The 144,179-nt window shown below is 39.4% G+C and overlaps 2 protein-coding genes and 1 long non-coding RNA gene across 4 annotated transcripts; all 3 read right to left on the bottom strand.

Moving 5' to 3' along the window:
- Nucleotides 1-6,640: 6,640 nt before the first annotated feature.
- Nucleotides 6,641-67,884, bottom strand: MRPS9 (mitochondrial ribosomal protein S9). The gene is made up of 11 exons (XM_033175582.1): nt 67,129-67,884; nt 56,541-56,720; nt 38,640-38,702; nt 38,526-38,556; nt 29,609-29,688; nt 18,416-18,501; nt 17,495-17,570; nt 14,927-15,095; nt 13,211-13,319; nt 9,561-9,730; nt 6,641-6,923 (listed from the first exon to the last, which is right to left on the bottom strand). The coding sequence occupies exons 1-11, from the start codon at nt 67,261-67,263 to the stop codon at nt 6,832-6,834; spliced, it is 1,191 nt and encodes a 396-aa protein (XP_033031473.1). The 5' UTR covers nt 67,264-67,884; the 3' UTR covers nt 6,641-6,831.
- LOC117062268 (mitochondrial thiamine pyrophosphate carrier-like) lies at nt 19,615-25,726 on the bottom strand. The gene has a single exon (XM_033175583.1). It carries the CDS (start codon nt 25,686-25,688, stop codon nt 24,726-24,728), a length of 963 nt encoding a protein of 320 aa, XP_033031474.1. The 5' UTR covers nt 25,689-25,726; the 3' UTR covers nt 19,615-24,725.
- A 29,362-nt stretch (nt 67,885-97,246) lies between the features above and the next one.
- Nucleotides 97,247-114,877, bottom strand: LOC117062968. Of its 2 annotated transcripts, none has more exons than XR_004428644.1 (3): nt 114,753-114,877; nt 109,930-109,975; nt 97,247-97,521 (listed from the first exon to the last, which is right to left on the bottom strand). It is a non-coding gene; the product is annotated as an uncharacterized LOC117062968 (long non-coding RNA). The 2 variants fall into 2 exon arrangements; XR_004428645.1 differs by lacking the exon at nt 97,247-97,521 and adding an exon at nt 101,879-102,035.
- Between the last annotated feature and the right edge of the window lie 29,302 nt (nt 114,878-144,179).

Here is a 144,179-nt window from a genome sequence, read left to right on the forward strand (position 1 = left end):
CACTTCAGGTTTAGGATGAACTGTTTGGCATAATTTCAGTGGGCTTAGAATTGGCTACTTTGCATTAAATTCAGTGGGTTTAGGACGGGCTACTTTGAGTAATTTCAGTGGGTTTAGGATTGGCTGCTTGCATTCATTTCAGCAGGCTCTGGCATGTGGGCATTGTCCTTAATTCTTCGATGCCCTGAGGTGATCAGGGCTGGGGAATTTCTGCCTGGGGTGTGACGGCCTATAAAGGAGGTGGCTGGACGTGGCTCTGGATTGGCTGGTTCGTATAGGAAAGGTGCACTTGCAGGCTAGTCCTTCACTATCTCTAGAAAACTTACTATTTTTAAACATTGGCTAGCTCTGGGAGGGACAGTCCCTCCAGGGTCAGCAAGGCCCCAGAATTTTGTCAAAGCATCAGAAAAACATGGCTAAATACAGGCCTTTGCTCCATAAAAATCATGTTCTTTAATTATCCTCTAATTCTAATATAATTATTAATTCTATTGTTCTTTTTTCTTGGCTATGACATTAATTGTATTGATTATTTAGTTTAAAAGGTTAATGGCCTATGTTGAAGGAAAAGTCATACAGTAACGTGACTTGAATTCTTTTTAAAATATATTTTAATATTTTGTACCTCAGTATTAATCTGTATTTTCTGTGAAATGACAGAAAAATAAACGTACAATTTTGCTTTTGTATTCATTTTGATTTTGTGTTGAGGTTCAGTAGTTTTTATAGCTTAGTGTTCAAAGATTACTTTCAATTTTTAGTAACGGGTTTATTGCCTTTAAACTATTTTAACCAAAGACTTAGAATAAGAAGAAAGGCTTAAGCTACACTTCTGTAGCCTACAAAGTTATTGAGGAAAGGTGGCAATAATTGTTTGCCTGATTATTATTATTACGCCTTGCCTCTTAATCTTGGAGAATGCATTACAGCCTTTCTATTCAACTTCAATATTTATAAAAACAATGTACTGATCCTTTCTTATAAATATTTACAAGTTCTTAGCAGGAGCTACCTAATATGGTTCTGATAGTTCTGTGAGAGGCTGAACACATTTAATGTCTGTGGGGTTTCCTGAATGGAGACTAGCTGAGGTATTTTAACTGGCATAAAAACACCTGGTCTATGACATCAACTCTCTCCAACATTGATATCATTCTGTTTTAATTTTTTCTGAGTAGTTAGGTCAATGAACTTAGTGCTAAAAAAGGGTGGAAAATGTACCAAGTGACTTTGTCATTCATTTTCAAGGAAACTACTTATTTATTCCATCACTCTATAGCTTCCTCTTCCACACTCTCGGGTCTCTATGCACTCTTGTTTAGCCTTATGACAGAGGTTAAGAAGGGATTTTCTGAGGGAGGAAGAGAATCATAACCAATGTTTATAGAGCTCTTCATATAGACTAAGCGGCTCACGTGGATTGCTCCGAATCCTCGAAATCCTTGGACAGGTGCTACTATTTTCCCTTCTTCACAAATGAGCAGTAGAGGTTTAAGGTGATCAACTTGTCCAAAGTCACACGGGAGCTCCAGAGCCCGTGTTCTGAACCATATACGTACTTCTTCAGGTGGGTTTTCATCTACTTTTATGATACAGTAGTGCACAATAAGCATGTGCGTCATATTAGGAAAGTATAATAAAGTGGACACTAAGGTAACCACCTCCCAGCTTCAGATAAACATCATCACCAATACCTCTGCAGTCTTGGGGGCCCGCCATCCACTCCCACCTGGTACAGGTCTTATCTCCAGAGCCTCCTACCAACACCTGCTGCACTTCCCCTACTGGATTCTGTGCTGCAAAGGCTAGGCTCATTGTCCTTAAAAAAACAAACAAACAAACAAAAAACCAAAAACCAAACTCCTTAGGCCATGGAGATGGCCCCCTTAAGGGCAGGTTCTGAACAAAGGACCTAGGCAGAGAAACAACGCACATGTCTATGACACTCTGGAAATGACTTCAATGTTTGGCAGACGTCCTCACACTCATGATTTATCATTCAAACTGGGACGCTTGGAAGTAAAAGGGGGAACTATCTAGTAGTCACACTGGGATATCAGGATGGTGCGGCCCTCCTGGGCAAACACGTAGCACAGTCACCTTTACTTCATCCCTGGACTCTCTACCCATCACAGTGCCATGCTCTCCTCCAAACATATGACCTACTGACTGTCCTCGTAATGATCCCAGCTTGATGGAGTGGTTATGACATCGCCTTCCTGAATAAGATGAGGGTTCTAGCTTGGTTGGAGAGCATAGTATAATGCTGACTAATCAACACCCATCCATTAGGATGTGGCTGACATCCACTTCTCCCATCAAGTCTTCTGACTGTACCAATGCCGTATTCTCTCCTTTCGCACACGGTTTTAGCACAGGCTATGTGCCCAGCTTGCGTGCTATCATAGCCGGCCTGGTATTCCTCCACAGTGGTTCAGAGCACTGGCTCTGGAGCCAGGATTATAGGTTCCAACCTGGCTTGGGCACTCACTAGCTTTAGGACTTTGGGCAAGTTATTGAAACTCTTTGAGCACTAATTTTCTCAGTATCTACCTCATAGGGTTGGCTGAGAGGATCGAATGTGTTACTTGTATTTAGAACAGTATCTGGAACAGAATAGGAGCTATAGAAGCATTAGCTCTCATTGTCACCTTAAGGCAATAACATTGTCAAATGCCTGTTTAAAAAAAAAAGGCCCCTAGAGAGCCCTTCCAACGTATGCACACAGTGTGTGTCAAAAATACTTCCCAACAGGTATTTCCCACAAAGGTATGGGGTGTCTGAGAAGCTAAGTGCTCCTGTGGTAACAAACCTGGTGACAAAGGAGCCTGTGTCAAGTCTGAACAAAGGAACAAGGGCTCCGATATACTTTAATCCTCTTCCCTGGCGGCCTCACATCAACACTGTCCACAGTCTAGTTCCTGTGACAGCTGGAATGGAGCAGATGGCCGGTGGTTTTACACTTATCTTACTTGATCGTCACACAAGGGCAGATGGGGCTGGTAGGGCAGAAAATGACCCCGATTTGACTCAAAGAAATGGAGACTCAAGGGGTACAGTGGCCTGCGAGGTTACAAGCCAGTGTTTCCTCCAGACATCACCGGGAAAGGCACCTGTTAACATCCGCCTCTCCTGGAGGCTGCTTCTTGGTCGTCACTGACGTCCCTGACGGCTGTGCTTGGCTTGCTGTCTTCTATCACCGCCCACCACTCCCTTTGCTGGCTCTTCCCTCCTTCCTACTTTAAACGTGATGGTTCTTTCTCTAGTTGAGTCTTGGCCTTTTCCCTGCCCAATCCTCCTTGCTGACCCAGCCCATGTTTCAAATTCCCCTTCCACACAGCAGCTTCCCAAATCTGTCAGCAGGCTGACCCATCACCTGAGTCACAGCCCTCGTTTCCAACTGTGTTTCCAGCGTTTCATCTGAGGTGGCCCCAAACACCTGAAACTCAAGGAAACCCAAGCCAACCCCCTCTGGTGTCTCCTCCTCCTCCCACCAACTTTTCTTCCAGTCTTCCTGGCTCTTTGCATTCCCAGCAGCCTGTGGATCTCATACCGAATACCCGCCCCCAGCTCTCCCGCAGCCAGTCACCTATCACACTCCGTCCAGGTGAGAGTGGTAACGTTTCTCACACCTACCTCCTTTCTGTTCCCCGTGCTGAGTCCCATCCCCTTATACAACGGCTGCCTGGCAGGTCTCCTCCTTCTAGTGACTCCCTGCTCCTGTCATCCCTCCGTTTCCTTCCTGATGGGGAGATCCTCAAAGCCTTTTCCCAGGAGTTCGGGGTTCCTGAGACCCAGAAGAAGGTGAGACTTAAGGCTCTGATTTTGTTGTTATATTATGTACTATGACTCTACTTAATATATATATTTTTAAAGGGTTGCTAAAATACAGTTTAAAAACATAGTTCTAATTTCAACCCTCATCTGTACTCTCAAAGGAGAAAAAAAGACTAAGTGATTCCCCTTTGGCAGTGCAGGAACGTCACCATGACTTTCAGGCCCTCCACAAACCTGCCTCAGCCTCCTTCCCAGCTGGTTTCCACAGGGCCCTCCTCCCTCCCCAGCAATGTCCTGGCCTGCCTGCCTTCACTCCCTGCACACTTCCTGGACTTGCCTTCCTCCTTTCTTGCCATTTCCTCTATCTGTACTCCCCACCTCTCCTCCCATGGCCTCTTTTTTCCCCACCGCCTCCTCCTCAGGGAGCTACTGTCCTCAAGGCCCCCTTCCTCAGCTGTCCTCCTGTGGCATTGTAGGAGCAGGTCTCCCACTAGACTTGAGACCTTTGTCTCTTCCACGTCACCAACAGTAGCTGATGCAGGGCCAGACTGCATATACTCCAGGCTGCCCCGGAGGACACCAGGTATGGCAAGAGCTCAGCAAGTGGGCGATCGGTGCTGACAGGGCCACCCGCCATCCCATCTCAGCACACCCACGCGACGCGGGGGAACCACTTATCACTTCGCTCTTGTCAAAGTGGTAAAAAGTATGCTCCAACAGATACAGGCTAAATCAACACCACCGACCAAAACCTGCCACAGACAATTTCACTGGAGAATGACTGCCACACAGAAAGAACCCCAGAAAGTATTTTCTACAGTTTCATCTGGCATGAAAAGGGCACTGGGTACCGCATGGTGGTACTCACTCTCATTGTTCATCATCATGTTATTTTATTTTACCACATAAAGGATTTGATGTGTATATACATGTCTCAGAACTTATTCAGGATTATTTAAAAACAGACACTTATGAAGAAATCAGTGGATCATGGAGCATTGAGGGTCTAATTCTTGAAGCAATATTTTTACTTAAAATAACTGCATTGACATGAATTTTTTTTTGTTTGAGACAGGGTCTGACTCTGTTACCCAAGCTGGAGTGCAGTGGCGCAATCTCGGCTTACTGCAGCCTCTGCCTCCTGAGTTCCAGCGATTCTCCCACCTCAGTCTCCTGAGTAGCTGCGACTATTGGCACATGCCACCACACCCAGGTAATTTTTGTATTTTTTGGTAGAGATGGGGTTTCGCCATGTTAGCCAGGCTGGTCTCAAACTCCTGGCCTCAAGTGATCCACCTGCTTCAGCCTCCCAAAGTGCTGGGATTACAGGCGTGAGTCACCAAACCTGGCCTGAAATGGATTTTAAAGTACCCGTCACCAACTGCCCCTTTCCCCCCTCAAAAACCTACTGCACAATTGCATTAGAGTTAAAATGCCAAAGCTTCTTCCTTTTAAGGTACTTTAGAAATCCTAGAGCAAAACGCAATTGAACGCTTAGCTATGACTGAGGAGTCTAGCTCCTGTCCAATCACCTATGTGTGATGCCAAACCATGGTCAATCATAAAGACTGCCTGGTGGGCCTCATGGGGGCAAGCTACACTCCCCAGCCCTGACTTGTGCACAGCCAGTGCATGACAGGTTCTGGGGGTTGCAGTCAAGGACTCAGCCCACCTCCCGCAGCCCATGCTCTTCCAGAGCTATGTGCACTCCTGGCTGGGTGCCTTCATTCAGAGGGATCTGTTCCCTTCAGCCAAGTCCTCCCTCAGGCACCTCAGCTGAGACTTCCTGGGGAACGGGAGCTTGAAGTCACTTTTCTCCACATCTGTGCTGATCCAGAATGGAATCCACAATTGTTTCAGTAAAGAAAACTGTGGCATATATATACACAATGGAATACTATTCAACCTTGAGAAAGGAGATCCAGCCATTTGCCACAATATGGATGAACCCAGAGGACACTATGATGTAAGCCAGGAACAGAAAGATAAGTAGTGCAAGATCTCACTTAGCTGTGGGGTCTTAAAAAGTCAAATGTATAGAAGCACAAAGTAGAACTGTAATTACCAGAGGCAGGGGGTGGAGGGGGGCGAGATGCAGGTCCAAAGGTACGAAGCTGCAGTTACATAAGACGAGTAAGTCTAGAGACCTCACGTACAACATGAGGACGACAGTGAATCACACTGTATTGTATGCTGGAAATGAGAAGAGACCTTAGGTGCTCTTTCCACACACCCACACATAGGAAACTGTATGAGGGCTGTGCCAATTTGCTTGACTGCAGTAATCACTTCACTCTGTAAATGTATATCAAAACATCCTGTTGTATACCTTAAATATACACAATAAAACAAATTTTAAATATCCCCAAAATAAAACTGATCCAAAAAAGGGGACAGGGGTGCCTTCTTTGCTGTAGCCCTGCTCGCATTCCTGCAGCGAGTGAGCACAGATAGGCTCGACTGTGCCTTTCACTTGGCTGTTGTCTGCACCAGCACCTCCCACACCTGGCAGCTCAGCTCCCTGGCTCCACTGAGCTCCTGACCGACTCAAGTTACTTCATTCTTCTGAGCAAGCACTCTCACCTCTCATTTTGAAAAATATGCGGCGACAATTGCCAAGTGGGGAGGCAACAGAATCAGGGGAAATGAGTGCTAGTCTAGCTCTAGCAGGAAAAGTACCAACAGTATGGCTCTGGTTGGCTGCTTAATTTGGGGGGCTTAGCCTTCTTGTCTGCAAAATGAGGTAACTCAACTATATATTGCTGAATATTCCTTTCAGGTCTAATATGCCAGATTCTATGAATGATGCTTCCTAAAACTATCTTCTGAAAAAGTTAAGAAAAATAAAGTGGCAGAATGAGACTAACATTCTTCTTTTTCCTTTTATTTTTTAAAGGTCACCTTTACAAAGTAGCATTTAAAAATAAATCCATCTCACAACTCAGAGAAATTGCTGACAGTACTGCCCTCATGGTGGTCAGTCATTGTTTCCTCTGTGTCCGCCACGTGCCAGCACACACACAGCTCTTCCTCTTCCTTCCTGGGAGCGAACCCTTAGCGCTTCTTCCAGGTAAACTTTCTGCGGGCTCCCTCTTGGCCTGGCTTCTTCCGTTCTCTCACACGTGGATCAGCAGTGAGGAGTCCAGCTGCAGCAAAAAAACAGAAGCCTTGAGGAACCATTAATATGCACGCTGCCAAGAAGAAAAGCAGGTTCATGAATTTATACGTACTGCTGTCTGAGAAAAAAAATCAGAGGAAAGCAACCAGACCAGTAATTTACCAGCCCAGTATCAACCTCGTGATGGCAGTTTGCTTCCACTCTCTGAGGATATTTTTCCAACCTCTGGGACAAACACCAGTGACGTTATTTAAACCTGCTTTCCTTATCTTATAAGAATCATGGTTCCCTTTTGGCTTTTAAGCTTGCCTAATCTAAGCGAGCTAAAGCTGCTCTTGTCAGGGCGGTCACTATTCACTGTAAAGGAACTTAACCTGCACACTTACTATTGCAGAGGCCAGAGTTTTAATGGAGACAAGAGGCAGAGAAGAAAAAGTTACTGTAAAGGTGAAGTATGAGAAAGTACTTAGATACCATCTATTAACAGTTTACATGAATATGCATATACATACAAATATGACTTGTCAAACATTTAAAAAAGGAAACTTATTATTTTAATTTATGCCATAATAGTCCCTGTTTTTTTTGTTTTAGAATTTAAAAAATCAGTTTTAGAGTTGTATTCTCAGCACAGGCAGTTTCTTCTAGAATAAAGTCAGTTGAAACAGGAAACTGTCATTCTCCCAGTCATCAGGAGTGAGTATGTTTCTGGGCAACTGCTGGGCTGACTCCTAGCTATGGCCCACACGGAAGAGCCCAGCAGTGGCTGCAGCTATAGGACGTTAGTAAAGACCACAGATTCCAAGAATACCACTGATGGGAAAGTTCTTACATTGCTTTTATAAATACGTAAATGGACTTTTTCCTTATCTTTTTCACTCTTCCAACGTTAGCACTCCTCTTACTGTATACAAGGCTTGGGTATTTTATTAAGGACCATTTAATGTACATATAGCAACACTTCAATTATTTATTACATACTCGTAAGCTTTTACACTTGCCTGTACTTAAAGGACATACATGGAATAAAACAGCGGTATTTGACAAAACACAGACAAGGCCTAAGTTCTAGCTTCAGTTGTAAGAATGCTTTATTACTTTCAGATAGGCACAGGAGCTCAAACTAATCAAATTGTTAAGGTTCTAGCAAATTACTTCAATGACTAGATATGAATCCCATATGATGACAAATTGCTTATAAGCAAATGGATTTTTAAGAGCCTTAAGCAATTAAGTAGCCTAAGCCATAGGTAGTGTTTTTATTGAACCCCAGTGGCTTGTACCAGCAGGTCTGGTGCACAGAGACCATCCTACTTGCCCAGAGGAGGAGCTGATGAACTTCGGTGCTAAGTGACTTGCCCAGGACCATGCAGCTGGCCGACAGCACACACGGTGCTTTCCTCTTCTCATATACAGTGCGAAGATAGTCTTCAGCTCAAACTTCCCTGATTTATTCTAACTGCTAAAGCAGTATCCTAATGAAAGAATCAACTGCCCATCCTTTTTCACATTACACAGGGATTCCTGTATTCATGCTCAGGTAACAGGGTTACCCAGAGTAGGGTACAAGAAAATTCAAACATCGCAATGGGAAAAAGTTGAAACCTCCAATAACTTACAAAAACAAAATACCCAAAGAACTTTATCATTAACCAAACAATTATTACAAATTTCAATGACAGACCAGGTGTGGTAGCTCATGCTACGTAATGTCAGTGCTTTGGGAGGCCAAGGCAGGATTGCTTGAGGCCAGGAGTTCGAGAACAGCCTGGGCAACATAGCAAAACGCAGTCTCTACAAAATACACAAAAATTATCCGGGTTTGCTAGTGCACGTCATAGTCCTAACCACCTGGGAGGCCGAGGCGGGAGGATTGCTCGAGCCCAGAAGCTTGAGGCTGCAGCTAGCTATGATTACACCACTGCACTCCAGCCTGGGTGACAGAGAGACTGCTTCAAAAACAAAACACCCACACATTTCTTGATAAAACAAAAACAAGCAATTTGTCTCTTTTTTTTTTTTTTTTTTTTTTTTTTTTGAGACAGAGTCTCGCTCTGTCGCCCAGGCTGGAGTGCAGTGGCCGGATCTCAGCTCACTGCAAGCTCCGCCTCCCGGTTCACGCCATTCTCCTGCCTCAGCCTCCCGAGTAGCTGGGACTACAGGCGCCCGCCACCTCGCCCGGCTAGGTTTTGTATTTTTTTTAGTAGAGACGGGGTTTCACCATTTTGGCCAGGATGATCTCGATCTCCTGACCTCGTGATCCGCCCGTCTCGGCCTCCAAAGTGCTGGGATTACAGGCTTGAGCCACCGCGCCCGGCCTGCAATTTGTCTCTTAAATATAACTCAGCTAAGCACTTTGTTAAGCTGAACAAAAGATTATGCATTAAGGACAAAATTAACTTTTCCCTGACCTTGGAACTGAACACTTTAGCAGGGCTCAAATAATCAGTGCGGGGAGTTCTCCCCTCTTTCTAATTCAAGCTCACCTTGTAGAAATCAAACCTGAGAAATACTGTTGGTTCTGTAGCAAGAAAGAAGATAGCGAAGGGAAATATTACATATGTAACTATGTATTTTCTCATGAACTTCAGGCACTAGTACAAGAAGCCGATGAACATGTATAGCCAGTATTGGGCCACCATGCCCGTCCCACCTAGACTCATACCTTGTCTCATCCACTCGACCTCGTCCTTGGTGACAAAGCTGCACAAAGCTTTTGCCATTGCCAATCGTATCGCTCCAGCCTGCGCCGACCTCCCGCCCCCTGAGACTGTGCAGGTCACATCGTGCTTTCCCAGCCGGTCCACAAAGTGGAAAGGGAACATCAGCTGTTCTCTAAAGCATAGCACAAGTAAATGTGGTTACATTTACTATAAAGATCCATCATTATGTAAACAACTGAAATTCTGAATATTCGTAAAAACAATATTCTGCATGCCACTGTTATACTTTCCATACTTCTCAATCAATCCATTTTACCGAGATAAAGAAACACATTTCTGACATTTCGAATGATTTGCTGAGAGTCGTAAGGTTTATTTCTTTTTCTTGGGTATAGCAGTACACTCTATCTTACTGTTTGCTGATCCCCTTGATCTCAGAAGATCTTTGCAAAGCTTGAAAATAACTTCGTAAAGAAGTCTTACAGTTGGGGAACTCCATTAATCAACTGAATTTAATGTCTCTGGATTGAATGATCAGATATAAAATCAATAGGCCTTCCCAAACAATGATCAAATGTCATTTGGATTCCCTAAATATACTATAAATATATCTGTATAATGTATAATGCTCATCTGGATACAGTCAGTTTTTAAAGTTTCTAAAACTGTATTCGACCTTGCACTTCCCTGACACCAAACGCATATTCCCAATATTCCTACAGTTCTCTAAATCGCAGGGTCCTGCTACCTTCCTGGGGCCAGGCTGACATTTTACATAACCCCTGGCAGGCCTGCTCTCTCAGGGTCGGTCAGGGCCCACAAGACCCTGGGGCAGGCACCACAGACAGAACATGGCCCTGGACTTGCTCTTGCTCAACTCAACAAGTATTTGTTGAATACCATTTTCACGCTAGGGAAGATGTTCACCATTACCTTTGTCAAGCACTTTGATTTTGCTATTTTGCCTTAATATCTTGCTACACTTTTATTCAGAAAAGCTCACTTATATTGCATTTGCTTTCTTTGACACTGTAGCTTCTGGACCCAAAATAAAGTTTACATAACACAGTTAAGCTAAGAGACAGGTGTGGACAGGACATGCAAGTGCTATTCTTCATACCACACTAATAAAATAATCACATGCAGATGGGTAAAAGATGACTTTCAAAAGCCACAGCAAATCGGAATTAATAACAATACGATCTAGGGATGACATAACTCCTACAACAACAAAAAACCCATAACCCTATAGTGTCTTTTTGAACAAATGCTTCCAAGAAACCAAAAAAAAGTAGTCATAAGTTATAAAAACAGTATTATAAGTAGTAGCTATTAACATGCTATGATAACTAAAGAAAATTTCAGCTGGGGACCTACAGTCCAAGCTGTCAAGTGGCTGAGGTGGGAGGATTGCTTAAGCCCAGGAGCTTGAGTCCAGCCTGGGTGACATAGAGAGACCTTGTCTCTTAAAAAAAAAAAAAAAAAAACCGTGAATGTAAAAGAAAATTCAGGCTGAGCGCGGTGGCTCATGCCTGTAATCCCAGCACTTTGGGAGGCCGAGGCAGGCAGATCACCTGAGGTTGGGAGTTTGAGACCAGTCTGACCAACATGGAGAAACGCCATCTCTACTAAAAATACAAAATTAGCCAGGCATAGTGGTGCATGCCTGTCCAGCTACTCAGGAGGCTGAGGCAGGAGAATCGCTTGAACCTGGGAGACAGAGGTTGTGGTGGGCCAAGATTGCGCCATTGCACTGCAGCCTGGGCAATAAGAGTGAAACTCCATCTCAAAAAAAAAAAAAAAAAATTTACAGACTGAAAATCTAATTCCACTATTGCATTTACCTAACCATCTGGGTCCATGACTCAGTTATATACCTAGTAATTACATTATGAAATCTATTTTTCTACATTTTAATTGAAGCCTCTTTATTTATCTTTATTTATATAGGCATTTGTTAAAGAATCATAAAATTTAAAAAATGAAGCTGGGTAAGTGTTTAACCTCCCAAACAAATGGCTGTCCAGAAGCCTCCCTTATAACTTCACTTACATGGCTAACCCACTTAACTGTGTTAGGTGATGAGAGAACTCAGATCAAGATCCCTGATTCTGGGTTCGCAAGTCTTCCTATTAGTCAATGGTCACCTCACTGCTGATTTATAAGTTCCTGACGTGGCGGCCCTAAATCCCGACAACTACTTTAAAATAGTTGTAGGTGCCCATTCCCACCAAGACTAGCCTTAGGCTTCTCAACCATGTAGGAAGTTTCTTGCCAATAGGAATCATATCTCAAATATCTCTGATATCTTCACAATGCCCAGAACAAGACCAGAGAAACAGATGATCCTTAGTAAATAGCTGCTGAATTCAAATCAAAGAATAAGATCTAAGAATGTAATTTCATTATGAGATCAAGCCATAACTGAGACTTGCTGTTAAATCATCAGGAGTTATGTCTGAACACAAATCAACAGACAGGTTAGCGGTTAAAGGACATTCCTCTTCCAGTTCCCAATGCTAAAGTTATCAGCCCCTGGAGTATGCGTTTCTCTCTGGCTTTTCCTAGGGGAGACAAAAGCTTCTCCATCCCCTGCTCTGTGAGGATAATAGCAGAACTAATACATCTTAAATGGAGTTAAGAATGCACTGCTTGTTGACACAGGCACACACAAATAAAATAAACATACATATCCTAAAGTAATGATTGCGTCCAGAAGCTTACACTGTATTAGGGGGGTCCTCTCTTGCCTACATCAGCATTGGTATCAAAAGAGCTTTAGCCCTTTTGACCTTAAAGACCATAACACATGCAGGAAACAGGAGAGGGATTAGGAAAGGAGGAACTAATCATACCAAACTTCTGTTACTCGTGGATAATGACAGTAACTACTGGGAAAATAATAACCATATCAAGAAGAGGCCTTTATATAGCAAGTCAGAGAGAGTTCTGAGATGAGTATATTTAGATTAGAAGAGCTGTAGTATCTATTTATGATTAATGCCTATTTCTCCATAGGATACAAAGTCTAAAAATTAAAACTGCCATATTTAGCACCCAGAACTAAGCAAAGCCTGATGAGTTCTTACTTTAACCCATAAATGCCAGGTTTCTTTGCTTGCTCAATACATATAATCACATTCCTCTGAATAGGAAAAAAATCCAAAATGATAAAGCAGAATTTTTCTAATATTTATGATCAGAAAAACAAACACAAGCCACAAGAAATTACCTGCACTTTTCCTTGCCTAGTGGGTTAGGTCAGTTTCAAGTGCCAAGGCTGGTTTTTGTGGTGGTTGTTTTGTGCACACCTGTCCCCAAACTAGAAGGTGGAAGTCCACCTTTCTTATGTTTTGGCACAGTCTGCACTTCAGAACATAAGCCACACCCAAGACTACTCAAACTGCAGTAGGATCTGATGAAAAGGGGAATAAGAGTCAATTAATGAGGAATTCTAGAGATGCTTTTTAAAAACTCAGGAAGCTGCTTTAAAAAATAGCTTCAATTAGCTAGTTTGATATGTTCCATTGGTAAAGAGAAATAATCATTCAGAGAAACAGAATCAGAAGATCACAAACCTTCTTAAATGATCATGATGTATTATATAAAGTATGTTTCCTTGAAAAAAAAAAAATCAAAACCCAAAACGAACCTGTCCTGTGTGACGGGGAAGTAAAGCTGGTAATCAATTCCATTTACTTTTATTCTTCCACTTCCATGTGCATAAACAATTGCTTCTGCTTTTGCAGTCTTTCTTTTACCTTCAGAAATATAAAATTCCTATTAGTAAATATCTCGAAGACCTGTGCTTTGAGACAGGTCAAACTACATTAGAATTTGTTTCCCCAAAATCATATGCAAAACTGTATATAAGCGGGTCCTATAACTATTATTTCAAATCAAACAAAAATGAAGCAGGTAAACTACACCACAACAGACGCAATAAAGCTCTCTGTGGGGTAATTTTGTTCTTCAATTCCATTTTAGAAACACTACAATGATTTTAAATTAGTTTGAACAACCAAGAAAGTAATTGATATGCATTTCCCTTACTTACGAGAATCCACAACCAATTTACACATCGTTCTTCTTTCATAAACAGTAAGAATATATCTAACAACATAAGTTTTAGAAATATATAAATAGTATGATGAAATATTACTAGTAGAAATAAAAAAATACTCAGGAAAGGTCACATTTCTTTGAAAACACCACAGTAGTTAAAAATGACAATGATGAGAAATCTTTTAAGAGTTGTAAACATTTTAATAGGTCAAGTCTTCAAAGCTGGACCACGTCTAATGGCTCTGAACAAGAATAATGTGAGTTGGCCGGGCGCGGTGGCTCACGCCTGTAATCCCAGCACTTTGGGAGGCGGAGGCGGGCGGATCACAAGGTCAGGAGATCGAGACCATGGTGAAACCTCATCTCTACTAAAAATACAAAAAATTAGCCGGGCGCGGTGGCAGGCGCCTGTAGTCCCAGCTACTCGGAAGGCTGAGGCAGGAGAATGGCGTGAACCCGGGAGGCGGAGCTTGCAGTGAGCCGAGATCGCGCCACTGCACTCCAGCCTAGGCGACAGAGCGAGACTCCGCCTCAAAAAAAAAAAAAAAAAAAAAAAAAAAAAAAAAAGAATAATGTGAGTTACGGATGTGAAGTTTTCATATTACATAGTTTCAGCATTTGATATGCAGATTCACTGAGCATTTTCATGTTTTGTAAAGAAAACTTCATTATAAATATTTTGCCGATTCTAGCAGCTTAAAATGTGAAAATTAAGAGTTAATAATATAAATGTGTGAAAATAAAAAGTGTGGCCGGGCGCGGTGGCTCAAGCCTGTAATCCCAGCACTTTGGGAGGCCGAGACGGGCGGATCACGAGGTCAGGAGATCGAGACCATCCTGGCTAAAACGGTGAAACCCCGTCTCTACTAAAAATACAAAAAAAAAAAAAAAAAAAAACTAGCCGGGTGAGGTGGCGGGCGCCTGTAGTCCCAGCTACTGGGGAGGCTGAGGCAGGAGAATGGCGTAAACCTGGGAGGCGGAGCTTGCAGTGAGCTGAGATCCGGCCACTGCACTCCAGCCCAGGCGACAGAGCAAGACTCCGTCTCAAAAAAAAAAAAAAAAAAAAAAAAGTGTTAATATGACTGTATAGGTACGCATCCACATTTTTTTCTTGGGATATTATAAAGTTCAGTTTTGAAAAACTTCAGTAGAATCTTAAAAATTAGGAAATCCAATGTAACAGTAGTAAAAATAAATAAACATATAAAAAATCTAATGGATTACAGAGAGCAACAGCAAATAAAAATAATTGTAGTTTTTCAACCTTCACTGAATTTACTTTCTCTCCGCAGAATGTCATTACCTTCACTTTTGCTAAAGGCCATTCCTTGCTCGTCATACTGTACAGGTTCAATTAGCTGTTTTTTTGATGCAGCAGTTACATTTCTTCGAAACCTCTGCACAAATTCTTCCTCAGCAGCACCGCATTGCAATGTCCATAACTTTTCTAGCAGCTGAATGAGCTTCATATACTGCAGACAATAAAAATTCATTAGAAGGTGCAAGTGTAATTGCATTTGCTAAATTTTTTCTATTTTTGCATCCTTGATCTTTCCAATGTTGCTTTTCCTGATGAATTTTGACAGGATGACACTTCTGCATCTTCACGCTGCTTTTAAAACAGCATGCAGATGCATCACTTTTCCTGCGTATCTTTAGTGCCAAATCTTTTCTTTCAAGAAACAAAGAGATTTATCATTCAAAGAAAAATCAATTTCTCTGTATTATGATTATGAAATTTAGATTTAAATTCACTTTTCAAAAAGTATTTAGATGATCTTCAAGTGTAATTTCCACTCTTTTATTAGAACTGTATCAAGTGGAGCTTTATAAATAATTTCAAGTAAGTTATGTATAGTAATATGGAAAGAGTTTGATTTTGAGAAAATGTACCTCTTAAATTATATTTCATAATACATTTGGCAAATATATCTTTGGTTGTTCAAGCTGTGTTACTTTAATGTTTATGATTTCCTTTAAAATCGAACAATCAAGCTATTTAAAAATTCAAGAGATACTTGACTTAAAGGGCAACCTCTTGAAATAAATTATCCTTGCTCCTGTGTGCATTTTTTTTAATAGTTCTTGAACATGTGATTAGAAAGTAAACAACTTGGAATTAACCCCTTAAAATTAGAAGCCAGAATAATCACTCTAAAGTGTTTATGGAGAAGGAAACAACGAATGCTTGAGATTCTTAGTGAATATGGATTGTGAAACTCAGTCTTTGATAGCCTTCTTTATGTTTTTTGTCAGCCTTAAACATCATACTCATCTTTGTCACTATCGCCTTTATTGTAAAAATCTGCCATTAATAGTTTGAAATTTTTAAAAATCTCACCAGTAAGATTAATATTAAAAGAACTACTTCGACTACAGCTTCCTATGATGTTAATGAAAGAGAAGGCACTCTTCCAGGAAGGGTGACACATTTAGCTACCTAGGATGTTGGGTGGACAGAGCTCCATGCTCCTCTCCAGTCACTGGTCTGGGCGGTCTGTGCGTAGCTACTCTCTCGATTCCATCTCACAGACTCTCAATGACTACTTTTGCACCTACAAAGGAGCACTACGGGTGGAACTCAGCCTTGCTTCTGAACTAGGTTAAGAAGTCACTGACCACCTCCACGTCCCTCGTCTCGATACCAGCCATAAACATCAGGATTTCTTCTGATATCCAGTATCCCAAAGTACAAAGTATCATCTATAACTTGTTTCCTTTGTTTTCATAGTTGTACACCTGTATTAAAGTTCTTGGGATATTACAAAGCAGAAAAAAGAATACCTGAGTTATTTAAAAAAAAAAAAATCAAAGCAGCCAGAAACAGAGGAAATAATGAAATCACTTGTTCAGTGAAGAAGCAAAGAGATTTTTCAGTTGAATTCAAGTACAGCAGTACTTGGAAGTTAGGATATTAGAAATTAACTCTGGATCCACGACTAATCAAATGTCCGACACTTTGTTTAAGCAAACTGCAACTTTCCAAATCGTTAATTTCTATAATACATTAAATGAGAAAAAGAACAATTCAAGTACATGACTTAAAATCTATATATGGTGGCAAAGTACTAACAATGTTAGCCAGCACCATCAAAGAAAAACTCCATCTTGGAAAAATTTATGAAATTGAAAAATTTCTGGAAGATTTACCCAATCTTCCAGAAAGTAATAAATTTGGAACATCGAAATGTTTAAGACATCAACCGTCCTGTGATAATGTTGACATATTAGAACATTTAACAAAATAAGACCTAAAGCAGGGGTTCACAAACTTTATAGGGTGTAAGATTCACCTGGAAAGTTTGTTAAAAAGATTCCTGGGTAACCCCTTAGAGACTGCGCTAGATCTGGGGTGAGGCTTAGGACTCTGTGGTTTGTAACCAGCATTTCAAGGGATTCTGATAGAGGTGGTTTGCAGATCCCAAGATAAAAATCACTGACCTTACAGATATGGCACACAAGGTAAACAGTAAATTGCATGAAGGTAACCACGTGCTGCATCCCTTTTCTACTTAACCGATAACGACTCCTTACACTTATCATCAGCTTGTGAAATTAGCTACTGGCCTTACAGAAGGAGATGAAACAACATCTGCTGTGCTTCCCCAAAACAACTGGCACAGGACCTGAGGGCACTTATGAGAGGAGGACCTGGAGACTCGACAAGGCACCTCCCTGACCACAGATAAGGTCATCCCAAGGCAGAAATCAGTGATGATGAATGTTTTGTTTTTTTTTTTTAAAAGATAGAAAGAAAAATCATCTTAGGAACACCTGCTTTGAGGAACATTACTATTAGGATCATAAATACAGCAATTGTCTGCATTCTTATGGCACAGGTCCCCTTAAATTAAAAAGATTAATTACTCACATCTTGATCTGACAGTTCTTCCACTAACATTTCTTCTAGTTCCTCCTTAATCAGCCATCTGCTGCCAATCAGGTCTCTGTTAAAATATCACATATATTCTCTTTTTAATTAGCCATGCAATTAGAGTTATATCACAAAAGATCCCACATATAGTAGCAATTTTATGATTTGGAAATAAGTTTTTATATTATATAGCAGTAATTTTACCCAACTAAACTATTTTTGACATACATTCCATTTCCTCAACCTACTTTAGAAAAGGTATCTACTCTAGCAAATGTTTTAAGAGTTAAATATGCCACCATGGAACTCATTTGGTATTAAAAGCCCACCAGATTTCTTAAAGATTAAAATTGTGCCTGTATAACTTACTTCAAAGAAGATGTTATGGATACAACGTTAACGTGTCAATAGACTAATGTGGTAGGCAACTAAAGGGACAGGAGTGCATTTAACTTAACTTAAAAAAGGTGTTCTTCCTTTATGGAAGAAATCTTGAATAGATAGGCCAAAATTTAACACTGGCTGATCAGTTTGATGGATCTGATCTATGGCTGTTTGCCAAATGGAAGCAGAAACCTTGATATACCAAAACGTAAAAATAAAATGTAAAAAGTTAAAGCATGCAAATACTAAATAAATGTGCAGCTATATACATAAAAATTCTGAGGGCATCATATCTAGGTATAGTAATTAAATATCCTATCATATATAAATCTGGGATAAAAATAACATAAAAATAACTTCAATTCATGCTTTCTCCTAAACAAAAACCACCTATTACCTTGAACCCTAACCTTAATGCTTAATGATAAAATACTGAACAAATTTTAGGCTTCAGGTATGTCTAAAAAAATACCAATGAGTGGTATGTTTTTAGTTCAAATTTTATTTATATTTTAATGCAAGAAAAGAGCTTACCTGGTTTCAGTTTTTTCTGGAAGCAGACCTTTGGCTTGCAACTGACTTTGATGTTTTTCTAAATTGAGTAACATTCCATATACATCCTATGGCAAATAAAATATACAGTACATGCTAAAAATTAAGAGCAATGATACATTATAACTCCTGATATATTTTATAGTTTTCTCCTGTAAGTACTTCCTAAGGTGTCCTCCTCTTCAGAGAATCAAGCTGCAGAGTAAATAAAACTGAAAATGCTTTTAATAACACTATTTCTCATTTAAACTGAAGGATGATAGAGTAATTTCAATGAGAATTTAGTGTCATACATCACAGCACACTTAACTTTAGCTGATTTAAAAATAACTCTATAAAAATTTTACAACTCTACTTCAGTGAGGTTGGTTAAAAAAACCCAAAAACCTTACACGATTTTCCCTTTCCTTCGGAAAAATCATTAATTTATATGGCAATGTGTACATTAAACTTAGAGAATTATCCAGTAAAATATATGGTATTTACAGGTACTTATGTATTATTTAATACAACTTACTACTTATTTAATATTTAAATAATATTTAAGTCCTTATCATATAGTTTTTATCTTAAAAAGAACTTTCTATTGTATTTGTTATTTGATTTCTTCCTATTAATTTACTTCCGAACAAAATCTGTGAATGCATGTCACTTGTTAAATTACAATGGAAGTAGAAGTTTGCCATTTTGTTAGAACTTGCAAAAAGCAATAATGCAGCAATAAGGATCATCAATGAAATGTATTTTCTAGGCAATGAGTTTATTTATTTATTTATTTATTTATTTATTTTTTGAGACGGAGTCTCGCTCTGTCGCCCAGGCTGGAGTGCAGTGGCTGGATCTCAGCTCACTGCAAGCTCCGCCTCCCGGGTTTAAGCCATTCTCCTGCCTCAGCCTCCCGAGTAGCTGGGACTACAGGCGCCCACCACCTCGCCCGGCTAGTTTTTTGTATTTTTTAGTAGAGACGGGGTTTCACCGTGTTAGCCAGGATGGTCTCGATCTCCTGACCTCGTGATCCGCCCGTCTCGGCCTCCCAAAGTGCTGGGATTACAGGCTTGAGCCACCGCGCCCGGCCTGGCAATGAGTTTATAATAAGCAAAACAGTTCAGTTTTTGCCTGAGCAAACTTAACTTTTTGAAACTAACACTCAATACATTTGTATTTATTCATTTATAATTTACACATAACCTACCATACTAATACCCAATGAGCAGATAGGCATTTTACAAGAATGAGCTAGAGATGACATAAATTTACTTTTTTTTTTTTTTTTTGCTAATCATGTTACCTTCTAGTATCAGCAAATCTCAGAAGATACACCTTGTTACTGATAAGAGATGTCAATCCATATCTCAGTCTTAATAATTTCAAGTTTTCAGGGGCAACTTCTTGTGGGCTCTGATTAGACTGCCATATTACCTCATAATGTTGCTGATAAAGTTTTATCTAAGTGTAGGAGAAATGTCCCTTTGCCCTGTAATGTCCCTTTGCCCCTGTCATCATATTTACTAGTGCTTACATTTTCGCATGGTCTTCACTCTGCAACCTGTTTTCAGGAATCGAAGGAAGGAATCAAAAGAAGGAAGAAAGGAAGGATGGGAGGGAGGGAGGACAGACTAAGCCTTTGAATTTTTGTAACATAGGTGAGAAAAGCTGATATAATACTCAATGGGTAGGACTCCTCAGTGAATAAGGACATAAAAATTCATTCCTTTATGGCTGGGGAGATTCAGGTAAGGGTTTTTGGCTTTGTTTTCCATTAAGGGTAGTAGAATTGATAGTTTAGAAGAGAAAAGAAAAAAAGAAGCAGAGAGAAAAAGAAGAAAAAGCACTTAGAAGCTACAAAACTGGTGGTGAGCTAGACATTACCAGTGGACGTGAGTATCTCAAATTGAAAGTAAATTCATCACTCTAGCTCAGCAATTCTAAAAGTGCAGTCCCTAGATCAGCAGCAGCAGCAGCAGCATCCAAGCCTAGTGGCTAGAAATGTACATTCTAAGAACTATAGAGAATCTAGTTCAACACAATAGCAAGGGGACAAAGGAAGTTAATTTAATCCTAGTATTCATATTAAGTGTAACTGTCCCTACAACTACATTCCAAGCACACATCCATCACCTGCAGCAGCAGAGGAATGTATTTGACAATTAAAAAGCAAACAAAAGCCAACTGTCCACCCTAAAGCAAAACCACAAACCATCCACATATAGAAAAACAGGGGTATATATCCACATACATATATCCCTGTCACTCAACTGAAAGTAAAAGTTTACAATTTATCTCCCAAGAATTGGTAAGCCTTGTTGACTGTGTTTAGGGTACTTTTAACTCACTTTTAAAGGCTAAAATAATGGGTTGGGACTTCAAATGGATAGTATATCAGTAAAACTTCAATGCACCTGTTTCTAGAAGCAATTCTCAAATGATCTGAACAAATAAAGAACTCCCCCACCACCCCCCCGCCAAAAAATGAATGCTCCCCACTTATATGAAATGGACAGACTCAGGCAAACAGCACGCCACTGTGCACCCAGCACTGCCTGTCAGCAGACTGGACCACTGGCAGACTGTGGCTCCATCGGGGTGCTCTGGTAAGGAAACTGCAGTGAGCCTCTCAGCTGCCGGGTCCAGAGTCCTGAGATTCAGAGAGTGCAAGTCTATCTTTCAAACTAGTGAAGAATATATGAACTTAAAAGAATGCCAGCAATGGTAGTAAATTGCTGAGTAATTTGCTACCCTCCTCTGCTTACAACGGCTTACTTAATTTTCTGAAATAATTAAGTCAACTAAAATAACAACAATCAATCTATCTTGTAGCTAAGTTTTAAGTCAAAGTATAGGCTGTCATTTCCCAAAGACTTTTGAGCAATATTTACTGTAAATCCTTATTTTTCTTAAAGTATTCTTCCATGATGCCATTTCCTCCTAATGTTGTACTGAGATCCATAATAATGTATAAATGGTACAAATAAAACCGTCAGAAAAAAATGTGGAAGAGCTGAAAACAACCCATGAAAAGGACATGTCAGATTTCAAACACGGTGAATTCAATTCATTTGCGGCAAATGCTTACAATTTGATGATTGTAACCCATCAAATCACATAATGCCCATTAAGCCACTCCATACACTTCTTTAAATAGGAAAATATATGTAAAGTACGTACTTAGCACAGTGCCTGACCTATAGTAATGGTCAAGAATGATAGCGGGGGTGAGGTATGGCTTTCAAGAGTCAAATAAACAATTTTACTGGTGCACCATTTCCATTTATTCTTTCTATTTTGCATAATAAAACCACTCTTAAGATTCTACCTTGGTTAGTTAGAGACAACAGTTCTCTGGAAAGTAGATTCTATAGCTTCAACTCCCTGAAGAGATGTGTCCTAATTTACATCAAAAAAATCCTTAAGGGTATAAAATATGCCAAGAACTGTCAACATCACAGATTACCACTGGTAGCTTCTGGTATACTGTTAAGTTTCCACTTAATTTTTAAGGGACACTAGAGAATTAGTATGACCCACCTACACTAAGTTTATATACTCTATTTAACAGTGTAATTTTCAGATATGACAGGAATAACCCAGATGTGAAATGCTGAATCATTAATCACAGCTATGATTAATATTTCATAAAATCAAAGCAAGCCTATCCACCCCTCATGTCATCAGATTTCCATAATGTATGAGTCAAATTTAGAAGGTGCCTAATTTGAAAATACCAGATGCTCAGGTTACAGAAAAGAAATGCTTAACCTAAACCCTTCTGAGAGCATGAGCACTATGATTTTTAGTATCCTTCTGAAATCTGTTTTGGTTCTATTAAATCATGTGGAAATTCCAATTTTAGGAAGTGTAAACAAGTAACATTTCATGAGGAGGTGATACAGAAAAAGTCTGTTGTATTTTGGTACACAACATAAATAGTAACTAATAGTAATTATCTTAGATACTATACAGTAACAGTAAAGTAACTGACTTAAAATTTGTGTTTGTTAAAGAAATCACAGAAAATCAATTTCTTAAATAATCTCCTCGATTTTTTGGCCGCTGGCACATACAAAATCAAATCAACAAATATAAATATAATCCACTTACCATTAACTAAGAGAGGTTTACGCTATATATCTCAAGTTCCAAGTGACATACTTCTGTTGTAGACTCTTGGTATTACTTTGTGAATACAATGCAATATACTATACAGATTGCACATCATGTAAATGCCATTCAACATACAAAGAAAGTCATCTCAACATGGATCATATGAAAAAGGACTCTGGGGGAAGTCCACACGCAGGAGTGATGACCTGAAAGTTCTTGTAACTCAGACAGCATATATTTTTACTATTCAAATGAAAGTCCCATCATATATTATAATAATTATACCATTACAAAGAGGTAATCTAATTAAAACCAACATAGAGACAATAATATGTTGAATCCTTTTCTAAAAAATTAATTTTCTTAATTGGTACACTTGGAGCATACCAGATATACAATGCTAATTATTCATATGGGAGGAAAATGTACATTAAAGATACCTCTAGAACAGCAATTTCGACTGCTGAATTAATTACTGAATTAACTCCTGCTGTCAAGGAAAGTCTTAAAACAGCATGCAAATATATTTTAGCACCAGTTTGTAGCTTTTTAAAAAATAAGCACTTTACATAGTTGTAGTTATTCCATAATACCTCACTGTAAGAAGGGTCACTATTTTAATTCCATTTTAAAAGACAGCACTGCATCCAAGAGTTTTCAACAAGGTCACAAAGACGATCTATAGACATCTGAACTAAGTAAGAATTCTGTGATACTCAGTCCCCAGGACTTCTGCTAAGAGTCTAGAATCTTCACATAATGAAGCAGCACACTTCTGGGGCTGCTTATAGGCTTTAAGAACCGAGTAGGTTACTGAAGTCCTTTAAAATAAACTGGAGATTCTCCAAATACGCCAGGAGCTTCTTTCACAAGGCAAATGAACCCTGTTTACACATAAGTTATAAGGATTAGAATTACCTGGTTTTCTCTCACATTTTAAACTTTACTACTTATCCCTTCATTTTACATATATATATATACATGTATAAATTTCATCTGTGGCCATGTAACTCCTTCAGTTTAAAGTTTGAAAATACTGAATTGCTTACTGTAAAAACTGGTTCTAAAACATAAATGACGTTTCTACACAGTGCTAAATTCCTAGTGCAGTGTTTAGAGTTGCATACCTTCCTTTTCTTAAAGACTGAGGGGAGCTTTTGTAAAACGTCAATAAATGCTTAAGGTATTGGCGCTCATATCAGTCTTAAAACTGGGACTTTATTAACCTCTCTTTTGAGAAAATGTATTTATCTAAGGCCAGTAACGCCTATAATGACAATGTATAGAGTTTTCAATATTCTGTACTACGGTCCTCCCCAAGCACTGGTTTCGTGGGACGTCAAAAGGGGTTTGGAGTAGAAAGTGTTCTACAGTCCACTCGGTTTGAGCAGCAGAGTGTTACAGCAACGTGCTTCTTTACTTAAGGACTTCACAGAGCTTGGATCCTACTAAGTGTCTCCTTGTTAGAGTTCCCCAGTACACAAAATGTAACATTCCTAAACGAACACTTCAGAGCCTCTTTCTTGAAGAATACTGCACAGTTTGTATTCTGCAGAAAGTACTTTGGGAAGAGCTGTGTTACAGACATGCCTTGACTTAATGGGTCATGTTTTACAAAAGGGTTACTACTTCAGAGTTAAATAATCCCCTCCCATTATGAGTTTTAAAGGATTTTCAACTTACTTTTAGTGAGTGAATTTTTTTTTTTTTTTTTTTTTTTAAGATAAGGAATGTGCATTTAGCTTTCACGTCTATTAAATAGGTTGGGAAAAACAGGCCGAGTGTGGGGACCTGACTCCTGCAAAGGGCCTACTGCAGCCCTCTGCACTCAAGCAGCAGCCCCATCCAGACCAGGAGCGTTCTGTTCTCCGGGCAGACAGGGCTGACAGGTGTAGGATGGCATCTCTTTCCTTTGGAGTGTGGGCTGGGGTCAGAGGAGAAACAGCAACTTCCTGCTCCTTCTCGCTGTGTCGTTGGTTCACCGTAGACCACGTCCTGCATTCCCTCTGATTCTCTCATGGGGAGAGCCCTGGCCCTTCTGGTGGTGTCCCAGCTGGGTGGGCTCAAGGCTGCCACCCTGCTGGGGGCAGCTGGCCCGCAGGGAAGGGCCAGAGAGCGCCTCTCAGTGGAGACTGAATCTTCCTTCCTTCAGGAGGCTGCCTCCAGGACAGACCTGGGGTCCTTCCTGCGCTCAGCGCTGGCTGGCTGTCCTGTTCGTGCAGTGGAAGACATTACAGAAGAATTCATACCAGAAGAACATGAAGCCTGTGGAGAGGGCAGCCTTCAGCAAGCTGGGGGACAGGCCCTTGAAGAAGCCCAGGGCACCTTCCTTTTGCAGCACCTGCTTGGCACAGTCCATGAGGCCCTTGTACCTGTGCACCTGGCCAAAGGCAGCTCTGGCATGCTCGAACCCTCCAACCTGTAGGCGCTTCTTGAAGAGGTCCAGCGGATATGTCAGGGTCTTGCTGATGACACCAGCTCCACTGCCACAAAGCAGGTTTTGGAGGTTCTCATTTTTCTTTCCTTCGGCTGGCATGGCCCACTTGTACAGGTGCTTCAAGGAGCTGTAGCAGAAGAACTGCAGCCCGGCGTAGGGGAAGATGGCGATCAAGGTGGGGGCCAAGCCTTTGTAGAAAACCTGGGGGCCCTCGCTCCTATACATGGTCCCCAGAGCGTGGCGCAGCGTATTATAGACCTTGGGCTCACCCTGAGCTGCAAAGCGGGTGCGCAGAACATCCACAGGGTGCACAGTGAGGGTGGCCATACAGGCAGCCAGGCCACCACACACAAAGTGCACTGAGAATTCCCGGGCGTCGTACACGCTGCCTCTGTGGACCAGCTCCGTCAGCATTTCAAACGACAAGAATTGGACAGCTCCATAGCCTATGGAGAGAATCTGAGCGGGGATGTGTCCTTTCCAGAAAGGTGTCAGCCCCTCCTCCTGCAGAATCTGCCTAGAGGCCTGGAGGATGCCATGGTACTTTGCGTTGGGGTCACTTCGAGACAGGCGCTCATGCTGAAGCTGCAAACGGATCTTGATGACGTCGAAGGGACTGATCAGCGCCCGAGTGACAAGTCCAGACACAGACCCAGCCACTGCCACCTGGAACTTGGTGTTATTCCTGCCATCTGGTTTGGGGTCATAGCCAACCATCCCTGCCTCTGGCCCACACAATGTCCATCACTATCAAGTTTTTCTTTTTTTGAGACGGAGTCTCGCTCTGTCACCCAGGCTGGAGTGCAGTGGCCGGATCTCAGCTCACTGCAAGCTCCGCCTCCCGAGTTCACGCCATTCTCCTGTCTCAGCCTCCCGGGTAGCTGGGACTACAGGCGCCGCCACGTCACCCGGCTAGTTTTTTGTAGTTTTTAGTAGAGACGGGGTTTCACCGTGTTAGCCAGGATGGTCTCGATCTCCTGACCTAGTGATCCGCCCGTCTCGGCCTCCCAAAGTGCTGGGATTACAGGCTTGAGCCACCGCGCCCGGCCTTGTATCAAGTTTTTCAAGGCTAGCTCCTCTCATCCACCAGAGCTCAGCTAAAAAGCATCCTTTCCAGGAGATTTACTTTTTTCACGGCTCAGCGGGTGCGGCCTGGCCACGTGCGCTCTGCTAGTGAGTGAATTTTAATTTTTTTTCCAGAAACATACGTACTGGTAAATGTTTTTTTCTTCAAATTCAAGGACCTTCAGAAACTGAACCATGACCACCAAGGCTGCGGCCTTTGCCACCAGCTTGGTTGTCCTGGACAGGTCCAAGCTGCAGTGGGAAAGGGGGTAACCCTGGTGGGGTTTACAGCCTTGGATCCAATGGGCAGCCCCCTCTCTGGCCTAGTCCTTTCTCCACTCCCCACAGTCTTCACCTAGGCTAGCCACAACTCGGTTATCTTGCTGTATAACATTTTATTTTTTACATAGACATCTACATCCTCTTTAACATTCTTCCCTCTCCTTTTACACCTTTGCTCAATTGTTTCAGGAAATTTTATTCTTTCTCTCTTTCTTGAAACCTAAAGCCCTAAATCATGTCAGAAAAGCAAACAAGTTCTACTAGTTAAATGGACATTAAGGAAAGGAGAAGCCATCCATTTTTGGTGAAAAAGCCAGCCAAGCCAGTGCCACCATGCAGGGGATCCCTTCATGGTACTCAATGATGCTTTCAGAAACTCAGGAAGTTTCTTATTTCTTCTTAAATTACTTTTTATTAAGAAATTATTTGTTACTATGGTTTTATACTTTTTTCATTATATACATACATCTTATTAGTGTAAAATAAATGAGTTTTTAATCGACTTTCCCAGGAACCTGAGGACACGCGGATCATTATATCCATAGGAAAATGGGGGCCCAAGTGCCCTGCAAGTGAACCTGTGGAGTGTGGCACGTTTCCAAAACGTGAGAACATCACGGATCAGCAAATCCCCCTTCACTTTATACTTTCCTATCACGCTTCATTTCTGGGCAGGAACAATAAACTGTATCTTATATTTCATGGCCATTTTCCCTCAAAAACCTCCCCATTTCTCCACAGAAAGGGGACAGACTAAATACAGGTCAACTGGAAACAGGATCCACTAAAGTATCATACACTGATCTTAACTGCAAGGTGCATCAAGGCCATGTTTTATAAATTGCTATAACATAATATATATGCTTCGTATGCAAACAGTCACCAAATACTAAAAAGAAGATTTGGCATCTTTAAGGAGGACAAGAAAGGTTAATCGGCATCAGAAGGGTCTCCTCACGCCAAATGCACGCAGGCTCTAGATGTGTTTTCCTGTCACAACTCCTGGCCAATGGCACCCGGGCCTCACACGATTACAGTTGGGCAATGACATGGGAAAAACAGTTTGGCTTAGTGTCTGTTATCCCGTCACATAGGGAAAAAATTCTATCAACGAAAATAAATGGTAGCAACAAGGATTCATTTCCAAGTCTTTAAAGCTTGCCACAGTCTTCAGGGGCGACCTCCCGTGCCGCAGTGGGGACAGCCGTCCTGTGATCACTCACAGTGGGAAGGGAATGGCTCCCCTCACCATCAAGACCAGGCAGAACAAAGAGAGTGCAGACAGGCGAGATGGCTTCAAGCGTTATAGCTGGACTTTCTACGCAGTGCCTGGCCACTACAAAAACGCTTCTGTAGGGTGAATGATGAACATTTCGTCACTATTTCAAAGGCTCAGTATCTCTGGCAGGTGATCGTGATATGTGTTATCTGGGAAACTAGGCTGGTGTGACTGCAGCTGTAATTAATAACACCTGCTATACATAATGCTGAAATGTATGCATAGGGCATACATTTAGAAATTACTGCATTGCACTAAAATATAAAAACCCAAAGGACTCTTCTATCGATACATAACAAAACTTAAATTACTCAAAAACAAAGAATGTTTATTAATCAGATATCATTTGACATTTTAGTCAGAGAGTATGGTAACATTTTTTCCACTTAGAAACTGATCAGTTTCTTGAACAATACCTTTTAAAACATAAAAACAAACTTAAAAAAAAAAAAGTTAGGTCTCTTATAAGATGTGTAATTTCCTCATTATGATGGAATGCAACGAAATATCTTGCCCTTGGGTTGCTCAGTTTCAGCCAAAACAAATGCAAATGGCATGTCAGATGACAGCTGTTTGATAAGGCTCCTCTACAAGACCTGCATGCTTTACTTTTTTTCCGTGAAACTTGGGACGAAAGGCAGAAGGCAGGAAGAGAATTAATGTAGCATACAGTCTAAAGGCAATGCTACAACCGTGATTAAGTAGAAAAGTTAAAAGGCACAGATTTTCCACAGCTTCGCTGCGTGCAACCCATCCGTGTAACAAGTTGACAGGCCTAGCGCGTCAGCTCCATCATCCCCTCCGACAGCTAAAACGCAGCATTGCATCCCTTTTCAGAGAAAATTTGCGTCTGCACCATGAAGCGTTGTACATTATTTCTTAGCACTGCAGGGGGCTCAAGTCCATATGGAACCTTCACAAATATTACCACAGATCAAACCGGCGGCGTTTGGAGGCAGATTTGACATACCTATTTAAATGAACAGCAGGGGTCCTCGGGCAGCCTCGGGCTGTGCGGGAGAGAGCCTCTACGGAGCCGGAGCCGCAGCTCCATTACTCAGCAAAGACACACTCTACATTTATCATTCATTTCATTTCTGCCAGGGCAAGAAGCTCATTTGCCCAAGGTCAACAAAAAGCGAAAAGAAGGTTTTCTTTTTTTTCCCCAAGAAATAAATGTACCTGACAAGTGGGAATTTTGTCCTTTGGGTTTGTGGAGCACAAATAAACAGCAGATAATTCTAAAAAGCAGAGTAAATGTGTGCACTGATTCAAGCCACTGCAATCTGACTGTAGATGGGGGAAGCCCAATAAATATTTCTGAAACTTTAAAAAATCATATAATGAGTAAAATAGAACTTGATATCATGTTCTAAAAATAAAAACAGAATGTTGGCATCTGGCCTTTTTTTCCACAGAAATTCTGGGGAACTCTTCCAAATTTGCACACTATCAGATACTTATAGCTCTGAAAGCAAAACAAAAATTGTTCACAGCACACTAAATGCAGTTGGAAGTCAAACTGCAATAAAATCATTTCTTAGGTTGTTTCGGGGCCCAAATTCTAGGCTCATCCACTGCATTAATCTATGAAAGGCAAAAATTGTATATAAATAACAAAAAACAAATGAGAAATAACCATTTGATTCTTTTTCAAGGCAAATGCCTCAGAGCCCCTGACAGCATCATACACTTGGCCTCCTCCTTCCTTACCCCGGAAGCACATGCACACACTATATAATTGAGTTGAACATCTATCTTCGAACATGATTTCAATTTGTAAGTAAAAGCATTTTAAAGACAAACCATTCTGATATAAATTCCATAAAGTTTACCTTTAGCAAAATGAATTAATATAAATCATTTCATCAACACAGTGTCTTACCTCTAGAAGTCTTATTTTTGTCCATTATAAAATACTAGGTAAATTCTGAAGCTGAGAGCAGTATCCAGTATAACTAGTTTTGTAGCTTACAGCTCGTATTATTTATCATAAATGCAATATACTTACATGCATTAATGAATAGTATGACTGTTTGCCAGTATAGAAGAGATAGTGAAATGGACGGCCATCTTCTCCCCACTGGATTGCTGATAAAAAAGCCAGATGAAAACAAATAAAAATACACATAGAGACAGACCAAATAGCTTCATTTAACCACAGTTAGGAGACACATTTAAAACTGAGTAACAAAAAATACAAAAATCACCAACATTTAGAATTTTGATAATTAGTTTAGCATATTTATATGCAAACATTTAGGATATTTAATATTTCATACCATTAACATAAAACAATGTTTACATTTAATTAAAAAATTACTAAATATTAACTATGAGAATTTCTGTAATTTGTTTCAAATAAAAGCTTATAAAATAGCCAAAATCATCTTGTTAGAATAAAAAAAATTAGGCTTGGCTATACACATAATGCCCTCCCATATTTTTAGAAGGGAAAACTGATAAAGTAAACAATGCAGTACATTCAGACAATCTAAAACAGGTAAACAAAGATGAAAACTAACGAATGTATTTTTCTATGCTACATCATTTGTTTCAACCCTGTGGTCATCCACCTCCGAGTGTAAAACATCGACAACAGAAGGGCCTCAAAATGGTGTTGGGTGCAATTCCTTCTGGAATATACATGGCCATTCACATCTAACTAACCACCACCAAGCAAACTGAGAAGTGGTGTTAGTCTAAGAAACAAGACAAATGCTAACTCTGTGTCCTCTGCCCATGCTCTCTCTGTTGAGATGTTTCTCTGAAGCAGATTATACTCCTTGGTCCATTACAGAAGTTGTAAACTATTTTCCCCCAGGCCGTCACTTGCCTTTTACTTTTACTTATGTTACCTTTCATAATTGAGAAGTTTAAAATATGTAAATAGTCAACTCTGTCGCTTTTCCTCTATGGTAGTGTGATTTGTTTTTTCATGATTCATCCCATGAAGGAATCCTTTATAGGCATTGTCTCCCTAATTGCCGCCCCCCATGACATGTTAATACCACAGACACACTACACATCTGCTGATGTATACTGTGCCCCACTGGAGGGCCACAAACCATTGTAACAGCTAGGTTTCCCCACCCCCGTCAACCAACCTTTGCCCCCACTGAGGAAACACCACAAACCATTGTAACAGCTAGGTTTCCCCACCCCCGTCAACCAACCTTTGCCCCCACTGAGGAAACATGCTTTAAGGCTTTGGGCGCTCTAAAATTATTTTCTTGTATTTCTTCTGGAATTTTTATTTATTTTAATGTTCAAATATTTAATCTATTGGAATTTATGTTTGTGAGGCAGAAATCCAAGAACTATTTTGTCCAGCAAAGAGTCATTATCTCTCAGTTTTGAATAGTTATCTCTTAGTTTTTTGAATAGTACAGGCTTTTCTATCGAAATACCACCTGTATTATTTAGGAGGATGTCTTTCTTCTGAAACAAAGACCAAATTTTCATAATAAATGTTGAAAAGAAAGTCTTGCTTGGCTACTTAGCTGGAAAAACCAAATTCTTATTTGCTAATGGCTTATGGATGATTTCAGCACTTCTCCAAAATCATTGTCATAGACTTCATGAATCAAATCCAGCATATTTTCTAATATTTTTCTTTTCTTATGCAATTGATTTTCACTGTATGGTTAGTCTGTCAGAAAGTGATAAAAAAAAGACAACCGTCATGGTTGCAGACAAGACTCTACTGGTAAGCCTGGAGATATGTTTGAGTTGAGTCTCATATCATGGGATTGATTTCATTACATATGTGAATGTGTATACACACACACACACACACACTTGACTTCACTGAACCTAAGGTATCACAGATTTTTAGATGCCCCATCATGTATCTTATATATCACAAAGAAAGAGAAAAAATACTGTCAAACCACGATATGTATCACAGTTCACAAAAAGTGTAAAGTGTTTCCTGCTGTCAGACATTAAAATTTGAGGAAAAAAAAAAAGTCTTAGAATTAACTAAGTAAGGCACAAACATATGCTGCCAGTACTTTGCTCATTGGTCTGTCTACTCTGCGTCAGTAACCGCCATTTTAATTAGCGGAGCTTTTTGCTGGATTTTGATACCAGGTATGATGAGCTCCCTTCATTACTTAAAAAAATTTTTTTTACCACTGCTTCTTGCACAATTAGACTTGACAAGTTCCTCCCAAAAGTTGTAACAAAACTTTAAGTAAAATTATATTCAATTTATCAATAATTTAGAAAGCAGCAATTTTGGAATATTGTCTTCCCTTAGAGAACCAAGGAATTTTTCCAACTATTGAGATTTTCACTTCTGATCTTTAACTGAGTATCATAATATTCTATATAAATGTCATATATTTTGCAAGTCTTATTTGTGTATTTTAGTTTTTGTTTCTCTTGATACTGCCCTCCCCTATTCAGTTATCTATAAAAGTAACTTTACACAAGTAACATATACTTCCCATATCATACGTTAAAATTCTTTTGCCAGAGCAAGGCGGGAGTTTATTATTCAGGACTCTCTGTGCATTTACGTATGTATGCCTGCATGACATAGGATTGTTTGTGTGGTTCTTTTAAAGACAAAAGTGGTATTAAACTGTATTTATGCTACATATACTATTTGTACTTGCTTTTTAAACTAAACAATGTTACACCTCTACTAGCACAAGTAGCTCTATCTCACTCTTTTTATGGCCTGTATATTATTCCACAGCATGAGTTTATTTAGCCACCCTGTGATGAACATTTAGACTCTTTCCAATTTGTTGCTGATACAATATTTACAATTTCCAATCTGATGGGTGATAATTGCCTCTCATTATTGTTTTACAAGATGTTATTTCTGACCTCTGATATTTTCAAATGTTTACTGGTAGTTTAATTTTTTCCATTTATGAATTGCTTATTTTCCTTTGCTCATTTCTGTAGTAAGCTGTTTTTGTTAATTTGTGAGTAATTTATTCTAGGTATCAGGCCTCCGGTACATTTCAAATTTTCCGGTGTCTTTGTCAAAGGGAAATTTTTAACATCAACATAAATAATTTATCATCTTTGTCCTTTAGTTTTTGTGATTTAAGGACATAATATCTGTTACTTTAAAAGTATTGAAAGCTGTATATATATTCTTCAACTAGCCACTTTATTTCTGTTCTAGAGTTTGAATTTCTTAACTCCAAAAACACACAATAATTTTTAAAGTCTTGACCAAACTCTGTTATCTTCTGCATGCAGCCTATTTTTCAGCATTCCATTAAATGAACTGAGAAAAAAAGACACATGCATGCATATACATACGAATGTGTCTGTATGAATATGTAGGTATGTATTTGTATAGTTGAAATTCAGTGTTTTTAAAACAGTTCTTGTCTGCCAAAATACATAAAGGCAGTGAAAGATTGCGATTCATTTGCTACCAATAAGACCGTCATGTTCCTTAGATCATCATGACATGCCATCCCACACTGATTTCTTTGTGTGTAGATGTGGCCGTCACAGAGTCATCAACTGACAGGATGCTCATATGATCTCTGCAGGATCAGCCTTTCACCCTGTAACTATACTGTGGCATGCTTTTATAAGAGGGTATCATATTTTAAATTTTCAGAACAATTCATAGTTTAAATGCTTGGAATTCAGGTACCCAAATAATGGTAGTCTACTGAAATTCTAATACAGTTTCTAGTGTATGTTTTCCATTTTCCAAGTAGGCAGTCATAACATCTGTGAATAATCATCAGTTTTCCTAATTTCTTTCAGTTTTCTAATTCATATTTTTCCTTTTTTAGCCACACTTTTTTTTAACCACGCTAGTTAGATCTTTCAAAACAATGCCAAATAACAGAGGTGAGCATGCACATACCTATCTTATTCCTGAACTTAAGGGGATCTATTGATATATTTTTAAATTTGATGTGTTTCAGTTTGTCATGATAAGCTTTCTCAAACTAAGCAAGTTTCTTTTTATTTCTGGTTTGTGTTTTTACCAATAAAATCAACGCTCAATTTTGTTAATTAACTTTTATTTATTGAAATGTTTTAACCTTGACTCAATTAACACAGAGAATTACATAAATCATCCTTATTTTCCCAGAGAGAAAAAAGGCCCTCTGGTATATTCTCTCAATATAAAGTTTACTTGGTTTGCTAGTGTTTTATCTGGTGACAACAGACTATAGGTTTCTTTTTCATGAAATTTGTGTCCAGATTTGATAATTGTGTGAGCCTCTGAAGGGAATTTGGAAGTTTCATTCTTTTCTTCTGCTCTATAACAGTTTCAATGATAACAATAGTTACATCCTCCTTCAAGGTATGTCAGAACTTCCTGACAAAACCTTCCGGGCCTGGGCATCTTTCATTAGACCTTTGGTGCCCTTTGAGAACTTCTGCGGCTTTTAGATTAACACAGGGGTACCCAACCCCTGGACCATGGACAGGTACCAGGTTCTACTGATTTTTATTTGCTGTCATGACTGGTCAACTGGGACCAGAGCGGGTGTTTCACAATAAGAGCACTTGGTTCTATAGCAGGGGTCCCCAGCCCCTAGGCCACAGACCAGCATAGCTTCATCTGTATCTATAGACGCTCCCCATTGCTCACATTACCGCCTGAGCACCACATCCTGTCAGATCAACGGTGCCATTCGATTCGCATAGGAGCGCAAACCCTATTGTGAACAGCACACGCAAGAGATCTATGTTGCGTGCTCCTTATGAGAATCTAAGGCCTGATGATCTGTCACTGTCTCCCATCACCCCCACATGGGGCCATGTAGTTGCATAAAAACAAGCCCAGGCCTCACACTGATTCTACATTATAGTGAGTTGTATAATTATTTCATTGTAACTTACAAAGTAATAATAGAAATAAAGCTCATAATAAATGTAATGAGCTTGAATCATCCCGAAACCATCCCCCAATCCCTGGTCCGTGAAATCGTCCTTCACAAAACTGGTCCCTAGTGCCAAAAAGGTTGGGGACCACCAGTTTAAACAATACTCTCCTGATTAAGACATCTGTGGCAATTATATTATTCTTTCAACTACATGTCTGAGAGTCAGTTGAGTCTGGTGGTCATACATATACATGTGTGCCACAACTGCCTGGGCCTCCCTACATTCTGGCTCAACTATTTCCTGGCTGTTATGTCCTTGGTAAGTTAAAACTCCATGTGCTTTTAATTCCTACATTTGTGCAGTGGGGAAAATTACAGTATCTACTTAATAAACCTGTTGTGAAGAGTGTAAGTTAACACATAGGAAGCACTTAGAATTACGCCTGGCCTACTCTGTTTCAATAAATGCTAACAATTCTTATTTGAGAGATTTTTCAAGTTAGAAGACAGTTACCCATAACAATCGTATACTTTAAAATTGCCCTCTGAATATTATTATTTACAATTCTCAATATTGTCCTCTTATGTTTTCTCTTTTTTCCCTGGCCAGATTTGCCAGAAGCTGATTGACTTCACTAGCTTTTTCAAAGAATTACATGGTTTTGTTTATCATACCCCTTCTTTTAAATTTCTTCGCTATGTTCCTCTATTCGATTTTTCTTTTTCTGGCTTCCTGAACTGAAAATTTAGTTCATTTATATTCAGTCTTTTTAAATTTCTAACAAATATATGCTTGTCTCTATATAATACAATGTCCATATTCCATAGGATTTAATAGGAACTGTTTTCATTGTCATGTCTGTAACCTCAATTTTGATTTTCTCTTTAACTCAACAGTAATATGGTTTTACTGATTTTAACTCAGAAAAATCTAATGATACGATTTTTACTACTTAGAATTCTTTAGGTTTTCTTTATGACCAATTACATCGTAATTCTAGTAATAGTCCATAGGCCTCTGCATAGAAAATGTATTCTTTGTATCTGTTACTACAAAATCATGCTATGTTATTCAAATTCGTTATAGCCTTAGTTAACAGTTTTTGCTTTAAACATTTCAATGCTAAATGTTGGTGCAAAAAGGTTTGTGGTCATCAAATCTACTCAATGGAGATTAGGTTTTATCAACATAAATTAACATTCTTGTTTCACTGAAGTATTACTCATACTCCTTGAATTCCATTTTGTCTAATATGTGGTGCTACTCTTTGCTCCTGCTGACCCAGTAGTTATCTTTGTTTCACCTAATATTTGTATCACTTGCTTTAAACCATAAAGAGCAAGACTTTTATGTTAACTCCATCTAGAAGCTTCCATCTTTTAATAAGGAAAGTATTAGTACGCTGGAAGTGTCATAATCTACCCAAATCTAAAATTCACTGGTACTTTTTTAGCATACAAAAAAATCAGTTTATCCTATATTCACGAAATACAACAAAATTGGGAGGTAGGTACATAAGCAACAAAAAACATTTTACTAATTCTAAAGGAGTACTGTTTACATATAGCTACATATAGTAAACTACACCTTAAGATAATCCTACCAGAAGTGACATATTTTCAAAATAACACATGGGCATTTTGCAGGGATATATAGAAGTTTCAGTTGTTACAACCTGGCTGCTAGTAACAATAAACTTCTAATACTGAGAAGCTGGTACGATTTGAAAGAACAAACCGGTCTTAGGGGACAGATGTATAAGAAGAGATGCAACTAGCAGAGATAATAAAGAATGAAGAGAGAGACAGAGAAATAGGTGGGGAGCCTGAGAGGTTAAAAAAATACAAGAGTCAGTAAAGAAGAAGAAAAAAATCACTGTCATTACAAACATTTACTGAAAAGCTACTAGGTATTTAATATACGTTACTGTGCCCTGTGCATAGTTTTACTTCTGTAACACTTGAGTTGTATCTGCAAAAGCGATGTGTACTTTTTTTTTTTTTGAGACGGAGTCTTGCTCTGTCGCCAAGGCTGTGGTGCAGTGGCCAGATCTCGGCTCACTGCAAGCTCCACCTCCCGGGTTTACGCCATTCTCCTGCCTCAGCCTCCCGAGTAGCTGGAACCACAGGCGCCCACCACCTCGCCCGGCTAGTTTTTTGTATTTTTTAGTAGAGACGGGGTTTCACCATATTAGCCAGGATGGTCTCGATCTCCTGACCTCATGATCTGCCCGTCTCGGCCTCCCAAAGTGCTGGGATTACAGGCTTGAGCTACGGTGCCCAGCCTGATGTGTACTTTTAACATAGTCTTCATTTATTATTTCCCCAAAAGCTATTGTTAGATTGATGGTATAATTTATAACCAACCATGTCTAAGAATCAAGGAAATACCAATGATAGAGCATATTTATAAAAAGATTCAAAACATTTATAACAAGATTCAAACTAAAAGTTATCATTTCCAAGAGTGAACTGGAGTGAGAGAATAAATTCCTAGCTTTGAATTAAAATAGGACTTAGCAGAAATATCACTGCAAAATAAATAAGTCTTCTATGGAAATATCTGCTATCTTACCAATTTTTATTTAATTCTAAACACACTGATAAAGCGTCCTGCACATTGAGCACCTGTGGCCACCCAGCTATTCTCAAGTAGATCCACATGTTTGCTGCTGAGTTTCATGCTTACTAGTAGTTGTGTTTACTCCCAAGCCTATTTTATTGCAGTTGTACTTATTTCTACAAATACATGAATTAAGTACTACATAAATAAATTAAATATAAGTGCAAACATAAAGTTCCTACTTCTAGGAAAACTACGTTGAATGCTCTAGAAAGGCAAGTTGCTAAAAAAAAAAAAAAAGTCACGCCAACTTCAGTGAGGTTGATGGGAAGAATTTATAGAAATACAAAAATATTCTGCACTCAGATTTCTTAGGAAGTGTAAGTTCACTGCTCCACTGCAAGAAAATCAAAAGTGAAAGGCCAGGTACGGTGGCTCAAGGCTGTAATCCCAGCACTTTGGGAGGCCGAGACGGGCGGATCACGAGGTCAGGAGTTTGAGACCATCCTGGCTAACACGGTGAAACCCCGTCTCTACTAAAAAATACAAAAAGCTAGCCGGGCGAGGTGGCTGGCGCCTGTAGTCCCAGCTACTCAGGAGGCTGAGGCAGGAGAATGGTGTAAACCCGGGAGGCGGATCTTGCAGTGAGCTGAGATCCGGCCACTGCACTCCAGCCCGGGAGACAGAGCAAGACTCCATCTCAAAAAAAAAAAAAAAAAAGAAAATCAAAAGTGAAAGAACTGCGATGATGCATCAGCGGCATGGTTATATAAAAGCTACGGGGAGGAGCAGACACGCTCACAACCACCAAACCTCTAGGGTCACAACAAAAGCTTGATGGGTAAGTTCAAGTTACATTTTGAGTGTTTTTTTAAAGAAATGATTTCTAGCTTTAATACTTTTTAAGTTAACAGAGAACTACTGGTCCTCACTGGATAAGAGGCTTCTAATGTATAATAAATAGATTATTCAATTTCTTGGCAACCTTAAAGCTTGCTGTGTATTTTCTTCAAGATTTTTTTTTTACACATTTAAAAGATAAAGAGAACATCTTAACAGAAGCCAGAGAAAACAGGAGACACCATTAGAAGATGGCTAACTGCTCACTAGAAGCACGTAAGACAAGCCAATGGAATTACATCATTAAAGTACTGAGAGAACAGAAAAGAAAATCTATAGTCAGTGAAAATGTGCTTCCAAAATCAAGGAAAGTTTTAAATTTCTATAAACAGAAGTTGAATTAGTTGCCAGCAGCTCTATACCAAACTCTCCCTCAAAGGATATGTTGGAATGCAAATAATTAGTGTGACATTCACATAGTCATAAGCTCTAACCCCCTCTAATTTTAGTATTTAATATAAAAGATATGGTTTGCAAACTTCACTCATTCATTGTTAGTTACAAAATTTTTTGACCTGCTTCACAACTACTGTGACACAGGGGGCCACCCTACAATATGTGAGCAACTGCTGATACATAACCTGACACGGAAATACGGTAAAGAAAAAACTGTTTATCTCATTCTTGAACAAACTTACCTCTTTGTGTTGGAAAAATCTGTTCAGGATGCTGTAAATTAAATTAATAATGTATTAGATAATTATCGTAACATATAAAAGTGAAATTTTTAAAATGGTAATTAAAATAACTACCTTCATTATTGGCCTGGCTCGTTTCTCAAACAAACCACTTGGGAAAAGGTAAGCAATAGCTCTCTGAAAATACACACAAAGGTTAGTTAACAACTGTTATATAAAAAAGGTTAGAACTAATAGTTATAGAGTACTTTCTATAGGCTGAACATTGAATTAGAGTTTCAAAGCATTATCTTATTTCATAATTGTTTCAATGGGATGATAAAATTACTACACACTCATCCAAAAAGAAAAAAATTTAACTATTAAACTGGTTATTGACAATTTTCAAGTGTGAGCTTTAAATGTGTCATTCCTTGAATATGAAAGCACAAATAATCTCTCTTTTATTTTTAAAGGATCACTTAGAGATGCTCCTGTCCAGCTTCTGTGGAAATGTGCTTAAGAGCAAGTGTTCCAGCTCCCAGCTGGTCATGCACATATCAAAGAGTAGGCTGCAAAGAGCAGGCTCTAAGTCTCACCCACTATGACACCCCTGATGTTTTCAGATGGTCTTTCACCTTTCTGCAGAGTTTTTAAACTACACTCTTCCCAAACAAGTTCTTCTTCCATGTCTGTTTTTCAATAGGGATGCTACTAGCATTGTGGGTGTGACAGCTCCATCACAGGCACCCTTCTCCCGTACTGCAGGTCTTTAATATTCCTGGCTTTTTTCCAGTTGACACCAGTAATACCCAGTGCTCGTGATACATCTCACCCCCACACCTTTCCAAATGCCCCTACATCCTAGGGAGCAGCACTGCCTCCCAGCTGAGAACAATAGCTTAAGCCTGTATAGTGTCTTCTCCAATACCCTGCCTCACCATTAACAACAAAATGTACACTTTCCTTCTTGTTGAACAATGTCAGATGAAGAGTCTACGGCCTGGGACCCGGTAGTGCATTTAGATACACTTCTGCTTGTTTAGAGAGCCTGTTCTGAGTGGGCCTTCTCTGCCTACCCACATAGTAAATGCATTGGATCAGACTTTGCCCCCAAAAGGAGAGGTCTATAATTTGGGGGTATAAATTCAGTCATATTAGGAAGCCTAATTGTGTCTCCGGGTCAAGCTTCATTCTCTCATTCAGCTTTTTTCAGAACAAAATTACACTTCAAACAAAACAAAAAACCTAGGTCAGGCACAGTGGCTCATGCCAGTAATCCCAGTGCTGAGGGAGGCTGACGTGGGTGGATGAGGCCAGGTGTTATAAACCAGCCTGGGCAACATGCTTTGTCACGCAGGCTTGAGTGCAAAATAAACAAACAAAAAAAACTTCGATCAAACATCAGTGTGCCCCTTTAGCAAACTTTTTTTGTTTTAACTAGGTTCCTCTCCACCCACCCCCTTCCTTTGCTGCAGGGGAAAAAAGGTTGACTTTTTCTTTTATTAGAGACAGGACCTCACTCTGTCGCTGAGGCTTGGGGGCAGTGGCACAATCATGCTCACTGCAGCCTTGACCTCTCAGGCTCAAGCAGTCCTCCCACCCCAGCCTCAGGAGTAGCTGGGGCGAGAGGCTTGCACTACCACACCCAGCTAATTTTTTTTTTTCTTTTTTTTTTTTAGAGACAAGGGTCTCACCATGTTGCTCAGGCTGGTCTTGAACTCCTGAGCTCAAATGATCCTCTGGCCTTGGCCTACCAGTATGGGATTACACACATGAGCCTTAATAAGTGATACTGCGACTGATTGTCATTTGGGAAAAGACACAACTGAAATCCAAACCTCACATCATATAGCAGAGTAAACTCCAAATGAGTGAGAGGGCTACACATACAAAATAAAAACAAATACATACGACATGGGTGAATTCCTTTATAACTAAGAAATGGGAAAGTCTTTCATAACTATGACTCAAAATTTATAAGTAATTTTTAAAAAAAGATTGACAGGCCAGGCCCGGTGGCTCACGTCTGTAATCCCAGCACTTTGGGAGGCTGAGGCCAGTGGATCACCAGGTCAGGACTTCGAGACCAGCCTAGCCAACATGGTGAAACCCCGTCTCAACTAAAAATACAAAAATTAGCTGGGCATGGTGGCAGGCACCTGTAATCCCAGCTACTTAGGAGGCTGAGGCAGGAGAATCGTTTGAACCTGGAAGGCGGAGGTTGCAGTGAGCCAAGATCACACCATTGCACTCCAGCCTGGGCTACAGGGCAAGACTCGGTCTCAAAAAAAAAAAAAAGATTGACGAATTAAATTATATTTTTAAAAGAAATATATGGCTCAAAACAAGATAAGTGCAATTAAAACCACTGAGAGAACACTTTTTATCTAATAGGACTAGCAAAAGTTCAAAAGTCTGACAGCACACCGTTGGTGAGGCTATGAAAAACACCCTGCCACCTTGCTGGTGGGAATGCCAGGTGCTATAACCTCTTCAGCGGGAAGGTGGGAGCTTTCTAACAAAACAACATATATATTTCCCTAGCCATCTGACTCGATGAATTTACCCAGAAGATACACCCCTATGAATACAAAAGAACATAAGCACGCGTTATTCACTGATTTATGAGAACAAAATACTGAAAACAACCAAATCCCCATACATAAGAGGTTGGCTGAATAAATGAGGGCACATCTGTGCAATCTAGTACTATAGAGCTGTAAAACAGAGAAAAGCCAAGATACAAAAGAAATGTACCTAGAACGCTGCTTTGGTGTAAGAAACAGAAAAAGAAAAGACATGTAAGTATAGGGGGGAAATATGCATAAGCTTCTTTTTGCAACATAAACACAAAAAAAGATAAGTAGAAACCAATAAAAATCATTTCTCAAGGGCTGGGTGAGAGTAGAGGGAGGGGTATAGGGATGAGGGCAAACTCCTCTGGGCATCCCTCGTAAAGTTAAGCTCTGAAGCATGTAAATGTTTTATATATGAAAGAATAACGTTTATAAAGAAACTAAAAATATAACCAGAAACAAATAACAACAACAAAATAATTGCAAAGAAATCTTCATCTTTACTTGGTAGGCTTATGGCCAGTCAGAACGTGGATATTATAATTCTGAAATATTTTATGTATACTGAGGCATAAAGCAAATAAGTAAATATATTAATTTTATGGAGACCAATATTTTATTATAGAAGAGATACAAATGTAAAAGGGAAAACCCTATAATGTTAAGCAATATAAACTCTTATCTTAAAAACTATTTCTTGTAATATTCAAAGAATATTATTTCCTAGTTCTGTTCCCTGAAAAAGCATAAAGCAATGGAACTTTAGGAGCAGCGGGAGGGTCAATTGGTTTCTACATACATCCCAGTATAAGGAACCAAGTACCTTGGAGAAATGGCTGATTCTAGGCACAAGGCAGACAAAGCACAAAATGAGTCTGAGACATTCTCACCATCTCTTTTTAGAGACAGTGAGACCCCATCTCCACAAAAAAAATTTTTAGAAGTGTGGTGGCACATGACTGTCGTCCCAGCTACTTAGGAAGCTGAAGCGAGAGGACTGCTTGAGCCCAGGGGTTCAAGTCTGCAGTGAGCTATGACAGCATCACTACACTACAGCCTGGGTGGTAGAGCAAGACCCTGTCTCTAAAAATAAAAGAATAATGATAATGCTTCACAACACATTCAATAGGTGACATGCACGTTCATGTGCACGCACACACCTACACACACACACACACACACAAACACTCAGGAGGAGGGGCAAGAAGAAAAAGAAAACTACTTTACAGAACAATATGTTATAAAAGTAAAAGTAATGACAGAAGTAGAAAATCACCATTTTACAACTTCCAAATTAACCATCAATTTCAGGCAAGGATCAACAACAAATGCTAAAGCCACTGGCTGAAAGGTTACTGAAGAATGGAAAATTCACATGAACTCAAAATATTATCCTATAGATTGGTGACAAAGGGAAAAGGCTACTTCTACAATAAAAAGGTCTAGTGGTCACCACTAGAGGGATCAGTCACAGCAGGACAAACTGACTATGTACCTCTTAGACTTTGTGGATGCAATGAGAAGTATACAATATCACCTAAGAAGTATCCTTTATACATTCTCAATCTGATCATGAGAAAGCAAGCAGAAAGCCAGGATGTGACACAATTGTACAAGACAAGTGGCCTGGATTCTACAAAACAACTAGTCAGCTATAAAGACATTCTGGGGAAAACTGAGGAGATTTTCATGAAGATTATATATATGGCATATAGAATTATTATAATTGTATCAGATGTAATAATGATATTGTGGGAGATAGTGGTACGAAGAATGTACGCATTTAGAATGGTATGAAGAATGTACGTATATATATTGATATATTTCAGGGCTAAGTTTATGTGCAATTTTCAATGGATCAATAAAAAATGTTTTACATATAAAAGAGACAAAGAAAATGTGGCAAAATGTTAAAATCTGGCAAATCTAGGTGATGGGGGTATGTGTTTATATTTGTTCAATGAATATTCAAGTTTTCTGGAACTCTGAAAAGTTTCAAAATAAAAAGGTGGGAAAAAATGTTAAAAATTTAAAAATAAGTAAGATTTTCCCAAACGCAACCTGTCTCAGCAAAGCCAACACTAGCCTACAGCACTTGTGGGCCATCTAGACCTCAGGCCTCGTTCTCAGTCATACAGGGCAGCCCAAGGCTGGTTGGCATCTTAGCAAAGGGGCCACTGAAGCCAGGGCCTGGATCAGAACACTAGACGGTGTGGAAGACTAAGCCCAGTTCTTCAACTTAGAGTGAACACACTGTAACCACAAAGGAGACAATTCAATCAAGTTTCAAGCTGTCATTGGCATCATTTCCAAATATGAAAATTACTGTTAACTTAGGTGACCAATGAATAGAATCCTAGCGGGAAACGAAAATTGAAGAATTGCAACCTACAGCTGGATTTGTCATGAAGACTAAGACAGAAAAGTCAGGAGGAAGCGAATGGTTGGAAACTGAAAAGAAAGCATCAATTGCAAAGGATGTCTAGGGCTTACGGGCAATCTCTCTTTTAAAAAGATGAAATAAGCCAACAAAGAATTTGCTAGAAGTCTTTTGAAAGTATCAGAAAATGTGGTTTTGCCTTTAAAAATTTTTCTCGGGTAAAAGGAAATTAATACACACTTATTAAATTACAATCCCTCACTATATTAGGTACTATACCAAATACTGTGAAAGATCCACAAAGCAAAAGATATCATGTCAGGTAAAAAGCAATATTGCAAATTCAGTGAAAACAATGAAAAACAAAAGATGAAAGAAAAACGAACAAAAGAGGGAATAGGAAATAAAATAGGCCAGTTGTTTTTAAACCAAATAACAAAACACACAAAACAGAAAAGGCACATTCCTGGCACGCGATCTGCCATCTGTTTAGTATGTGTGGAATAGTAGTAACACAACCTAACCTATTACTTCCATTTATCTCCTATGGGCATTCTATGCAGAATTTTTTCTTTTTCTTTCTTTCTTTTTTTTTTTTTTTTTTACAAATTCTGAAGCAAACAAAGGACTACCTGGCTATTATGAAAAAAAAATTGTGTTGCTTTCTGTGTCTGCTTAACGTTCAGTTACCACACAGTTGTTAAATACAAGTAGATGAATATCCTTTGGAGATAAACAGCAAATACATACAACAAGAGAATCTTGAGTGTTAGTACTGAGTTGAACAGCCTTACAGATATGTTTTGGGCAGAGTATTATGTGCTATAAAACAGAAAAATCTTTACTTTCACTAAACACTACAGAGTTCAAAAGAAAAGAAGTGGTGAACATGAAAACATGATGAAAGTGTAAGTAATAACATAATCTTCATTGTGTCTTATTATAACCATAATAAGACTTTTCAAATACTACCACTCTCAGTGATTCTGATGTGCGAGGATATCAACTTTATCTAGTTGCTGTGAGGATTTAAAAAGGTATTTATAAAAATACAACACAGTAGTCATTCAATACATATTAATTAACTATACAAAAATGTTCAGTTTATGTAAAACACATTATTTCCCATATTATTTTATGACATAAAATAGCATGCATTCGTGAGTTCTATTTTACAGACCAAGAAGTAGCAGTTAAGTAGCTTACACTGAAATAAATGGCAAAGGCAGAACCTGAACCTTCTGAAATTTAATTTTGTAACATACTCTCCTTTGTTCATACCAGGGAACCAATCTTCTCTCAGATCACACATTCACTTTTTCACTGACATCAAGGACATCCAGCTATTTAGTAGTAAAATTAGGAGAAAAAGCCACATGTGCTTAAAGAAATAGATTATTTACCTAAATAAATTTTACTCAACAAATATTTATCCCACCTGAGTTCTAGGCACTCTGCTAGTTTAGAAAGATACATATTAAGATATGGCTCCTGACCTCATTCTACCAGTGGAGACAGAGGCATACATAGTCTCAAACACAGAGGCTGCTGTAATAGTACACATAGAACAAAACGGCATGCTAAAATAATCCACACAGGACCTATGAGAGAAATACTTACAGGTTACACAGAGGGTACAAAGGAGAGTGGTCATCTACTCTTTTCAGTGATACTTTGCATCTGTCTCTTTTTACCAGTCATCCAGTCATTTATTGCTTTCTAAACAAATGCCTTTGCAAATTGTTCCGTCTGCCTGCAATAGTGCTGTTGTTCTTCTCCACTTAACACATCGCTGTTTGTCTTTCAAGATCTTTCAAGATCATAGATCAAATGCAGCCTTATCTGGAAGTCCTCCCTATTCCACTGGGCTCTCCATTACTCCTCTTGGTGCCACCTCAGTCAAACAGAGAACGAGCCTCTTTCAAGGTCCACACCATCTGGCCATTCCATTCCCTCCCCATCCTTGTCACTGCCTTCAGCTTCCACATAGCTCACAGCACTCACAAAGGGGTGAGGCCCACCTTTCTCCCTTCCATACCAATGATGCCACATTTGTGAACAACCTCAAGGATCATGTGAAGCACCCATCTAAACAAGACTGTGCTCCTGGTGGCATCCAGGCCCATAAACAACTCAATTCTCACTCACATTCCTGTGCTGAGAAGCAACCACCCACTCCGCTAAGTACCCACTGCTTTCTTCCCCAGATTTCAATCTGGCCTAACCATCATTCTGGTCCTGCAATTACTTTGTCAGGGGTCACTGAGGCCTTTTTTCAAATCCTGTGACCTACTTTCAGGTCTTATCCGCATAAGGCTGCTGGCTCCCTTCCTTCTTGCAGCCACATTCCCCTCTGACCTCTCTGCAAGTTTCCTCTTGATCCCTCCTAAACACACCTCTGCTCATCCCTCAAGTGCTGTTTCCTCAGAGTTCCATCTTTGATTCTCTTCCTTTCAAGCAAATTGATGTAGGGAGAGAGACCAAATCTATTTCTGTAGTTCTAAACTATTTGTCAACTTCCTTAGGGATTTTTCCATTTACATATCCAAACAGCACATCCAAAACTGTTCCTCAAATAACTTATTTTGCTTTCTACCAGTTCTTTTTTCTCCCATGCGCTGTTACCAAATCTTTGATTTTACCTTGGTCGTGTCTGTAGGTGTGTTTTTGAAGGCAAAAGACCTTGTCTTAGTCAATAATTTCTCACTCCAGAATTAGAACATAACAGATACTCAAAGAATAAATCAACAACTAAACGGATTGCAGGGAGCTTGAGAGAACCAACTATAAAAACTCTTTTATAGACAGCCAAGGAAATGTAAACACAAACTCACAGACAAAATTTTCCACCTCCTGCTACAGACTATATTCAGATTAATTTTCTTAGATGTGATAGTGATATTGTGGTTATATAGGCAAATGTCCTAATTTTTTGAAGATATATTTAGGAGAGAAGGATCACAATGTTTGTAATTGTATTTTACTTTAAAATAAAATAGTGCAGCCAAAAAACGTAAAGTTGAAGCAGATACAGCAAAATGTTAAGAAGTTAATCCAGGTGACAGTCATATGGGTACACATTGTAGAATTTCTCTTTTTCTGTATGAATGAAATTTTTCATAAGAAAAAGTACACAAATTAGTATTGACTGCTGTTGCTATTAGACTAGGGTGTTTTGATGTTTCTCAATTCTGGTTCCAAAATCCATGCACTATACATATTAATACATAAATATGTATGTATATACATATAAAAGTCATATAAACCTTTTGTTCTTCTGTAATTTGTGACTGTTTTAATAAAGTTTTGTTTGTTTTTGAGAGATTGGGTCTTACTATGTTGACCAGAAGAGCAGTGGCTATTCACAGAAGAGATCATGGCGCACTACAGCCTTGACTCCTGGGCTCAAGAAATCCTCCTGCCTCAGACTCCCAAGAAGCTGAGACTACAGCATGTGCCATGGCACCTTGCCCATTGCTGTTTTATTCAGATAAAAGCAACCATGTTCTATACTTCTAAACTTCTTTTTTCTCTTTTGTAGTATTTTTGAACTGTTTTCAAAGCCAATTCTTCAGGTGTTTTTAACTGTTTCAATGAAAGACAAAATAGAAACTGTAAACCAATATTACTTATACTTCCAAGTATTCTCTTTCCTGTAAGCAACACAAGGCAAAAATTACAAATTCTTATGTGGGAAGAAATGAAGGAGCAATCCTAACATGTCCAGCAGAACTTCCTCTGATAATGGAAATACTCTGTAACCTGTGCTGTCCAAAATGATAGCCAGTAGCCTATGTGGATACTATGCCCAGTGTCATGTGGTTGGTGCAACTGAGGAAGTAAATTGTCATTTTGTTTACTATCAATTTCATTTTATTTACTGTCAATTAATTTTAATCGTGCAACTCAGCACTGTACTAACGTTACTGAGATCTATTTCAGCAAGGTTTTTTAAACTTCATTAAATGGTTACAAGGTTAAAGTCTGTATTGTATTGTTATTGATCCAAATTAACAAACATATCTATTGTTACAAGACAGAATATTAACAACCAAGTAGTCTCCGAATAGGGGATTTCTACAACAAAGCTGGTAGTAATGGCCATTGAACTACAGCATGTCATCTATACTTAATGTGAATCCAAAACAAAAAAGTGCTGAGAGAAAAGAAAGAAAAGGTAAGAATGTAAATTTTAAAAATTTAATCCAAATAAGAAATGGAGTAAGATAATCCTCATTAGTGAACACATTTCTTCCATTTGTAGGTTTTAACTAGAATACTGATATTCAACAGTTCCCTAAAATGAAAGCAAAGTATTTGAGTATATTCTTAGGCTTAAGTCAAAGTATAAAAGGATTGCAGACTCAACCCAGAAGCACTGGGTCAGGAATGCAATCTCTATTAATTAGGCATCCCAGCTGGGCAGTGGGTTTGCAGCTGTTAACTTGATCAATGACTTACCTAAATGTCATCTCTACTGATTCGCTTATAAATTACCAGCAAGTGAGACTAATGTACAGGTGCTAATTTATTTAAACTGTTCTCTACAGTTCTACATAGCTTTATAAACTGCATCTGGCACCTAATGTTAGCTGTCAGTTGTACTTAGACATGCCTGTCCTAACGACTCTGTTCATTAGAAGTGAGCACAAATTATGAAATATTGTGAAAAATGATACATCAAATGGAATGGGCACAGCAAATCAATTAGAGAAACTTCATATAGCATATTCACACTTAGGAGAATAAAACATTCTGGTTTCAGAACGAGGTCTATAATACCAATTAAAAAGTAATTGGTAGACTTCAGCAGTGCTATATATCAATCTGCTGGCATTTTTCCTGAAATTGTATAGTAATGTAGAACTTAACTTTTAATTCCCAAATAAAGACATTAGTAAATGCAAGTGCAAGTCTGTATTCATAATATTTAATATAACTGAAAGGTCTCCAAACTAAACTTTATAACAACTACATGCTTCGTTGGAAAAGGAAAATGCAAATATCAGTGGTCCTCAACTTTTTGGTGTTTACAGTATGATTTTGAGTAAAAGAATTTTTGATGGTGCACATGACAGGATTAAGAAACTTCACTAAACAGGTTAGCAATCACTGTTACCCCACGTCCACTCTAGCACAAGGAGGTGTTACAACAAGGTCTATAAAGTTAGATTGGCAGTTGGGGCCCTCCTCACCTAGTTCTTTAGTTTTGGGGTCAGTAAGGAAAACTGTTTCTGCTGCTTCTGTTACTCACTCATGGGCTTAGTTCTTCAGTTTCCATACACACCAAATTTTCTTCACACTAAAAAACAAGACTCACTCAGCTCAAGTTTCCATCTGACAGATTCCTCCTAACAGTTATGTACACTCTTACAGCCAAAAATAATTTTTACACACTGATCAACATTTGGCAGTAACCTGTGAAAGATTTATGAAACAGGAGTTGAGGATAACAGCATTAAGGTCTATTTGCTAAATATTTAGTCTGCATTTAAAGTACTTTCAGCATAACACCATACACACTACTAATTTTGTTAGAGGCTACCTTTTTTTCCTCCTGTTAGATCTTCCAAGGTTATCAGTGGCACCATCATGGTTCAGTGAGTAAGAACAACAGGTAGTTTATTTTGTTTCAATATAATTTAAGAAACTGGGCAAAAATTAAACTACTTTGAAATGAAATTCTATACCTGCCAATGACTAATTCCTTTTTAGTTATAGCACTTTACTTTTTCACCAATAAAAATGATATTTTTCTTGTAAATTTAATAAAAAGATTGAGTACCAATTTAAGCTAAGTAATCCTGGAAAAAAAAAAATCCGAAATATATAGAATCCTGTAGCCTTAATAATGATAAATCTTCTAAGTGATAAAACTTTAAAATAAGTACCACCAGTGACAAGCAGAATTATTTTTATTCAAAAGTTTTATCCGTCATAGTCCTTTTTACCAACTCACATTGTACTCTTTAATAAATCTTATTAAGGAAGCATTAGCATATTAAATTAGCTAGGCGTAATTTTCACACATAAATTATATATGCTGTATTCGGTGAGGCCAGATTTCTATTCAAACTTAACCCTCTGAAGTAAAGTTGTAAAACTAGAAATCAATGAAAACGACCTATAAAGAACTGCAATAGTTGACATAAATTCATGGATTTACTTACTAGGAGGGCACATAGGTCCTCATTCAGAGTCCAAAGGCTTTTAGTTTTAATTCACACACTTAACAAGTTTAGTTATGCCAGAAGGTTGGAAGACAGGTGAGGGTGGCTAGAGGCAGACACTTTGACATAAGACATCTTGACAGCAAGGGAGATGACAAGAATCAGTAATACAGTATAGCCGGGCCATTCATCGCAGGGACAGTCGTGCTCTATGAGCCACAGTCAGGGGCTAACAGCCATACTAAAAAGGAAAATCCTAAAGCACTGTAAGATTAAATTATACTCACTATATCCTACTAAATAAGGTTGGGGAGACTGAAATTTATTTTAGAAAATGTTACCTAAAAAATTAATCTGAAAGTGTAGAAAGAACAGTCTTTGGATACAGAAAGACCTTGTACAACCTTAGTATTGCCAAAAAAAAAAAAAAAAAGATACCTGCCCCATAAGGTTTTTACAAAGATAAAATGTGGCAATGTATATCAGGCTCCCAGATGGCATTTCACACATAACATAGAAGGTTTTAGTATATGGTAGTAATTTTCATTACAAATAACACTTAAAAATAGGTTTCCCTTATCTGGAAAATTCACTTTTGTGGAATATCTAATTTCCTGATCAAACTAAATAATTAAAGAAAAGTTACTGCACTTAGTCTTAATTAATATGTTAAAAGCCAAATATTTTAAAAGCATTATAACTTCTAAATATATAACAACAATTGCAATGGAAGCTTAGAATATTTTCTTGATTTTAGATAAATTATTTTTGTTTTCAGAAATAACCCGTTGTTGCAGCCTGGAAATGCTGACTCATCAGCCATAGTGTCTCTTTCAGTTGATATACACTGCTGAGCCACTTATAAAAACAACAGTTTAAAAAACATAAATGAAAACAGAAAACCATATGAGTATTTAATTTTAATTCTTTGGTAACGGTTGTCACTGTCCTCTTTTGCTTTTACATCTACTCAGGTGCCACAAAGGTGGAGGGGGTCCACTAAATTTAATAAAATGCAATACCAAAAGGGGTGCACTACATTTAATAAAATGCCACAAGAGTCAGTGAAGCCGATCAATCACCTGCAGCAAAGTCTAGCACAGCAGAATTATGTCACTGGTGTCAAGGAAAATGGTTAACGCTAACTTCCGTAAGGGCTTTTTAGATACCAAGCTAGGTGAGACAATGTCAACCTACAGGAGATAAAGCAATCTCCCCTTTAGTCAATCAGTGATAAATCAATGTACCCAACAGTGTTTCAGATGATTCTCCCCAGCACTCATTCTCAGGTGGCATGGAAGACTTGTGTGACAAAGCAGAGAACTAGGGAATGATTCCAGTTATGGCAGATGGTATTTATTACTGTTAATAGTAACAGGAATAATAACACATTGCATTAATCTCATGCCTTTTAGATATATTCTGAGGTAGGCAAGTTGGTATTATTATTTTAGAGATAAGAAAATCAAGTGACAGAGAGCGCTGACTTGCTCAATGACACTAGTTAGTGACATTGCAAGGAATCTCCTAATCCCAGGTCCTGTATTTTTCTACAAGATCATTTCAACTACAGTGAATTTTTAATAAAAAGACAAAAAAATCAATCTAACAAAGCTTTCTATATGTTCTGCATTTACAATCCTCACAAGAAATTCAACTTCATTTTAGAAGAGTCTATATATTTTAAAGAAGCAATTGGATGTTTTTTCCTATTAATTCATGATTTGATTACTTAATTGGCTAAATCTAAAGGTAGATTTTTATAATATGCGGTTAACACAATCACACAAGATGACATCAAGTTGCTTTTACCATATATACACACGCACAGTTTTAAAAGTATAGAATAGGCCGGGCGCGGTGGCTCAAGCCTGTAATCCCAGCACTTTGGGAGGCCGAGACGGGCGGATCACGAGGTCAGGAGATCGAGACCATCCTGGCTAACATGGTGAAACCCCGTCTCTACTAAAAAATACAAAAAACTAGCCGGGCGACATGGCGGGCGCCTGTAGTCCCAGCTGCTTGGGAGGCTGAGGCAGGAGAATGGCGTGAACCCAGGAGGCGGAGCTTGCAGTGAGCTGAGACCCGGCCACTGCACTCCAGCCTGGGCGGCAGAGCGAGACTCCGTCTCAAAAAAAAAAAAAAATAAAATAAAAGTATAGAATAGCTGCCACCACTTATCTTTACATAGTGATGTTAAATATCTCTTCTCTATCACAAAAAAGTGCCAAATTTAGACTCTGAAAATAATTCTATATTTTGAGAACCGGAACTAAATACATTGTTTAAAATTTGTTTCTACCTGATTGAATGATAATGTATTCACTAAGCTATAGGATCCTTTTAGATTTCTCTATTAAAAATGTACTCTAGATGGAATCACCGGTTTTCATTTTTTGTAAATACTTAAACAAAAATTTTTTTTTTTTTTGAGACGGAGTCTCGCTCTGTCACCCAGGCTGGAGTGCAGTGGCCGGATCTCAGCTCACTGCAAACTCCGCCTCCCGAGTTTACGCCATTCTCCTGCCTCAGCCTCCCGAGTAGCTGGGACTACAGGCGCCCACCACCTCGCCCGGCTAGATTTTTGTATTTTTTAGTAGAGACGGGGTTTCACCGTGTTAGCCAGGATGGTCTCGATCTCCTGACCTCGTGATCCGCCCGTCTCGGCCTCCCAAAGTGCTGGGATTACAGGCTTGAGCCACCGCGCCCGGCCAAAATTTTTAAAACATATTTTAATATATGAAATAATTGTTTTAAATCTTATATGTTTTGCTCAAATGCAATTAAAAAATGGTCTTCACGATCATTTAGTAATTGGGTAACTAGTATGAAAAAACTAGTTTCTAAACTATATAACCAATAGCTTAACCTGAATACAATGGTGCCTAATTTGTCTATGTGAAAATTATAGTGAGCCTAGACTTTTAACTATGTACTTGAATTAAATTATAGACCATGGCTACTCTATATAAATTAAGTCCTCATGAAAATAACATTAACATCCCAAACTAATATTCTGGGTAAACATCTAAGCAATGAACAAACTACTCCAAACAACAAAATTCATGTTTAATATTTACACTGTGAAAATACTTATCCCCTCAGACAAAATTACAAAATTGTTGAATGATTCTGTTTTCAATAAGCTACATATGCCCAATGTACATCCAAAAAGGTAGTTAAGTGTGGCTGGGTATGGTGGCTCATGCCTTTAATCTCCCAGCACTTTGGGAGGCCAAGGTCAGAGGATGACTTGATGCCAAGAGTTCCAAACCAGGCTGTCAACAAAATAGCAAGACCTTGCCTTTATCAATCAAACAAACAGACAAACCAAAAAGGTAGTTAAGAGTTGCTCAAAAACATGTTAGCGGTAAACTCAGTTGGGTAATGAAATCCTACTGCTGAGAACAGTTACTCAGGGACACACAAACCACAGAGAGAGAGGTAGGACCATTTTAAAAAGCAAGCAGTTAAAAAAACCCAACAACAACAACGCACAAAGAAAAGCCCAGGCCCAGACAGCTTCACTGGGGAATTCAACCAAATACTTCAAGAGGAATCAATACAAATTCTTGACAAACTTCCAAAAATAGAAGAGGAGAGAACACTTCACAACTCATTCGATGAGGCCAGTATTACCGATATCAAAACTAGACAAACACTTTAAGAAAACTACAGACCAATATCAATTAGACACAAAAAACCTCAAGAAAATGCCAGCAAACCAAATCCAGAAACACACAAAAAAGAGTATATGCACCGAAGCAGTGGGATTTATTTCATGAACACAAGTTTGATTCAACATACAAAAATCAATTTGTGTGATACATCATACCAACAGAACAAAAGACAAAACCAAATCATCAAAATGGAACAGAATCTGACAATATCCAATACCATTTCGTGACAAAAACACTAACCACAACAACAAAAAAGTTCAACAAACTAGGTATGGAAAAAAACTTACTGAATCTGATAGAGCATCCATGAAAAACCCACAGCCAACATCATATTTAATGGTGAATGACTGAATGCTTTCCCCCAAGATCAGGAACAAAATTAGGACGCCCACTCTTGCCATTTCTACTCAACATTGTTAGAGGTTCTAAGCTAAGGCAATTAGGTAAGAAAAAGAAATAGAGGTATCCAGATTAGGAAAAATGAAGTAAAACTATTTCCATTTGCAGGTGAAATATCCTACTAATTCTCGTAGTTTTTAGTGGATTCTTTGGGATTCATAAATATATGGGATATCCTGCTACATCCTTCTATATATGGGCTATCTTGCTATATCCTGTATTTAGAAAATCCCAAGGAATTCACTAAGAACTATGAGAATGAGTACATTCAGCAAGGATGTAGATTCAAAATCAAAAATAAACAAAAATCAACTCTATTCAGTTGCAATAAGAAACCCAAAAATATTATAAAAGAGAACAATTCTATTTACAATAGAGAAGTTTCTAAGGCATTAATACTTAGGAATAAATTTTAACAAAAAAGTGCCAAATTTAGACTCTGAAAACTACAAAACACCACTGAGAAATTAAAGAGGATCTGTATCTATAGAAGGACACTCCATGTTCAGAGATCAGAAGACTTAATTAACATAAAGATGGGAATACTCTCAAAATCAATCTAGAGATTCAGTACAATCCCTATCCAAATCTTAGGTGGCTCCTTGCAGGAACTGACAAGCTGATCCTAAAATTTCATATGAAAATTCAAGGAGCAAAGAACAACCAAAATAATCTTGAAAAGCAAGAAGGAAAGAAGAGTACTTACACTTCCCAATTTCAAAACTTACTATAAAGCTACAGTAATCAAGACAAAGTGGTACTGGCATAAGGATAAATGTATAGATCAATGGAATAAAATAGGGTCCAGAAATAAACCCTTATAGTTACACTGATATTCAATATGAGTAACAAAATAATTCAATGGGAAAAAATAGTCTGGAACAAATGATGCTGGAACAAATGAATGTCCACATGTAAAAGAACAAAGCTAGACCCCTGCCTCATATCACACACAAAAATAACCTTAAAATGGATCAAACACCTAAATGTAAGAGGTAAAACTACAAAACTAGTAGAAGAAAATATAGGGGTGAATTTTCATGACCTTGGATTAGCAATGGTTTCTAAGGTATATACATAAGAGAAACAAAAACATACGTCTGCACAAGAACTTTACAGCATGCACATTCATGGTAGCATTATTCATAACCAAAAATGGAAACCCAAATGCCCATCAACTGATGACCGAATTTGTAAAATGTGGTATATCCATACAATCAAAAACTATTCAGTATTAAAAAGGAATGAAGTACTGATACACGCCACAATGTAGATAAACATGAAAACATTGTGCTAAGTGAAAGAAGCCAGTTACTAAAGACCAAATACTATATGATTCTACTTATATGAAAGTCTGGGGTAGGCAAATCTAGAGTCTAGAGAGTCTATGTTCTAGGTGATTTGAAAATTAAGACCTGAATTCTATTCCTGTTGCACTCTTCAATTATTACATTCCTGATAAACGAAATAACAGTCAATAATTTTTTTTTTTTGCTAAATGCTCCAGGATAGCTAGCAAAGGAACTTAAATTTAAGAACTTTGAACCTTGTTCTAATTTTTAAAAAGTAATATCTATCATCTCATATTTTATACATAACTGAAGAATAGCATCTCTTCATAGACAATATCCTCCAATATTGTCCAGATTACCATAAAATTCAAAAAGAGGACAGCAGCTACAAAATCCCTAACTACAAATCACCTAACTTAGAAGAGCAATAAGAAATCCTTCTGGACCGGGCCCAGTGGCTAACGCCTGTAATCCCAACACTTTGGGAGGCTGAGGTGGGTGGATCACCAGAGGTCAGGAGTTCAAGACCAGCCTGACCAACATGTTGAAACCCCATATGTAGTAAAAATACAAAAATTAGCTGGGTGTGGTGGCACTTGCCTGTAAGCCCAGCTACTCAGGAGGCTGAGGCAGGAGAATTGCTTGAACCCGGGAGGCAAAGGTTGCAGTGAGCCAAGATTGTGCCATTGCACTCTAGCCTGGGCAACAGAGCAAGACTCCGTCTCCAAAAAAAAAAAAAAAAAAAAAAAAGAAAGAAATCCTTCTGGTTGAATAAAAAATGTTGCTCTGGGGCCTGAAAGTGATACTTCAGTACCATTTATAAATAGGAAAGGTATACAAAAAGATTGAAATGAAACTAACGTGCACAAAATGACTAAAAATAATATTAAAATCATATAAGAATGTTATCTATACAAAGATGTTGTTCTTCGGTTAAATATAAAACATCATGGGATATTAGATGTTACTTTTTAAAAATAAGGACAAGATTCAAAGTTGTTAAATTCAACTTCCTTTGCTAGCTACTCTAGGATGTCCAGCAAAAATACTATCGACAATTATTGCTTTTATCAGGAATATAATAATTCAAGAGTGAATAGAATTCTGATCCTAATTTTCAAATCACTTAGACTATGCCCCCATTTTGAAAATTCAGATACATATTTAAGTTGACAAAAACACTGGGCCAAGGTTTACTTATGGGACTTGATATAAATTTGACTCTATTTTCATTATCATCTGTTTTATCATTTTGTAAGAAAGCTGAGTCTAAGACTACACAATAGGTTAAACATTTCCCAAGAGTATATGAGCATTTACAGACTCATTTCTAGGTAACACCTAAAACTCACCATACTATGTAAATCCTGCACATTTGTCTTTGAAACTGTGGCTCCAACTTGCAATGGATAGCAGCATTTTTCTTTATTCTGACAGCTTGATTAAAACACAGAGCTAAGGGGCTCATGAAGAAAAGTGCTTGTAATATCTAAAACTCTACAGCAACTACTTTTCCAACAGAGTAACTGTACTTACATCAATATCTTCTTGAGTGAAAGTCTCTGGATCTTCACCCATCATGTTGGCTAAATGTCTCTTTCCTATGTTGAACTCTTCAATCTGCTTTTTAATAAAATCCTCTGTGTAGGTTTGACGTTTTGAGGCGGGAACATTTTTCTTTGTTGTTCCAACTGCAGTATGTCTTAGCCTTAATATCTAACAGAAAATACAGATGGAAAGAAAAGAAAATAAATTAGACTGTGATCTTCTAGGCCACTGTCCTTAAATAAAATAATATATGCGAGTAATTGTCTTTTTTTATTATGGTATTCAAGTGACAGGAGTCCAAAAAAAGTCTGCTAAAAAAGTTGTTAGAATCTGTCCCCTGCTCAAAAGCTTGCTTACAATGTAGTTTAAGCTACTAGCATTTCAATACATTAAAACCAAAAATACCTGTAAATGGTATGCTACCTCCTGATCTATTTTAAACATCCACTTTTGATAATGATTGGTCAATGTCAGTGAGTTTTGATATTTGGCACATGGGATAAAGAGTAAAAGATTACTCCCTTAAAAAGGCAAATACCGATGCACCAGAAACCAGCAAGCAGAAAACATGAGAGCAAACGGCATGGCCTGGGGAAGAGCACTTTACACTGGGTATTCACCTTACTTGTGGGTAAAAATCCGGCCCATCTTTAACCATCTTTTGGCTTAGCTTAAGACTTTATTCCACGGTCCTTAAAGTGATAAAAAGAAAAAATTGCTTGACTAAACATTGAGAAGATTTATTATTATTAATTTGGTTCAACATGCTAACTGCAGAAATAAGGGCTCGCATATCTTTTAAAGGCATCAGTAATTATATCACACTTGCTGCTGCTGGTCCTTTTATGCTGTGGTACCAGGAATTTCCCTCAAAGGCATTAAGATTTCACCTTCAATCAAAGATGCTAAAGAACGAGAAAAATGTTTTCAAATGCCATTCAGCTGCATCCGGTGGCTGGAAATAACCAGAACAGATCTTTCTGGTCCTGGCTTTTCTTAAGATCTTAAACCTGTAGTTGTCAACCTTCATCCTGGCCCCAACAATTCTAAACACGCTTAAAGCAATATTCAGGCTTTAAAACCACAATCTTAGCAATCCACACTCACTTCCTTTTTCATAAACCTAAATCTCATTCAGACAGACATCATTCACCGGCACCATTCCTCCTATCTCCATCCCCTTCCCTTCCGAGAATCCTACATTCAGATGCCTCTACGGTAACTTGTCACTAAAGTTACACCAGAAAATACAAGAAAAAAATACAGGAGAAATCTAACAATACCCAATTAATGAAAAAAATACATGTTTTTAAACTCTTCCGAATTAAGATAGTAAAAATATAGTTTCTTCTTACTCTTTAATGAGTAAGAAAAGGGCAATTCAAAATTATCTGAAACTTGAGTTTATTTTTACTTAGGAGATCACATCCTTCTAAAACATACTACTAGCCAATCATTATCGTTTCTTACAATGCTTTGTGAAGATACAGTGTTGCCGTCAACGAGTTAAAGCATGACCACAACTGGTTAACGCATGGTCCCTTCTTTTACAGGCACAGCCTGTCTATACACCCCTGCTCCCCTTGCCACAGGCCAGCGCCACCAGCACCAACTCCTCACCATAGTGGTTCCCATTTTACGTTTTTACTGTTTTCCAGGGGATTTTAAAATGTGTTCTTTATGAGTCTACGTCTTCTTTAGGCAATGGAGAATGTTGCTTCACATATTCAAAGTGAAGAGAAATTATCTTTCTACCCCAAGAATCATAGCAAAGGTGTGATTAGGGGGCCGAAAAGTAGCAATCACATAGTAGAGATAATTCTCCCAAATGTTCCATTGCCAAAAGGATGATTACATTGCTGGTTTTTATAAATAACATGACAAAATGTTTTTGTTCACAGCTAAAACAATCCTAATACACGTGAACCCACAAAGACTTTCTTTCAGGTCACTACAACCACACTCCCTGCCAATCACCAACCACAGCCCTCAGGAGGAGAAATGTGCCTCCTAGAGCATATGGCTCCTCTCACTGAAGGGATTCCAGAAGAGGAGCAAGATCAGGGAGGAAAGTGATGCGTTCAGATTTCAGAATGTGTGTGAGATGTTGATGGACATCCCAGGAAGATAGATGTCCAGGAGGCAGGTGGCCTTGTGGGTGTGAGCATGAACAGACCTGAGCTTCAGGTACAGGTCTGTTAATAATCCTTACCTGAGACATGAGGTTGACACTCAAAGAGAAGCAGAAAAAATGGCAAGCATTAGTGTTAGGACAAAAAACAGTCTTCTACTAGTAATGAAACAAATTGTTTGTAGGTGAGGGAAGGTAGGCACAAAGGCAAGGTTACTTATGTCTTACGCCCACTATTTTCTCTGTGAAATAGAAGATGGTCTGCTGAGACCAAAAGGCGGTAGGTTTAACAGACGCAATACCACATATTCAAAGAACTGTGATGCAGTGGTTGTAAAGTATAGACAGAAAAACTGTAAGAAAGAAATTAGAGATGGCTAGATACGGTGGCTCATGCTTGTAATTCTAGCACTTTAGGAGGCTGAGGTGGGTGGATCACCTGAGGTCAGGAGTTTGAGACCAGCCTGGCCAACATTATGAGACCCCCATCTCTACAAAAAAATTACAAAAATTAGCAGGGCGTGGTGGTGGGTGCCTGTTATCCCAGCTACCCAGGAAGCTGAGGCAGGAGAATTGCTTGAACAGGGAGGCAGAGGTTGCAGTGAGCCAAGATCATGCCACTGCACTGCACTCCAGCCTGCGCAACAGAGGGAGACTCTGTCTCCAAAAAAAAAAAAAAGAAAGAAAGAAAGAAAGAAACTAGAGAAAAAAATTTTAAGTATCCATTCATACTAAGAGAAAATTCTCATTACTAGTGAGCCAGGAGAATAATTCCAAACAGATAGGAATCTATATCCATACAATGTCTGTAACCTTTCGTCAATTTTCTTTCCCTATGGTTGGTTTCTTTTGTATGTTTCAGTGGTATATTCAATGTGCTATTTAGTTACAGAGAGTCATATCTTAGGGTAGATTGTACCGTTCCGCATTACAAAGTTTTCTACTCCTATGTAATATTTTTTTTTCTTCAACTATGTTGGGTCATAATATTGCAACCCTTTCTACCTCCTATTTGTATTTCCCTGGAATATCACTGCCCATCTTTTTCATTTAAGTTTTAGACTATTTTAGGTTTTGTTTTTTTAACCCAATCTGAGATTTTAGTAGATGAGAATACCCAAGTCACATGGGGTTTAACAGCTATTCTGTCTTGTCATTCATCTTATTTAATCTTTACATTTTTTATGCTTCCTTCCTATTTTCTTTCTTTTGCTATAGGAAAAAAAAAATTGGGTTTTCTTTTTTATGGCTTTTGAGCTGGCAATTTGGACCATATACAGCTTGCTCTCATTTTACCAGTGACAATACCTGTGTCTCTGAATAAAATGTTTAAATGTACTCCTATCAACTTCAAAAATAAATATCCAATGAATTCTGACTGACTTATTCAGCTCTCTTTTTCAGCCACAGCAATTATCTGTTCTTCTGTTCTCCATAGTTTAGATCAGCTTCTCTTAGTCTTATTTCTTATCCCTTGTTTCTGCATTCCGTATGATTTGGAAATCTTGACTCCATGGTTTTTTCCCTCTTTCTGCAGTGTCAATTCTGCTTACTGCAGCCACTATGAATTTTTAGCTTTTTATATCACTGGTCTATCCTCAAAATTCTCGCCTCAACAGTTTCTTTTAATCACATCTTCTTGTCTTATCCTATCTCATAGAGCTCTTCCTCACTCAACTGATTTTTAAATGTCCTTGACGGTGTGAAGTAGCTGTGGTAAAATAATTCTTCCATTTTGTTAGGTAAATATCCCTTTGTATTTTCTTCAGCTGTCTCTTCCACACTGTTCCTTTTGCTCCTACAACATTTTAGCATCTTCTCAAGCAAAAGAGTTGATTATTGAAGACTTGGTTTTTCACTTGATTTAAAATGGCGTCTGTCTATAGTCTCCAGAGTTTGTGACATAAGGTGGCGACTTTCCCACTTTTAACATGATTGGGGTTTAAACATATATATAAACATTTTCACTGTTGTTCATTTAGAAAGGGTTTTAAAAAAATGGCCCTAATTTGCTATTTTTCATAAAAAGTCTTTAGGATCTTTTTCAAAGACATTTCTACACATTGCTTAAGAGTATGACACTCTGGAAACTTATAACATTAAATTTACAAAGTTATCACAGCATCAGTAGCTGGATATTGAATATGTTTATTAAATGTCCAGAATTATTCCAGCAATGAATTCACACAAAAATATTTACATTCAAAGGAGCCCATTATTCATTGGTATAATCCATTAAACAAGGTGAGTTTATGAGTGTGATCTTTACCTAAAAACACCAAGAATTCTTGAAGGGAATTTGCTTTGCCACTTTTAAGAACAATTTGCGGCCAGGTGCAGTGGCTCACGCCTGTAATCCCAGCACTTCGGGAGGCCAAGGAGATCACAAGTTCAGGAGTTTGAGACCGGCCTGGCCAACGCAGTGAAACCTTGTCTCTACTAAAAATACAAAAATTAGCCAGGTGTGGTGGCGGGCGCTTGTAATCCCAGCTCCTTGGGAGGCTGAGGCAGGAGAATCACTTGAACCCGGGAGGTGGAGGTTGCAGTGAGCCGAAAGAGCGCCACTGCACACTCTAGCCTGGGTGACAGAGCGAGACTCTGTCCCAAAAAATAAAATATAAAAATAAATAAAAATTTAAAAAAGAAAAAAGAAAAGAAAAGAAAGCAGGCAGGGTCCAAAGGATCTCTATCAACTAAAAGTCATCCATGCAGGTTCAATCAGAATGTGTCCATTAAGACAAAATGGTATTCCAGCTGTCCTGCCTGTATGCTCAGGATCTCAGGAGGAGGAACATCTGATAGGATTACTTTGAGTCAGGTGCCCCAGATTACTCCGGACTATAGCCAGATCTTCTCAACTATAACCAGTGAAAAAGAACTAATTCCTCCTGGGGAAACTGGGATGCTACTATGAAGGGGAAATGGATATTATGTTAAGTAAATAAGGAAATCCACTTACTTAAACAAAATTTACCATTTCTGTTAATTCCACAACCTGTTATAAATTAAGACATTTAATATACTTATCAATCAAATAAAACACATAAACCCTGTTTAACTCCAATTAAAATAAACCAACTTTTTATAGTTGGGACAATTCAGAGAAATTTGAACATGAAACAGGTAACAGATGATAAAAAACTACTGTTCATTCTGTTAGATATGGTGGTGACAAGGAATCTATTTTTTTTTTTAATCTTTATGTTAGAGGTGCATATTCAAGTACCTATAAGTAAAATAACAGAATGTTTGGGGTTTACATTAAATGACTCTGGGGGGTGGGAGGAGAGAAATAAAAACAAGACTGGGATAATACTAATAATTGTTGAAGATGGTTGATGGATCTGTGGAGTTCATTATATTATTCTATTTTTTATATACTTGGTTTTGCAGAATAAAATTCTAAAAATAAACTACTTTACCAGTTCATTTAACAAATTTGAGCAATTATTATAGACCAGGTTCTGTATCAAGTGTTAACAGAAATAATTGTAAAGAAATGAGTGATATTAAAATGAGAATGTTGCCATAATAAGAAAACAAAACATAGTAAAGATGCAGTTTTCTTTAAGCTAATAATCCTATCTGACAAAAAGAATGATACAGCAGGTGTTCAGAGGTACCCACACGTGCACACACATAGGCACCCATATATGCCTGCACATAAGAACCGTAGAGGAAAGACCTAAATACATGAGAGAGACACTGAGATAACAAGAAAAGAAGTATATATGGGTTTTCCACTGTTGTAGGCAGCTTCCAAGATGGCTCCCAGCAAATCTGCCACCTGCTGTTTTCTCTTGCTTACCTTTTCTTCATCAGCCTGAGGGAAGCCAGATGTGCTGAGTTGCCCTAGAGGCGCATGTGGCAGGAGCTGAGAGAGGGCTCTGGCCAACAGTCAGCAAGGACCTGGGACCTTCAGCCTGACAGCCTGCAAGAATCTAAATCCTGCTAATGACAACACTGAGTGAGCCTAGAAGCAGACTCTCCCCACCCACAGTGGAGCCTTGAGATGACTGCAGCCCCGGCCAATACCTGGACTGTTGCCTTACCAGAGACCCTGAGCAAGAGGACCCAGCAAGGTGTGCCTGGAGAACCCTGACCCACATAAACTGTAGAAAACAAATGTCTGTTGGTTAAGCTGCTAAGTTTTAGGATAATTAGTTATGCAGCAATAAATAACTGATACATTCATCATCCTAATTACAACAACGAAGCACAATACAAGAAAGTTTACTTATCTTGTTTTATAAGGGAAAGAGAGGTGGGAATGACAGTAGCATTTATTATCAAGCTCTTATTAAATAAGAAACTTATACATTGCCAAATAAGGAAAGTGGAAATTTTATTGTAGAGGTATTTTTTGTAATTAAAACAATGAAGAACACACTCAATTCTATCCTTACAAGGACAGGATTAGATCTCAAAGGCAATAGCTTATCCTACCAAAGGGCTTTTCTTTTCCGTTGCTAATAAACTGGGATTCAAAATAAATATATTCAAAAATTATCAGGGGCGGGGGCATAACTAATTTACAGAGCTGTATAGAGCATCTGACACAAATTCAAGTCAATTATACCATTTGTTTTCCAAAGCGTTTTTTAGCCATTTGTCAAAAAAAATTTATGAAGCTCCTACTAAAGTAGACCAACAGAAAGCTGTGATAAATACAGGTTATTATAACCTCCAGGAGCATGGGAGATGAAAAAACAAAACAAAACAAAACAGATACTGTAGACAGAGACAGGAATGTGTTTACAGTGAAACCAAAATATAAAGGACCAAGCCATTTAATGTCATTGATCACTTCTCTGGCAGATGGTCTAAATCAACAAAGGAATCTGGGCTTGGCAAAAACTAAATGTTTAAGCACCAGGAAAGTGCTCAGTGGTAGAGAATAAGAAGCATCCTATTGTTTTGTAGAAATACTTCTCAAAATAGCAATTGCTTTTGCTTTTCCTTATTATAAAAATCATAAATATTATAGAAAGTCAAATTAGCATTCCTATATTAGCCATATTGATAGAGGATTTATGAATTCATGGGTAAACTTTGTAGTACAGCATGGAAGGGAACTGTCAACTGCGCATAATAATGCTAACACTATTTGCATTTGTGACAGGTAAAAAAGTCAGCTACCTAAGCATAGCAAAATAGACCATACTGATTCCTGCCAAACTTTCCAGTCCTGTCTCTCACCATTCTCTCACCAAAACCCTATGCTATAACCAATTGTTGCTGACAAAACCCACTATTACTCAGTACATCTCTATACCCTTGTGCACCTATTATGTCTTCCTTGAATAGAATAGCTTTCTGTTTTCATATAACTTCTAATTGCTGCTAAAGACGCTATTTTCCTTTGCTTCCTCGGGGAAGCTGTCCATGACGATCCTCTACCTGGTCAAAAACTCTAGTCTGACTCAGGCGTATCATTTCTGTGCTCTTCTGTATTTATCTCTGTAAATATCACAATACACTGTAGATCCCTGATATTCATGGATATATAATCTGAAAAGTTTGGCCATTCATGAGTAAAACTGCCTCTTCCACCCCAAATTTGGGACACTCAGACATTTGCAATTGTACTGAGGTATTAACACAAAACATGCATATCACAAGACTGGTATGCAAGAGGTAGTCTGCTAGTGAAGGTCTCAACTGAGAACCCAGGAATAGCTTAACAAAACTCGCTTCTTTTTCCTTATTGAATCAGTGTTTCTCAAACTTTTTTTTTTTTTTTTGAGACGGAGTCTCGCTCTGTCGCCCAGGCTGGAGTGCAGTGGCCAGATCTCAGCTCACTGCAAGCTCCGCCTCCCGGGTTCCCGCCATTCTCCTGCCTCAGCCTCCGGAGCAGCTGGGACTACAGGCGCCCGCCACCACGCCCAGGTAATTTTTTGTATTTTTAGTAGAGACGGGGTTTCACTGTGGTCTTGATCTCCTGACCTCGTGATCCACCTGCCTCGGCCTCCCAAAGTGCTGAGATTACAGGTGTGAGCCACCGCGCGTGGCCAGTTTTTCGTATTTTTTAGTAGAGACGGGGTTTCACCGTGTTAGCCAGGATGGTCTCGATCTCCTGACCTCGTGATCCGCCCGCCTCGGCCTCCCAAAGTGCTGGGATTACAGGCTTGAGCCACCGCGCCCGGCCTCAAACTTTTTAAACTGTGACCCACAGTAATATCTACTGTTTATATCACCACCTAGTATACATTTACATATATAAACAAAATGCAAAAATACTCTGCAGGAAATGCACTTTATAATTATTCTATTCTCCCATACCCTTCAAGTTTGCTGTAACCTCTGAAGAGATTTTCTAATTAAGGAAATTAAACTTTGAACAAACAAAAGACCAGGTATAGTGTTTTGTCACTCATTAAGTGATTAAAATTTTTATTATTTTATTATTTTATAAAATAATAAAAAACTTCTCTTGGGTTACCAAGAGAAATCTATGTATTAATGTTGTAGGCAGAAGTGAAAAAATGTTAATATTTAAGACAGATAAGCTCTGCGCCAGGATAAAAAAAAAATCTTTATGAACGTCTTTAGGTATATGTATGCAATCATAAGAATCTAAAGGGGGGTCAGCTAAGTGTTTCAGTTATAGCTGAGCTGTACTTCATGTGGTAAAATACATGCTGTAGTAGTATTCAGGAATCTGGAGATTCAGCCATTTCAGGACCATCCCTTAAGAGTGCTAAGGGTGGATACGTCTTGTAATTGTTCGACTTGAAATTGTTTACTTCACAGTGCCTGGCTCAAGTAAAGTGCTCAGTAAACATCTGCTATATGGGGGAAAGGGGCTGTTTCAAGACTGGTCAAGGAGATGAAAATTAAAGTAACAAGGAGAAATCATTCTTCATCCATCTTACTAAACCAGTACTTAACAACTAGACCAGATGTTTACTGAAACTTTATTGGTGCAAAGAAAGTACAAACAAAGCAAATGTCCATCAATTGTTACATTAACTTTGATATATTCTTATCATGGAATAGTATGCAGCAGTTAAAAATGCTTTTAAAAATATAATAGGGGACGCTGAAGGATTTCTACTTTACAATATACTGCATATGTAGAAAAGCAAAAAAGTAAAATGCAATCAAATATGGTCCCATTTTTTGTAAAGTACACCTGTGCATGTATGTTTATACACGATTATAAGAACATGGAAAAAGCATAGAAAAATGGATACCAGGAGGGACAGAAAGTTAGCCAATACACACATTAAATGTCAACAATAAAAATACTCCGTATGACACAGTCCCTCTCATAATCATGTGTACACAGCAAAGATATACTCAAAGAGATGCATGAAAAAATAAAAATTTCTAGCATATTTTCCAATAAGAAAAAAAGTAAAAACAAATATCCACATGAATAGATAGAATGGATTGGTTGATCTAGGTTAAAATATAAAAGGAAGAACATATAAAAAGATGTTTTTTTTTTTCAATATAGTTTTTAAAGCGTGGTATTTGACTTCCCTGCAATAATTGGTACTAGTTATCACTCTCCCTCCTTGAAACATTCACCTGTTTTCCAGGATACCACACTGGCTGGTTTCTCCCCTGCTTGTTTGGTGCCTCATTCTCAATCTCTTGGGGCCTCCTATTTCTTATTTGTCCTTCAGGGCCCTGTCCCTCTGCCTACTCCTCAGTACACTCTCCCTAGGTAATTTAATGTGTTTACAAGGCCTCAATTACCATCTACAAGATAACAGGGCACTTGGAAATCAGTTCTTCTCCTGAGCTATAGACTTGCCTATCTATAGACCTACTGGAAATCCCAGATGCCTAAAACATAATCCCAAACTAAACTCGTTTCTTCCCTCTCAAATCTTTTTCCTCCTCTGAGATCGCATGTCAGTAAATTGGCATCATCAGCCTACCAGCTGTTGACTCCCCACTTCCCTCTGGATTAAACGAAATGTACAAGTTCTGGCCTGCATCTTTCCATAGAGAAAGATTCGGGAAAATTACGAAGGCAGAAATTGCGCAGATTGAAGGCACTTCTAAAAAGTCACTGTCCTCTATATAACGTGATTTTCTCCATTGCTTCCAGGCCCCTGCAGGAATCCAATTCCCATCATTCTTCTCTGGCGCGGCCCTCCTCCTCTCTGGACAGCAGGGCAGGATAGGACTGGACCCAACACCAGACCTAGGAACCGACCTTTAGCGCAGCCGCCAAATGAAAGAAGAGGTCGCTCCACTTCCACCTGCAGGTAAATTCCCCTCGCTGCAACCCGCAAAAAAACAAGTAACAATCTCCAGAGCGGCTGCTGGAAGCCAACACCCACCTCCCCACCCCCAACCTCAGATCTCGCTAAATATCTAAGACCCTATGGTCCCTGCCTGAAGGCACGAGACGCTGAGGGGTGTCCGCGCTGGCTCCACATCCTGGCGCGGCAGAGATAAACCGCTTCCAGTCCTCCCAGGCCTTACCTGGGCTCCGACATTTGTTTGCAACTCAGCTGCCGCGGTTTTCCAGAGGCTTTGCTTCCGGACGAGGCTACCCCTACCCCAGAGAAGAAACCGGTAGGAAACTGCTCCGCCGGAGGACACACAGGGGGCCGCCATGTTAGCTGTGGGAGATCCAGGGCCGATGGGGTGAGGGGGCGGGGCCTAGAGGCGGCGCAGGCGCTAATGGGCGCGGGGCTCCAGAGGCTGTCCTGAGCAAGAGCTTCTAGGGCCTTTGGATCGGGGGGCGTGTCCCGCGACCCGAGACGGCTAGTCGCTGATTGGGTGCATGGAGTCCGCGGGGCGTATCCGACTCCACCCCTGGCCGGTGACGCCCTCAAGAAGGAGCGCTACTGAGTCGTTTATCTCGGCCTCTTTCTCTTCGCGTCCTGAATTCTGTCTCTTTGGCACTCCCTTCCACGCTCTGCTAGTCTCTTTGGCACTCACTTCCACGTGGCACTTTAGCCAGCCCTTCCCTCCCAGCCCCCTTGCTGCACCTCGAGCCGGCTCTTCCTCCACCTTGGCAGGGCGGCCGGAGCCCCAGATGGATTCCAAGCATTGCTTCCTGTCTGCCTTATCCTAGTAAGGGTTTTCCCCTCCTCTAACTTTCCACGTTCTTCTGAATCCAAGTCAAGACTCTCCTGCAGCAACTGTCAAACTGGCACTTTCCTGCGTTGTTTCTTAACTGTATAATGTACAGGATAAAGCTTAAACCGGTGAGGTCAAACACTACCTTTCTCGTTTTTGCACGTCCCTCCCTAAGCGTTGGTACTAAGCCTTACTTGAAACCCAGTCAGAACTGATCAGTTGTTAGAGATGAGTATGTCTTGCTTTCTGAAACTTGTGTGCTCCTGGCAGTTAACTCCCAGGGTGCTTTCTACGAAACACATATTAAATGATGTAGTAACACCCTTTAAAAGGGTTTACAAACACTTAGATTTGAAGGTTCAGTAAAAGTAAAACACAGAAAATCTGAGATCATACAAAGTTGTCAAGCAAACACCATGTACTATCACCATCATTTCACGAAACAACTTTTTAACATTAAAAAGGTAAAATGACATAATTTCACAATAAATAAAAATCTTTTAAATGGAATGCATTTACTTGTATAAACTACTCATCCTGTTGTTCTTTCTGTTAGTAGCTTTTAGACTAGCAAAAAATATCATGAGAAATTGGCAGAAGTCAGAGGACTAAACTCTGATTTTTTAAATCTTGCCCAAATTCCTATCTACGGGGTTTGGGAAGTCATGCCCTACAAATCATAAATTCTTATCAGATGGATTTTACTTAACCCTATATATGGTGACTTACTTTCTAATCTGACTCTGGCATAACATTTCGAGACAAGGAAGAAAATCAAAATATTTTACCCCAAACCATGTTTCTTTGCCGTGTCTTAAAATGGCCCTGCAAAGCTGTCCTTGGAGGGGTGGGATATGCATCCGTAAAGAATCTCTGTTGACGTAGCTAGATCTTTTTCTTCCAGACCCTCCCAATCCTAAAGAGATTGACTAAGATCTGAATAGGAAACGTTGGTCATCCATTGTCTCTAAGGGCAGCCACTATAAGACTTCTAAAGAACTTTGGTCTCCACAATCTTTATCTTAAACTGAACATTCCCTTTCTATCAGTCCCAGGTCTTTCTGGACCAAACCAATGTATTTCTTAAATGTATTTGATTGATGTCTCATGCCTCCCTAAAATGTATAAAACCAAGCTGTGCCCCATCCACCTTGGGCACGTGTTCTCAGGACCTCCTGAGGGCTATATCACGGGCCATGATCACTCATATTTGACTCAGAATGAATCTCTTCAAAATATTTTACAGAGTTTAACTCTTTTTGTCGACAGATGGATAAACTAGCATTTGGGAATCAAGACTTTATTTATTTTATTTATTTATTTTAAGATGGAATTTTGCTCTTGTCACCCAGCTACAGTGCAGTTGTGTGATCTCGGCTCACTGTACCTTCTGCCTTCCGGGTTCAAGCAATTCTCCTGCCTCAGCCTTCTGAGTAGCTGGGATTACAGGTGGCCACCACCACGCCGAGCTAATTTTTGTATTTTTAGTACAGATGAGGTTTTGCCATGTTGGACAGGCTGGTCTCGAACTCCTGAACTTAGATGATCCGCCCACCTTGGCCTCCCAAAGTGCTGGGATTACAGGCGTGAGCCCAGCTGAGAACCAAGAGTTTATAGCTCATTAAAATACATGTCTTTAAACAGTAGTTCCTACACATTGTGAGATTATTTTAATTTTTTTAAAATTTTAATTGTGGAAATTTAACCAAGTAGAGAACAGTAAGTGTGTGGAAGCAGGATTTATACTATTAAAAAAAATATTGATATTAAACCATATAAAAACTAAGTCCTAAAATTAAGGTTAGGAGTGGTGGAGATTTTTCCTTTTTCTGAAAGTCATGTCACAGTTCTTTACTAGAATGCTGTCATGCACTGCATTATGCAGTTTTGGTCAACAATGACCTTCACATAAGACAGTGGTCCCATAAAATTATAATAGAGCTAAAAAGTTGCTATCTCCTAATGACCTTATAGCCATCAAGACATCGTAGTAAGGGAGGAGACCACCCCTCATATTGTCTTATGCCCAATTTGTGCCTCCAAAGAAAGAAGTAAAAACTAAAAGGCAGAAATAGAATCCACAGGCAGATAGCCCAGCACTGTGCCCTGTGCCTGGTAGTTAAAAATCAACCCCTAACCTAACTGCTTGTATTATCTATAGATTTCAGATATTGTATGGAAAAGCATCGTGAAAATCCCTGTCCTGTTCTGTTCCATTCTGATGACGGGTGCATGCAGCCCCCACTCACGTACCCCCTACTTGCTCAATCAATCATGACCCTCTCACATGGACCCCCTTAAGAGTAGTAAACCCTTAAAAGGGATAGGAATTGCTCACTCAGGGAGCTCGGTTTTTGGAGACGTGAGTCCGCCAATGCTCTCACCTGAATAAAGCCCTTTCCTTCTACAGCTCAGTGTCTGAGGGGTTCTTGTCTGCAGATTGTCCTGCTGCAATAGTACAAAGCATAGTTTACCCGTTTGTGGTGATGATAGTGTAAACAAAGCTATGCATAGCCAGTCCTATTAAAGGACATACAATTATATACAATACATAATACATGATAATGAACTGTGTTACTGGTTTATGTATTTACCAGGCTATACCTTATAGTTTTTATTGTTAATTTGGAGTGTACTCCTTCTACTTATAAAAATAAAAAGTTAACTGTAAAACAAACTCAGGTAGATCCTTCAGGAGATATTCCAGAAGGCATTATTGTCATAGGAGCTCCATATGTGTTATTGCTCCTGAAGACCTTCCAGTGGGACACACTGTGGAGGTGGAAGATGATGATGTTGGTGATCCTGACCCTGTGTAGGATAATGTGTGTGCTTGTGTCTTTGTTTTTAACAGACAAGTTTAAAAAGCTAAAAAAAAATTAAAGAATAAAAAAAGCTTATAGAAGAATAAGGATATAAAGAAAGAAAAGGAATATAAAGAAAGAAAATGCTTTTGTACGCCTGTACAGTGTGCTTATGTTTTAAGCTAAGTGTTATTATAAAAGAATCAAAAACTTTTAAAATAGTAAAAAGTTTATAAAGTTAAAAAGTTATAGTAAGCTAAGGTGAATTTCTTATTGAAGAAAGACAATTTTTTACTAAATTTATTGTAACCTAAGTGTATTGTGTTTGTAAAGTCTGCGGTAGTAAACAGCAATGTTCTAGGCCTTCACATTCACTTACCACTCATTCACTGACTCACCCAGAGCAACTTACAGCCCTGCAAGCTCTGTCCATGGTAAGTGTCCTATGCAAATGTACGATTTTTACCTTTTATACAGTATTTTTACTGTACCTTTTCTATGTTTAGATACACATTTACTTACCATTGAGTTACAGTTGCCTACAGTATTCCAGTAACATGCTGTACAGATTTGTTTCCTGGGAACAATAGGCTGTACCATACAGCCAAGATGAATAGAAGGCTACCCCATTGAGATGTGTGTAACTACACTCAATGATGTTTGCACAGTGACAGAATCACCTAACGACACTTTTCTCAGAATACATGATTGCAGATTGTACAGTAAAGCGAATGTAGTGCATTTTCCACCTCTAGGGGCAATGCTTGTACTCCTGCATTAAATTTCCTGTGTAGCCTTTGAATTTGGGAACAAATGCACTGCTAAATGTTCACATTAGGTTCATAATTTGGAGACATAGGAAAGATTGAAATGCGCTGATTAATCTTTAAAATATGAAAAAAAGATTAATCTTTAAAATATGAAAAAAAAAAAAGAGGCTGGGCATGGTGGCTCACACCTGTAATCCCAGCACTTTGGGAGGCTGAGGCGGGTGGATCACCTGAGGTCAGGAGTTCAAGACTAGCCTTGGCAACATGGTGAAACCCCATCTCTACTACAAATACAAAAATTAGCTGGGAGCGGTGGAACGTGCTTGTAATCCCAGCTTCTCAGGAGGCTGAGGCAGGAGAATCACTTGAGCCCGGGAGGCAGAGGTTGCAGTGAGCCGAGATCACACCATTGCACTCCAGCCTGGGTGACAGAGCGAGACTCTGTCTCAAAAAAAAAAAAAAAAAGAAAGAAAGAAAAGAAATGTACTCATGTACTTTACCAAATGGCTAAAGCTTAGATTCTTTTCATTTTGTTCTCACTTATTGAGCACCTATTGTAGGCATCAGGAATCCTAGGTACTAAAAATCCAGTATAGTGGGGTCATGTCTAATGTGAGGGTTTTGTTCTAAAGTCAGCTTGTTAGATGAACATCAAGAAAATCAAAGTGTTGTACTAACACCAAGTGTTGTTGAGATGTGGGGTAGCAGGAACTATTAGATGCTGCTGATAGGAGTGTAAATTGGTACAACTCATGAAATCAACCAGGTAATTAGTAACTTATTCAAATTAAGATGAGCACACCCAACAATTCATCAATTACATTCCTGGATACATACCCTGCAGAAGGTCTTGCACAGTGCATCAGGAGACATGTATCAGGATGTTCATAGCAACATTTTTATTTTGGTAACAACAAAAATAACCTGTCTGTTGATAGGAGGATGGATGGATAAAAGAGCACCATACAGCAATGACAATGAATGAACTTTAACTATACATATGCATATGGTTGAGTTTCACCAGTACAGCAAAAAATAGGAAGTCACATATGCATAGCCCCAGTAGGATTCCATTTACAAAAAATAGGCAAAACTAAGCAAGATATTGTTTAAGGGTTTATCCCTACATAGTAAAACTGTAAAGAAAAGCAAGACGATGAAAACACAAAATTCAGGATAGTAAATACTTCTGGGAGGAGGGAGAAGAATGCCTTCAGAAGGGTACAGGAGGTGCCAGTGTGTTTTTATCTTTAGATGACTGGTGGATGCATAGGTGTGCAACTTACCATTAATCTTGAAATGCTACATACTTGTTTTATATACTTCTGACAAGAAGAGTTGATTTTCACCTTCCATCTCTCTCTGACTCACACTGAAAGGTATGGCAGGCTGTAGCACCAGTGTAAATTGGCACAATTGTAATTTCTTTCTCCTGTGTTCCTCATACCTCATTTCCTTATTCCTGTCTCCTTTATCACCTCTTCCCCATCCTCCTCCCCTCTTCCTACCTAGTGAGCATAGCTAAATGATGTAGTCCTCAAAAAATTGGTGTGCCCCTGCTCTGCCCTGCATTACAAGATTCCTGGAAAGCATCCCTGGAGCTGCAGAACTTTGTAGATCAATACAAAAATCTAAGCCTGGAAAAAAATACAAAGACTTAATGGTTTCCACAGACAAGTGAGATCTTTAACTCCCCAGACTCCTTCCTCCAGCCCCTGACACCCACAATTCTACTTTCTGTCTCTATGAGTTTGACTGTTTTATGTGCCTTTTATAAGTGGAATCATATACACTATTTGTCCTTTTGTATCTGACTTGTTCCACTTTGCATAATTTTTTTCATTTTGCCATTTTTTTCCAACTTTTATTTAGATTTGGGGGTACATGTGCAGGTTTGATATATAGATATATCATGTGATGCTGAGGCCTGAGGTATGAATAATCCCATCACCCAGGCACTGAGCATAGTTCCTGATAGGTAATTTTTCAGTCCTTACCCCCTTTCCTCTTTCCTCTTTCTAGTAGTCCCCAGTGTCTCTTGTTCCCAACTTTATGTACATGTGTACTCAATGTTTAGCTTCTACTTATAGTGAGAACATGAAGTATTTGGTTTTCTGTTTCTCTGTTAGTTCACTTAGGATAATGGCTTCCAGCTGCATCCATGATGCTGCAAAGGACATGATTTTGTTCCTCTTTTATGGCTGCATAGTATTCCATGGTGTATGTGTACCACATTTTCTTTATCCCTCCACTGTTGGCAGGTGTCCAGATTAATTCCATGTCTTTGCTATTGTAAAAAGTACTGCAATTAACATACTGTCTTTTTGGTAGAATGATTTCTTTTCGTTTTGATATACACCCACTAATAAGAGTGCTGGCTCACATTATAGTTCTATTTTTAGTTCTTTGAGAAATCTCTAAACTGCTTTCCACAGTGGCTAAACAAATTTACATTCCCACCAACAGGGTATAAGCATTCCCTTTTCTCTGCAGCCTCACCAACATCTATTATTTTTTTGAGTTTTTAATAATAGCCATTCTGACTGGCATGAGATGGTATCTCATTGTCGTTTTGATTTGCATTTCTCTGATGATTAGTGATGTTAAGCATTTTTTCATGTATTTGTTGACCAGTTGTATGTCTTCCTCTGGGAAGTGGCTGTTATGCTTTTGCCCGCTTTTTGATGTGGTTATTTGTTTTTTGCTTGCTGAATTATGTTTCTTATAGATTTTGGATATTAGTCCTTTGTCAGGTGCAGTTTGTGAAAATTTTTCCCATTCTGTAAGTTGTCTGTTCACTCTGTTGTTAGTTTATTTTGCTGTACAGAAGCTCTTTAGTTTAATTAGGTCCTATTTGTCAATTTTTGCTTTGGTGCAATTGCTTTTGAGGACTTAGAGATAAATTCTTAGCCAAGGCCAATGTCCAAAATGGTATTTCCTAGGTTTTCTTTTAGGATTTTTATAGTTTGAGGTCTTACACTTAAATCTTTAATCCATCTTGAGTTAATTTTTGTGTGTGGTGAAAGGTAGGAGTCCAATTTTATTCTTCTGCATATGGCTGGCCAGTTATCCCAGCACCAGTTCTTGAATAGGGATTCCCTTCTCCATTGCTTATTTTTGTCGGCTTTGTTGAAGATTAGATAGTTGTAGGTATGTGGTTTTATTTCTGGGTTCTCTATTTTGTTCCATCAGTCTATGTGTCTGTTTTAGTACCAGTACTATGCTGTTTTGGTTACTGTAGCTTTATAGTATAGTTTGAAGTCAGGTAATGTGATGCCTCCAGCTTTGTTATTTTTAGCACAATGTATTCAAGGTTCATCCATGTTGTAGCATTTGTCAGAATTTTCTTCCTTTTGAAGCCTGCGTAATATTCCATTGTATAGATATACACATTTGTCTACTTATTCATCCATTGATAGTCACTGGGGTTGTTTCCACCTTTTGGCTATTGCGAATTATGCTGTTATGAACATAGATGTACAAATATCCGTTCAAGCCCCTGCTTTCTGTTCTGTGGGGTATGTACCTAGAAATGGAATTTCAGAATTCCTGCTTTTAATATGGCCAGATTTTTAAACTTAATCCTTGCAGCCAGATACCCACAAAAGATAGCTTGAGTGGTATTTAAATCTACAACTTGAAAAGTCTCTAATTATCTAGACCAGGGGTCCCCAACCCCTGGGCCGTGGACCGGTACTGGTCCGTGGCCTGTTAGGAACCGGGCCACACAGAAGGGGGCCAGTGGCAGGTGAGCCAGCATTACTGCCTGAGCTTTGCCTCCTGTCAGATCAGTGGCGGCATTAGATTCTCATGGGAGTGAGAACCCTATTGGGAACTGCACATACGAGGGACCTGTGTTGCATGCTCCCTATGAGAATCTAACTAATGCCTGATCTGAAGTGGAATAGTTTCATCCTGAAACCATCCCCCAAACCCCAGTGGTGGAAAAATTGTCTTCCATGAAACCAGTTCCTAGTGCCAAAAAGGTTGGAAACTGCTGACCTAGACCACTGCCAGCTAAATAAATATATATGGGGTAAGAAAATGAGTAATGAAAATTTCATTGAAATTTAGAAGTGTTTATTAGAAGAAATTTTAGTACATAATTGCTATATATTAAGCTTCTATACTATTCAAAATGGAACCTGTCCTAGGCCACAAGTAAATCTATCCCCAGATGCGTATATTTTACCATATTAATTGAATCTTAATACATAACAAATAGAACAAGTATCTTCTTTGATTTTTTTTCACTGTGTTCAGTATGGACAAAATCCATACACATGTGCAGCTCTTCAGCTATGAGCTGTCAATTATGTTTGCTATAAAAGACGCAACACTTAGGGAGCTGTCAGTCAATGCTGTTGTGATGCTTGAAGCATCATTTCTCCAAGTTTAGCTGTCAAAAATAAAACAAATTTACATGAGACCTAAAGGTAGATTGAACACACCGCTTGCTGTGCATTGAAAATGTCTTCGAAAGTACCCAAGTTCAGAGACAATATCCTTAAGGTCGGTATTTCTTTGGCCATGTTTGTAATTATTTTACACAGACTTTGTTATCATTATTTTTTAAAGTGGAGGCCAGGCATGGTAGTGTGCATCTGTAGTTCCAGCTACTTAAGAAGGCTTGACCCCAGGGGTTTGAAAGCAGCCTGGGCGACGTAGTGGGATCCCATCTCAAAAAACAAACAAACAAAAAGCCCCCTAAAAGTGCATGTAGACAATGAAAGTAGTTGTTGTGAAATGGTGATGGGATTGTAGTGCTTCCTCTATTTGAAATAATAGTGTGTAGACAATTTCTGTGGTGTTACGGACATCTCTTTCACACATGGATTTGGAGTCAATGTAGGACTACCCTGTGATGCACAGAGTAGAGGTAAAGAAAATCTAGCAAAAGAGAACTAAATGACCACAATTATAGACTGGATTTATTCAGGATACTGAGACTTTCTGAATGAAAGAAATGAATGTGAATAAGGAACATAACTAAAATCAATAAAATCATGAAGGGCATGGTGAAAATAAATACGACTTAATCAAATTTCAAAAACTAGAACCAAAGTGACGCTGCTTCAAGCATAAAAGAGAGGAAGCACCACTTTACACAGCAGGGAGGCAACTTAAAAATCACATTGTCCCTAAGAAGTGGATGCAGCCTGAAAATAGAAGCAGAAGATGATGATTCAGAACCCAAAAATGAGAAACATTCTGAAGTGGGTCATTTTCATTCTTTTTATTTTTTGAGATGGGAGTCTTGCTTTCGTTGCCCAGGCTGGAGTAATGGCATGATCTCGGCTCACTGCAACCTCCACCTTCCAGGTTTCAACAATTCTCTTGCCTCAGCCTCCCAAGTAGCTGGGGTTATAGGCACTCACCATTATACCCAGCTAATTTTCATATTTGTAGTAGAGATTGGGTTTCACCACGTTGGCCAGGCTGGTCTCAAACTCCTGACCTCAGGGATCTGCCCACCTTGGCCTCCAAAAGTGCTGGGATTACAGGCGTGAGCCACTGCACCCAGCCAATTCAATTTTCATTCTTAATCTTTTTTAAAAATTAATTTATTTTTATTTTTAGATGGAGCCTTGCTCCGTCACCCAGGCTGGAGTGCAGTGGTGCAATCTCAGCTCACTGCCACCTCCACCTCCAGGGTTCAGGCAATTCTCCTGTTTCAGCCTCCTGAGTAGCTGGAATTACAGGCACATGCCACCACACCCAGCTAATTTTTTTTTTTTTTTTTGCATTTTCAGTAGAGAAGGGGTTTCACCACGTTGGCCAGGCTGGTCTCAAACTCCTGTCCTTAGGTGATCCACCTGCCTTGTTCTCCCAAAGTGTCGGGATTACAGGCATGAGTCACCGTGCCTGGCCTCATTCTTGATCTTTTGAGGAAGCAAAGGTAAGAGCGACATATCTCTTGTATGTCTATCAGAGAAAGAGTATTGATTGAAATGTACCGTGGGATGCAATTCTAAGAAATATAACAGGGAATAACATAAATTATACATATATGTGCATATAAACAACACACATTATATTTAACATTAAAAATTTTAAAGAACATTATGTAACATTCAATGGCTAGGCATGGTGGCTCACACCTGTAATTCCAGCAATTTGGGAGGCCGAGGCAGGTGGATCACCTGAGATCAGGAGTTCGAGACCAGTCTGGCCAACAAAGTGAAACACCATCTCTACTAAAAATACAAAATTAGCTGGTGTGGTGGTGCATTCCTGTAATCCCAGCTACTTAGGAGGCTGAGGCAGGAGAATCACTTGAACCTGGGAGGCGGAGGTTGTAGTGAGCCGAGATTGCGACATTGAACTCCAGTATGGTCAACAAGAGTGAAACTCAGTCTCAAAAAAAAAAGAAAGAAAGAAAAAATTCAATGGCATTAACTGAGTACTGAGTGCCTTAAAGATTTTATCTCTGTTAGTCATGATACCATCCCTGTGAGGAAGGTACTGTTAGTATCCTCGCGTTAGACATAATGAAACTGAAGCATCTCCTAGTCCTAGCACCTCATCCTCGCCTCTATCCATGTCATCTGCTCTCTGTAGCCCTTCTCTTCAGGGACCCAGCTCACTTATCCTCCTACTTCAGCACCCAAGCCCCACTGGTTAACTCTGCCTGCTGTTCTCACAGTTATTACCTAGCCATCTCCTGTGTAAGGACATGAGATTCTATTTGTCTAGGTTGCTTTTCAGAAGTGAAAATCTGGCAACCTTTCAGCTATGGTTTCTATGGCCTGAACAGTGTTTTGGGGCTGTGTGTGAAACTTAAACGTGGATGCTGTGATTGATCACACAACGTCCCTTTACCATGTCCCCAGCACCCGTGGTGTTCCCACATTCACACGACAGCCCTGCATTCTACAGTGCCTATCATGAGTTCAACACATGCACACTTGGCAGATGCAAACATGAAACCAGAATTGTTCAGGCTTTGCCTACTCAATGAGGGATTGGAGTGCTGGGGCTAAAAGACCCCCAGGATTCTTCCAGGAAGGTCAACTGGGAGACTGGATATTTCACAATTTGGAGACGTGGACAATCCTGCCCAGCATTCCTGCTGACTTTGCTGCCCTGCTGGAAAGTAGAAATTTGGTACTTTAGGAATTAAAGTAAGAATTTAATCTATACAAAGATGATTTTATCTCTATCGACCAATATTTAGTGACACATGCTTTGCAAGGCTCTGTTGTCAAGAACCATCTAGGTGCTAAGATGATACCTGCCTTTGAGAGGCTTATTAGCTTATAGAAAAAGAAAAGATATTTACATGAGTATGACAATTCTAGGAAGACCATGATAGAGTCATGAAAAAATTGCAAAGTAAGTTGGGAGTTCAAGAAGGAAAACATTACTTCCTGCCAAATGGTTCAAGATGGTTTTACTTCCTAAATGTTTTATAGAGTTGCAAATCAAAATAAAGAAACTGTCTAATTCATTTTTTTACTCTTATGCAGAACCACTTCTAAATGCTCTCTGAAAGCAATTAACTCATCCCATTTTATAGTACCTACAAAGTACAATCTTCTATCTCAATTTATCAAATCATATGATTAACAATTATTCTTCAGTAACCTTAAATGATTCTTAAGCATTTGCATGCCACCTTTCTTATTTCCACTGGAGAAACATTCTTGGCCCATTTTCCAAGTGTTTTCCAAAATCAAGTATCATATCTGATATTTAAAATTGTGTCCAATTTCAATGAGCATATCACAGCCTAGTGTGTGATTAAACTATCTCATCTCTTTATGAACAGAATTTGCTGTGATTAAATTGTAAACACCTGCATGATGTTATTTTGACTTTAGACTCAAAGGAACATTTTATCCTGGGAAATACAGACTTCCTGAAATAAGCATATCAGTTTTCCAACCAAGCTATTAGCATTACATTCTTAATGACCTTTGAGGCTTATAAACATAAACATTGTGTTTATATGGCAAATCCATGTTTTCCTGTCATCTAAATTATGTGTCCAGCACTATTTAGATATAGGTTGTTGACCTCAGGGCACACACTTGTCAAATATTCATATTCTCTGTAACTTCTTATCCAGTCAGCAAAGTGTTTCTTTATGTTGTCAAAATTAGAGTTCAATGTAGAAATTCAACAAACTCATGCAGTTTATAGCAGGGAAGTTAAAACTGATAGGACAAATTAGCATAATTTCTAGATTCATATATATATATACACATTTGGCTCATTATTGGAAAGAGAGAATGTTAAAAAAGCAGTAGAATTGTGGCTTTTGCCATCTTTTGTTTCTTGTGTGTGCTGTAATCACACAAAAAATCATCAGTGTTTTAGATGTACACCATCCTAGCAACAGAGAGAGATTCCCACTAAACAGTAGGCACAAGCATTGGCTCAGAAACAGCACATCCATTGTGGTCAGTTGCAGGCAATGGAAAGAGCTCTAACTGGTTTCAGTGAAAGGAATTTATACCAGGTATTAACCATACAAAATTATAGTAAGGGAAGCTGGGTCAAGCCTTAGCTGAACTTTGGGAACACCTCTAGTCCCTGAAACGACACGGCCTCTGCCATGAACTGCACCAGCCAAGGGATGCCTTATTCTCTGCCCACCTATTCCTACTGAATTCAGTTCCAAATCCAAGTCTCGTGTGAGTGTCTCTGTCAGTAGAAACTAAATCAAGTCTGGAACTCTAGCTCACAAAAGAGTCTTTAACTTTTCATCATTAAGTGTATAGTAGGAAAATTATTATTTTTTAACTGTTTTACTCATTGCTGTAATTCCTAACAGTTTTCCAAACAGTACCCAGTGCCTAGAACCTGGGACATACATGTTTTTGAAGGAGTGAATTGGAATGGATGTTGAGCAAGCTAATCCACAGTTTTTGTAACAACCACTTAATGAGGATATTGTAGAGGGGTCTTAAATGTCTACTAGATGGTTTCGATGAGAGGAATTTGAGGTCATTCTCAAATGCTTTGAGGGCAGGATCCATGTCTGTTTTGTTTAGATTGTATCCCCAATCCAAAACATGCCTGGCACATACAAGGTGATAATCAATAAACACTTGGTAGAATGAGTGACTGTGTAACACGTAAGTTGCCTTTTTCTCCTATCTCCACCATCTTTCAGTGGTAAACATTCATATTCTTCCATTTTTTTGGTGTCATATAGATATTTATGACAAAATATATTTATATTATATTTTGTCATTATTTTCAGTGGCAAAAACTGCAATAACTTTTGCACAAACCAAATATTATCTTTTATAATTTTGTCATTTAGTTTCCTTTTTATAACTTGAGGATATGTACAAATTGAGCATTTATATGTTTTTGTGCACTTTATACTGACAGCTAACTTTATTTTGGTGCTTAGTTAACTCAGGGAAGGACTGGCTGTTACAGGGACTGTGTGTGTGGTTGTCTAATGGGTTCATGTCTATTTTTACTGCACAGAAAATTATCATTGAATATTTTTACCCTCACGGAAGATGTCTTCCTTTTAACCTTAGAAAATGGTACCTTAGCTCTCGAAGGAAGGCAGACGCAGCATGATTCATTGGATTATAATGGTGATAATGACAGTTTTTGAAGGAGTAAGTCCTTGATTCGGCTTTGTTTCTGAGATAATCAGGCTGAACAAGGAGAAGTGCCAATTGTTTGGCACATGGTCCCTTATGACCATATTCACAATAGGGTTTTTTTCCTACATATTTTTTACTTATAAAGAACAACCGAAATTTTTCCTTTCCTAAAAAACATTCATTGGTGTTTTATTTTCTGTTCAGATATGTGTAGAAACCTCCATTTTATTTTGCATGCAGACCCAGCATCTGTGTATTTCTATAAATGAAGTATTATAATGATTATTTAATTGAAATATCCAAAGTTCAACACCTTTAAGAATTAAAGTGAATTTCTTGCACATTATGCACAGCTCCATGTTTTATTTTACAGGCTTCTACTGTTTAAGATTTTTTGTCAAAATTAGATTTATAACTAAGAACTAAATTCATACTTGTATTATTCAATAATTTATGTTTTTGATATTTTACCTTGAGTCTCGCAATGACCTAATTAGATTTAAATCATACCAGAAACTGTTAAGTTTGGATACACTGGCTTGCATGTTTTAAACACTAAAAACAATGGAAAGGTGTTATTTTAACATCAAAAAAGAGAAAAAGTGCTACCTATTCATATTGTGAAAATTAAATACTTCAAAAGAAAACAAAAATGTTATCAAGCTAGATTGGTCGAGAAAACAGAATAACCTCTTAAATTTCTTAGATGTTCTTAATTTCTTCACACAGAGAGAGAGAGAGAGAGAGAGAGAGAATCTAAAACACTCTCAATAATATGAGAAAATCTTTTAAAAGTTTTTGAAATAATTTCATCACCACAAACACTAATTTGCCCTAAGGATTGATATCCACATTTCATGGAATGTTCCATTGGCCAGATGGATCAAGTTTATTCTTCAAATTCAGAATAAGAGTGAGTAAATGAGGATTTAGAAAAAAAACAATTTGCTGAGATATTCCTTCTATCATTTCCTTGCCATTTTCCTTGATTGGCTTATTATCCTCTCCACATAAACTATTTCTCTCTCAGCTTGATAGTGATGTCTCTTTAATTTTATCTTTTTAAAAAATTGTGGTAAAATATACGAAACATAAAATCTCCCATTTTACCCGTCTTGAAGTGCACATTTAGTACTATTAAGCGCTTTCATGTTGTTGTGCAACCATTATCACCTTACAAGAGTTCCTCCTGGAACTCTTTTTATGTTACAAGACTGAAACTCTGAGCCCATTAAACAATAACTCACCATTCCCCCTTTCCTCTCAGTCCATGGCAACTATCATTCTACTTTGTGTCTCTTTCAATTTGACGACTCAAGGAAACTTATACAAGTGAAATCAGACAGTAGTTGTATTTTTGTGACTGGCTTAGTTTGCTTAGCATGATTCCTCAAGGTCCATCCATGTTGTAGCATGTATCAGAATTTCCTTCTTTTTTAGAGCTGAATAATATTCCATTGTATGGATATGCCACATATTTTTTATCCATTCATCTATTGAGGGACTCTTGGGTCGTTTCCACATTTGGGCTATTATGAATAATGCTGCTGTGTGGTTACTATTTGCATCAAAAATATTTTTCCAGCCTTTTGCTTTCAATCTATTTGTGTCTCTAGAGTTAAAGTGAGTCTCTTATAAACAGCATATAGTTGGATTGTTTTATTTTTCTGTATTCTGCTAATCTCTGTCTTTTGACTGGCGATCAATTTAATCCATTTACATTCAAAGTAGTTACTGATAAGGAGGGACTTCTGTCATTTTTCTTTGTTTTCTTTTTTATTTTTATTTTTATTTTTTTGAGACAAAGTCTTGCTCTGTCACCTAGGCTGGACTGCAGTGATATGATCTCAGCTCACTGAAACCTCTGCCTCCCAGGGTCAAGCGATTCTCCTGCCTCAGCCTCCTGAGTAGCTGGCATTACAGGGACCTGCCGCCACACCTGGTTAATTTTTGTATTTTTTAGTAGAGACAGGGTTTCACCATGTTGGCCAGGCTGGACTTGAACTCCTGACCTCAAGTGATCCACCTGCCTTGGCCTCCCAAAGGGCTGGGATTACAGGCATGAGCCACCGTGCCCAACCTGTTTTCTATATATCTTATAGATTCTTTGGTTCCTCATTTCCCAGATTGCTGTCTTTTTTGTTTTTAATTTATTTTTTTGTAGTGAAACATTTTAATTGTCCTCTCATTTTCTTTTGTGTGTATGTTCTATAGATATTTTCCTTACGGTTACCATGTAGATTACATTTAACATCCTAAAGTTATAATACACTTGTTTGAATTTATACCAGGTTAGCTTCAATAACAAATAAAACTCTGCTCCTTTAACTGCTCAATCCCCACCCTTTTATAGTTATTGATATAACAAATTACATCTTTGTACATTATGTGTTCAAAAACACAAACCGATAATTGTGTTGTTATGCATTAATCTCTTAAATTATTTAGAAAACAAAGTGTGGAGTTACAAATCAAAGTTACACTTATACTAACTTTTATACTAATAATTTTTAAATATATATTAGTCCTTTAAATCATGTACAAAAACAAAAAGTGGAGTTACAAACTGGTGTTACAACACTAGCTTTTATAATTGCCCACGTATTTACCTTCACTGACATCTTTATTTCTCCATATAGCTTTGAGATCCTGTCTGGTGTCCTTTATTTCAACCTGCAGTAGTCCTTTTAGCAGTTCTTGAAGGGCAGGTCTAGTGATTACAAACTCCTCACTTTTGTTTATCTGGAAATCTCTTCCTTTCTCCTACATTTTTGAAGGACGTTTTTGCTAAAGATAGGATTCTGTTGGCAATCTTTCTTTCAGCCCTTTGAATGTATCAGCCGACTGACTTCTGGCCTCTGAAGTTTCCAATGAGAAATCTGCTGACCATCTTATTGAGGATACTTATATTTGACAAATTGCTTCTCTTTTGCTGCTTTCAAGATTCTCTTTGCCTTTGGCTTTCTACAGTTTGATTATAGTTGTCCTTGGTGTGGGTCTCTGTTCATCTATTTGGAGTTTGTCAAGCGTCTTGAATATTTATTTTCATGTCGAAATATAATATTTATATTCGTGTTAACTTTAGGAAGAGTTCATCCGTTATTTCTTTGAATAATTTCTCTGCCACATTCTCTTCTTCTTTTAGACTCCCACAATACATATATTGGTCTGCTAGATGCCCCACAGGGCCCTTAGAATCTGTTCAGTTTTCATGAATCTTTTTGTTTTCCTGTTGCTCAGACTCAATAATTTCAATTGTGCTACCTTCAGGTTCACTTATTCTTTCTTCTTCTTGCTCAAATCTGCCTTTGAATCCCAAGGGAATTCTATTTTTTTTTTTTTGACAGGGTCTTGCTCTGTCACTCAGGCTAGAGTACAGTGGTGCAATCCCAGCTCTCTGCAACCTCCGCCCCCCGGGTTCAAGTGAGTCTGCTGCCTGCCTCAGCCTCCTGAGTAGCTGGGATTACAGGCATGAGCTACCATGCCTGGCTAATCTTTTGTATTTTTAGTAGAGAGAGGGTCTCACCATGTTGCCTAGGCTGGTCTCGAACTCTTGAGCTCAGGCAATACGCCCACCTTGGCCTCCCAAAGTACTGGGATTACAGGCATGAGTCACCAAGCCCAGCCCCGAGTGAATTTTTCTTTTTCATTTATTTATTTATTTGAGACAGAGTCTCACTCTGTCACCCAGGCTGGAGTGCAGTGATGTGATCTTGGCTCACTGCAACCTCCTGTTTCATATTTCAAAACAATGAAATATTCTCCATGTAAATCTCTGCAAAATTCTTAATAGCTTGTCCCTGCACCAGTTAAATAATTTTTCAATAAATACCAAGTAATATATTAATAGGGAAAAAAGGATGACTTTTTTTTTGCCGAAAGCAAGACATTTTTCTATTAACATGTTATTGTGTTGAGGGGCAGAATGTTTTGTTTTCCAGATCATAAACAAAAGCCGTCTTAACAAAGGAACTACATCTTTTTGCAAGTGCTATCAATATTGAGACTGTTGTCCATGCCAAAGTTTCTTAACATTGGCTGCATGTACAGGCTGAAAAGACACATGTTGAAAAGAGACATGTGTGGTCCCAGGCCCAGAGATTCTGGTTGAATGATCTGGGGTGTGACTTGGGCTTTGGGATTTCTAAATGTTTCCCAAGTAATTCTAATGGGCATAGGAATCTCTGCTCTATGCCTTTTTTTCTCTGATGGCAATGAGCATGCTACTCAACATATGATGCTCAGATTTTTTGATATTTTTCCTTTATGACAGAGCTCATGATTTCTGCAAGCACATTTATCCTTCCATTATAATTCCAGGCATATTGTCACATGCCATACATTTTATGTGAGCAGACAAGGTATTCTTCCATTCTCGCAAGGAAAATTTTGGGTTATTTTTAAGTAGGTCATGGTGGTTCAAGAATCATTTGGGGATCACTTGCAGATGGAATGACATAGTGAGTTCAATGTAATTTCTGATCCATGAGGATCCAGAAAGCACTGCCCTAACAATTGCTCATTTTTCCACTTAAGGCTGCAACCTGAGCCAAGAAGCAAATACTAGGTCAAGAATAAAAGTAACCTAAGTCGTCTTTTAAGAAGTAGTCTCTCTAGTGCGAAATTGAGGCCAATAGCTGCATAAAGGCAGTTCTTTTCTGAATACACTAATTCTGAAGCTGAATAAAAGGCTTCATTTTCCAGAGCTGTCAGTCTGGTGCCTTTCTCGACAATCAGATTTACTAAAGAATTTTATAGAGAAAAAAGAGAGAGAGAGAAATTAAGCAAAATGTCCAGATGTCATCTGTTAAAAATGCTTTATTGAGACAATAAACAAATAACATCAACAAGTACTAAAATTTTAATTAAAATATGATTTACAATGTTGCTATACACCACTAGAATCATTCTTATTGATGGAAAATAAGATTGCTTTGCTTGTATCCTTAGGACACTCGAATACCCCATTTGACTTTGTGGGTCTCCCATCCAAGTCTTATAATGTCTTTTCCATGCCCATGAGCATGAACATTTTCTTCAACACTTTAAAACACAATGGCAGTATCAATCGTTCCCTTTCATTGCTGGCTACATCACTAAAGATGTGTATATTATGTTTTCTTGCCTTCTGCTCAGAAAAATCTAAGTATTGCATTTCTGTCAATTCATTGATTGAAGAGCTTCCCCTCAGAATGTTGACAGCTGTTTCAGACATTTATAAAATAACTTGGATAACAGCTGCAAATGGATTGGCTAAAGATTTCGAACCATGTAATTAGCATTCATCAAATGCACACATTTCCATTGAAAAACCTCTTCAACCCAAAAGTTGACTATCAGGAAGCTGATAATTCTTGCTAAGTCTCCAAACAGGACTTGCTAATGCTTAACCCTCCATTAGCTGATTTTAGATGGAACATATTACTGTCTTTACTATTAAATAATTTTATATTAAATGCTGTCTATAACTAACACTGCTTTAATTTTTGTCCTTTGTCCATCTAGATGCTCATCCATGTGAGACTGATATCAGGTAAAAAATTAACATAAATACATATATCACACACAAAAGTAAAAAAAGATGATAAGTCATCATGGTGTGTGATGATCTCTTAATGATATAATGCACTGATAAATCCTGTGTATGTGAGCATATGTAATTCCCCAGGTATAAGGTGGAAATAAACCTTGTCACCTAATTAATTACCCTTATGTACATAAAAAATAATCTTAGTAGAACATGAAAATATTTAGGTATTGTAATCACCACTATATTAAGAAGTGCAATAAAATCCTAGAGGTAAACACCCAAATATTAGTGATTGTTGCTTAGTGTAGCATGAATATAAAAGACTTTTTCTTCTTCCTGTATATTGTAAATATATTATTTGAGCATGTAATTCTTATATAATTGAAAAAATAAACTTTATATTAGAGTGCTTTGAGTACCTGAGGGAAGATACAAGTGTACCTTTAGAGCCAAGGAAACCACTGGTCTACTTAACCCTCTTGAAAGCATCTTCAGTTTAAAAGAAACTTCCTGAGGAACTAGGTTCCTACAGATAGATAAACAGATCATACACTGTTTGTTGCATAAACATTTCAGTACCTGTAAAAAGACTAGTGTCCTACAAAGAATAAAGATACTCAAACATAGACTCATATTTTAAAATACATGATTATATTTGATATTAGAAATATGACTGCAAATCTGAATATCCATGGAGCAAAACTTTAGAGACCTGGAAGAAGGGATACTGCTTTTCAAGACCACCTGTAAGTATTTCCAAATCTGTGCATTTGTTCAATCAGCTCAGTCTGCCAGAAATTCCCTTCCTTACCACCCTATTTAAATCCCTTAGGGTCTGTTTCAAATCTTGCTTCTTGAAAGTGTTTGTGTATATGGATTGCAGCTCCCACAGTGATGTACAGAGCAGTGTGTGGAGACTTGCATCATGAACTTTTGCTCCAGAGCTACTGCAGAAATAAACCAGGAAAGCTGAGAGAACCCACAGACCCTCTGAAGGAAGCAGATTGCTCCTGCAGGACCCAGGAGACACCCCAAATATTGTGCTGGTATCCACGACTGAGAGACCTGCAGACGGTTCACATCACAAGACTATGCAGACAACCCCTAGTACCAGCCCAGAGCCTGGTAGACCTGCTGGGTGGCTAGATCCAGAAGACAGATAACAATCACTACAGCTCAGCTCTCAGGAACACATCCATAGGAGAACGGGGAGAGTACTACATCAAGGGAACAACCTGTGGGACAAAATAATCTGAACAGCAGCCTAGAATCCTAGACCTTCCCTCTGACAGAGCCTACCCAAATGAGAAGGAACCAGAAAAACAATTCTGGTAATATGACAAAACAAGGTTCTTTAACACCCCCAAAAGAATCACACCAGCTCACCAACAATGGATCCAAACCAAGATGAAATCCCCAATTTACCTGAAAAAGAATTCAGAATTCAGAAGGTCAGTTATTAAGCTAAGCAAGGGGGCACCTTGCTTGGAGGTACCATGCTTGCAGGTGAAATCCAATTTAAGGAAATCAAAAAAAAAGGATACAAGAAATGACAGGAGAAATCTTCAGTGAAATAGATAACATAAATAAAAAACAATCAAAACTTCAGAAAATAATGGATGCACTTAGAGAAACGCAAAATGCTCTGGAAAGTCCCAGCAATAAAATTCAACAAGTAGAAGAAAGAAGTTCAGAGCTTGAAGACAAGGTTTTTGAATTAGCCTAATCCAACAAAGACAAAGAAAAAAGAATAAGAGAAAATGAACAAAGCCTCCAAGAAGTCTGGGATTATGTTAAACAACTAAATCTTAGAATAATTGGAAAACATATTTTGGGGAATAATTGAGGAAAACTTCCCTGACCTTGCTAGAGACCTAGGCATCCAAATACAAGAAGCTCAAAGAACACCTGGGAAATTCTTTGCAAAAGATCATCACCTAGGCACATTTTCATCAGGTTATCTAAAGTTAAGACGAAGGAAAGAATCTTAAGAGCTGTGAGTCAAAAGTACAAGAAAACCTATCCGATTAACAGTGGATTTCTCAGCAGAAACCCCACAAGCTAGGAGGGATTAGGGTCCTATCTTCAGCCTCCTCAAACAAAACAATTATCCGCCAAGAATTTTGTATCCAGCGAAACTAAGCTTCATAAGTGAAGGAAAGATACAGTCTTCTTCAGATAAACAAATGCTGGGAGAACTCACCACTACCAAGCCAGCACTACAAGAACTGCTAAAAGGAGCTCTAAATCTTAAAACAAATCCTGAAAACAGAACCTTTTTAAAGCATAAATCTCACAGGACCTATGAAACAAAAATACAATTAAAAAAAAAAAACCCACAAGGTAACAAATAGCACAATTGATGGAATAGTACCTCACATCTCAATACTAACGTTGAATGTAAATGGCTTAAACGGTCCACTTAAAAGATACAAAATTGCAGAATGGAAAAGAATTCACCAACCAAGTATCTGCTGCCTTCAGGAGACTCATCTAACACATAAGGACTCACATAAACTTAAGGTAAAGGGGTAGAAAAAGGCATTCTATACAAATGGACACCAAAAGTGAGCAGGAGTAGCTATTCTTATATCAGATAAAAGAAACTTTAAAGCAACAACAGTTTAAAAAGACAAAGAGGGACACAATGATAAGCCTTGTCCAATGGGAAAATATCATAATACTAAATATATATGCACCTAATACTGGAGCTCCCAAATTTATAAAACAATTACTACTAGACCTAAGAAATGAGATAGCAACACAATAATAGTGGGGGACTTCAGTACTCCACTGACAGCATTAGACAGGTCAAGACAGAAAGTTAACAAAGAAACAATGAATTTAAACTACACCTTGGAACAAATGGACTTAACAGATGTTTACAGAACATTCTACCCAACAACCACAGAATATACATTCTGTTCATCGGTGCATGGAACTTTCTCAAAGATAGACCATATGATAGGCCATAAAATAAGTCTCAGTAAATTTAAGAAAATTGAAATTGTATCTAGTACTCTTTCAGATCACAATGCAGTAAAACTAGAAATCAACTCCAAAAGGAACCTTCAAAAGCATGCAAATACATGGAAATTAAATAACCTGCTCCTGGCTGGGTATGGTGGTTCATGCCTGTCATCCCAGCACTTTGGGAGGCCAAGGTGGTTGGATCACCTGAGGTCAGGGGTTTGAGACCAGCCTGGCCAACATGGTGAAGCCCCATCTCTACTAAAAATACAAAAATTAGCCAGGTGTGGTGGCCCATGCTTGTAAATCCAGCTACTTGGGAGGCTGAGACAGGAGAATTGCTTGAACCTGGGAGGCAGGGGTTGCAGTGAGCTGAGATCACACCACTGCACTCCAGCCTGGGTGACAGAGTGAGACTCCATCTAAAAAAATAAAAAATAAATAAATAACCTGCTCCTGAGTGATCATTGGGTCTACAGTGAAATCAAGATGGAAATTAAAAAATTCTTTGAACTGAATGACGATACTGACACAACCTATCAAAACCTATGGGATATGGCAAAGGCAGTGCTAAGGTGAAAGTTCATAGCCCTAAGTGCCTACATAAAAAGTCTGAAAGAGGACAGGTAGACAATCAAAGGTCACACCTCAAGAAAAAAAGAGAAACAAGAACAAACAAAGCTCAAACCCAGTAGAAGAAAGGAAATAGCCATGATCAGAGCTGAACTAAATGAAATTGGAACAAGAAAAATACACAAGTTAAGTGAAACAAAAAACTGGTTATTTGAAAAGATAAATAAAATTGATACACCATTAGCAAGATTGACCAACAAAAGAAGAGAGAAAATCCAAATAAGCTCCATTAGAAATGAAATGGGAAATATTACAACTGACGCTACAGAAATACAAAAGATTATTCAAGGCTACTATGAGCACCTTTATGCACATAAACTAGAAAATCTAGAGGAGATGGATAAATTCCTGGAAAGATACAAACCTCCTATATTAAATCAGGAAGAATTAGGTACCCTGAACAGACCAATAACAAGCAGCAAGATTGAAATGGTAATAAAAAAAAATACCAAGAAAAAAAAAAATCCAGGACCAGATGGATTCACAGCTAAATTCTACCAGACATTCAAAGAAGAATTGGTTCCAATCCTACTGACACTATTCCGCAAGATAGAGAAAGCAGGAATCCTTTCTAAATCATTCTATGAATCCCAGTATCACCCTAATACCAAAACCAGGAAAGGACATAACCAAAAAAGAAAACTATAGGCCAATATCCCTGATAAATATAGATGCAAAAACCCTTAACAAAATACTAGCTAACCAAATCTGACAACATATAAAAAGATAATCCACCATGATCAAGTGGGTTTCATACCAGAAATGCAGGGATAGTTAACATATGTAAGTCAACAAATGTGATACACCACATAAACAATTGAAAATGAAAATCACATGATTGTGTCAATAGATGCAGAAAAAGCATTTGACAAAATCCAGCATCTCTTTATGATTAAAATTCTCAGCAAAATTGGCATACAAGGGACATACCTCAATGTAATTAAAGCCATTTATGATAAACCACAGCCAACATAATACTGAATGGGAAAAGTTGAAAGCATTCCCTCTGAGAACTGGAACAAGAAAAGAATGCCCACTCTCACCACTTATATTCAACATAGTACTGGAAGTACTAGCCAGAGTAATCAGACAAGAGAAAGAAATAAAGGACATCCAAACTGGTAAAGAGGAAGTTAAACTGTTTCTGTTTGCTGATAATATGATTGTATACCTAGAAAACCCTAAAGACTCCCCCAAAAAGCTCCCATGTCTGATAAAAGAATGTTGCAAAGTTTCAGGATACAAAATTAACATACACACACACACACAAAACAAACAAAATTAATGTCCACAAATCAGTAGCTCTCCTATACACCAACAGTGACCACGCTGAGAATCAAATCAAGAACTCAACTCCTTTTACAATAGCAGCAAAAAAATTAAAATACTTAGAAATATACCTGACCAAGGAGGTGAAAGACCTCCACAAGGAAAACTACAAAACACTGCTGAAAGAAATCACAGATGACAGGCCGGGCGCGGTGGCTCAAGCCTGTAATCCCAGCACTTTGGGAGGCCGAGACGGCTGGATCACGAGGTCAGGAGATCGAGACCATCCTGGTCTACACGGTGAAACCCCGTCTCTACTAAAAAATACAAAAAACTAGCCGGGCAACGAGGCGGGCACCTGTAGTCCCAGCTACTCGGGAGGCTGAGGCAGGAGAATGGCATAAACCCGGGAGGCGGAGCTTGCAGTGAGCCGAGATCGCGCCACTGCACTCCAGCCTGGGCGACAAAGCTAGACTCCGTCTCAAAAAAAAAAAAAAAAAAAAAAGAAATCACAGATGACACAAATGGAAACACATCCCATGCTCATGGATGGGTAGAATCAATATTATGAAAATGACCATACTGCCAAAAGCAATCTACAAATTCAATGCAATTCCCATCAAAATTCCACCCTCATTCTTCACAGAGCTGGAAAAACAATCCTAAAATTGATATGGAACCAAAATAGAGCCCACATAGCCAGACCAAAACTAACCAAAAGGAAAAAAATCTGGAGGCATCACATTACCTGATTTCAAACTATACTATAAGGCCATAGTCACCAAAACAGCATGGTACTGGCATAAAAATAGGCATATAGACCAATGGAACAGAATAGAGAACCCAGAAATAAACCCAAATACTTACAGCCAGCTGATCTTCAACAAAGCAAGCAAAAACATAACGTGGGGAAAGGACACCCTATTCAGCAAATGGTGCTGAGATAATTGGCAAACCACATATAGAAGAATGAAACTGGATCCTCATCTCTCACCTTATACGAAAATCAACTCAAGATGGATTAAGGACTTAAATGTGAACACATTTACACTGCTGGTGGGAATATGAACTAGTACAACCACTCTGGAAAACAGTGTGGAGATTCCTTAAGAACTAAAAGTAGAACTACCATTGGTTCCAGCAATCCCACTACTGGTTGTCTATCCAGAGGAAAAGAAGTCATTATACGAAAAAGATACTTGCTCACTCATGTGTACAGCAGCACAATTTACAATTGTAAAAATCTGGAACCTACCCAAATGCCATCAGTCTACAAGAGGATAAAGAAACTGTGGTATATACATATGATGGAATACTACTCAGCCATAAAAAGGTATGAATTATGTCATTCACAGCAATCTGGATGAGATTGGAGACTGTTATTCTAAGTGAAATAATTCAGGAATGGAAAACCAAACATCATATGTTCTCACTCATAAGTGAGAGCTAAGTTATGAGGATGCAGACATAAGAATGACACAATGGACTCTAGGGAGAAAAGACTACAAATTGGGTTCAGTGTATACTGCTCAGGAGAAGGGTGGGCCAAAATCTCACAAATCACCAATAAAGAACTTACTGATGTAACAAAATGCCACCTGTTCCCCAAAACCCCATGAAAATTTAAAAAAAAATTTTTTTAATCTTGCTTCTTCCCTTCCCCTAATTCTCAGAGGAGGTGTCCCTTCTTCTCCTTGGACTGACCTCTTTTCTTCGAATTTCCCTAATACACTTACTGGGCTCTGGCTTCCTCCAGTCTTCCAGACCTCAAGTACCTCTCTCACAGAGTTGCTGTCCTGCAGGGCATGAAGTTTTCACAGGCAGAAACAATCTCCTTCGTTATCCATGACAATGAGCTATAATATTTTTCATTTTTGTGTGTGACACATGTATTTATTTTCATTTTTACCTGATGTTAGTGACTAATTCATAGTTCTTTTTTTATAACTTAATTGAGGTATAATTGACATAAACTTATATGCAATACACCTGTGAAACCCTCACCACAATTATGATAATGAATATGTCCACCATGCCCCCAAATTTCCTCATACCCCTTTGTAGTTCCCTCCATCCAGCCCTGGTCCCAGGCAATCACTGAGCTGCTTTCTCTCACTGTGGATTAGTTTGCCTTTTCTAGAATTTTGTATAAATGAAATTATGTGGTACATACTCATTTTTGGTGGTGGCAGGGAGGGTATCTGGTTGCTTTAGCTTTGATAATTATTTCAGAATTAATCTGTATACTTTTGTATCAATAGTTTATTGTTTTTATTACTGAGTAGTATTACTTGGCATGGATTAACCACATTTGGTTTATCCATTTAATAGTTAATGGGCACTTGGGTTGTTCTCAGCTTGGGGTTATTATCAATAAAGCTACTAAGAACATTTGTGTACAAGTTTTTGTGTAGACATGAGCTTTCATTACTCCTAATTCAATAAGTACCTACAAGTGAAATAGCTGGGTCATATGGCAAATGTATGTTTAACTTTTTAAGAAATTGTCAAACTGTTTTCCAAAGTAGTTGTGACATTTTACATTCCTAACAGCAGTGTGTGAGAGTTGCCCTAGATCCTTGTCAACACTTGATGTAGTCAATCTTTTCACTTTTAGCCATTCTAGTGAGTGTGTAGGGGTATCTTATTGTTTTCATTAGTAATTCCCTAATAACTAACGATGTTGAACATCCTTTCATGTACTTATTTACCATCTGTATACCTTATTTGGCTAAGTATCTGTTTAAATCTTTTGGCCATTAAAAAATGATTTGTCTTCTTATTTCTGAGTCATAAGTTTTTTATGTATTTCATATAGAAGTTCTTTGTAAGACTTTTTTTTCAAATAATTTCTTCTAGTATGTGGCTTTCCTTTTAATTTTCTTAACATTGTCTTTTGCAGGGGAAAGTTTTAAATTTTGATGAAATCCACTTGTTCTCATTTTTCTTTTTATAGTTTATAAATTCTGTGTCATATTTACAAATTCTAGCTGGGTCTGGTGACATGTGCCTGTAGTCTGCAGCTACCTGGGAGGCAGAGTGGGGAGGATCACTTGAGCCCAGGAGTTCAAGTCCAGCCTAGGCAACACAGCAAGACCCCATATCTAAAAAAGAGAGAGAAAGGAAATGCAACAACAAAAAGAACTCTTTGCTGAATCCAAGGTTACTATTTTTGTTTTGTGTTCTATTTTGGATGTTTTTAAGTTTTTGCTCTTATATTTACATATATGATCCATTTCAAGTTAATTTGTTTCCTCCCTTGACTGCTCAGCAGAATCCAGCTAATTTATTATATGATGGGAATGTGACGAAAAGGTTATTTTTTGTGTATGGCTATCCAATTGCTCTAACAACTATTTGGCGAATAGATTGTCCTTTTCCTACTGAATTAACTTAGCACTATTGTTGAAAATTAATTTATAATACATATGTTAGTCTATGTTCTAGAATCTATCCCATTGATCAGTTTGTCCAGTTTTACACCAATACCACACCGTCTTGATTACTGTAGCTTTATTGTAAAGCTTACACACAGATATTTGAGTTAGTCATCTTTGTTATTCTTTTTCAGCATCATTTTGATTCTTCTAGGTCCCATGCACCTCCATATAAAGTTTAAAATGAGCTTTTTCAATTTCTATAAAAAAAAAGGCAGTTGAATTTTGTCTGGAATTTCACTGATTTTGTATACTAGTTAGAAGACTCTATATTTTAACAATATTAACTCTTATCTATGAGCAAGATATATTTTTTCATTTATTTTGTATTCTTTCATTTTTATCAGCAATGCTTTGTAGTATTAAGTATACTGGCCTTGGAAATATTTTGTCAAATTATTCCCAAGTATTTTGTATATATATTTGTTGTTGTTGTTGTTGTTGTTTGTGAGATGAGTCTTGCTCTGTCGCCCAGGCTGGAGTGCAGTGGCGCAATCTCAGCTCACTGCAAGCTCTGCCTCCCACCATTCTCCTGCCTCAGCCTCCCGAGTAGCTGAAACTACAGGCACTCACCACCACACCCAGCTAATTTTTTGTATTTTTAGTAGAGACGGGGTTTCATGTTTCACTGTGTTAGCCAGGATGGTCTCGGTCTCCTGACCTCGTGATCCACCCACCTTGGCCTCCCGTATTTTATATTTTTTATGCTATTATAAATGGTATTTCTTTTTTAAATTTCAATTTATGATTGTTCATTGCTATTATGTAGAAATACAACTGATTTTTGTTTATTGATCTTGTATGGTGCAATCTTGCTAAACTTACATATTAATTCTAGAAGGTATTTTGTAGATTCCACATGCTTAGCTATATGTCTAATCATGCCATCTGACAATAAAAACAGTTTTAATTCTTCCTTTGAAATACAGATGTCTTTTTTTTCTTTACTTATTACATCAGTTAGAACCTCCACTATGTTGTTAAATAGAAGATAGTGAGCAGTCTTGCCTTGCTTACGATATTATAGTGAAAGCATTCAATCTTTCATAATGTTAGCTGGAGACTTTTCAAAGACTTATTGTATCAGTCTGAGAATATTTCCTTCTATTTTTAGTTTGTAATTTATCTGAAATAGATGTTGGATTCTTTCATTGCTTTTCCTGAATCTGTGGAGATGTTAATATAGTTTTCCTTTCTAGATGGATAATTTGGTGAATTATTGGTTGATTTTAATGTTCAACCAACTTTGCTTTCTTGGAATGAGCTCTAGTTGAGAGAGAGAGAGAAAGAGAGAGAGAGGGAAAGAGAGAGAGTTGGATTTGATTTTCTAAAAATTTATAAAGAATTTTATAATTCTTTGGATATATTATTTATAATGATCATAATGGATATATTGTTCTTTAGGGTTTTTTTTTTTCAATGTCTTTGTTTGGTTTTGGTATTTGGGTGATTCTGGCTTCATAGAATGATTTAAGAAGTATTCTTTTCTCTTCAAGTTTTTGGAAGAATTTGTTTAGAGTTGGTGAATTTTGTCCTTAAATGTTTGGGATATTACCATTGAAGCCCTGTGGGTCTGGAATTTTAACTACAAATGTAATTTATTTAATAGATAAAGAGATATTCAGGTTATCTCTTTTTCTTTTTTTTTTGTTTTTTGCAGGGATGTCCAAGGGACAGAATATAGTCATGGGTTCTTAGTTTCTGTTTCTAGTTCAGCCAGTGAAGCCCCTTCCTCATCCCTGTTTTCCACTTATCACTAGAGACAGAAACTAAAAACCATGGCTTCAGGCTGCTAAAAGCCTAAAACAAAACAAAACAGAAAGACAACAACTACAAAAATAAGGTGGGTTGGACAAGCTTGTAAATCTAGAGTGAGTTTTTGTAGTTTATGTCTTTCAAAAATCAGTCTGTTTTCTAGAAGTTAGTGAATTTATTGGCTCAAAGTTTAAATTGAAGGCAATGGCAAAAACCGCAATTACTTTTGCACCAACCTAATATCATTCCCTACCTTTAGGGTCTGTAATAATTGTCCCCTTTCTCCTTTCTGATTCTGATTTTTTTTGTGTGTTCTCTTTTTTGTCTGATCAGCTTAGCTAGTGATTTATCAATCTTATTGATTTTCTGAAAGAAATAACTTTGCTCTCAGGGTTGTGTATTGGTTCTACTTTGCATTGTAGTGTCTAGTTGCATGGCAACTGATGAATCTGTTTCCAAAGTTAGAGGGTTGGGGAAGTTAGTAGGCTCTCTTCTCTCTCAGAGGTACCAGTAAGGTTTTGCATCTCAGTTTCTGACAGTATCCCTCTCATTATTTTGTGTGCCTTCTTTTGAAGAATTTGGAACAAATTCTTTTTGAGCTGGGTCTAAAAGAAATATGAGTGGTATTACACACAAAAAAACTTAGTCCACACAAGATCTCCCTCACTTCTGACATCAACTGCAAATTTAAAAGGGTGCCTAATAGCACTCTCAAGTTCAATAATTTCTTAGAAAGATTCACAAAACTCGCTAAAAGGCTGTTATACTCATGGTTACAGTTTATTACAGGGAAGGGGTATAGATAAAAATCAGCCAGGAAGAAGCACTTCAGGCAGAGTCCAGGAGGAAGTGGAGCTTCTGTTGTCTTCTCTGTGTGTAGTCAGGTTGCATTCATCCTCCACCATCAATGTGTGATAACATTCGTAGAGGATTGCCAACCATGAACACTCACCCAAGCTTCAGTGTCCAGAGTTCTTACTGGGTCTTCATCACATAGACATTATGGATTGATTGAGTGCTTGACCTCAGTCTTAAGGCCAACTGACACTGTGTGACTGCAATCCAGAGGAACAGAGGTAAATATTTGAGAAAAGGGGTGGAATAGAGGGATGCTGGTTAAGTGGGGGAACTCTGGATACTTCTTTGGATATAGAGACTGATCAGAGCCTATGGTGGCAGATACAAAAAGTCTTTTAACAATAAGAACAGCTAACAAGCAATCTTTAAAGTTTTGTTACGTGGTATGCATGGCAACTCTTTCCTATAACCATGGTCTTTATAAAAGTTTAAATTCTCACTGTTATGGGCTGAATTGTACTCTCCTCAAATTTGTACTGAACAGACATCCTAGCTCCCAGTATCTCAGAATTTGACTGTATTTGGAGACAGGATCTTTAAAGAGGTAGTTGATTCAAATAGGGTCATGAGGGTGGCTACAGTTCAACATGACTGGTGTCCTTATAAGAAGAGGAGATTAGGACATGGATATGCATAGCAGGGCAAGCGCATGAAGGTACAGGGAGAAGGTGGCTGTCTGCAAGCCAAGGAGAGAAGCCTCCAGAGAAACCCACCCTGCTGACACTTTGATGATGGACTTCCATTCTTTAGAATTGTGAGGAAATAATTTTCCGCTGCTTAAACCACTCAGTCTGTGGTGCTTTGTTAGGGTAGCCCAAGCCAACTAAGACACTCACCAAAATGTAATATAAGTAGTTTAGGAAGTGTGTAAATCAGTGCACAGCTTACATGAATAAATCAGAGTAGACCAAGTATGGACCAGAGGCAGCTCAGGCCAAAGCAGAAGTCTAGAAATCTACTTTAAGAAATCTCGAAATCTTTAAAAAGTTTGAGGAGAGATTTGGACACTCACAGGAATATTAGGTCAACATTACCCAGATCCAGCTGACCACAGGCCTTAGCTGTACTTAATCACCTAGGGGAGTCAGATTCATCTTGGCAAGTGCTTATTTAGATTAGGCGTTGGCAAACTAAGGCCTGTGTGCCTCATCCTGCTCACTGCCTTTTGTAAATAAAATGTTGCTGGCACACAGCCCTGCCCATTTGTTTACATATCATCTATGCTGCTTTCTTGCTGTAATGGCAGAGCTGAATAGTTGCGACAGAAGCCATATGGCTTGCAAAATCTAAAACAGTTACTAAACGTAACAGAAAAAGTTTGAAAGTTTGAAATGAAGTGAATATTACAATAAAGTGCTCCTTTCTTTCAAGCACATGATGAGTTTGCTGATGTTCAGGCACCTGGAGTTCAGGGTAGTGTTATATACTTACAATGAAACTGTGAGAGTAGTGGGGGTGACCCCATGGGTCAGTGGCCTGGGGAAATCAGAAGAGATGTACTTGGGAAGCCTATGTGGGATTTGACAATGAAAAAGCATCAAGGCATGCTAATGGAGATGAAAGGCTGAGTAAAAGGCAGGGGAGGGGGAGGTCTGAGAACCCTGAAGGAAGGGAGGCATATTTATCAGAGGGTTCATACAGGAAGAACCCCAGGTGCAGGAGGCATCCTGGAGAGAATGGTTTTGTTCTAGAGGTAGAAGTACTTTGTGACCCAGGTGTCAGCTGGAATGAAGTTTTCCAGGCCCTGGCTATCCAGATGGGCTTGACTCAAAATTTTGAGGAAGTCTAACCTTCTCTCCCTCCCAAGATTTCTACAAATGCTGGACTTTCATCCTTTCCGTTGTCTCTGCCTCCAGGTTCCTCATTTTGGTGAGACTGCCTCTAGTCCAGATACATCAACCTACATGTTACACTCAACCGCTTTCATGAATTTTGTGCACACACAAAAACACACATGCACACACACACTCTTACACATACTCATAGAAAGTATTCAGGAGCACAAAATATTTTACTATCAGTTGCTGAGGTTTGTGGGAGCATGATAAAGTAGTTTATGTTGTAGCAATATAAATCACCTTAAATTAAGTTTTGCATTTTTTTTTATCCTTAAATCTCCTTTGGCTACTTCACCACTGGGAAATTTCTTGTGGCTGTATCTCACCACATAAAGTCTCCAGCCTCAGACCTTCTTACTCTCCAACACTACCTTCTCTCCCCATTTCTTTCTTCTGTTTAATCTATCTGTATCTCAGAAGCAAGAAGAAATTCCTCCCCATGTTTTATACAGACCCATTTAGCCAGCCTCTTTGGGTCTCTTTAAAGTTTCACTGCTGTGCTGGGTGCAGTGGCTCATGTCTGTAATTGTAGCACTTTGGGAGGTGGGGGCATGAGGATCACCTGAGCCCAGGAGTTCAAGACCAGTCTGGGCAACATAGTGAGACCGCTGTCTCTACAAAAAAATTTAAAAAATTAACTGGGTGTTATGGCACTTGCTTGTAAACTGAGCTACTCAAGGGAGCTGAGGTGTGAGGGTTGGTTGAGGCTGGGAGGTTGTGGCTGTAGTGAGCCATGAATGCACCACTATACTCCAGCCTGGGCGATTGAGCCAGATCTTGCTTAAAACAAAAACGAAACAACCAACCAAACAAAAAAACAAGTCTTAGTGATGTCTTCTTGGTGCCAGTAATACTGTTGAGAAGCCTGATGTGTTTTGGTCTATTGTATAGAATTTGCTTTTTCTCTCTGAAAGTTTTAGGAATTTTAAGTCATTATGAATTTTTTTCAAGTGCTTTCTCCCCTCTGTTTGTTTTCCCCTCTTCTTTTTGGCACTCCTATTACCTGGATGTCGACTTATTATTATTTCCGATGCTTTCTGGGAAGATTCGTTGACCTGCTCTTCTGCTCATGAAATCTTCCTTCTGTGGAATCCATTCAGATGTGTGTACCATCAACCCAAGTTCTTTATTTCATTAATTACAGTTTGTAATCAGTATTTCTACTTGTTTTCTTTCCTTCTTTTTTTTAGAGACGGGGTCTCTCTCTGTTTCCTAGGCTGGAGTGCAGTGGTGTGATCATAGCTCACGGTAGCCTCAAATTCCTGGACTCAAGCAATCCTCCTTCTTCAGCCTCTTGAGTAGCTGCAACTACAGACACTGCCACTGTGACTGGCTAACTTTTAAAATCTTTTGCAGAGATGAGGTCTTCCTATGTTGCCCAGGCTTGTCTCAAACTCTTGGCCTCAAGCAAGCCTCACACTTCAGCATCCCAAAATGTTGGGAAACCACCTTACCCGGCTGGTTTTTTTTATATATATATACTTGCATAGTATTAAGTAGAACATAGCTATTTCCAAGAATAAAGGAAACATGAAAGACTTCAGAGAGAAGAGTTCAAAGATCTGAGGTTGAAAGAGTTCACAGGGTAGATAATAAAATCTTACATTTAAATACAGTATAGTAAAACTGAAGAAACTCAAAGACAAAGGAAAAATTTATTTGCCAGTTCTGCTCTATTTCTTTTAAATGTTCACGATCTGTATATTCATTTGGTAAAGTTGTTCAGTGTACTTTCTTTGCTTTACTCTCAAAAGAGTGTAAATAATCTACAGATAGTAGCCATTGTAGGCCTGTTCTTTATTTAGTGGTAATCTCTTGGGTGGTTTGTGAAAGTGGTGCTTTCTGGGTGGTTTGTGATTTGGCATTGCTTTGAGTTAGATATTCTTTATCATGTCCAGGAGGTAGAAGCCTGTTTTTGGTTTTATAAGACTTTTTATTTTTCATTATAATTAGATGTTAATTTTAAACATATACTTTCTAAAGCAAAGAAAGCCTGCATATTGTAAATTAGTACTGTTTGAAAGTATAATTGGTACTGATTGCTTACAATGAAAAACTTTTAACCTATACTCTCCAGTTTATTCGTAAATATATGTCTTAAATTCTCTTATAATAAAAGACCAAGCCTCTTAGTCTGTCACTTCCCTTTAAGCCTAATTGAAATTTGATAGTTCTCATGTTTGTTTGTTAAAAGTAATGAAAATAAAAATCCCTAGTAAGCCTCAGCCTAATGCAATGTTTTAAACAACCCATTTAGGCTTTCTGCCTATCTGCCCTTATTCTTCCTGACTCAGTTTTTTTCTTGCTGTTTTCTAGCAATGCTGCAGGCTTACTTGCCTACCTTTCTACCTTCAGCCTTTGCTATGCTATGGCCCCTATCTTTTGTTGGATGGCAATGGGCTCAAAGTTGGAGTTCTTTCAAGTGCTTGTAGCCTCCCAATTTTGTGCCCAGGAAAGGGCCTCTGTGACTTTGGATGTCTGTTTGTTGAGTACAGAGTTCAATGTGTACACATTAATTCAATTCTATTAATTATATCATTTAGGTATTTTAAAAAATTATTTACATAGATTATGGAATATAGAATATATATTTAGTCTCTGCTTCATATCTTTTAACCCCTGTTTAATGTTTTCTCTTCTTTATGCCTCTGTACTCCATTCTATACCATTTATAAAAATACATACAAATGTAAAATACATACATATAACTCACTGAGCTTCTTTAAGATGACCATTTGGAATTCTTTGTCAGGCAGTTTATAAATCTCCATTTCTTTAGGTTTGGTTACTTGTGCTTTATTTTGTTCCTTTGGTGGTATCATATTTCCCTGATGGTTTGTGATCCTTGTGGCCATGCATTGGTATCTGCACATTTGAAGAAGTAGACACTTATTCTAATCTTTACATACTGGCTTAGGCAGGGGAAGCCCTTCATCAGAGATTCACATAGGCTGTTTACTGTGATCCATCAGCAGGCTTGCCACTGGAGTCCTTGGGCAGGCTGGCCCAGTGTCAGGGTCAGCAGGTGTGTGGACAGGACATGGCATCTGGGTCTGCAGGGTTGAACCTGGAGCCTGGGTCCACTGGGGTGGGCTTTCAACTTGGGTCTGATGGGATGTGCCTGGATAAGAGGGCTATATGGGTAGGTGTTGGGCCTAAGACTATCAATCAGGGCAGGCCTGGAGCCCACATCTGTGGGGACTAGCCTGATTTTGGGGTCCATGGGCCAGCCTAGTGCTGGGGTGGGCCTTAGTCCTTGATGTGTGGAGGACAGTCTACAGCCTGGATCTACAAGTATGTTATTGGAGCTTTGGTCCATGAGGACTGGCCTGGTGCTGGGGTCTATTGGAATGGGCTTGGACCCTGGACCAGGACCCACTGGAGCCTCGGACTAGCCTGGTGTTGGGGCAAGTATGAAGTCTAGGTCTGCAGGGCTGGTTTGAATTTGGGTCCACAGGTATTAGACTGGTGCCTAGAGTTAAGAGGGCTGGCCTGGAGCCTGGGGCAATTAACAACAACAATTATCATTCCAGATTAACACATAATTGACAACAATCATTATTATTCCAGATGAAGTTTAGAATCAATTAAATTCCTTCAAAATTCCTTTGATAGTCTCATTGAAAAAACACCACGTTTATCTATTGCTTTTGGGAGATCGACTTCTTTATGCCATTTGAGCCTTCCTATCTAGGAGGATAGTATTTTCCTCATTCATTTGGGGCCTCATTTTATGCTTGTTTGTACATTTGCATAGTTTTCTTTATACCTTTACATACGATTTTCTGGTTGAATTTCTTTTTTCTTTTTTTTTTTTTTTGAGACGGAGTCTTGCTCTGTTGCCCAGGCTGGAGTGCAATGGCATGATCTCCACTTACCGTAACCTCTGCCTCCTGGTGTAGGTTAATCAAGTGATTCTCATGCTTCAGCCTCCTAAGTAGCTGAGATTACAGGCATGCACCACCATGCCCGGTTAATTTTTTTTATTTTTAGTAGAGATAGGATTTCACTATGTTGGCCAGGCCAGTCTCGAACTCTTGACCTCAGGTGATCCACCTGCCTCAGCCTCCCGAAATGTTGGGATTATAGGCGTAAGCCACCATGCCCGGCAGTTGAATTTTTTTAGTTGCCATTTTTGTGAATGAGGTTTTATTTTTTATTTCATTTCTAGCTAGTTTTGAGTAGTTGGAAAGAAAAAATACTAATTTGTAAATATTTATGGAGTTTTAAAATTGATCACTCTTAAATTTTCGCAGTTTCAATCTTATCTTAGGTAAATGTTGTCTTTTCTTCAATTTTTTCCTCATTTATTTGTTATATTTACTCCATTCTATAGACTGTACAAAGAAATACTTAATAATACAAATAGTAAGCATACTTATCTTGTTCCTGGTTTTAGTCAGAATGCTTTTAAATGTTGTGAATTTAACACAAAGTTTACTACTAATTTCTGATAAATAGTGTTTAAAATGTTTGAGAATTTTTTTTTATTTTTATTTTACCAAACATTTTTATAATGGAAAAAGAATTCTATTAAATATTTTGTATCTATTGAAAAAACTCAGTCACCACCAGCCATTTGGCTTTTATTTTTGACTTACCAATGTAACATACTATGTTTCCAGTTTTTGAATGCTGAAGCACCTTGTTAATGCAAGAAGGCATCTGATTTAGTTATTTTATACCATTTTAAAATATACTGCTTGATTGTATATGCTAGTTTTTTAAAGAACTTTTGGCTACCTATTATTATTCGTTGGTTATTTATTCTTAGAAATTTGGTCATTTTGTATCACAGGACATAAACAAGTAACTAAAACAAGGCTCCAGTAAAGATGAAATATATTATCCTGCATAAGCAAAAAGTCCCAAAGTGCAATTCCAGAGAAGCTGTGAAGAAGTTGAAACTATGTTCTTTTGCTTAAACGTGACTGGTCCTTTTTGCCAGAAAATTCAAAAACTATTTTTTATTTCTTTTTAGGTCCAGTGATTCCACTAGGATATGTCTCTTTGTTGATAATCTCCTTTTAGGTTTTTGAGGGATGTTGTATAACTCTTAAACCTGTAGATTTCATTGACTTTTTAAAAAGTGTTTAAAGTTTTTCTTGAATTATATTCTTTGATTTCTTTCCCTTTTTTTTTTTTTTTTTGAGATAGTGTCTCACTGTGTCACTCAGGCTAGAGTGCAGTGGCATGATCTTGGCTCACTGAAACCTCTGTCTCCTGGGTTCAAGTGATTCTCCTGCCTCTACCTCCTGAGTAGCTGGGACTATAGGCATGGGCTACCAGGCTTGGCTAATTTTTGTATTTTTAATGGAGATGGGGTTTCACCATGTTGACCAGGTTGTTCTTGAACTCCTGACCTCAAGTGATCCACCTACCTCAGCCTCCCAAAGTGCTGGGATTACAGCGTGAGCCATGATGCCCGGCCTTTCCCCCATTTTTTTTAGTAACATGAAATCTATCATTTTTATCTGATTATTTTATCTCCTTGTTAATTTCCATCTCATTTTGCTCCCCTTCTACAGTCTTTATTCTCTGTATTTGAAGCAGTGTTTAATCTCCTTAGTGCTGCTTTCAATTTTGTTTTCATTTATTTTCCCTCCACTTAATTTCTGACAACTGCCAGCTCATATTGTCTCTTCTTCTTGAACTTGTATTACTTTTCTTTGCCTTTTCATATTATTATAAAAATGCAATTTTTATTATATAATCACTAATTTAAAAATGTTTAGTTACAGTTTTCATCTGCTCTGCAGCAACATTTTTCTGCTTCAGGGTTCTTCATCTCCTGCTTAATTTTCCCGTTCCATTCCATGTTTATTTGCTAATTTCAGATAGATTCTTACGTTATTCTTTCCTCATCTAGGACATAGCATATATCTCCATATAATTTATATCACATTCCCTTTGGACTTTTGTTCTCCTTTAAATAAGATGAGCTCTTCCTGGACCAGTTATCTATAGGAGGTACACAACAGAGAGCAGGCAGGGTCATGCTCCAGATTGGCAAGAATTTCTGCAACAGAGAAGCTTGTGCAGACAATGATATAATGGGCTCTAGAGACTCAGAAGGAAGAGGCGACAGGGGAGCCAGGGATAGAACACAACACATTAGGTGCAATGTGCACTACTCAGGTGATGGGTGCACTAAAATCTCAGAACTTACCACTATATAATTCATTTATGTAACAAAAAAACCGATATATAGCTTTTTTCAAGGCCAAAAGCTATTGAAATAAAAATGCAAATAAAAAACAAAAAGCACCAACAAAAAACAGAGAGCTTTGTGTGGTGTTCTCTTATATGTGACCTCTCCCTGGACAATGAACATAAGTACTGCAGCTGGTTCATAGGGCTGAGCCTCCTTCCTTCCCTCCCACTTCGTTAGGGCACATCCTGCTGCACTGGTTGTCTGCCTATGTGATGGTTTATCCAGCATCACCCTTCCTGCTTCTGGAATCTTCCCATCAATCCAAGTCCAGGGATATTCCATCAACCAGCCCTCAGGCACTATTAACTTTACCCTTCCGGTTGTGTTTCTTCCTTCTGAGAATGGTGATTTTCATATTAGCATCCACTTGGGAAAACAGAACTTCACCAGCTATTTTAGCACAGCAAATTTAATATAATAAATTGATTAAACAGATTTCGGGGCAAAGCAAAAGCAAAAAGTGATCACCAAATTAACCCAGAGATAGTAACTGCAGGAGGCAGCTAACACTTCTAGTACTGAAGGAACAAAGGGGAAAGCTTGGGGTTATTAGAACCTGCATATGTTCAAAGCAGGTCATGAGGCATCCCAGATTTAAATGGTGGGGAAATGAGAAAAGCTACAAATAATGTGTGCCTACTTCTAGTAACTGGCCATGATGCTTTGAAACCTAAATACCCTCTTCTCAACACCCCAAAGAGCATAAGCCAGGAACAGGAAATAGGGGATTGGCAATCACCATGTCAGTCTATAAGAGAGAGCATTAACATCACTTCTTTGACCACCTACACCCATGCAGAGTAAGAATGTTTGGAGAATGAGACACTGCTACTTTGGGGCAGAGGAGTGAGACTAGAAAGATGGGCAATGAATGCCATTTATATCTTTTCTTTTTGTCAACAATATGAAATAAATCGGTCTTTTAAATTTCCTTTTATAAGTACCATATTCCAGGACTGTTAATTTGGCTTCAGGGGAACTGAAACAGGCTTTCTGTAAATAACCCAACCTGTTACTGAGGCCATTTTGCAGTAGTGAATACAATGAAGTTCAAGTTCAACTGCAGATACCGTGTACAGATGCTGCATACAGATGCTGCATAATATTCCATGTTTATCTGACACTCAATGTGGGTAGGGGAGATGTGTGTGTATGATGGTTATCGTCTCCCATCCAGGTTCTTTAAAAGTCTTTTACTGCCATGAAGTTATTGCACTTAAGAGTTTTTTTGTTTTGTTTTGTTTTGTTTTTTGAGACGGAGTCTCACTCTGTCACCCAGGCTGGAGTGCAGTTATGCCATTCTCCTGGCTCAGCCTCCCGAGTAGCTGAGGCGCCCGCCACCTCACCCGGCTAGTTTTTTGTGTTTTTTAGTAGAGACGGGGTTTTACCGTGTTAGCCAGGATGGTCTCGATCTCCTGACCTTGTGATCCGCCCGTCTCGGCCTCCCAAAGTGCTGGGATTACAGGCTTGAGCCACCGCGCCCGGCCCACACTTAAGAGTTTAAGAAGATATTTGAGAAGTTCTTGACTTTGCAGCAAGCAACTCTTTGAAAAGACAAGTTCAAAATGTACTGAAATAAACTCAAGCTAATTTTCATGGGTACAAGTGAAGGTTCAATGCAAAACAATAAGTATGACAAAGATTACGGGGCAAAATTGAAATTAGCCTAACTAGGACTGTTTATGTTGAAATGTTTTCAAAGTTTCAATGCATAAACATGTCAGCTGAAAATGATACATTTCTACCCATATTTATCCACCCACTCAGATGGAAGAGAAAGTATATTTTTATAACTTTAAAACATCAGTTATTTTTCTCAGGCAAATGCATCGGTGGAATTTTCAAGGCATTTTCCAATGTTACACCTGCATACTAGAGAATGGAATGATCCTCTTTGTGTTTCAGGAAGGGGGAAAACGCCAATCACTGAATACCTCTTGGCTTTTGCACAATTATGCTATTTAGTATGATATATATTTAAATTATAGATGCAAGCCAGCATTTAGGTGTGTAGCTAATATATATTCCTAACATTACTGCTGAAATAGCAATATAATGTGATATAAGTTGGTGATGGAAATTGGACCCATCCAGTTTATATTTCGGTAATTTGCTGAGTATTGTCTGTGTCTGTATCTCCGAGTATAGGACAGAACTGTGCAAATTCTTGAGAACTATATAACAAGGACACTTGCTGTTTTGGCCACAACATAGTAACATTTCATAATGATCTCAGAAGGGACCTGTTCAAATATCCACAATCCTACCAGCTGAGTTGAGAAAGTATTTGAACATCTCCTCTTGCTGGCCACTGTTCCTGGGGCTTCTTTTGCGCTTTCTCAATATTCTTCAGACAGAACAGAATGCATTTAATGCTGCAGACTTCTGAATTACCTTTATCCATTTCTTTTAAGTATCATTATATTCTTGAGATGCACAATACTCATTTTTCCCGGGATTATTTTTGTGTATAGTAAACATAAAGCTACATATTTTTGGGGTTTTTTTGTAAGGTATCAAGGTGCAAAGGAAAAAAACATGGGCACTGCTGTCAGATGACAACAGTTTGGTAACGGTCACTGTTTAGTTCCAAACCTCTGTGAACCTATCTCTGTGTGTATAGGACAATAGCCCCAACTATGCAAGTGGTTAGTAATAATTAGTGATAAGGGATGTACATTTCTTAGCAGATAGTAGGTGTGTTATAAATCACAGATATTGTTATAATTATACTTTGTACTGTTAGAACATGGTTGTGTTTATATCTGTAGTTCATCTCTTAGTTACATACTTTACATTTTTCTTTTACTATTAAAACATTTAGTTTATACATTCTACCAGTTTCCATGTTCCATAATGCACACTCGTATTCCTGATCATGGCTTCACCAGCAGCACTTACCTCAACTGGAGAGACACATGGGCTCACTGAGGACTGAGCTCTGAGCTGTCTGCTCTCTATATGGTGTCATGGGGAAAGCATTGCCTTCAGAGGCTGGAGGCTGCTACTTTGCTTTGTGAAACTATCAACTCTAGTTGATAATTTTTACCCTGAGTAGTCCATGTGGTTGTATTTGATGAAATATGACCATTTTTTAAATGTTATTTTTAAAACGATCTTAAATTATTTTAGATACTTTATATATTATTTTAAATTATTCTGTTTCTATGAGTTTGACTATAATTTTTGAAAAAGTTATAATAAGTATTGGTGAGAATGTGGAGACATCGGAATCTTTGTGCACTGCTGAGAATGTAAAACAATGTCACTGATATGGTTTGGCTGTGTCCCCACCCAAATTTCAACTTGAATTGTATCTCCCAGAATTCCCGTGTGTTTTGGGAGGGACCCAGGGGGAGGTAATTGAATCATGAGGACCGGTGTTTCTCATGCTGTTCTCACGATAGTGAATTAAGTCTCATGATATCTGATGGGTTTATCAGGGGTTTCCGCTTTTGCTTCTTGCCCATTTTCTTTTGCCGCTGCCATGTAAGAAGTGCCTTTCACCTACCACCATGATTCTGAGGCCTCCCCAGCCATGTGGAACTGTAAGTCCAGTTAAACCTCTTTTTTTTCCCCAGTCTCGGGTATATATTCTTCCCATTCCCAGGTATGTATCAGCAGTGTGAAAATAGATTAATATAGCCACTACTATGGAAACGTTACTGTTTTAGATCTCATTCAAGTGGAATCATACTGTATCCTTCTGTGGCTAGCTTGTTTCACTTAGGATAATGTCCCCAAGATTCATCCATGTTGTAGTGTACGATATGATTTTCTTTGTTTTTTTAAAGGCTGAATAATATTACATTGTTATGGACTGAATTTTTATTCCCCCAACCCCCTGCAAAATTCATATGTTGAACCCTAATCCCTCATGTGATAGTATTAGAAGGTAGGGCCTTTGGGAGGTGGTCAGGTCATGAGGGTGGAGGGAGGCAGAGGTTGCAGTGAGCTGAGATCGTGCCACTGCACTCCAGCAAGGGCAACAGAGTGAGACTCCATCTCAAAAAAAAAAAAAAAAAAGAATGTGTTCAAATGTTCCCTTCTCAATGAGGCTTTCCTGGATCACATTATTTATTTAATTGGCAGCCTCCAGGGTTTATCCTCCTTCATCATTTCATTTTTCTTCAAAGTAGTGATGTCTTCTTGGAATATAGTTATTCATTGTATTTATTGTCTCTGTCCCCCAGCTAGAAAGTAGGGTGTGAAACTTGTGAGTGTACATGATTTTCACCCCTGCAGCTGTATCCCCCAGTGCCTAGAACACATGGTAGGCACTCCACCGATACATGAATGGATGAATTAGTGAATGAAAGCATACATTCCCTCTGAAGTGATAGTTCTTCCTCATGCAAATGAGGAATAAGTATTTAACTGCTCTTGAAGACCTTTCCAATGCTAAGAAAAAAAAATTAAGCCAGAATCTCTAAAAGGATTATTGTTGTAAATATAGCCAACGTATTATGCTGCAGCTTGAAATGTAAAATAAACACTATTTTAATCAGAAAGAAATCTACTTATTTGCACTAAACTCTTGCTTACCTAGGTGCTGAAGGGTAACTGAAGGGGCACATGCCCTCTGTAGAACCTGAAAGGCAAGAGAAGTCTTATTTTTGAGTCAATGGCTTGATTATGTCAGTTTGTCATCCTTCTACTTTTATTACTCACCGAATGAAAAATGAGCTGAAATATTTAGCTTTATAATTCCTTGCACTGAGGAAGTTTTAAAATTTAGCAAGAAATGTGTCTTGATTTTTTAAAGCTCTCCATATGTATAGAGTTGAATTCAGATTGGAAGGAATTTCAGTGATGCTATTAAGAATTGGTAAGCAATGTGATCTGGTGGAAAGGAATTTTTGTTTGCTTTTTTTCGGGTTTTTCCCCTTCTGCCTTTGCCAATTATTTGCGGTGAAATTTCAAGGAACTCTCATTACTTTTCTGTTGTCAGGTTGAAAAATACGAAGAAGAAAAATTACTACCCTTTTACAAGAATATTGTCATGTTTTATAAACTAATGTCAGTTAAAGTAAAAGTACTTTAAAATCTGAAGAAGAATTCACAATGTATTTATTTTTATTTTTTAGAAACAGGGTCTTGTTCTGTCACCTAGCTCACAGCAGCCTTGAACTCCTGAGCTCAAGAAATCTTCCTGCCTCATCTTCCCAAGTAGCTAGGACTATAGGCACGCGCAACCACATCCGACTCATTTTTTTTTACTGTTTGTAGAGACTGGATCTTGCTGTGTTGCCCAGGCTGGTCTTGAACTCCTAGCCTCAGGAAATCCTTCTGCCTTAGCCACCCAAAGAGCTGGAATTACAGATATGAGCCACTGTGCTTGGCCATTTTCATACTTTAAGTTTAAGGTGGTATTATACATTCACCAGGTGAATGGAAAGGTACTTTTTGAGTCTAATAACATGAACACAGTGATCAAAGACTTCTGCAGGGAACGTCTCCACCATATGCCACCCTTGTCCACAGGGAGGCCTGAATCCATCTCCAAATTTGTACAGTTTACAAAATTTTTTACAAAAATGCACAGTATTATATTATTATTATTTTCTTATAGTAAGACGAGTTTAATTAAAAGTTTTGAAAATATGGAAAGCCTCAATTTGCTTTTTTCACATACTTCTTATAATGTCTGAACTGTTCACCTACTATAGCAACCATTCTTTTGACTAAATGCACTTTCTCTCTCTCTTTTTTTAAGTATTTACTTTAAATTCTGGGATACATGTGCTGAACGTGCAGGTTCGTTACATAAGTATACATGTGCCATGGTGGTTTGCTGCACCTGTCAACCCATCATCTAGGTTTTAAACCCTACTTGCATTAGGTATTTGTCCTAATGCTCTCCCTCCCCTTTCCCCCGCACCCCCTCCCTGTGTCCATGTGTTCTCATTGTTCAACTCCCACTTATGAGTGAGAACATGCAGTGTTTGGTTTTCTGTTCCTGTGTTGGTTTGCTGAGGATGATGGTTTCCAGCTTCATCCATGTCTCTGCAAAGGACATGAACTCATTCTTTTTTAAGGCTGCATAGTATTCCATGGTATATATGTGCCACATTTTCTTTATCCAGTCTATCATTGATGGGCATTTCGTTTGGTTTCAAATCTTTGCTATTGTAAATAGTGCTGCAATAAACATATGTGTACATATGTCTTTATGGTAGAATAATATTATATCATTATAATATTATATTATTAAATTAAATTATTCTTTTCTACTTTAGAAGAACTCCTTGATAGACAATGGACCTCAACATTTACGCAACACTTAATGTTATATTAATATCTTTCATGCTTGAGAGAATCAAGAGCAATAATGAATCTGTTGGCCTAAATTTTGGGAAAGCATTTTTTTTTTTTTGAGACGGAGTCTCACTCTGTCACCCAGGCCGGAGTGCAGTGGCGCGATCTCCACTCACTGCAAGCTCCACCTCCCAGGTTCATGCCATTCCCCTGCCTCAGCCTCCCATGTAGCTGGGACTACAGGCGCCTGGCACCACGCCCGGCTAGTTTTTGTATTTTTAGTAGAGACGGGGTTTCACCGTGTTAGCCAGGATGATCTCGATCTCCTGACCTCATGATCTGCCCGTCTCAACCTCCCAGAGTGCTGGGATTACAGGCATGAGCCACTGCGGCCGGCAGCATTTTAAACTGTAGGTAATTCGCACAGATGTAAGATGCTATCATAATACAATTATGTGAAGCAGGCATGACATATTCCCATGTCTTATACAAGCATATTGAGGGTTCACAAGGTTGAGATGTGTGCGAAGTCACATAGCTGGCAAGTGGAATAGTGGAGATTCTAAATCAGGCCCCTTGACCCCTCCCCCATTCTCTTCCCGTTACTCATGAAAGGTGGTTCAGGTGTCAGGAGTGGGACGTATTTACAGTACTATTTTTTATTTTTATTTTTTGAGATGGAGTCTCACTTTGTTGCCCAGACTGGAGTGCAGTGGCATGATCTTGGCTCACTGCAATCTCCACCTCCTGGGTTCAAGAAATTCTCCTGCCTCAGCCTCCCAAGTAGCTGGGATTACAGGCCTGTGCCACCATGCCCAGTTAATTTTTGTGTTTTTAGTAGAGACAGAGTTTTACCATGTTGGCCAGGCTGGTCTTAAACTCCTGACCTCAGGTAATCTGCCCACCTTGGCCTCCCAAAGTGCTGGGATAACAGGAGTGAGCCACCATGCCCGGCCTTACAGTACTATTTATATTGATAAAATATTACCCTGTTTTTTCTATCAGAATTTTAGATATTTCAAAAAGAAAATCTGAAAAAAATTAACATTTACTATTTGGTGTTCTTGAAAAACCATCTCTTCATGCCCTTCAAGAGAAATGAACATAGATCTTATACAGATGCACAAATTCCAATGGAAATGTTTTTTTTTTTTTTTTTTTTTTTTTGAGACGGAGTCTGGCTCTGTCACCCAAGCTGGAGTGCACTGGCCAGATCTCAGCTCACTGCAAGCTCCGCCTTCCGGGTTCACACCATTCTCCTGCCTCAGCCTCCCGAGTAGCTGGGACTACAGGCGCCCGCCATCTCGCCCGGCTAGTTTTTTGTATTTTTTAGTAGAGACGGGGTTTCACCGTGTAAGCCAGGATGGTCTCGATCTCCTGACCTTGTGATCCACCCGCCTCGGCCTCCCAAAGTGCTGGGATTACAGGCTTGAGCCACCGCGCCCGGCCCCGGAAATGTTTTAAAATAACTTGTGCTTGTAAGTGTTATTAGAAAGTATGATTATACTCTAAGATCTTTGAAACCATGTATCTTCAAATCCCCCATTATCTGGTAAATAATAGACACTCAATAGATGTTTTTGAATGTACAAATGAATAAGTGCAAGTATTTCTGTATTCATTATTTGCATAAATGTATCTTTTCCATGTGCTAGCCTATATTGTTCGTTATCTTTGCTCGAGTGCCTATCTGGCCTTCCTAACTAGATTTTCACTTTTGAGGCCAGGAACGCTGTCTTGTTCTTGGTATTTCCGTCCTTGGGGAGCATTGTGCACACAGCATGCTTATAGTGAACATTGACTCGAAATGGAAAGAGAGATGAGTATCTGCCTCTGACCCCTCGTAGGCACTTCCTCGGATGCTCTCGGCCTCCCCGCTACCTTTAGGACTCTTTACAGCTTGTTTCCTCTCACAGCAGCCATGTCCACCAGCTCAGATGGGGCTCCACCAGCAGTCCCAACATTGCAGACTTCCCGGGGTGGACCTCGTGCAACCTTCCCAGTGTTGATCCCCTCCTGCCTCCGAGGCCTGGGAGGTGGAAGGACCCACGTGGTACCAAAGTCCAGTGCAGGCGGTTAACATTCTTGGGCCAAACGTTGATAGACAGGAGCGAGGAGCTGTGGATGCATTCTTCTCCTTCTCTCCCCTTCCCAGTTGGAGACTGTAGTTCATGGGATTTTCAGAAGATGCTTCTGTCAGATGAAGCAGTCCATTCTGACAGCATCCCGTCAGATCAGCTCTCCATCTTCCTTTCTTCGTGCACTCTTTCCATCCTCTTACTTCCCTAGGACTATACTCCCTAATAAAGCGGCTGCTCAAACGCTTTGATCTCGGTCTCTGCTTTCTAGGGAACCCTGGCCAGGACACTATTTTGAGCAGGGCTGACAGTGGTTCCCTTTGCTTTTGTGGGGTAAGGGAGTGGGAGGCAGCTTGTGATGGATTTCTGGCGGGTTGACTCCTGGCAGCCTTCTCTCCTCCTTCTCCTGGAAACTGGTCCCCTCTCACAAGCCCATCTCAGGAGCTTCTGCTTTCTTCTATGGTCCCACCTCTCAGGCCCCTGCAAAATGAGTCATGCACCTAATTTGAGCTGTTGACTCTTAGTCCTGCTCCCACTCCCATGGCACTTGATTGGTCTAGGGTTGGCCCAAGCCAAGTCCTTCCTGTTATTTTGTTTTGTTTGTTTTATTTAGTTCTGAGGAGAGTAGTCCCTTTCTCCTGTGGCAGAAGCATGAGATGTAAAATCAGGGATTGTGTTTCATGAGGTAGAGGAAGCTGGTCAGTAGTAAGAACTAAGGAAGGCAACACACAGAGGGAAAGGAAATGAGAGGCAGAGGAAACATGAAAGGTACTGACTGGTACAAACCCCAATTGTCCTTTGTGCTGATGAAGGCATAGTCCCCAGGCCAAACATCGGTGATTGTCCCACTCCCTATTTTGTTTGCTACTAGATTCCATATTTTGTTTAGGGCAGAAATGAGCTCTTATGACAATCCTGCTTTCCTTTGGTAGGCACACAGTTTCCCAGAGTCATATGACCCTGTTCTATCCAATAAAAAATGTCCTGGAAAGCTCTCCTTTCATGATGAGATTGGCATAAGAGGAGAGTTACCTGGTGCTGCTTCTTTCCCTCTCTAAAACATGGATGAGATGGCTGGAGCCACAGCAGCCACCCTGCAACAGAAGGCCACCAGCATGAAGGTGTGTCTTAGCAAGGCTGGGCTATGATAACAAGGTTCCAGAGCCTGGGTGGCTTATAAAATACAGAAATGTATTTCTCACAGTTCTAGAAGCTGGAAGCCTGAGATCAGAGTGCCACAATGCCTGGGTTCTGATGAGGGCCCACTTCTGGGTTCCACACTGCTGACTTCTCATTTTATTCTCACATGGCAGAAGCAGGGTGACAGAACCCTCGGGGGTATCTTTTACAAGACCACTAATCTCATTCACAAGGGCTCCACCCCCTCATGACCTGATTACCTCCCAGAGGTCCCACCTCCTATACCATCATCTTGGGGGTTAGGATTTCAACATAGGAATTTTGGGGATACAGAAACATTCAGCCCATAATAGAGTGAAAAGCCAGCACTCTAAGGATGTTGGACTAGAAAGAAGAAATAACCATGATCTTTCATGATGTGGTCGAGCTGTGGGAACCAACCCTGAGATAACTTAATATTCAGAATTCTGATTAAGCAGGCAACATGTAGTTTTAATTAGGTGTTCTTTCTTCCTGGCAATTGAATCTGTCTTAACAGAATATAATAGAGTAGAAATAACCTAGAATTTGTCCTCTGGCTGTTAGAGATGTAGAAGTTGTTCTGGGTCCAAAGACACAGTGAAGAGAGTTGGGAGAAAGGTCCAGAAACATCATGGTAGGCTGGGATCTGGTGGTAGTGTTGGTGGTGATAGTGACGATAGTGAGAGTGGTGGTGATGATGGTGAGGTGGGTGGTGATGGCGATCCTGCCGGCAGTGGTAATGGTGGTGGTGATGATGGTGAGGTGGGTGGTGATGGTGATCCTGCTGGTAGTCGTAATGGTGGTGGTGCTAGGGATGACAGTGGTGGTGTGTTTATTATGGCCCAATGGGTTCACCAAAGTGATCTGGCTCCATCTTAAAGTGCTGGCTTTAAATGAATGACTGAACATAGGAGCCCAAACGCTGGGTCTCAATATTTTTACAGGTTTTAGAAATGGATAGAAAATTAAATCATCAACAAAGGATTCATAATAACAAAAGTAGTATTTTTTGTTTGTTTTTGTTTTTTTGAGATGGAGTTTCACTCTTCTGGCACAGGATGGCGTGCAGCAGTGGTACAATCTCGGCTCACTACAACCTCCGCCTCCCTGGTTCAGGAGATTCTAAATCAGGTCCCTTGATCCCTCCCCCATTCTCTTCCCATTACTTATGAAAGGTGGTTCAGGTGTCAGGAGTGGGGCATATTTACAGTACTATTTTTTATTTTTATTTTTTGAGATGGCGTCTCCCTTTGTTGCCCAGACTGGAGTGCAGTGGCACGATCTTGGCTCACTGCAATCTCCGCCTCCTGGGTTCAAGCAATTCTCCTGCCTCAGCCTCCCAAGTAGCTGGGATTGCAGGCATGCACCACCATGCCCGACTAATTTTGTATTTTTAGTAGAGACAGGGTCTTATCATGTTGGCCAGGCTGGTCTTGAACTCCTGACCTCAGGTAATCTGCCCACCTCGGCCTCCCAAAGTGCTGGGATTACAGGCGTGAGCCATCGCACCCAGCCACAAAACTACTTTTAAATGACTTTCTTTTAATTCAGAAAATTGGTGAATTAACTGGAGGTCCCAGAACAACAAAGATCTGTTTTGTGTTAGACACCAGTGGGCTGGTTTTCTTACACCCCCATTCTTTGTTATTCTTTCTCTCTCTTGCCTCGTTTTACTTACTCTCCTTTTCTCTTTCTCTTTATCAAGTAATGAGAAATAAACTGATGTCAATAAAATTTGCCCCCATCTCACCTCCTTGATCAATATGTGTTCCATCCCAGTCAGAGAGTCTTGTGGGTTTTAGCTGGGAAGGCCCCCACCTCAGTCTGTTCTCACAAGTTCCATTCTTCTGTGCTTCAGCTGAGATATTAATATTATTTGAGCTTCTACAGGCTGAGAAGTAGCTATTATCTCAATATGACAGTAAAACAGTTGATTACTTCCTGAAGTACCTCTTTAAATCAAGAATCCCCCTAATAAAACCTTTTAAAAATTCTTTTAAATTATAGAATGTGAACCAACCAGTCTCTATACACCATGGAGCCCCCTCCTAGGCTTAATCCTGAAAAGCCCCCTTTCTCCCTGAATGACAGGAGGTCAGAGAATGCAGATGCAGTGATAGTGGCCAAGGGGTCTGTGAGAAGCCAAGGGCCTGCCTCAAACTCGGCCACCAGCTGCATGACCCGGGATGGATTGCTGGTTGTCTCTCTGTTCCTGCTTCCCACCTAGAGCTCGACATAGCAAAAATGCCTCCATGACATCAGATAGCAAAGAGCTATGAAGGGAAGGTGCTTATGGAAGTTCCACGTCTAATTGTTCTATTTGGATTACATTTTGTTTTAATCATTTAAACTAAAAAACTAAGCCAAATTGCTTATAGTTGGCCAGAGTGATAACTCACAGGCTTTTCCATCATTCTTGTGTCAAACATTCCCATCTGATAGTGCTTTAATAATGCATATTCTGGCCAGGCGCGGTGGCTAACACCTGTAATCCCAGTACCTTGGGAGGCTGAGGCGGACAGATCATGACGTCAGGAGTTCGAGACCATCCTGACCAACATGGTGAAACCCCGTCTCTACTAAAAATAGGCGCAGTGGCTCAAGCCTGTAATGCCAGCACTTTGGGAGGCCGAGACGGGCGGATCACGAGGTCAGGAGATCAAGACCATCCTGGCTAACACGGTGAAACCCCGTCTCTACTAAAAATACAAAAACTAGCCGGGCGAGGTGGCGGGCGCCTGTAGTCCGAGCTACTCGGGAGGCTGAGGCAGGAGAATGGCGTAAACCCGGGAGGTGGAGCTTGCAGTGAGCTGAGATCCGGCTACTGCACTCCAGCCTGGGCCTCAGAGCAAGACTCCATCTCAAAAAAAAAAAAAGAAAAAAATACAAAAATTAGCCGGGCATGGTGGTGGGCACCTGTAATTCCAGCTACTTGGGAGGCTGAGGCAGGAGAATTGCTTGAACCCGGGAGGCAGAGGTTGCAGTGAGCCAAGATCATGCCATTGTACTCCAGCCTGGGCAACAAGAGCAATACTCCATCTCAACAACAACAGCAACAACAACAACAACAAAGCGTATTTTTTCTCTGTCTTTAGGCCTGATGGCTTCTGCCATTGTGAGTGCTGCATTTAGTATCTGGCTCCCAGCACAGCAGTCACACCCGCAGATTTCCCATGGAGGGGTCTGCTCATGTCACTGTGGAGGGGTGTCTTCCATTTGAGACGATTTCATCTGATTGTGGTTGGCAGAAAAAAAGGAGAATTTGATCCTTGCTGAAGGGATTTTTACTGGTTCACACTGAAATGTTAATTCTGCATAAACCATTAACTTATAAAACCTTTTGGTATACTTTAAACTCTTCTTTTGCAGGTAAAGTCATCCTGCCACCTCCTTTCGGTTTTTCAGAGCTAGATAAACTGTTATCACTGGCAAGGTAATGTAGGCTCCCTTGAGCGTATTTGGTATTTTTTCTTCACGGGTGCTATGGTCTGAATTTTTGTGTCTCCTCCCTAAAATTTATATGTTAAAATCCTAACCCCCATCCTAAATTTATATGTGGAAAACCTAACTCCCAAGGTGATGGTATTAGGAGATGGGCCTTTGGAGGGTGATTAAGTCATGGGGGTGGAGCCCTCATGAATAGGATTAGTGCCCTTATAAAGGAGGCCCCAGAGAGTCTGCCTACCACTTTCTCCATGTGAGGACATAGAGGGAAGGTGCCATCTATGATCCAGGAAGGAGGCCCTCACCAGACACTGAATGCTGGTCCCTTGATCCCAGATTTCCCTGCCTCCAGGACTGTGAGCAATACATTCCTGTTGTTTATAAGCCACCTAGTTTACGTTATTTTGCTCTAGCAGTCTGAATGGACTAAGACAGTGAGTATGCATGCAAATGTAATCCTTCCTTATCTACTGTAAAATATTCTCTACAGCATCTACATTAACTGGAATATTTGAAAATGAGAAATGAAATATTCATAATATAAAGCCTATAGCCCTGAATTTTAAAATATTTTGGTGTATTTTGGGAACTTAACCAATGAGAAGAACTTGCTGAAAATCAGCATTTCAGTGTTTATTGAGTACGTGGGAAGGAAAGCCCCGCCCCTTATTCCATTGTCCACTGGAACGCTTGCTCCACACTGCCAGGGCAGGGCATGTCTGGTTAGCCAGAATTGTGTCTGGCACTTGGATGACTCCCCCTTAAAGTGGCTAAGCTTTTCTCAGTTCTGGGACAAAATCCATGTCCTATGACTACATTACACACAGACCACATATGTGATGGGAAGTAAAATTTTAATGGCTCTAAGTTGTTCAGGAGGTTGGACAAGGAAAAGAACTTTAAACAAACAATATTCTCTTTACTTATAGAAACTAGTGTTGGAGGAACCTGGGTCCAAAGACAGGTCCTCCCGTGGTGTTAAAGGTGGAGACCAGATGAGTGAGTCCTTGGTCTGACAGATCACCTCAGTGAATTTCGAGAGTGTGGAAAGGCAGGCATAGTGCTTAGTTTAGGGTCCACTGTGGTGCAAAGTTTATCTGAGGCAGAGGATGAACTAGTGACGTTGGATGTCAGCAGCCAGCAGGTAGTGAGAGAGAAAAGGGAACACGAGAGGGAAAGTGGCTTGAAAGATGGCAACAGATTGGGTCCAAAGGGACAAAATTGGCTAACAAAAATGTCAGGGGATGGCAACGGCTTTTGAGGACAGCTATGTCTAACGTCTTATTGCACTGCTAATTCATTCAGCAGACCTTTATTGAGTACGTATTATTTGTCAGGCCCTGTGTTAGGCACAAGGAATACAACAGCTAGATGCAAAAAGAAAAATCCAATATCCCTACTTTCCTGGGGCTTACTCTCTAGAGGGGAACACGATATTAACTAAATAAGCACACCTGGATTATAAGTTATGATTAGGATCTGAAAAGAAATGAACAATGCGAGGACCTTCTCTAGGATGGGGAAAGGGAAGGGGAGAGCAAGGCAGGGATCTTCTGAGGAAGTGACTCCTGAGCCCAGGGATGAAGAATGAGCCAGAGTTGTATATGCAAGACATGGGGAAGAGAACATTTCAGAGAGAGGCAAGGAGGAAGAGCAGCCGGCACCAGCAAGAACAGAGTGAATAAGGAGGATGGCGCCAACTGAACCTATTGGGCTACCCAGAGATCAGATCACAGAGGGCCTTGTAATTTTTGCTAAACAATGTTTTATTTTCCTGTAAGTGAAATGGAAACTTCCGGAAGCTTTTCGATAAGGGAAGGGCATGGTCCAATTTGAGTTCCTAAAGACTCACTCTGTCTGCTTTATGGAGAATAGAGTGAAAGGGGATAAGAATAGGATTGGACTTTGGGAGGCCGAGACGGGTGGATCACGAGGTCAGGAGATCGCGACCATCCTGGTCTACACGGTGAAACCCCGTCTCTACTAAAAAATACAAAAAACTAGCCGGGCGAGTTGGCGGGCGCCTGTAGTCCCAGCTACTCGGGAGGCTGAGGCAGGAGAATGGCGTGAACTCGGGAGGCGGAGCTTGCAGTGAGCCGAGATCGCGCCACTGCACTCCAGCCTGGGCCACAGAGCGAGACTCCGTCTCAAAAAAAAAAAAAAAAAAGAATAGGATTGGAAAGACCAGCCTTATAGTTAATTTTGTGTGTCCACTTGACTGGGCTAAGGAATGGCCAGATAGCTGGTACGATATCATTTGGGGGTGTGCCAGTGAGGGTGTTTCCAGAAGAGATTAGCATTTGAATCCACAGACAGAGCAACAAAGATTGGTTCCCACGAATGTGGATGGGCATCATCCAACCCATTGAGAGCCTGGACAAGACAAAAAGGCAATCCAGTTCGCTCTTTTTTTTGAGGCGAGACATCCAGCTTCTCCTGTCCTCGGATACTAGAGATCCTGGTTGGGGGCCTTTAGATTCAGACTGAGGCTTACACCACTGACTCTCCTGCTCCTCAGGACTTGGGCTTAAATTGGAACTGCACCACCAGCTTTCCTGGTTCTCCAATTTGCAGATGGCAAATCGTGAGACTTCTCAACCCACCATAATAGCATGAGCCAATCTTTTACAGTAAATCTCTCTCTATATATATACATACATACATACATACATATATCCTAATGATTATACTCTTATTGATTTTATATATATAGCCTTTCTATCTATATACATAGAGATAGATATCTCTTCTCTCCCTCTCTCTCTATATATATATACATACATACATATATCCTAATGATTATACTCTTATTGATTTTATATATATAGCCTTTCTATCTATATACATAGAGATAGATATCTCTTCTCTCCCTCTCTCTCTATATATATATACATACATACATATATCCTAATGATTATACTCTTATTGATTTTATATATATAGCCTTTCTATCTATATACATAGAGATAGATATCTCTTCTCTCCCTCTCTCTATATATATATATATATATATATATATATATGTACACACACACACATACACACACACAAAGAGGGAGACATGTAGCTAGCTAGTCAGCTGGATGGATGGATGGATGGATGGATAGATAGATAGATAGATAGATAGATAGATAGATTGATAGATATAGCAAGAGACATATATACATCTCCTATTGATTCTGTTTCTCTAGAGGACCCTAACTAATAAAACCAGGTGAAAAACAACTGCAGAAGCCCACGCAAGAATGATGACAGAATGGACAGAGGTGTTGCAGTAGAAATGGAGAGGAAGCATAGGACTATACATATGTTTAGGCACGACCCAAGAAGTGAGTCAGAATAGCTGTCTCACACCTTCATAAGTGCCTGCAGCATCTCCTCTACAGAATCTGGCTGAGGAGGTGTGCAGTACGTTAATCGCTAGCACACTGAGTAGAGGAGAGACACCAGGCATCAGTCTGGGCATCCAAATAGTGAGTAAGGAAGTAAGTTATTTCCTTTTGGATGAACCATTGCTCGTGGGAAGCATTGCCCTCATGATTATTTCTTTTCAGAACAGGTGCACACAGACAATGCCTTTTGTTTGGTTGGTAGATCCCTTTCTATTGGCTCTGTTTCTAGCTGCTCTGTTGGCCTGGCTGACATTTTGCCTTACACCTTTTCAGGAGCCACCCAAGTTTGAGTGCTGTTTTTCATGCCAGCATGTGTATGTCTGTTTCCCCAGCAGCCCCCATGTGGCCCCCTTCCTCCTCACCATGTGTCAGGGTTCCCTTGCTGTATCTATTCTGAGAAGTCTGAAAAATTCTATGGTTAGAGTTTGGAGTTAAAAGGAGGGAGAAGATAGAGCGAGGCTGTGAAAACACCCTGCTAATAGTAGCAGAAATGTAAATGAAAAACACTTACTGAGAGATGCCTTTTATAGCATCTACATTATTATACTAACAGAAGTAAATTGTATTTTGATTGTGGCCGGTTGAAAACCACATCCTCCATGTATGAAGTATATAATCAGCTTAATCAGTTGCTGATCCCAGGACAATTTCATCCCAGTGTATTGGGAGAGTGCAAATAACATAGAGTTTATTCCATTCTTCTTAGTAATTTAAACGTCACTTTGTTAAATGAACTTGAAGACAGATTTGCATTACTTGAATTCAGTGTTTCCAATAATAATGTAACACTTTTCCTCCTCCCAGTACCAAAGCAATAGCTTAATATAAAAAGCAAGTGGTTAAATTCAAAACATTTTCCCACATGAGTGTCTTTTACTGCTATAATTTTTTTTGTTGTTTATGGTGTCAAATTTATTTTTAAAATCTTGCTAAAGATGCCAGTTATCAGGCGATTGTCTGTCAACTTCAAACCCACTTCTATGTAGTTTTGTATTGCTGGGGCGGGGACTCTGCAAACCACACTTTACCTTGCCAGAGACTTCTCTGATGGACTTTGCCAATAGATGATGCTAGAGGGAGGTTGTGCTTTGGAGGTGGAAAAGGGGACCTGGCTCCTTCCTGTTTCCTTCCAGTTTGCTTCCTGTTCCTGCCATGGCATTTCAGCCTCATCTCTTCATGCAGGCAGCAGCAGTTCATTGCAGTAGTAACAGCCGGACCTAGTTTGCAGCTTTTCCAGCACTCAGAACCAGCTTCATCTTGCCCTGTGAGAGATGCCTGAACCAGTCAGCTGGTGCCCTTCCTCAGAAGTCTGCATCCCAGCACTGTGGGGCCTCTTCTTCAAGCTTCTAAGCTTTAATAACCTCCACCTCTAGTCCTAGGGGAGGGAGCTGCTTCCTGCTGTTGCTACCTCTGTGATATCTTAGTGTTCCCTTTTTGCTTTTTCAGTTCCTCAGTTTCTAGTTAACGGGTCTTTATGCTAAATGGTCTCTGTTAAAATAGCTGGTGTGACTTCAGTCTCCTGGCTGGACACTGAATGATACGCAAGGTACCCTGAAGCCACTATGAATGACTGACACTTGTGTGACTTTCCAGCCTCTCTGAGAATTCTGAGCTGCATTGAACAAGATTTAGTGTTGCTGGGCTATAAATGCCCCAGTTTCATGGCGATGAACACCCACTGCAGCCTAGTGCAACTGGAACTGCTGAAAACCTCTGGTCCTGCCAACTTTGTTTTATGCAAAAGTCCATGCAATAGAGACATTTGGAGAAAAAAGAGAAATCGAAGCCATAAAAGTGGCACTTGCCAGTTTTTCCAGCTGACGTCCACTGAGAATTCTTATATAGAAGATTAGAAGGATTTATTTCCCTAAAGGGAGCTGATAAAATAAAAGAATTTTAAGTTCTGGGCTTGCATCCCTGTAGCTCAAAGCTGTCATTAGACTTCTTGTGGCCAGGGTGACAATATGACAGTCAGGGAACTACCCTCAGCTGTTAAGTCCTTTTATTCGTCATTTGCAAACACTCTGACAACAAAATACTGAAGAGAAGCTTATAACAAAACCATGTAGGAGATAGCATGGATGTGGGGTCAGAAGCCAGCGTTTCTGTTCCTGCAAGGGGAGTGATCTGGGGGAGTTATGTTCCGGCTTCCTCATCTCGAAAAACACGATGGTGATTTCTGCCCTGGATGGCTCTTTTGAGAATTAAACAAAATAATATTTGTAATGAAGTGAGCCAGGGCTTGGTATCCAACAGGTGTGTGATGATGTGGGCAGCCTTTCCACTCCTGCCAATGTCTGCTCTTAAGTCCTTGTTGGGCTAAGTACTCCTAAGTCCCAGTTGGGCTAAGTACTCCTAAGTACCCCTAAGTCCCAGTTGGGCTAAGTACTCCTAAGTACCCCTAAGTCCCAGTTGGGCTAAGTACTCCTAAGTACCCCTAAGTCCCAGTTGGGCTGACTCCTCCTCAAAAGCACAACCTGCCAGCTTGGTGTGAAGATGAGGTGCAGACTCCTGTCATGGGATAGGAGTCACAATTGTTTCTTGCTTTTAGTTTCTAGTTTAGTGCCACCTCCACTGACCTGCCACCGCCCCTCATTACCACATCCACACTGTCATGCAACAAATAGAGCCAAGACATATGGTGTACAATTTACATAGCTGGTTTCACGTTCTACCGACCCTGTTTTGTTTTGTTTTTGTTGTTGTCGTCGTTGTTGTCGTTTTGAGATGGAGTCTTGCTCTGTTGCCCAGGCTGGAGTGCAGTGGCACCATCTCGGTTCACTGCAAGCTCCGCCCCCTGGGTTCATGCCATTCTCCTGCCTCAGCCTCCCGAATAGCTGGGACTACCGGTGCCCGCCACCGCTCCTGGCTATTGTTTTGTAATTTTTAGTAGAGACAGGATTTCACTGTGTTAGCCAGCATGGTCTCGATCTCCTGACCTCGTGATCTACCCACCTTGGCCTCCCAGAGTGCTGGGATTACAGACGTGAGCCACTGCGCCTGGCCCCGACCCTGTTTTTAATAGTTTCCCATTTCTTTGCTTCCTCTGGGATATCAGGGAGTTATGTCGGAATGTGGCCGAGAGAATTTAAATCATGTGAAGCTTCTCTCTTGATGTAGCACTTGCTGCTCTATTTATATGGATGGAGACTCACTGCTTTGGGACCACAGGGATGTGGGCTCTGTACCCCCTCCAGGCATTTGAGAGGTCTCCAGGAGAGGTCTCCAGGCCTCCCCACGTATCTTTGGTGTCAGCCAGAAAGGAAATGGGTCATTCCTTCCCAATCTAGTTCACTTAGTCCCAGAATGATTGAAACAAAACTGAAATCAAATCCCTCTCCTGCTTAAAAGCCTCAATGACTCCTTATTATCTACAGCATAATAGCTTAGCTGCCACTTAATCTTCCAAGATGCCCCTTTCATTGAACCGTGTCTCCTGGTAGCCACGCCCTTGTATAGCGCCCTCGGCATTGAATCTGGGCTGGCAGAGAGGCTTTCAAGTCTAGGGCATGGGACTTCGCAGCTTCTGTCCTGTTCCTTGCAACTCCCACTTTGGAGAAGCCAGCTACTGTGAAAAAGCCCAATTAGCCTGATACCTCCATGCTGTGAGGAAGGCAGGGGTAGCCACATGGAAGGCACAGAGTCTGCATGGAGATGGAGAGAAGCCAGCTGTCCCTCTGTTCCAGTCCGGCCTTCACATAACTCCAGCCCTGCCACCCACTGAGTGCATTTGTACAAGACACCCCAGTGAGACCAACAGAAGAACTCCTCAGTGGGGACCAGTCAGACAGTGGTTGAAGCTGGAACAGTGAGGAGCTGGAGCAGGTGGAGACCGGCCACATCCCTGTCTTCACAATGTCTCAGCTTCACCGTGTGTTCACCCCAGGTGGGCTACTTTGGGCTTCCTCCAATCATGTGGTGGCTTCCAAGAGTGAATGACCTAAGAAGCAGGAATTGGAAGTTGACAGTTCCTTGGGCCTTCCCAGGCTTAGAAACCAACATGGCATCACTTCTGTCATATTCTATCAGTCAAGCAGTCACAAGATCGAGGCTGAAGGACAGGGGACTCAGACATGCTCTCTCGAGGGGAGAAGTCTCAGAGAATTCAGAGACCACGTTACAAAGTGTTTCAGTCCAATCTCTGGCCAAAAATTACTTATCTTTCTCTTGTGTGCAAAGTACATTCGCCCTTTTTCTTCCTTGCACACATTCCTACCATTGCAGGCACGATACTGTTTTAATTAGTCATTTACATGTTTGCCTGCATTTTGAACTTCCTTAGAAACAGATAGGGTGTCAAATTCATCCTTAATTCCCTAGTGCCTGCTATGCTTATTACACAGCATATAATATTACCCAGTGAAGGATGAACCACCGGGCCGGGCATGGTGGCTCCTGCCTGTAATCCTAACACTTTGGGAGGCCGAGGCAGGTGGATCACCTGAGGTCAGGAGTTCGAGACCAGCCTGGCCGACATGGCGAAACCCCATTTCTACTTAGAAAAATACAAAAAATTAGCCAGGTGTGGTGGCAGGCACCTGTAATCCCAGCCACTCGGGAGGCTGAGGCAGGAGAATCGCTTGAACCTGGCGAGGTGGAGGTTACAGTAAGCCAAGATCACACCACTTCACTCCAGCCTGGGCTAAAGAGCAAGACTCTGTCTCAAAAAATAAATAAATAAAAAGGATGAACCACCATAAACTACACTGTGCACATGTACAGTCAATGGATTGTGATAAACATGAATTGAGAAAGTAGAATATCAGCTAATAGTTGGACTGAGCATGGTATTGAATGACGCGTTACCTAAACAGCTATCTCCCTCTTCTCAAGTCTATTAAAATCATTTTGAAAATTAAAAATAATTTTTTAAAATTTAGAAGTAGAAGTGGAACCAGCAGAAGGCTACTCATAGTGTTGCTAGGGGAGCAAATAATATTAACATTTGTTACCCTGTCCTATCTGCCCACTCATGTTTTACCTTTATTTTTGCCTTCCTTTTCTACTGAGCTGGGTCAGGTGAGAGCAGGAGTCAGGCTGTGGCCTTCCTCAGTTGGCAGTTAAATCACCAGTTCTTTCATCCTTCTTTTTCTCTTACTGAAAGCACTTTGACCCAACCTGTCAGATATATAAGCCAAGGCAGTAGGTCAGTACTGCCCTGAGCCACCATGAACCCTTGTCCATGGGATAGAGGAGAATTGGGGAGCAGAAAAATGGAGAAAAGTTTCAATTGAGATTCAAAAAAATCTAGGAGACATTCCCATGGTCACTGGATCTTTTCTAAATTTGTAGCAAAGTTTTGAGCTCCGAATGTTATGATGTTTGTCCCACATCTGAACCTGGAAAGAAACTAGTTCCTGCCTCAGTCCATTTGTGTGGAACCTGGTGCAGGATTGAAGTTACAGGAGGATGCTCCTGGAAGGGAGTAAGGATTCAATGATGAGGATCTAGGGCTAGCCAAGAGAGGGAAAGCCGTCATTTTATTCATCTTCACCAACATCTATTTATGTACAACCTGCTGTATGCCAGGCACTGAGCTAGGCCCTAGGAATATGATGGAGCACTAGACAGTCAGGGTTCCCACCCTTGGGGAGCTTACATTTCAGTGAGGGGGGCACACATGTTTTAAGCTAAAAATCCACGTGATACTTATAAAGGAATCAACAAGGAGATATCATGGAGAGTCAGTGGACAGGGCAGTATTTTAGGCAACATGGTCAAACCCTTCTGAGGATGAAACGTTACAGTTAAAACATGAGGGGTGAGGAGGAGGCAGCCAGAGAGAGCTCTGGAGGAGGAGACGCAGCACCTGGTAGGTCCTAGGTACCTGACAGAGGTGGACAGAGAGAGATCCTGCAGCCTTCACGAGACAGCTTGAGGGGTATTTTAAGGACAATAGGAAGTCATTAAAGGGTTTTAAGAAGGAGTACAATAATTATGCTTTAAAACCTTCAGCCTATATACTGTATGGAGAACAAAATAGAACTGGGGAAACCAGTCTTCATACTCGTTCAGTAGTCCAGACAACATAGGAAGATGGCTTAGACATGAGGAGTGCCAGTGAAAGTGGAAGGAAAATAAATGGATTTGAGGCATATTTTGGCAGTATTGCCAACAGGACCCACAGGTAAATTGAGGGAAGAACAAAAGAAGACTCAGACTTCTTCAAAACCGTGTTGCCCCTTATTGACAGGATCATCTTAAGATGCCTACAGACATCCAAGTGGGAAAGGCAACTCAACAATTGCATACATGAGCCTGGAACACAGAGGAGCGTTCTGGAGGTGCCAGCACAGAGATTTAATGCACAAGATCGATGTGTTCACTAATGAGAACACATTATGCAAGACACACAGGAACCCAGGACCAAGGCCCAAGGGCCCCACTGTTTAGAGGCTGTTAGGGAAGCGAAGAACTAGGGATGAGTTGGTGAAGCGTATTTTTACACCTTCACTCATGCTATTCCTGTTGTCTTTAGTGTTCTCCTTCCCTTTCTTTGGTAAGATTCCATTCATCTTTCATAACCCAGTTCAAATGGTGTCACTCCAATGTTGACACACTGTCTCAACCAGGCTCCATGTGAGCTTTTGCTGACACCCCCAGCCCCATCCCCAACCCAGCAGAAGCAGTTGCTTCCTCCTCTGTCAGCCCTTTGTTCAAAGGCTCCCTGGGTTCCAGGCAGTTACTGACTTGTCCTTTTCCCAAACATGATTGGAGCTCTTCCAGTAAGGAACCAGTGGCTTTATTTCTTCTTATAACTGAATACAGACCCAGTACTTAGCAAACGATGCATATTCATTGAATGAATGAATCAATGAATGGATAGATGGAAGAATGGTCTACACAGTATAAAGTAACCTGACAGTCAGCTAGTAGATGTGAGCTATCTGAAAAGATTGGATAATTTAGGTTGGGAAGTTTAGGTTAGGAAGAGTGGACAGGAATCCTCAGAGCAGATCTTTGAGAACCAAGCTGACTGTGGAATGATCCATACATAAGATGTTGCTTCTAACTAAGCTTGAGGAATATTCATTGATGAATATTCACCACTGAGTCATTGATCTCCCTTTACAGCGATAAAGTTTCTTGTGGAAGTCACTGAAGAGACACAAGGGAGTCTTGCTAAATATCAGGGAGTCAGGGTGTGCCGACTGTTTGGACGAACGGAGGCAAGATGGCACACTTCCGGGTTCTTCATCACCAACTTTTCCCGTGGCGCGAAAATGTAGCCGGCGCCCGGGAAGGTGCAGATCAACTGGGCATGCGCCAGGTGATGTCAATCCGAAGAGACCAAGATTTACCTGGCCGCACCTACCGAACGCCCCCCCACCCCGACACGCCCGTGTCCCGCCTATTGCCCTCCCACTCCTAGAAAAGCCGCTCCCGGCAGGCGCAGGGCGTGAACTTCCTCAGTCCCCACTCCTGTCAGGACTGCATCAGGAACTTCGCCCGAGAGCTCCACCTGGCGACTCCCTCGGCCTCCTTTGCCAGAGACTGACGGACCTCACCCACACACCTTCTTCCCTGAAGCTAGGTGACCAAAAAAATAAATTTGCAGTTTTGCTCCTAGCCTTGCCTACTCGCTGGTTCTTTAGTACTCGCTCTGGTGGTCTTGGAAAAACAAATCACCGACCTTCAGCAGAAATACAGATTCTAGAATGTAAAGATGAAGATGGCTGTGAGAAGACAGAGTCCACTACTGGCCTCTGGTTCTTTTTCCCGGAGTTGATTTTCTGAATGCATGTGGTTGCTGGCAGCAGAGAATCCATCTCTCCCAGTAACAGAGTTTTGCCAAAGAGTAGCTCTAACAGGTTGTGTAAAAGCAGCAACAAAACACGTCTCTGTTCACTCACAACTTGCTGCTGCTTTCTGCACTCCCAGCAGTACTGGGGCTCCAGTGTTCTGGCTGCAGCAGTGCCAGTGACTCAGGCATTGGGGGCAGGAGTAGTCCTGCCTGGCAGAGAGATAGCAGTCTCCCGAATCTGTGCCGTGTCTCTAGGCTGCTTTTTCTTTTTCTTTTCTTTTCTTTCCTTTTTTTCTTTTTGAGACAGAGCCTCGTTCTGTCGCCCAGGCTGGAGTGCAGTGGTGCGATTTCGGCTCACTGTAACCTCTGCCTCCCAGGTTCAAGTGATTGTCCGCCTCAGCTTCCTGAGAAGCTGGGATTACAGGCACCTGCCACCACGCCTAGCTAATTTTTGTATTTTTAGTGGAGACGGGGTTTCACCACGTTGGCCAGGCTGGTCTTGAACTCCCAACCTCAAGTGATCTGCCCACCTTGGCCTTCCCAAAGTGCTGGGATTACAGGCATGAGCCACCGTGCCTGACCTAGGCTGCTTTTTCTTGTTATCACCGTGGCAGGATGTGGAGGCAGAGGGCCCTGGTTTTGCTGCTCACTGACTCCTACAAGGAGGTCATCTTGTCCTTTCTTTTTCGTCACAAGCTAGGAAACCACTACACCAGTTCCTCTTAAAAATCTGCCTGCAAGTAAAGAAATACAAAAACAACTTTACTGCCAATGGTGAGTTTAGTCAGTGTATCAGTCGGAATCCTGTCTCATGGCCCATTCAGTGCTGGGTGACTGAACAGAGTTTAATAAAGGGATTCTTTACAAAGGTGAGGACAGAGTTTAGGAAAAACCATAAGGCATGGGGCAGTACCTGTGGATCTTAACAGCAGGAGCTTGACCACACCTGGACTTGAATGGGAGCAAGGGGAGGGAGTGATGTTGAGTGGGTGTAGGGTGGGGAGCACATGGGAAGTACAAGTGTGAGTTGTCTGATGTGGATTGTGGCCTTCTGTAGAGGCAGCGACTCAGCAGGGAAGACGCTGAGGGATTAAATACCCTTCCTTCACTCTTTACCCTCCTGCTGGCATCCTTTAATGACTGAACCAACCAGAAGCCAGAGGACAATGAATGCCATTTATATCAGTCACCCTCCCTAATCACCCAGCAGGTCCAAGGCGGGTGAGGAGTGGACCTTGAGGCCCAAATGAAGGATTTCCCTGCCCAGTCCTAGCCAGATACTTTGTCACATTTGCCAGAATTTCCAAGGCCAATCCCATGTGTGTTCTTTGCATAATGATTTAGGGGTCAAAAATGCTATCTACTCTTCTTAACACCCAGGACTTTAGGGTTGACAGGAAGGCCCGTGGCGGGGTACCACACCTCCGAAGGAGGTCCTCTGGTAGGTAGACATCCATCCATAGCCGTTACCTGTTCTGACAGAGGAGTAACACTGGCCCTTTCTCTCTTGTTAATGCTTAATGATCTTGACTTAAGATTTCTCCCTGGACCTTTACTTAAGATTACTCTTACAAGGATTTGACTTCTAGTTGGTTTTTTGAGTTCTTGACCCTACCCACATTCCTTCTGCCATTAAACATTGGTCTGATACCTTGCTCTCCTGGAACCTGACTCTAGCACTCCCATTTCTACATGCTAACTGGATTGATTCCGTCTTAAATACAAAGACAGCACCTTTCTTTCTGCAGACTTTATGCTTTGGGAGTCTTGACTCATCCCAGGATTCACCCATTCCTACACTCATTACCCTTTCTTAGTCACCCCAGTGCCAGGGTTTTGGAAAGTAAGGCCATTTCCTTACGTGTCCCGGGATCACCATACTGTTTTAAAGTAAAATCCGTACCAATCATAGAGCCACTTCCTCATCCTAGCTGGGTTTCCCCGACCTTCTCACTGTAACCCTGTTAACCCTGTTTGCCTCTATCTCTCTGTCCTAAACATAAGGCTTTTCTTCTCTCTTGATGTATCTTGGGTAATGTGCCCTGCATTTAGTCTTTGGTTTGACTTTTTTCTAGAGACTCCAAATGTCTATTTTAATGTTTCACCTGTTTCTCAACCCTGCAGGTTGAGATTCTCTGGAGCCAAGACCTGGTTCCCACTCCCACCTTTCTTTTCCATTTTCTACATTCATATCTACTGCCCTTTTCTGATTCAGCTCTTTCTCTTCATTTGAGCTGTGTCTCTACTATTCCCCTCCCCAGACAAGGAGATGAATTTTAATATTTTCTGCTAGGTGGTAATTTCTAGCACTCCCCATATCCAGTCTGGCTCTTAACAGTGAGACCTCTCGGTAGCATTTTAGAGGTTTAAGAATTATCTTAAAGACTTTCTGATTCATTCTTTTACATTTTTCAAAATATGCAGTTTTCTATTCAAATCTAAGATGAGGAGCTGCTTCATCAAATATGTAAGATTGCATGCATACAGGATATTGCTGGGATTTAAATGTATTTTTTAGGATGCGTCACATTATTTTGTGTTTCAAAAATATTCCTCAAATGAGAAAGACACTGTACATTTTAAAAATGCTTTTGACAGTGTCTCACAAGCCATGTATGGGAAGTTACAATTTTAGGAAGTCATGTAAACTTTCCTGAGTTGCGAGTGAATTCAGTGCTTCCTCCACTCATAAATGTTATTACCCTACAAAGAAGTTTCAAGATTGTCCCACATAAAAGAGAAAACCAAACTCGGGAAAGACCATAAAGTTATGAGCTGGTACCTTTTCCCAGCACAGAAAGCAGAACTGATGACTTTAAATTAGAAGTCATATATAGCTCATTCTTAGAAAGCTCTCTGTGCAAAATTTCATTAGCATTTTGTACGATGCTTTATACAGGGTATATACACAAGAAGGATTGACTGACAGTAAATGTTTACCAGTTCAAATTTTACTGAACACCTCTAATATCAGTATCTATCCTGGTGGTTTTTAAAGTAATGCTATATTCATCACCATTACCACCATTATCATTCTTGATTTTTTGTACTGATTAGAATGTTTTCCATTGCAACAGAAACCCCAACTCAAACTAGCTAGCAGCAATGAATATTTTCTCCTCTCATGATGGGAGATTCCTTAAAATGATGGGCTTTAGAGTTAGTTGATTCATCAGATTACTAGCATCATTGAGTATCTCCTAGGTGTAGTAGTAAGGTTGGTAGTGATATTTCCAGATATGGCATTATTCCGAGAAAAGAAAAGTTATTTGTCTCTTCCTATGGCTTTATCTAGCAAGAAAAGACCTTTCCCCAGGAGCTTCTCAGGAGCATCCCCTCATGACTCAGCCACGAGGGTAGGGTCACAAGCCCATTCTCAGATCAGTTACTAGCATGATTGATTTCTGTGCACCCTCTAAAGCAGAATGCATCTTGGGGGATCAACTATGGTGTCTACCATACATTTATGTAGTGATATCAGCCTACCAAATGCTTTATGCATCCATCCAAGGTATAAGGTAAGGTAAGGTGGTGTTATCATCCCCATTTTATGAGATGATGGAAGCTTATAGAATATTTCCTTGTTCTTATGAATGTGCTTCTGCAAGGAATGGTAGAGTAGCATGTCGCCATTTGAAAATCCCAAGTAAAACAATCAGTGGAGCCAATGATTATTAATGTCTGCTAAACTATCAGATGAGTAGCCGATGGGAAACATTATAATGAACGGATCTGTCTGACAATGCCTAGACCTATTAATCAAACCTAACATCACAGAAAAGAGGGGTAGTCAGATAATTCAATCTCCTGATGTGATATAATAGGTAGTACATAAACCTGAATTTCATCAAGCCTCTAAATCTAACTAACAGTTTATAGAAAATACAGGGGACAGAGGAATACATTAAAAGACATTATAGGAATGCATTAAAAATCCAGAGTGTGGGAAATTTTACATAAAAATTTACATAATTATGGAAATTTTACGTAATAATTTGATTTCTTCAGTAGATACATTATAAGAAAAAAAGAGAGTCAGGAGGAACCAGAAGATCAAAAGAGACTTAAAGGACATGTCAGCTAAGTGCAATTAAGACCTTGTTTAGAGTGTGATTTCAACAAACTAAGTTTTAATAAACAATCTTGGAAAAAGTGGAAAATTTTCATGGTAGTTGGAAATTTGATAGTATTAAGGGATTTTTGTTAATTCTGTTGCATATACCAATAATAATTTTCTTTTAGGGATACATTCTGAAATGTTTATGGATGAAATTATACAATGTCTGGGATTTGCTTTCAAATAATTCAGGTCAAAAGAGTGGCATCAACAATATGGCAGAATGTGAAGTCCCAGGCTCTCCTTCCTCTTCAGAGACACTGACACAACAACACACACACCAGTTGCCTTTGTGAAAAATCCAAAAACGAGTTAAGAGGCTCCTGAATTCCAGGAAAACATGAAGCCAACTGAATCAAAGCACAGCAGGAAAATTCGTGGCACTCACTCACTGAAGTCCCTCCTCTCTACACAGCACTGTATGATTTGAAGAAAACTTCCAAATCCCAAGTTCTCCCCAGGGAGGGAAAGAGAAGAGCAGAATATGTGTTAAACAAGTCTGACTTTTGGAGGGAACTGCCTGAGAGACTGCTTTTTGTCTTGTCTGGATCAAAGTGGTGACAGGAACAGGGCACTGGGTTAGGGATCACTGAGAACAAAGACAATAATCGTGACTTGGTCCAGCATGAGAGTCTGCATTGCCACAGATAGGCAATAGGAGGAGTTCACAGTTAGAAACCGGCAAACCTCTTCAATTAGGAGATGACACACATGCACAAGCCCAGAAAGAACATATCACAGAAAAGCCTTGCAAGATCTCTAGAACCTCTAGCTGGGTCAAATGGTGGAAGATTTCCCTGTACAAACCAGACCACATAGACTAGGAGAGGTGGCTGATTTTTCAAATGCCAAGGTCTCAACAGAAGATAACAAGGCATACAAAGATCAGGGAAAAACAGCTCAGTCAAAGGAGAAAATTAAACCTCCAGAAACTGACCCTAAAGAAACAGAGATAAACCAAGCATAGTGACACATGCTTGTAGTCCCAACTACTTGGGAGGCTGCGGCAGGAGGATCAGTTGAGCCCAGGAATTTGAGACCAGCCTGGGTAGCAACATAGTGAGCCCCTTATCTAAAACAAATAAACAAACAAACAAACAACAACAACAAAAAAGAAAAACTTAATAAGAAATAGAGATATATGAATAACTTACTGTCATAAAAATGCTCAATAAATTAAAAGGGAGTGCAGACAGATAACTAAACAAAAACAAGAAAACAATGCACGAACAAAATGAGAAATTAATAAAGTGATGGAAACTATGAAGAAAAAACAAAAAGAAATTCTGAGCCTATGCAACATAGGAAGATCCCTTTCTACAAAAAATTAAAAAACAAATTACTTAGGCATGGTGGCATGCACCTATAGTCCTAGCTATTCAAGAGGCTGAGGTGGAGTATTGCTTAAGCCTGGGAGGTTAGGGCTGCAGTGAACTATGATTGTGCCACTGCACTCCAGTCTGGGTGGCAGAGTGAGACCTTGTCTCAATAAATAAATAAATAAATAAATAAAATTCTGGAGGTAAAGAATTTGATAACTGAATTGAAAAATTCACTAGAGGGAGTCAACAACAGACTTGATCAAGCAGAAGTAAGAAACAACAAACTTGAAGACAAGCCATTTGAAATTATTGAGTCAGAAGATCAAAACACAAAATTGAAGTGAAGAAAGCAAAAGGGACTTATGGCCTGTGATCAAGTTGACAGGTATATGAATAATGGGAGTTTCAGAAGGAGCAGTGAGAGAGAAGTAGACAGTGAGCTTATTTTAAAATATAGTGGCTGAAAACTTCCCAAATCTAAAGGAAGAAAATGAACATTAAAATTGAAGGAGCTCAAAGGACTCTAAATAAGATGAACAAAAGAGGCCTATACTGAGACACATTATGATCAAACTGTTAAAAATTAGAAAGAGAATCTTGCAAGCAGGAAGAAAACAGTGACTTGTTAGATATGAGGGAGCTCCCATAAGATTATCAGTGGATTTCTCAGCAGAAACTTTAGAGGCCAGAAGGGAATAGGATGATATAGTCCAAGTGCTGAAGGAATAAAACTGTCAACCAAGAATACTATTTACTGTAAAAATGTCCTTCAAAAATAAAGGAGAAATAGATTTTCTGAGATAAACAGAAGCCAAGAAAGTTCATCACCACTAGATCTGCCTTATAAGAAAGGCTAAAGGGCATCCTTCAGGTTGAAATGAAAGGACATAAGATGGCAACATGAAAGCATACAAAAATATAAAGCTTGCTAGTAAATAAATATAGACACAAATACAGAATACTATAACACTGTAATGGTGGTACATAAATCACTTTAAATTCTGGTATAGAATTTAAAATATGAAAGCATAAAAAATAGCTACAACTATAAACTATGTTAATAAACACAAAATATAAAAATACAGTCATACCTCAGTAGCCACAGGAACCCTCGCAGATATCAAAATCCATAAATGTTCACATCCCTTATTTAAAATGGTGTAGTACTGCATATATATGCACATCCTCCAGTGTGATTTGTTATCTCTAGATTACCTATATGTTAATAGATTACTTATTACTTAAATCTACTACATGTAAATGCTTTGTAAACAGTTGCTATATTGTATTGTTTTAATATTTGTATTATTTTTATTGTTGTATTTTATTTTTATTGTTGTGGAGGTGTTTTTGACCTATAGTTGGTTGAATGCATAGATGTGGAACCCACAAATGCAGAGGGATGATGGTGCTAATTTGTGTCATCAACAACATAAAGTTGGGAGGGATGAAAAAGAGTTGAGTTTTTGTATGCAACTGGAATTGTTATCAGCTTAAAATAGATTGTGACAACTGTAAGATGTTTTTTTGGGCCCCATAGTAATCACAAAGGAAATACATATGGTAGATACACAAAAGAAAACAAGAAAATAATCAAAGCATTAAAAAAAATCAACAAAACACAAATGAAAGCAGCAAGAGAGGAAAAAGGAGACAAAATAACTACAAAACAGACAAAAGACAATTGACAAAATGGAAATAGTAAGTCATTCCAATCAATAATTACTTTAAATGTAAATGAATTGGCTGGGCTCAGTGGCTCATGCCTGTAATCCCAGCATTTTCGGAGGCTGAGGTGGGCGGATCATGAGGTCAAGAGATCGAGACCATCCTGGCTAACATGGTGAAACCTCGTCTCTACTGAAAATACAAAAAATAAGATGGGTGTGGTGGGGCTCGCCTGTAGTCTCAGCTACTTGAGAGGCTGAGGCAGGAGAATTACTTGAACCTGGGAGGAGAAGGTTGCAGTGAGCTGAGATGGCACCACTGCACTCTAGCCTGGGTGACCGAGTGATACTCCATCTCCAAAACTAAAATAAAATAATAAACAAACAAATAAATAAATAAATAAATTACATTCTCCAATCAAAAGACATAGAGTGGCTGAATGGATTAAAAAAATAAGATGCCACTATGCATTTTCTATAGAGATTCACTTTACACTTAAGAATGCACCTAGGCTGAAGTGAAAAGATGGAAAAAATATTTCTATGCAAATAGTAACCAAAATAGAGCAAGTGTGAACATATTTATATCAGACAAAATAGACTTTATGTCAAAATTTGTCACAAGAGGCAAAGAATGTTATGTAATGATAAAAGGGTCAATTCTCCATGAAGATATAGCAATCACAAATATGTATGCATCTAACTTCAGAGCAACCAAATATATGAAGCAAACATTGACAGACAGACTTGAGAAAATAGACAGTAACACAATAATTATACATTTCAATACCACACTTTCAATAATGGATAGATCAACCAGACAAAAGATCAATAAAGAAGCAGAGGACTTGAACAATATTGTAGATCAATTAGACCTAACAGACAAATGCAGACACTCCATCCACCAGAACCAGAATACACTTTCTTCTCAAGCACACATAGGACATTCTCCCAGAGAGATCACATGTTTGGTCACAAAGCAAGCCTTAAGAAATTTAAGAAGACTGAAATCATATCAAGTATTTTTTCCAACCACAGTGGAATGAAACTAAAAATTAATAGCAAAAGGAAAACTGGGAAACTCACAAACATGTGAGAATTAAACAACGCACTCGTGAACAACCAATGAGTCAAAGAAGAAATCACAAGAGAAATTAGAAGTGTCTTGAAACAAATAAAAATAAAAACACAACATACTAAAACTTGTTGAATGCAGCAATAGCAGTACTAACAGGAAAGTTTATAGTGGTAAACACCTACATTAAGAAATAACAAAGCTTGCAAATAAACTAACTTTACACCTCAAGAAACTAGAAGTAGGCAAGCAAATTAAATCCAAAATTAGAAGAAAAAATGAAATAATAAAGATTAGAGCAGAAAGAAATGAAATAGATAATAGAATAACAACAGGAAAATTTAAAAATGAGTTTGTTTTTTGAGAAGATCAACAAAATTGACAAGACTGTAGCTAGCCTAAGAAAAAAGAGAGAAGACTCAACCAATTTAAATCAGAAATGAAAGAGACATTACAACTGATACCACAGAAATAAAATGATAATAAGAGACTACTATGGACAATTATATGACAACAAAATAGGATAACATAGAAGAAATGAATAAATTCCTAGAAAAATATAACATACCAAGACTGAAGCATGATGTAATATTAAATCTGAACAGACCTATAACTAGTAAAAAGATTGAATCATTGATCAAATATCTCCCCACAAAGTAAAGCCATATGGACCATATGGTTTTACTGGAGAATTCTACACACACTTAAAGAAGAATTCATACCAATCCTTCTCAATTTTTTCCAAAAAACATTGAAGAGAAGAGAACACTACTAAACTCATTTTATGAGGCCAGCATTACCTGACACCAAAGCTAGGCAGATAGTGCAAGAAAAGAAAGCTGCAGACCAATATTGTTGATGAATATTGATGCGAAGATCCTCACCAAAATATTTACAAGCTAAATTTAACAGCACATTAAAAGGATTATACATCAAAACCATGTAGGAGTTATCTCTAGTATGCAAGGATGGTTCAACATACACAAATCAATCAATGTAATATACCACATTAACAGAATGAACAATAAAAATCACATGATGATCTCAATTGATGTAGAAAATGCATTTGGCAAAATTCAATACTGTTTTATGACAAAACACTTACATATGAATGGAAGGAATATATAAATATAATAAAGACTATATATGAAAAAACTAAAGCTGACATCATACTCAATGGTGAAACATGGAAAACTTTCCTTTAAGCTTAGGAGAAAGGCAAAGATACTTACTCTCACCACTTCTATTCAACATTGTACTAGAAGTCTTATAGAGCAATTAGGCAAGAAAAAGAAACAAAAGGCATCCAAATTGTAAAAAAGAAGCAAAATAACCTCTGTTCATAGAAGATGTGATCAAATTTGTAGAAACTCTAAAGATTACACACATACACACATACAAAAATTGTTAGAACAGATAAACAAATTTAACAAAGCTGCAAAATACAAAATCAACACACAAAAGTTGGTTGTATTTCTATGCACTAACAATGAAAAATCCAAAAAAGAAAATAAGAAAACAATTACATTTACAATTTCATTAAAAAGAGCAAAACATGTAGGAATAAACATAAAGAAAATCGCTACCTAAATCCCAATGGCACTTTTTGCAGAAACAGAAAGAACAATCCTGAAATTCAAATGGAATTGCAAAACACCCTGAATAGCCATAATGATCCTGAGAAAGAAGAAAAAAGCTGGAGGCCTCATACATACTGTTTTCAAAACATATTACAAAATTACACCAATCAAAAGAGTATGGTACTGGCATAAAGACAGACATATAGACCAATATAACAGAATAGAGAGCCCAGAAATGTTCCCTTCACATCTGTGGTCAAAAAATCCTTGACAAAGATACCAAGACTACACAATGGGGAATGGATAATTTCTCTAACAAATTTGGTTAGGAAAATTATATATTCATATGTAAAAGGAAAAAGTTAGACCCTTTTCTTATACCATACACAAAAATTAACTTGAAATTAGTTAAAAACCTAGAGGTAAGACCTGAAACTATAAAACTCTTAGAAGAAAACATAGGAGGAAACCTTCATGACACTGGATTTGGCAACAATTTAAGAATATGACACCAAAAGCACAGGCAACAAAAGTAAAAATAAATGGGACTACATCAAACTTTAAAACTTCTGTTCAACAAAGGAAAAAATCAGCAGCATGGAAAGGCAACCTGCAGAATGGGAGGAAATATTTGCCAACCACATACCTGAAAAGGGGATGATAACTGGAATATATTTTTAAAGCTCTGACAACCCAATAACAACCAAAAAGCTTGATTTAAAAATGGGTAAATGACCTAAATGGGCATTTCTCCAAAGAAGATATACAAATGGTCAAGAAGCATATGGAAGAGATGTTCAACATCATTAATTACAAGGGAAAAGTAAATCAAAACCACAATGATGTATCACTTTATGCCTGTTAGGATGGATAATATTAAAACAAAACAGAAAATAACACATGTTGGAGAGGATGTGGAGAAGTTGGAATCCTCATGCACCTTTGGTTAGATGTAAAATGGTGCAGTCACTGTGGAAAACAACATGGAGTTTCATCAAAAATTAAAAATAGAGGATACCATCCCAAGATGGCCAAATAGGAACACCTCCAGTCTGCAGCTCCCAGCGTGATCGACACACAAGATGGGTGATTTCTGCATTTCCAGCCGAGGTACCTGGTTCATCTCACTGGGACTGGTTGGACGGTGCGTGCCACCCATGGAGGGTGAGCTGAAGCAGGGCAGGGCATTGCCTCACCCAGGAAGCACAAGGGGTCTGGGGATTTCCCTTTCCTAGCCAAGGGAAGCCATGAAAGATGTTACCTGGAAAAATGGGACACTTCTGCCCAAATACTGTGCTTTTCCAATGGTCTTAGCAAATGGCACACCAGGAGATTATATCCCACGCCTGGCATGGCAGGTCCCACACCCATGGAGCCTTGCTTACTGCTAGCACAGCAGTCTAAAATCAACCTGTGATGCAGCAGCCTGGCAGGAGGAGGGGCATCCACCATTGCTGAGACTTGAGTAGGTAAACAAAGCAGCTGGGGAAGCTTAAACTGGGTGGAGCCCACCACAGTTCAGCAAGGTCAGCTGCCTCTGTAGTCTCCACCTCTGGGAGCAGGGCATAGCTGAACAAAAGGCAGCAGAAACTTCTGCAGACTTAAATGTCCCTGTCTGACAGCTCTGAAGAGAGCAGTGGTTCTCCCAGCACAATGTTTGAGCTTGGAGAATGGACAGACTGCCTCCTCAAGTGGGTCCCTGACCCCCATGTAGCCTAACTGGGAGACACCTCCCAGTAGGGAGTGACTGACACCTCATACAGGTGGGTTCCCCTCTGGGATGAAGCTTCCAGAGGAAGGATCAGGCAGCAATATTTGCTGTTCTGCAATATTTGCTGTTCTGCAGCCTCCGCTGGTGATACCCAGGCAAACAGGGTCTGGAGTGGATCTCCAGCAAACTCCAACACATCTGCAGTTGAGGGACCTGACTGTTAGAAGGAAAACTAACAAACAGAAAGGAATAGCATCAACATCAACAAAAAGGACCTCCACACCAATACCCCATCTGTAGGTCACCGATATCAAAGTCCAAAGGTAAATAAAACCACGAAGATGGGGAGAAACCAGAGCAGAAAAGCTGAAAATTCTAAAAACCAGAGCACCTCTTCTCCTCCAAAGGATCACAGCTCCTCACCAGCAACAGAACAAAGCTGGATGGAGAATGACTTTGATGAGCTGACAGAAGTAGGCTTCAGAAGGTCTGTAATAACAAACTTCTCTGAGCTAAAAGAGGATGTTCAAACTCATTGCAAGGAAGCTAAAAACCTTGAAAAAAGATTAGACAAATGACTAACTAGAAAGAACAGTGTAGAGAAGACCTTAAATGACCTGATGGAGCTGAAAACCATGGCATGAGAACTACGTGACACATGCATAAGCTTCAATAGCCGATTCAATCAAGTGGAAGAAAGGGTATCAGTGATTGAAGATCAAATTAAGGAAATAAAGTGAGAAGACAAGTTTAGAGAGAAAAGAGTAAAAAGAAATGAACAAAGCCTCCAAGAAATATGGGACTGTGTGAAAAGACCAAATCTTTGTTTGATTGGTATACCTGAAAGTGACAGGGAGAATGGAACCAAGTTGGAAAACTCTCTTCAGGATATTATCCAGGAGAACTTCCCCAACCTAGCAAGGCAGGCCAGCATTCAAATTCAGGAAATACAGAGAACATCACAAAGATACTCCTTGAGAGGAGCAACCCCAAGGCATATAATTGTCAGATTCACCAAGGGTGAAATGAAGGAAAAAATGTTAAGGGCAGCCAGAGAGAAAGGTTGGGTTACCCACAAAAGGAAGCCCATCAGACCAGCAACGGATCTCTCAGCAGAAACTCTGCAAGCCAGAAGAAAGTGGGAGCCAATATTCAACATTCTGAAGGAAAAGAATTTTCGACCCAGAATTTCATATCCAGCCAAACTAAGCTTCATACGTGAAGGTGAAATAAAATCCTTTACAGACAAGCAAACACCGAGAGATTTTGTCACCACCAGGCCTGCCTTACAAGAGCTCCTGAAGGAAGCACTAAACATGGAAAGGAACAACCGGTACCAGCCACTGCAAAAACATACCAAACATCAATGCTAGGAAGAAAGTGCATCAACTAATGGGCAAAATAACCAGCTAACATCATAATGACAGGATCAAATTCACACATAACAATATTAACCTTAAATGTAGATGGACTAAATGCCCCAATTAAAAGATGCAGACTGGCAAATTGGATAAAGAGTCAAGACCTATCAGTGTGCTGTATTCAGGAGACCCATCTCACATGCAGAGACACACATGGGCCCAAAATAAAGGGATGGAGGAAGATCTACCAAGCAAATGGAAAGCAAAAAAAAAAAAAAAAGCAGGGGTTGCAATCCTAGTCTCTAATAAAACAGACTTTAAACCAACAAAGAGCAAAAGAGACAAAGAAGGCCATCACATAATGGTAAAGGGATCAATTCAACAAGAAGAGCTAACTATCGTAAATATATATGCACCCAATACAGGAGCATCCAGATTCATAAAGCAAGTCCTTAGAGACCTACAAAGAGACTTAGACTCCCATACAATAATAATGGGAGACTTTAACACCCCACTGTCAATATTAGACAGATCAATGAGACAGAAGGTTAACAAGGATATCCAGGACTTGAACTCACCTCTTCACCAAGGAGACCTAATCGACATCTACAGAACTCTACACCCTAATCAACAGAATATACATTCTTCTCAGCACCACATCTCATTTATTCCAAAATTGACCACATAGTTGGAAGTAAAGCACTTCTCAGCAAATGTAAAAGAACAGAAATCACAGCAAACTATCTCTCAGATCACAGTGCAATCAAATTAGAACTCAGGATTAAGAAACTCACTCAAAACTGCACAACTACATAGAAACTGAACAACACGCTCCTGAATGACTACTGGGTAAATAATAAAATGAAGGCAGAAATAAAGATGTTATTTGAAACCAATGAGAATAATAAAGAATAATAAATGAGAATAATAAAGAAAATAATAAACAACATACTAGAATCTCTGGGACACATTTAAAGTGTGTGTAGAGGGAAATGTATAGCATTAAATGCCCACAAGAGAAAGCAGGAAAGATCTAAAATCGATACCCTAACATCACAATTAAAAGAACTAGAGAAGCAAGAGCAAACACATTCAAAAGCTAGCAGAAGGCAAGAAATAACTAAGATCAGAGCAGAACTGAAAAAGATGGAGACCCTTCAAAAAATCAATGAATCCAGGAGCTGATTTTTTGAAAAGATCAACAAAATTGATCAACCACTAGCAAGACTAATAAAGAAGAAAACAGAGAAGAATCAAATAGACACAATAAAAAATGATGAAGTGGATATCACCACTGATCCCACAGAAATACAAACTGTCATCGGAGAATACTATAAACATCTCTATGCAAATAAACCAGAAAATCTAGAAGAAATGGATAAATTCCTAGAAACATACACCCTCCCAAGACTAAACCAGGAAGAAATTGAATCTCTGAATAGACCAATAGCAGGCTCTGAAATTGAGACAATAATTAATAGCCTATCAACCAAAAAAAGTCCAGGACCAGACAGCTTCACAGTCAAATTCTACCAGAGGTACAAAGAGGAGCTGGTACCATTCCTTCTGAAACTATTCCAAGCAACAGAAAAAGAGGGAATCCTCCCTAACTCATTTTATGAGGCCAGCATCATCCTGATACCAAAGCCTGGCAGAGACACAACAAAAAAAAGAGAATTTTAGCCCAATATCCCTGATGAACATTGATGCGAAAATCCTCAATAAAATACTGGAAAACCGAATCCAGCAGCACATCAAAAAGCTTATCCACCACAATCAAGTTGGCTTCATCCCTGGGATGCAGGGCTGGTTCAACATACGCAAATCAAAAACATAATCCATCACCTAAACAGAACCAATGACAAAAACCTAATGATTATCTCAA

This window comes from Trachypithecus francoisi, unplaced genomic scaffold, assembly GCF_009764315.1.
Source record: "Trachypithecus francoisi isolate TF-2019V2 unplaced genomic scaffold, Tfra_2.0 Lachesis_group17, whole genome shotgun sequence".
Taxonomy (NCBI): Eukaryota; Metazoa; Chordata; class Mammalia; order Primates; family Cercopithecidae; genus Trachypithecus; species Trachypithecus francoisi.

Coding starts and splice junctions, on each gene's coding strand:
- LOC117062268 (XM_033175583.1), bottom strand. CDS start 25,688: ATGGTTGGCTATGACCCCAAACCAGATGGCAGGAATAACACCAAGTTC.
- MRPS9 (XM_033175582.1), bottom strand. CDS start 67,263: ATGGCGGCCCCCTGTGTGTCCTCCGGCGGAGCAGTTTCCTACCGGTTT. Junction 38,557..38,639: donor GAGCCAGGCCAATAATGAAG/GTAGTTATTTTA, acceptor TTTAATTTACAG/CATCCTGAACAGATTTTTCC. Junction 9,731..13,210: donor TTCCCCGTCACACAGGACAG/GTTCGTTTTGGG, acceptor GCTATGCTTTAG/AGAACAGCTGATGTTCCCTT.